Here is a 144,179-nt window from a genome sequence, read left to right as displayed (position 1 = left end):
TGGTTGAAGTTCCTTTGGGATTAATAGGGTGGGAGTCCTATAAGCAGGGAGTCATGTCTTTATATAAGGGAGTCATTGAGCTTCGTTGTAACTACAGCGCAAAGAGGTTAAAGGTCAACTTAGAAGGCTAAGTGTCAGCAAATAGTTAACGGGGTTGATTCGCGTTACTTAATGCTTGATTTTATGTCATGTCACAACCCCTTGTAGTGTGGTAGACTATTGCAAGTGGCACGGTGATGGGAGGCGCAAGATGGAGAGTTATCGTAAATTGATGGTAAGGTTCCAGTGACATCGCACCTGGTTGAGGGAGTGGTTGGTGGTGGCGTTGATGAGATAAAGCAAACTGTGAATGGAAAAATTCATCTGTTATGTAACGATGAAAATTCCTATCGTGTCTTGTACAGTGGGGCCCTTATCCTTTGTCATGGTGGGAAGTTAGGGTGCAATGATGAATGAATGAAATTTTAACGTCCACGAGACTAGATATAGTCTATGGGACCACTAGCTTCCTTGATTTTTTCCTTTTGCAATTCAATCCTCTTATTATTCAAATTAATGATGAGCTGATCCAACCTTCTAGCAGTCCCCTAACTAAAAAGACAATGCCAAGGAACCGTTGTTAGCATATTGTTGTAATTGTCTTTGATGTCTCTAAAAGAATCACATTCCAAAATGAAATGTTTTTCCGATTCCACTGCCCTAGAAGTGAAAAAAGTACACGCACGCTCTTCCCAAGCTTCTTTAGGCCTTTTCCACTGACTTGTTTCGCATCGTAGTTGATACGAGTTAGTTCTTAATTGAGCAATAATAATCTTTGCTTTCCATGGAATGTTATCTCCAATGTACTCTTTTTTCAGGAGATCACACGTGAGGTTGAATTCTTGAACATATTACTTCTTCTTTCTACCCAAATATTTTCCCCATAAATTCTTATGAAACTTCTACATAAATGTCGTTGCGAAGGTCCATGGTAGGAAACCACCGAAAATATTTATAATGGAAAAGTGTTGCTTTGCACAAGGGTCTGGGCTTAGGTGGGGTCCAGGATAGAACAGTGAGATGGCACATTAATGACGTGACATGTAGCAAGCGATAGGAACCTTTTTGGATGGCCATGTGACTTGTAATTGGGTGACAAATGGAACCTTCGAAGGAGGCCACATAGCATCATAATGTCATAATAGGTCGTAGACCTTAGGAAGTTCAAGGTGTGCATTTTACCAGTCAAGCTACGATTAACGGAGACCAAGAAACGAGAATTCTTCCTGGAAACTGACGAATAAAATTATATTGTGTCACTGAAGTGGGGAAGCATAAACATTTATTAGTTAGGAGGGCACAGAGGAAAAAACACGCAGTGACGCAACAGAGGCCATGCTGGGGACAACTAGTGAGGTGGCAAATCCAAGTAGGTTAATTAGGGAGTTTTACGTGGCATTACTTGTTGATTTGGCAAGAGACTAGTGGCCAAAATTTAAATAGAAATAACTTTCGATCCAAGTATCATATTTCAACTAAATTTTTATCACTGGAAAGTTATAAACAATATGAATACAATGGTGTAGCCCAAACTTAATTTCACTAACTTTGAGAGAAGAGGGTATTTTGTAACCCCATTTCCATAAGGTGACCATGGAGGTCGGATTAAATCAAAGTAACACCTCACATTCCACTTGGAGACTCTAAGGGGATGGGAAGGAGCATTACAATCAGGATGAAGAAGACTCTAGAAGATTCGATATTTCAACTCTAGTTAAGAGTTGAAAGAGTCAAACTTAATCATTAGTAAACTATCTGGTTGTGTTATAACTTGGCCACCATGAGGAAAAGGGGTATCATTCTATTTGAGTGCATTTTGTTCCATAAATGGGCAGGGTAGCCAAGAGTAGAAAGCGAGAGAGAAAACAGAGAGATTTTTGTATTGTAGCACCATATGGGCCACAAGTCTCATTTCTTTGTCCTTGTATCCATTTCCATTCAAAGAGAGAGAGCACGAAGGCCTCACCTTCCAACTGAGTTTTCTCTCAAAAGTGTTTCTCTGGTCATATCTTATGTTGTTGTGGCTTGTGAGTGTTTGTTCTACTTGTTCTTTATTTTCTACATAATTATATTCTTCATGCATATGCAATAAACAATAATTAATTCATCCATAGGTATAAGGAGAAATAAACCCTAATAGTGTAGATTTCATATTTTCTAATATATTTTAGGAGATTTGTTGTGATGAATTGTCTAGTGAAATATCCATGATAGTTTACGGATCACTAATTCTTCTTTGCAACAGGTCTTGTTTCTTGTCCAAACTTGAGTAGCTTGTTGTAGTTTAATTTGAATTAGGATTAGTCCAATGTCAAATCTAACAATAACAAAAAATTAGCCCACTAGAAAATAGACTTAGAAATCCTTATGCTTTGCTTCTTTCTCATTGTTTTGGAGATAGATTACCCTCTATATGTTCCTAGATGGAGGTTTTGCCACTTCAAGTACATAGGCTCTAACACTTCTTTGTTGCATGTAAGATCATTTCCTTTCTCCAATCCCAAGTAACCTATAGTTTAATTTAAATTGGGATTAATTTAGTTATATATATATATATATATATATATATATATATATATATATATAAACAATGGACTAAATACAAAATTGCCTAAATTTTGAAGAAGAAAAACATTGTGGCTACCTTCAAACCCATTAATACTATTCGGAGCTCTCTAAAATCCATCAAGAACTCCACTAACATGGCCAATCAAAACTACATCTACTTATTTCCTTATTCATGGTAAATCTTATGCAAGTGAAACCGGTCATTCCATTAAGATCAGGATTCAAAAACACTCTAATATTAAGTGTAATTGTCCTTGTTTGTCTACCTTTGGAGAACACTCTGAGAAGAAGAAGCACCACATTTTCAATGAGGATGCCATGATTCTAACCAAAGTCAATCAGTATCATCATAAGGAATTCAAGGAAGTGATTGAAATATAGAAGTGCCCAAATAATCTCAATAGAGATTATGGATGAAATATCGATGAAAACTATATTCCTATATTAACGTCGAGGTATGTCTCTAGATAATCCTTCATTTATCTACTATTTGTTTTCTTTTAGCTCATTCTTTCTCGCTTGCCCTCTCTAATTTTGTTTTTTCTCTCTTTATTTGTTTATCGTGTCTATTTATTTACAATTTTTTGGCCCTTCTTTTTAAGTTTCCTTGTGGTTGCTTTTTCTTTTATCTAATTGTTTTTATTTTATTAATTATTATATAATATTATATAATATAAGTTATTATTAATAATATTATTTATTCATTTATTCTTAAATTTGTTAATGATATATACATATCATTAATATTATAACTTCTACTTATAACATTTACATATGTATATAGTATATACAACTTGAGTGGGCCTAATGGTTAAGAGCATGTGTTTCCTCCTAAGAGGTCACAAGTTCAAAACCAGAGGGGGTTAGAGTATGTATGCCTTCGTAGACTTAGCAGTGAAATTACTGTGAGGAGGTGGATCCCTTGTCTCACAAACAAGGGGGTCTCATACACAAATTTGGTGTATGGCTTGGTCGTGACCTTAAAATTGGATAATAATAATAATTATTATTATTATTATTATTAAATACCTATCTTATTATTTATAATTTTAGTAATATTATTTTATAGTTCATATTATATTATTTATAAATTTAAATTGTATGAATAATATTGGATCCCTTGTTGCACAAATAAGGGGGTCTCATACACAAATTTGGTGCCTGGCTTGGTCGTGATCTTAAAATTAGATAATTATTATTATTATTAAATACCTATCTTATTATTTATAATTTTAGTAATATTATTTTATAGTTCATATTATATTATTTATAACTTTAGATTATATTAATAATATTTATATTATATATCTTGTATCGTGCTCTTAAAATTGGATAATTATTATTATTATATTATTAAATACCTATATTATTATTTATAATTTTAGTAATATTATTTTATAGTTCATATTATATTATTTATATCTTTAAATTATATTAATAATATTTATATTATATATCTTATCATTAATATTATTAATGAGCCTTTTGTTAATTTAAACTTATATAAACTATATATATATATATATATATATATATATATATATATATATATATATATATATATATAGTATTAATTCTGGTATATATTTTTATTTTATCAATTTTTATAGTTGTATCTGTTTATCTTATACTCCTATTTATTTCCACGACATGATTAGATTTTCACTATTCTTGATCCTAATTATGAACCACATTAATTGGTCCAAAACATCAACTTACAAATAGTCTATGCAATGTATCCAAAGGTAATTTCTCACTAACTAAACCCTAAGCTCCCTTCTAGTGTGTTACCCATCATAATAAATTGGGTAATTAACTTATTGTTTGTTGTTTGTTTATTTCATTGGATCCAAAAGAGAATTAATTAGGTTACATATAATTTTCCATTCCTTTCATTTAAATTTATTTCCTTCTTTATAACTAGATTCATTAGAGAACTTGAGAGGAAACTTAAGCATAAGGTTGTGAATGAAGAGGTAATCTTATACCCCCAGGGCACTTAATTGTTGTATTCAATGGTCTTAGGTGTGGTGCATGCTTCTCTTCCATTTTTTTCTAAGATAGATCATCATTATGTGATTCTAATAGGGAATATATGCAGGTCAAGTTTGTAAAGTAGACTCTTTGTTGCAAGTAGATTGTTTTTCTTCTTTAAGTTGATGTAGTGTCGTATTGTTTAATTAAAATTAGAACTAACTCAATTTTAAATCTAACTCAAAATCCCAACACACCTCATTGTTTCCACATCAAAGTAAATTGGATAATGAACTTAGCAAATGTCAATTGCTAATACTATTGAATTCAGAAAAGCGTTAGTTGAGTTACAAAACATTTTATGCTTTCATTTTCAAACTCACTTTATTACTTTGCAATAAGTGACATTAAATCACTAAATATAAAAGGATTGAGTTAATTTGTGGAGAAAATCAACTATCTTGATGAGTTCAATTTTTCCCAACAAGGTGAAGTTGCATCCTAATTCACTCTTTCTTGAAAAAGCAATAATTTGAGTCAACCGTAAAATGGCCCAAAACACTAATGACAAAGCTTTGTGGTCAAATTTCTCTTCAATTAGGTGGAACTATAACTTCCAGCGAAATTCCTATCATATTTTGGTACAATTTTTGTAGAAAATAAGTTGTGATTATCCACTTAATAATTAACTCCAAGATAAAGAGGATAAACCAATTTTTCCTCCCTTAATTTTACATTTCTCTAGTTATTTTATTTGATGTTAATACACCAAGTTCAACTTACATATCAATGATAAATTGCAGTTGCAAGCATTAAAACATTAGTGGCTCCTTAAGACCCTTGAAAACCATTTGTGGCTCCTTCAGATCCATCAAAAACCTTGTGGAGCCTAAAAACATGAAGGGTGTTTATTTGATTCCAAGCTTCTGTGGGACCCCCTACATTGGAGAAACGGGTCGTTCCATAAATAAAAGGATTCAAGAGCATGTGGCTGACCTAAGACGTTGTAGGACTCGTTCCTCAGTTTTGTTAAATGTGCTGAAAAGACAAAACACCGCATTTGTTTAGAGGATTCTCATGTCCTTGCTAAGATTGATCATTTTTATCACCGTAAATTGAGGGAGGTCATCGAAATCGATGAAATATCTAATACAATAAATAGAGATGATGGATGGAAGATTAGTGATTCATGGATCCCATCCCTTTATTCCTAAGCCTCTTCCTTTTTCTTTTTCTCCCGCTCGTAGTTTTCTTCTCTCTTGTCAATTTTGTGTCTTTCATTGGATTCTTTTCTTTCCTACCAATCGTAAGTCATTTATATTCCTTTTGATTCCCTTCTTTCATTTCGTTCTTTTTTGTAAATTGATATCTTTCTAATCGGTAAATAATTATGTTTTAGTTTTATTTTTATTTTTACTTTTTATTTTTATCCTTTATTCCTGAAAAATATTTATTTATTTATTTTAGTTGATTTAATATTTATTAATTTAGTTATCTTTGCATGAATTTTATGAGACTATATTCTTTATTGTGGTTTTTGTTTATTTCTATTTTAGAATGTTTTTTATTGTTATTTTGATTTCTCGTTTGTTTACTTTATACATTTATATTTTATTTGTTTATTTATTTGCAATTTATTCTATTATTTTTATAATTTCTATTCAACTTCCAACTTTCTTTTGTATATAATATTATTTATTAAAATATTTTCTTTTGTATATAATCATATTTTTTTTTCCTGAATTTGTCTACTCTTATATTGATACAAAAATAATATTACAGAGGGGCAAAGGCCTCAAGAGGACTAGCCCAGAGAAGCGACATTCTTACCAAACCTCGCTTGAACACTGACAAAGAGGACTTGCTTAATGACTGACCCAGAAACAAAGATAAATCTAGAGACTGTAGCGGAAGACTGACCAGAGATATATCTATACCAAGACAAAATGATTGAGCCCATTCAAGTAATCAGTAAAGCGTTGCCCTTTCAAAACTGGAATCTGACCCAAAAACAGTTTGATACGAAACTGAGACCCAAAGACAGGAGAATGCCGCCCACGCAGGGGAAACCGGCAATTTAACATTGGAGAAAACGGTTTGATCCTGAGAACTGTAAATCATGTAATGACTGTGAACCCGGAGGGAATTGAGCATCTTCTTACAGCCGAAAAACAAAAACCAGTAAGCGCAGACCTGATTAAGCTTCATGAGAGGTTGGAGGCGACTCTTCAACAATCCGACATTCATATTGGTAGGGGTCTTCATCCTCAGAGGGATGGCCCTCTTTGCTTGAAGAACCGCCACCTGTAGGAACGCTCGGACCGGCCTGGGTGTTCATGTCCTGGGTTGCAGAGCCACCAGGGTCCTTTCTCTGCGTATTGACAATCTGAGAATAATCATGCTTGTCCTCTGGCCTCGGCTCCAAAGATACCCCTAGAGTAACAGCAGTCAAAACAAAAGTGTCCTCTCACAACTCAATGGTAACTGAAGCGATGAAGGAGGAATTGTTGAGAATGCATGGGAACCGAAAGTGAGCCGTGTGAGATTGGGAGTGTTGAGAGCTCGCTTCTATGCTAAGTTTCCCTCGACCCCAGCCTCAGCCGCTCCTAGTCACGGGATAACTGTCAAGGCAAAAGTCCGAGGCTTCAGACAAAGGGTCCGAGGAAGTGGAGCCCTGGCGGGTGAAGCGGCCTCGAAAACTTCGTCTTTTGCAACTCATTCTTGAGTGCACTCTGGGCATGTTGAAATGTGCAGAAAGAGCAGAGCAGACAGCTGTGGAAAAAACTAAGGGGCGACAACGGAAATGGCCGAAGGGACTATGAGGAGCATGAAAACACTGTGTAGAATCAACACAGCGATCCAGAGCCAGAAAATACCCAAGGCTATCTCTAGAGCAAGGAGCTGCTACAACACTGAAACGACATGAGCGCAGGGGAGGAGCAAACGTGAAAAATAAGAAGGGCGCCATAACAAGTAAACTTGCATACTGGAGAGGGGGAAGGAGCTGCATTAATGCGGCATTGAATTTGTTTGCTGAAGACATTAAACCTTGTTGCATGCGAGGCCGGATGGAAGTAGCATTAAGCCACGCGCCCACCCTCCTTGTCGCCTTCGTACATCTTGCCATGCTACACACCCGCATCCAGGAGAGATATATCTTGTTGCACCAGAAAAGTGCAGTCTTGTTTAAGTTGTGCATCATTAGAATGGCTTATTGGACCAGAATAAAATGGGAGCTGTTGATTGACGCCTTGATTAGCCAATCTGTCTGCTACCTTATTGGCTGAACGTTGAATGTGCTTGAAGGTAATGCTGCAGGGAGTCGTGAGCCATTCTTCAATTTGTTCCAATCTGCTTAGAAGCCGCTAGCTCAAAGCGATCTTTGCTGCTCAGGAGCCTGAGTGAATCCAAGTAGTTGCTTTGATTAAGATTTGGGAATCCCCTTCTACCTCTAAAGGGAAGAAATTATCCTTTTCTGCTATACAGATGCCTTTCCATAAGCCTTCAAGTTCTGCAGCGTTGTTGGTATCTTTCCCAAACGAACCGTGATATATCTGCAGTGCTAAGCCAACATCGTTTCTGAAAATACCACCATATCCAGCCAGCCTAGGATTGCCCTTAGCAGCCCCGTCGAAGTTCAATTTGTAAGAATGGGAGGCAGGAGGAGACCAGTTGTAGGGAGAAGCATAATGGATTGGGGAGCTGGTCTTGACTTGAGCTAAAAAAGTGAGATCCAAATTCCAATTTTTCAGGATGAGGCATTCCTGAGGTGATGCTGGAAAGTCTGAGTCTTGCCACTATCTTAGAGCTAGAGTTTCTTACAAGTTTTGTTTAATAAGTAGCCACAGGGTGTCAAGTGGCTTACTAATATTATTGAAGATCCTGTTATTTCTCTCCTTCCAGATACTCCAATAAACAAAGCCCGGTAGGAGGATCCAAAGGGAGTTGAGAAGAAGGCTTTGGAAAGGATGTCGAGGCCAGTTTCTGATAGTGTTTATGTTGAGAATGCAACAAGATGATGGAGCTTAGTGGAAAGGAGTCGCCTTCACTAAGTGGGCCCGCAGGCAAATTATGGCACAAAGTCTATTTTTAGACTATGTCTATTTTGAGACATATGGATCATGGTCTATGAGTTGCAGGATGTTGTTTATGGATGATTGGTCATGTTGGGAAAAAATAGATGGACTTCTATTTTTGGATCACAGCAAGAGTGATCAGATTCTATTTTTATACTGCTAGTCAAAAATAGAAAAGTCAAATATTATTGTCTTATAATAATATTTGAACTATAAACTTTATCTTATCCTCTTGGAGCACTTCAGTTTGAGCTACAGATGTGGCACATGCAGCTGTCAAAAGAAAATATGCTTTTCTTATGAGTCAGTTGAGCTATTGCATGCAGGACATCAGTTAGAACTCATGCATGTGAGTTCTGTGGAGTTGGATGTGGAGTTGATGGAGTTATGTTCAGTTTGACTTGGTTAAACTAGTTGTAATTAGTCTAACTGCAAATAGACTAGTGATGAGTGATGTGAATTAATTGATTAAATTAATTCACAATTATTAACTCATAATGCAACTGAAGAATACATCAGTTAACTCAGTGCATGTATAGTTCAGTGGAGACAGGTGTTAGAGGTTGAGATTGCTATCAGTTGTGACTATAGTTGTGCATGAGATCTTGCACAATCAATGTATTGACTATGCCCATGATAATTGCCCAGTATATGCCCAGTGAAATAACCTGTGCTCACGTGATTTCCAGTGTGAGTGATTATCACATGGTATTGTGCAATAGAGGCACGCAAAGCAGCGGACAAGATTTGAACCTGTGACTTGGTCAGATCAGAGCTAGTTTTGTGTGTAACAAGTGGAGATAGTGTTGGATACTTGTGAGGAGTATTGTACTATGTATTGTTACATGTTCTCAATCATTAATATACAGATAGTGTGGGGTTTTCAGCTGTAAGATTTCCCCTGGTTACATACTGTGTTAATGTGTGCATGCGATTGATGTTTCATTGTTTTTAATGTTGCTAAATTGATGATCAACGTAGAGGAGGTTATGTATTGTGCATGTATTACGCAATAGTGTATGATCAGGATAATCTCTGTGAATAAGTGTTTATTATTCAAAATTTCTACATGGTATCAGAGCTGTTGATCATCATATCTACTATTCAGAAAGTGTTTACATTCTATTTCTTCAGGCAGAGTCTATAATCGGGCCAAGTAGCCTTTGGATTCATCCTTCTTTTGGAAGGTGAGATATCCAGTGAATGCCCATACAGCCAATTATGTACGAGAAATACTTTGTTCTCACGAATTCTAGATCGGAGGCAGTTGAGTTTGGAGCTGGTGGAATTCGAATTTGTAGTAGTTTTTTCTTGGTGTCAACGTTGCAATGTCTTTCAACGGATTGTGATTGGAGTATGCTCTTGAGGTCAGCTCGAACTATATTTCATGGAATGATAGGATGGAGGCGGTGTTGGATGATAATGTGTTGAAGGAGTTCATAGAGGCTGAGGTCCCAAAGCCTACTGATGCTGCCGCAGCTGAGGTTTGGCAAAAAGATACAGCAAAGTGTCGAAGGATTCTGTTGGAGGGCGTGAAGGATCACATTCTGTCTAGCCTGCATGGAAAGGATTCTCCATACTTGATGTGGAAAGCATTGACAGATCTATTCTAAAGCAAGAGCGATCAGAGGAAGCTGGCGCTCAAGGATAAACTCAGAAACATAAAATGTGAGAAGGGAGACAGTATGCCCATGTATCTCACGAAGTTCACTCAGTGTAGAGATGAGCTGGGAAGTGTGGGGGTGACTATCGATGATGAGGACTTGGTGAGCTTGGCTCTCCTTGGTCTTCCGAAGAGTTGGAATTCCTATCAGGACTCTGTCAATGGTTGGGAGAAATTGCCAGGATGGGAGAGACTTTGGTCAGATCTTGTGCAGGATGATTAGGGGGAATACCAGGGACGGATCTTCATCAAAGGGAACTGACGAAGAAAATTGTGCTTTCACTGCCAAAGCAAAGAAGGGGAAGAGCAAGAAAACTTCTCAGTCTGGTGCGAAAGGCAAGAAGCAGGACTTGTCCAAGGTGAAGTGTTTTCACTGTCACCAGCATGGACACTATGCCACAAATTGTCCGTAGAAGAAGAAGAACAAGCAAGCTGCTGGATCTGCAGCAGGAGAGGCTCTAGCCTTGCAGTTTGAGCTTGATTTTTCATTGATCACATGCATGGTTTCAATTGTGATGGGATCGGTGTGGTTCTTGGACAGTGGTGCATCTTTTCACATGACAGGAGATCGAGATTTGTTTTCTGATCTAGAGGACAAAGATCTTGGAGTGCACATCGAGATGGGCGATGATGGTAGATACAGTGTGACCGGTATCGATACCATTTCCTTTGAGAGTGAGTATGGTAAACCCTTCATATTGAAGGAAGTGATGCATGTTCCAGGATTGAAGAAGAATCTTATCTCTGTGGCGATGTTAGAAGACAAGGGATATGATGTTGTTTTCAGCGAGGGAAAGGCTTTCCTGCGCAGCAAGACAACTGGAGAAACCCGAAAGATAGGGGTTCGAGTGAGGAACATTTATCAGTTGCATGTAGATGGATGCGCAGCAATGGCATGCAAGGTAGAAGGATTTGTGAGCCAAGATGATGGCGAGCTGTGGCACAGGAGATTGGGTCACCTTCACCATGGAGCCTTGAAGATACTGTAGCAAATCACTACAGGGATTCCTAAAGGCACTCTTGTGCAGTCAGATCAATGCAAGGGGTGTACTTTGGGAAAGTTTATGAAAGCCGCCTTTCACGAGAAGGATAGTCGCGCCATGACGATCCTTGAGAGAATTCACACAGACGTGTGTGGACCTTTCTCAGTAGCTTCGACAGCAAAACACAGGTATTATGTGATTTTTGTTGATGAATTATCTCGTAAGTTTTGGATGTTCTTCATGCAAAAGAAGAGCGAGACATACTCAAAGTTCTGTGAGTTCAAAGCACTGGTTGAGAAGGAGTCGGGGAAGAAGGTGAAGGCTCTTAGGAGCGATAATGGTGGTGAATACATCTCTGGCGAGTTCAAGGATTTCTGCAGTGCAGAAGGGATTCGAAGAGAGCTCATAGCTCCCCATAACCCACAGCAGAATGGGGTTGCTGAGCGGAAGAACAGAATGATCGTGGGTGTTGCACGGGCGATGTTGCATGATCAGGGCCTACCCCTTCACTTGTGGGCGGAAGCATGCAATACAGCAGTTTATGTGCAGAACCGTTGTCCTCACAGGATACTTGGCATGAGTACACCCGAGGAGGCTTATTCTGGTAAGAAGCCTGATCTTTCTCATTTGAGGATTTTTGGTGCTAATGTTTACATGCATGTGACTAAGGATGCCAGGAAGAAGCTGGAGACGACCGCAGAGGTTGGGATATTTTTGGGGTACACTGATACGCCCCATAACTATTGTGTGTATTTTCCAGACAGTGGTAAGACTGTTGTGCGACGGGATATAAAATTTCAGGAGGAGAAAGCCATGAAGTGTTCGCTTGAGAGGGAGCCACACTTGCATGCAGATGAGGAGCTATTAGTTCCTAAGGATGAGCTTCAGGACGTGGATCAGCCATAATACGAGGTTCATGGATTGGAAGAGACCACTCATGTAGCGCCAACCATCAGAGGGCGAAAGCGCTTGACAGAAGCTGAGCGACTGGCTCAAGATGCAGAGAAAGTTGTAGGACCACCTACAGCCCAACGTAGACAGAGACAATCACCTGATCGGTACACTCGATACATGGCTCTTATGAGAAAATGTGTTGTGACTAGGCCATTCTCTTTCGAAGAAGTTGTGGAGGATCCCGCATGGGTAGACACCATGGTGGAAGAGTATGATTCGATTGTCAGAAAGAGTGCATGGGAGATTGTTCCTAGACAGGAAGGGAAATCAGTGGTGGGTTCGAGATGGATCTACAAAGTTAAGCAGGCAGCTGATGGGAGTGTGGAGAAGTACAAGGCAAGATTTGTTGCCCGAGGCTTTTCACAGATAGAGGGGATCGATTATGAGGAGACCTTTTCACCTGTCGCAAGGTATTCTTCCATACGGACGATTCTTGCTCTCTCAACGCAGATGGGGTGGCACATTCATCATATGGATGTGAAGACTGCATTCCTCAATGGAGTCATTGAGGAGGAGGTGTACATTGAGCAGCCCGAAGGTTTTGAGATCTTCAGCAGTGAGTCGCATGTGTGTAGGCTCAAGAGAGCGTTGTATGGGTTGAAACAAGCACCACGTGCTTGGTACACATGGATAGACAGTTATTTCACCGGACTTGGATTCTCCAAGAGTGAGGTGGATCCTAACCTATACCAAATTGTGGTGGAGGGTAAGTTGCTTATCATTGTACTTTATGTAGATGATTTGATTCTAACGGGTGATGAGTTGTTGATACTTTCATGCAAGGATGATCTTGCTAAGGAGTTTGAGATGAAGGACTTGGGCCTCCTTCATTATTTCCTGGGATTGGAAATTTGGCAGCGCAGTGATGGACTATTTGTTTCTCAGGGTAAGTATGCTCGGGAGATATTGGAGAAGTTCAACATGCATGGCTGCAAGCCTGTTGATACTCCTCTTCCTAGAGGTTGGAGGAAGGAGGATGCCACTTCGGCAAAAGAAAGTGGATGCCACTGTTTATCGACAATTGGTGGGGTCGCTTATGTATCTAGTCAATACACGACCCGATATATGCTATGCTATTAACCAGCTTTCACAAGCTATCGTTAAGCCTACCAAGCTCTTATGGAAGGCAGGCAAGCATGTATTGCATTATTTGAGAGGCACATCAGGATATAGTTTGTGGTACAAACAGGAGGATGAGGTGAAGCTATGTGGCTTCACGGATGCAAATTGGGCAGGGAGCCCAACGGACAGAAAGAGCACATCAGGAGGGGTCTTCAGTATCGGTTCGACAGCAGTTTCTTGGTACAGCAGGAAGCAGATATCCGTGGCACTCAGTTCAGCAGAGGCCAAGTATATGGCAGCAAGTTTGGCTGCATGCGAGGCTATATGGATGAGGAAGATCCTGGTTGGTTTGTTTGGTTCTTACTTGGAGCCTACTGTGATTTACTGTGATAACCAGAGTTGCATTAAACTCTCGGCTAATCTTGTATTTCATGATAGATCTAAGCACATTGACATCAAGTACCATCATATCAGAGATTGTGTGCAGTGGAGAATCATGTTACTTTCATACATTCCAACGGAGGATCAGGATGCTGATATCTTGACGAAGGCGCTCACCAGGAGAAAATTCGAATACCACCGAGGCAGGATAGGGGTTGTTGATATCCATATCTTGTTGAAATGGAGTGTTGAGAATGCAACAAGATGATGGAGCTTAGTGGAAAGGAGTCGCCTTCACTAAGTGGGCCTGCAGGCAAATTATGGCGCAAAGTCTATTTTTAGACTATGTCTATTTTTAGACATATGGATCTGGTCTATGAGTTGCAGGATACTGTTTATGGATGATTGGTCATGTTGGGAAAAAATAGATGGACTTCTATTTTTGGATCACAGCAGGAGTGATCAGAGTCTATTTTTAGACTGCTAGTCAAAAATAGAAAAGTCAAATATTATTGTCTCATAATAATATTTGGACTATAAACTTTATCTTATCCTCTTGGAGCACTTCAGTTTGAGCTACAGATGTGGCACATGCAGCTGTCAGAAGGAAATATGCTTTTCTTATGAGTCAGTTGAGCTATTGCATGCAGGACATCAGTTAGAACTCATGCATGTGATTTCTGTGGAGTTGGATGTGGAGTTGATGGAGTTGTGTTTAGTTTGACTTGGTTAAACTAGTTGTAATTACTCTAACTGCAAATAGACTAGTGATGAGTGATGTGAATTAATTGATTAAATTAATTCACTAATTATTAACTTATAATGCAACTGAAGAATACATCAGTTAACTCAGTGCATGTACAGTTCAGTGGAGACAGGTGTTAGAGGTTGAGATTGCTATCAGTTGTGACTATAGTTGTGCATGAGATCTTGCACAATCAATGTATTGAGTATGCCCATGATAATTGCCCAGTATATGCCTAGTGAAATAGCCTGTGCTCAGGTGATTTCCAGTGTCAGTGATTATCACATGGTATTGTGCGATAGAGGCAGGCAAAGCAGCAGAGAAGATTTGAACCTGTGACTTGGTCAAGATCAGAGCTATTTTTGTGTGTAACAGGTGGAGATAGTGTTGGATACTTGTGAGGAGTATTGTACTATGTATTGTTACATGTTCTCAATCATTAATATACAGATAGTGTGGGGTTTTCAGCTGTAAGATTTCCTCGGGTTACATATTGTGTTAATGTGTGCATGCGATTGATGTTTCATTGTTTTTAATGCTGCTAAATTGATGATCAACGTAGAGGAGGTTATGTATTGTGCATGTATTCCGCAATAGTGTATGATCAGGATAATATCTGTGAATAAGTGTTTATTATTCAAAATTTCTACAATTTATGCTATCTCCCACACATCTGCCAGTTCCTCTGTTGCACTGTGCAATTCTCTCCCAAAGTTGTGCTGCTAATGGGCAGGTATCCAGGAGATGCAAGATGGTCTCTGCGTTAAGATTGCAATTAGGACATCTAGAAGGCCCATTAAATCCTCGCTTTTGTAGATTATCCCAAGTGAGGATTCGTTGTTTTCTTAGAAGCCAAAGGAAAGTAGAGACCTTAGGCCATATGCTTGGTTGCCAGACCTAATCCCATAGCTGATCCTTAGTTATCTGTGTGGGTTAATAGAGAATTTGGTATGCTTCCTTGGTAGTGAACATACCTTTGTCCTTTTGATCCGAGTATTTAATTTTCCTGAGTTTGAGCTCCTGATCGATCTCTTCATATGTTTCCTCCTCCCAGTTAACCTGCCAGGTGCTAGCTGATCTCCAGAGTTGAAAACCTTGAGGGGATTGCTGCTGCCAAAATTGATGAACATGGATTTGATGAGTATGCTGCATAGAAGCTTGCCAATTGGGTTTATGGAAGAGAGAGGCTAGTTTGGGAAGTTGTTGCCAGGATTCCTCCCAAAATCTTGTTGTGGTACCTGAATGGATTTACCAAAATTTGTGCACTTGAATAAATGCACTGTGTTGCTTGGCGGCATTCCAAATCAAAGAGCCAGGGGTGGTTGTGCTAATTCGGATGAGATCTTCCTATTGACTGTCTGGCGCATATTTGGCCTACCAGAGACATGCCCAAGGAATGTACGGTTTGGATATCCAGTTCCACCAGATGCGGCCTCCCATAGTGTTATTACTATGGAGGGGATCCCTCAAACCAAGCCCCCCAGCTGATCTCGGTAGAAAAACCTCAGTCCATTTGACAAGAGTCCATTTTCTGTTGAGTCCTGAGGAACCCCAAAGAAAGTTTCTTTGAAGATTGCGAATGTTTTTAAGAACCCATTTAGGGGCTGCCAATATAGAAAATAGGTACAGAGACATGGCTTGGAGAACAGATTTGATTAGGATAAGCCTGCTAGCAATGTTGAGCGAGAGGAAGGTCCAGGAAGAGAGCCTAGTTTCTAAGTTGTCAAGGAGGGATCTCCAAGAGGCATGTTTGATAGTTGAGTCCAACAGGGGAGCTCCCAAATATTTCGAAGGTAGCACAGCTATCAGGGAGCCAAAAATCTTGGCAATGTTTCTCTGAGTAAGGATGGGAGTGTGGAAGAAGAAGAGCTGGGATTTGGAGGCATTGATGGTGGTGCCAGATGCTTCTGAGAAGAGATTGAACAGGGACTTAAAGGTAGAGGCCTCTTGAGCTGACGGATGGCCAAAAAGCATATTGTCATCGGCAAACTGTTGGTGAGAGATGGGGGGTAGACCATGTAGAGAAATTTCCTTTAAGGTGTGGGAAGAGATAGCAGAAAGAAGAAGGCGACTGAGACCTTCAGCCATGAAAGCAAAGAGGAACGGGCAAAGAGGGTCACCTTGTCGAATACCACGGGAAGGACGAAAGGGCACAGAGGGAGAGCCATTTAGCAGGATGGAGAAATAGGGGGAAGAGATAAGATTCATAATCCATCGAGTCCAAGTAGCACTGAAGCCAAATGCTAATAACATTTGATTGATATAGGTCCAACTGAGTTTATCAAAAGCTTTAGAAAGATCTAACTTGAGAATCATACCTGGATTTTTTAGTATCTTGAGAGAGTGGATCACTTCATTTGAGAGAATGATACCGTCCATGATCTGGCGCCCTTCTACGTAGCCTATCTGCTCTGGCGAGATGAGGATAGGGAGAAGAGGTTTGAGCCTGTTCGCCAGGACTTTGGATATGAGTTTGTAGATGGCATTGCAAAGTGTGATGGGCCTATACTTGTCAGGCGTATTGGATTCTTCCGCTTTAGGTATGAGCGCTATGAAGGTAGTGTTTAGGGAAGGAAGGATCCAATGCATCGATCGCAATTCCTCCACTAGCTCCCAAACCTCTGTTTTGATAAACTCCCAGAATGCATGAAAGAAGTTGGCTGTGAAGCCATCGGGACCAGGCGCTTTGCCATCATTAAGCTAGGCCATAGCATCCTCCACTTCCTGCATTGAGATGGGTTGGAGGAGCATATTGTTGTGGTCCGTCGTAATAATTTTTTGAATATGCTACGTGATTGATCGAATGGCCTAGTTTTTGCACCCCAGAGGCTCCCAAAGAATGTCCTGAAAGTGCTCTTTGAACTCCTGTTCCACTTCTTCATGCACCTCCAATCTCTCCCCTTGCCGATTATTAATGAAGGCGATGTTATTGTGCATTCTCCTTTGAATAGTTGACCTATGGAAAAAATTTGTATTTTTCTCCCCTTCCTTAAGCCATCTGATCCTGGATTTTTGACGCCACATGATTTCTTCTTGCTGCCTTCGTTCTTCGATCTTGGTTAAGAGGACCTTCTCCTGTTGCGCATAGTATTATGTTCTTCCCTCAGAGATAATACAATGTTGCAGTGTATTCATTTGCTGCTCCAGCGTTTTTCGGTGATCAAAAATGTTACCAAACTGATTGCGATTCCATGATTTGAGAACTTGTTTAAGGTATTTTAGTTTTTGTTGAAACTGGAACATTTTGGCTCCTGCAGGGGAGAGAAGGAATTTCAGGCATCGATAACTACTTCTTTGAAGTTTGGATGAGAAAACCAAAAGGATTCAAAGCGAAAAGGTCTATTGCATTTGGAGCCTGGACGCGACCACTGTAGCATTATGGGCCAATGATCAGAACCCACTTGAGGCATGATGGAAGCATGAAAGTCCCCACCCAGGTGAATGGCATTATCCGATATAAGGAATCAATCCAGCCTAGAAGCTATATGTTGTGGTCCCCTTATTTTATTGGTCCATGTATACACACCATTAGAAGTCTGAAGGTCCATTAACTGATTTTCGTGGATGAATTCTTTGAGGCCGATTTTGTCACCCTCCAGCCTCGATCTACCTCCTAATTTTTCCCCCAAAGCTGTAATTATGTTGAATTCACCGCCACAAATCCAAAGAGGATAGCTCCTGTTCGAGTTGAGCGCTGTGAGTGTGTCCAATAGATCCAACTTTTTCTGTAAATCTTGTGGGAAATACACATTAGAGAGATAACCATGAATATTGGTCCCAATTAGGTGGAAGGTTGTCTGAATAAAGAAGTGTGAGGCATGAAAATCTTGAAGGGAGAGTACTTGAGGGTTCCACATGATTGCTAGCCCTCCTGAAGCCCCAGAAGCATCCACTGAGACTGAGCGGCCTCCTGACCAGGCTTTATTTAGAATCTTTTCCAGTACAGTGTTATTGCCTTTTGTTTCTTGTAGAGAGACTAAAGAAGGCTTTTCTTGTTGGATCATATTTTTTAACATTCTATGTTTTGCCAGGTTGTTAAGCCCTCTCACGTTCCATGAAATGAGCTTCATGAGGAACAGTGGGGAAGAGATTTGAAAAACTTGGTCAGCTTGGGAAATCTACCAGATTCCAGCAGCATTTCTCCAATAATAATGGTCCTTTGCAGATCTGTTTTGCGCCCGCGTTTCTTCGTGTCTTTCAGTATTTTTTTTCCATCCCAAGGACTGCCTGCCTGAATACCAAGACATTTATTATGTTGTGCTCTGGCTAAAATTACTTCAAGTCTTTCTATTTCCCGCGGGGTATAACATTGAATTCTTTCTGTCTACACACTACTTCCAGTCTAAGAATATCCAGACCTTCCAGATCTACGCTTTCTGGTTCCTCATCCATGTGTATCGGTGTGTTCTGATCCTCCTCGTTTGACTTTTGATGGATGCTGAGAGCTAGAGCTGCATCTATCTCCATGGTGGAAGATTTAAGGGCTATATCTGGATCTAGTTTCTCAGAGGAGGTTGAGGCGGGGATGTTGGTGAGATCGGAGGCTGAGAGCGGAGCTGAATATTTTTGAGGCGGGGTGGAAGAGGAAGGAGATGGATCTGAGGGAGGGCTTACAAGGTGATCCTCCATGGTATTTTGAGAAGTCGGGATTTTGAAACTGTTCCTTTTTTCAGGTTCCTTGAGATTGTCTGGGGCAACTGGAGATTTCTTGGCATGCTTTCTTCGATTGGAGACCTTTGTGAATCCCTCGGCATCTTTGCTCGTCTTAGTGACAAGGGCTTTGGACTGAAGATTCAGAGGGAAATCCCTAAAAATATGGCCATGTTCATGGCATTTCTACAAGCGAAAAGGAACATCCTCGTAGTCTATTGTCTGGACCCATTCAAAATCGTCATGGAATAAAATTACCGAGTCCGTGAGTGCTTTAGCCAGATGCATGTGAACACAGATCCTGTCATAGGAGGTGTATCTTCTGAATTTAGTTTCCTCAGCAACTTTGATGAAAACCCCCAGGCTGTTGCCTGTTAGGATATTCCGACACATAGGAAATAGTTAAGTTCAACTTGGTCTAGTATAGAGTTAGGTAAAGTGTGTTTCTTTACCGTTGTACATTTTGTAACTTACAATCTGACGGTCACGATATGTAGTGATCCGACGGTTCACTCTCTCCTCGGTATTACCGACACTTGATCTGTGGCTTGACACCCGATTGGTCCATGAGTTCTATTTAACGCGCATGGAGGGTCATTGTTCGGGGAATCCGTGCATGAGAGAAGCTTATGTAAATTTTCATTCTTTGATTAATAAATTACCTGTAGTAGCCACGTTGGCGCAGGCCGTGGACTGTTTCCCTCTTTGAGGGTTTTAACCACGTCAAAAATACTGTTGTATTGATCTGTGATCTGGTTGTGAGCGGTGTCCTTTTGGTGTTCTTTCTGAGGAACTTACCCTGTAAATTTCTACATGGTATCGGAGCTATTTGAGGGCCGCGTCCGTTGGTGATCCAAATCTGAAGCCGGTAGAAATGCATGCGGTTGTCGTTTCCTAGATCTACTGTTTCTGACTGCTTTCGGGCCAAGAGGACTGCTCTGTTGTGTTCGGAGCATCTGTTCCAGTGAGGAACCCCTTTCGTTTCACGCGAAAAGGTTTCCGGTAGCCCTATCTGCGTCATTTTTAAGATCTGGAGGTATACAGTGTTTATCTGCAGTTTACTGTTATTTTCTCTCTGGTTATTTCGGTTTCTGTTTATTTAGCCTTTTTTATTACCGGATCTATACCTTTCATTTCTGCGTATGCTCTTTGCCTTGCGACTCTGTGTGATCTGGGCAAATCAGAAACAGAAAGGAAGTTTTTTTCTCATGCGTATGCTCTTTTCCCTGCACCTTAGTGTGATCTTGGAAAATCAGAAACATTGAGAAAAATATTTAGTTTCCGGCCAAAGCTAACTTTGAGCCGCAAGGTTCATTTTTGAAAATATCTAGTTTTTTTGCTAAAGCTAACTTCGAGCCATAAGGTTCGTTTTCTTTGCATGTCCGTGTTGGGTTTTGTGTTTTGTGTTTTGTAGGGAAAAAGAGCTTTCTCAAGGAAAGCACGCAAACCAAGGCCCCCCCCTCTCTCTCTCTCTCTCTCTCTCTCTCTCTCTCAAATTTTTTGTATAGATCAATTGGTTCAAAGCTATTTTAAGAGAGTAGAGGTCTTGGGTTCAAATCTCCATTTTGTGGGGGCGGATTTTTTCATTTTCGCACATTCGCGCACTTTGCCGCAACTTCATCAAATTTTTTTCAAAAAGCCATAACTTCTTCATCCGGAAGCCTTTTTCAGAGCCGTTTTTTTTAAAACAGCCTAATTTTTCGATTTTTTTTAAATGGAAAGTCCATGCCAAGTCATTCTTGACAGCACTAACTACTTCCAATGGATAGCCTACATGGAAGATTTACTTAGAAGTAAAGGTCTCTACAGAATAGCCACAGGCCAAGAGAAGAAACCAAAAGATGAAGACAAGGCTGCAAAATGGGAAAATAGACAAGATCAAGCACGTGGTTTGATAGGGATGTCTATTTCTCCAGATCTTAGATTCCATATTGCAGAACTTGAAACTCCTCATGAAGCATTGGAACAAATCACTAAAGTTTTTGGGATTAAAAATGAAATTAGAGCCCATCAACTTGAAAATGAGTTGCTTACATTGGATCCTAATAATTTTTCTTGCATTGAAGATTTCTTGTCCAAATTCAAGACCCTTAGATATCTCTTGGAAGGTGTTAAGGTTAAGAAAGAAGATAGTAACCTTATTTATTCCATCCTTACTAAGTTGGGACCAGCCTACTCTGTATTTGTTTCCACCTTCCATTCTACAAGGGAAGCTTTCATTTGTCAAGGAAAAGACTACAAGGCCCCTTCCTTTGACTCTTTTTGTGATTCTTTAATAAGAGAACAAGAAAAACTCTTACACCTTGGTCTTCTTAATCTTGGAAACTCTTCCAACGTTAGCCGCCCAGCAGCAACCAAATTCAAAGAATCCTAAGAAGTCCTATCCTAAAAAGAATGGTCCTAAACCAAACAAGGGTCCTAAGCAAACTCAGCCTCAAACTGAAAGATCATTTCAGCAAAATGATAAGACCAATAAAAACAAATGGAAGAAGACTGATAGACATTGTAACTTTTGTAATCGAGATGGCCACTTAGAATCTAAATGCTTTAAGAAGATGGAAGCCTTAGAAGCTGCAATGAAGAAACATAACATCCATGTGGAGCATTTTTCAACTTCAACTTCAGGAATGGCACTTTCTGCATGTCGTTGTCAATCATCTCAGTCTGGTTATGCATTAAATTTATCTTCTTCTTCTCATTCTCATGAGTGGCTCATTGATTCTGGAGCCTCTTATCACATGGCCAAAAACAAAGCCATGTTTTCTTCTTTAAATGATTGTAACACCAAAAATATATATGTTGGTGATGATAGATCTCTTAATGTTGTAGGGACTGGAACTGTTCATCTAGACAATGGTCAGTTTAATGATGTATTATGTGTTCCAACCTTATCCTGCAACCTTCTATCTGTATATCAGATAACTCATTCAGGTGAAGGTAAAATTGTTGAATTTTCACCTCATGATGTTGTAATCAAGGATCTAAGAGATCCTAAACAGATTGTAGCTACTGGTATTGCTGATGATTCCACAAGGTCGTATAAGTTTCACAACTTTGGGTCATCAAATCTTCCCTCAGTATTTGTTGCTCATAATGATGAAGTGAGCAAACTTTGGCATGAGCAATTTGGTCACTTAAACTATCGCTCCCTTCAGCATCTATGTAAAGAAAATATGGTGACAGGTCTTCCTATGGTATCTTGCAGAGATGGTGTTTGTTCCGGATGTGTACTCGGAAAACATCATCGGGACAGTTTTGAAAAACGTGCCTCTTGGCACGCCTCAGCCCCTTTACAGCTTGTGCACAGTGATTTATGTGGTCCACTTCCTGTTGCTTCATTCTCTGGCTGCAAGTATTTCTTAACTTTCATTGATGATTTCTCCAGATGCACTTGGGTATACTTCTTAAAACTCAAGAGCGAAGTATTTAACACTTTTTTGGCCTTCAAAGCCTTTGTTGAAAAACAATCTGGACATCAACTTCTTAAGCTAAGAACTGATAATGGTGGAGAATATGTTAAAAACACATTCATCAACTTTTGCACCGAAAATGGAATTCAAATGCAACATACTGTTCCATACACTCCACAACAAAATGGTGTAGCTGAAAGGAAAAATCGCACCTTAAAGGAAATGGCTAATTGTATGCTGCAATCTAAAGGACTCAGTCTTAGTTTTTGGGCCAAAGCAATTAATTGTGTAAATTATATAATCAATCGCACTCCTACTAAGGTTCTAAAGAATATCACTCCAGAAGAAGCTTGGAGTTCCATTAAACCAGATGTAAGTCACTTTCGTGTTTTTGGAAGTGAAGCATGGGCCCATATTCCAGATGAAAAGCATAAAGCTTTAGAACCTAAGAGTGAGAAATGTACTTTTGTTGGATATTCTGAAGATGTAAAAGGTTATAGACTTATTCCATTTAAGTCCAAAAATGTTATCATTAGAAGAGATGTAAAATTTGATGAAAATAAATCGGCCTGCGAGCCTAGTCCGGCGGATGTGCCACCTCTTCCTATCTCTTCTACTTTTGAAAACATTTCTTCTTCAGATGATGAAAGTGAGGATGACAATCCTCCCCCACCTTCTCAGGATCCTCAACTTCCAAGATGGGTCCGTACTACTCGGGATGCAGCAGGTGATCTTGCCGGTGATCCTACAGATCAGCGACGTACACGTTCTCAGTTTGAAAGAGCCTCTTCTTTACTGGCTCAAGCTCCAGTAAATCATGATCCTGACACTTTTGCAGAAGCTTCAGGCCATCCACATTGGGAAGTAGCTATGAATGAAGAATATCATTCATTGTTGGCAAATGATACATGGGATCTTGTTCCTCTACCAAAGGGACGCAAACTTGTTAGATGTAAATGGGTTTACAGAACCAAGTATGGACCAGATGGGAAAGTTGATAAACATAAAGCTCGTCTTGTTGCTAAGGGCTTTTCACAGGTTGAAGGCATTGACTACATTGAAACCTTCTCCCCTGTTGCCAAAATGAACTCTATCCGCCTTGTTCTTTCCCTGGCTGCCTCTTTAAAATGGGAAGTCCATCAGATGGATGTTAAATCTGCCTTCTTGCATGGGGACTTGCATGAAGAAATCTATATGGAACAACCCATTGGCTTCATCCAAACAGACTCCAGCCTTGTATGTCGACTTAAGAAATCTCTTTATGGTCTCAAGCAAGCTCCTCGGGCTTGGTATGCCAAAATGGATAGCTTTCTTTTAGAATCTGGCTTTTCTAGGTGTTATTCTGACAATACTGTCTACACCAAGAAAGTGGGCAACTCTCTTATCATCCTTGTTCTTTATGTTGATGATCTTATTCTTACTGGTAGTGACCCCAACCTTATAAACCATGTGAAGTCCAGCCTTAAAAAGAAATTTGAAATGACAGACTTAGGACACTTACACTATTTTCTCGGTCTTCAAGTCTTGCAATCCAAGGAGGGTATTTCCCTTTCCCAGTCCAAGTATGCTTGTGATATTCTTCGTCATTTTCACATGGAAGACTGTAAGTCAGCCCCTTCTCCCTTTCAGTCTGGAGTCAAACTTTCAGTCTCTTGTACTTCTCCTGAAGTTGATGCTACCTTATACCGTCAACTTGTAGGAAAACTCTTGTATTTAACCCATACTCGTCCTGATCTTTCCTTTGTTGTTGGCCTTGTTGCTCGTTTCATGCAAAACCCCCGTGAAAGTCATTGGAAAGCAGCCAAAAGAATACTTCGTTATGTTCGAGGTACAGTACAGTTTGGGATTCATTACAGTGCCAAAGCAGCTCCTCTATTAGTTGGTTTCACTGATTCTGATTGGGCTGGTGACCCTGATGATCGGAAGTCTACTGCCGGTTATGTCTTCACTCTTGGTTCATGACCTATTACATGGGCTTGTAAGAAACAGGCTACCATTTCTCTTTTGTCAGCAGAAGCAGAGTATCGTGGTGTCGTGGAAGCTAGTAAGGAAGCCTTGTGGCTTCGTCAGATCCTATCAGAGTTTGGCTTTGAGCAGCAGCATCCAACCACACTTTGGTGTGATAATCAAAGTGCCATTCAGCTATGCAAAGATCCAGTTCAGCATCAGCGCAGCAAACACATTGAACTACACATGCACTTCATCAGAAAGCTCATTCATGACCATGTTCTTGAAGTGCAATATTGTTCAACAGATGATCAGGTTGCAGACATCTTCACAAAGGCTCTCACAGAGGCGAAGTTCACTAAACTTCGATATATGCTTGGAGTTCAGGAAGTTGTCACTAAGGGGGGATAGGCTCTAGTGCCTCCTTCCTTCTCCTATTGTGTCATATTTGTAAATCCTTCAATCCTATCCCAAGTTGTTCTTAAGGGGGGATGTTAGGATATTTCGACACATAGGAAATAGTTAAGTTCAACTTGGTCTAGTATAGAGTTAGGTAAAGTGTGTTTCTTTACCGTTGTACATTTTGTAACTTACAATCCGACGGTCACGATATGTAGTGATCCGACGGTTCACTCTCTCCTCGGTATTACCGACACTTGATCCGTGGCTTGACACCCGATTGGTCCATGAGTTCTATTTAACGCGCATGGAGGGTCATTGTTCGGGGAATCCGTGCATGAGAGAAGCTTATGTAAATTTTCATTCTTTGATTAATAAATTGCCTATAGTAGCCACGTTGGCGCAGGCCGTGGACTGTTTCCCTCTTTGAGGGTTTTAACCACGTCAAAAATACTGGTGTATTGATCTGTGATCTGGTTGTGAGCGGTGTCCTTTTGGTGTTCTTTCTGAGGAACTTACCCTGTAAATTTCTACATTGCCTATGTCCTTTAAGGTCTCCTCGTTCCAGTATTCCAGGAGAAGAGAGTACATACGAATCCATACTGGAGCCCAATTGAAATCTTCTTTGTCTGGATTGAACCTTTCTATCCAGTCACGAAGGTACAAGCCTAAAGAGTTGAAGAAGTACGGGCCTCCCTCGAAGATGCGAGTCTTGTCCTCCAGGCAGTTGAAAGTAGCAGTGAAGAAGCCTTTGGGACCAAGCTGTGGGGTAACTTGTCCCTTAGGCTTCCATTTGGAGGCGATACATCCTTGCAAGGCCTTTTCAGTTGGCCAGAATCCAAGGAACTTGCCTATGAGTGCATGATCCTTCATATATTGGATTTGGTTGTTTATTCGGTGACTGGGGAGCTCTATTTTGATTCTTTCTGCAGACTTGGGGATGCATGTTGCAGAAGACGCCTTTGGCTGTGACGTCGAGGCATTTTGGTCAATGCCTTTGTCTTTGGCGACCGCAGATCCTGCAGCAAAGTCACCAGCGTTGTCGATGGCAGGATCGATGTCATGGGCAGTCAGAGGGGTGGAGCCGGGATTGATCTATTTGTCTGCGCTTGCGGAAATGTCAGAAGAGGGACCGCTGGGGGGAGGGGGGGCCAAGCCCACCCCTCTGGGCGGCGGATTCATGGTGAGGAAATCAGCGGAAGTGCAATATCAGGATAGGCGTGAGCATAGAGGAGAAGGGCAACAGGGTTACGCCAGAACCCTAGCAGGAGCATCGCTCGGCCACCATCGCCAGTCCTGCAGTCTTGTTCTGTTTCCTATATCCCTGTATATAATCATATTTATTAATATAAGGATATTTGAAATACAATATCATATATATTATTATTTTTATCTTCTTCAATTTTACTTTTGTTAATTTTTTCTTTTTTTGTTGTTATTTTATGTTGTTTTTTATTAATTTATTTATTTATTTACGCTTAAAATATATATATAGGCATAGTCTCACATATAGAAAAAATAATCTTTTTCACCGGAATTCACTAAAATCCGACAATACAATTTCAAGATTTTTTGTTGTTTAAAATACATTTTTGAATGCATAAATGGATTCAACACCCTAAAAAACCCCTAGGGCACTCGAATTATGTAGATTAAACAATTTAAACTCAAGCTTTTAAAAATCTCTGTCGGATTTTGATTAAAATTAACTAGAAAAATGGTCGTGAAAAATGTCATTTCATCTATAAATTAGACTACGTATATATATATATATATATAATTTCTAGGCATTCTTTAACTATTTTTTTTAATGATATTTATTTTCTTTTTATTTTTTCTTGTATATTTTAATAATCTTTCAAGTTTGTTGCAACGTTCTTTTTTATTATTATCTTATTTATTTTCCGGACTATTAGGAGTTTATCGTTGCATCTCTACTATAATTATTCGGTCTATGGATCATACTATCTATCTTTGTCATAATTGTTATAGGCCATTTTGTCACATCTGGTCAATAGGCCTTCAAACTGGATCATTCACATCCTTTGAACACTTTGTCATCCTCCCTACACAAATCCCTAAGTATGATTCTCTCATATCCCTGAGTTTCTGTCTGAAACTGCCTCATTTCAATCATTTTTAGGACCAACACACCATGGCCCCTCATTGGTTAGCGTTGACTATCAGGTTGTCATACTCTGGGTCTGCGTTGATCACCAACAAGTTGCTCAGTCTTGGAGGTGCATTGATTCTAGAAATTCGAGAAAACAAAAAAGAATCCCAAGCTTCCAGGGTTTGTTGTAACTATTTACCTTGGATAAAAGTCTTGAATCTTATCATATCCTACATTGTATTTTTCATCCCTTATCCCTTGAGTTCATCATCCCATCAAGAGTGGAGTTCAATCTTAGATTGGTAAAAGGATAAGAATTCATGAACTACCACCCTCATCTATATATTTACATTCATCCATAAGAAAATGGTTGGCTTTTGGAGATTGATTCTACCCTTATGTTGTTTTTGTGAGAGAGATTATTCCATGCATTAGGGTGATTAGAGGTGCACTTTGTGGCAAAGAAAGTACAAGTCAACTTGCAGGAGCTCTTCTACAAGATTAACACCTATTTTTTGTTGTAACTCACTCTAATTATATTAATGCAAAGAGTTCTTTGTTTTCCTATATATGATGTTATTATTTCATGTATTTCAATTCCATGTTGATCTATTGAATAAAGTGATTAGATGATGTTACATAGATCCCCTAGATCATTGGCTCATGTTGTCCGATTGTGCAGGTTCTAATTATAGCGATCGGAGCTAGGGTTGGAGCATACAAGCCAACGAAGGAGTGAAGCATAAGACAGATCCCAGGTAGGCTTCATCATGTTGTCTATTTACTTTAGGGAAAACATCAACTTCCAGGCATAGGGAAGATACTTATGCCTACAATCGTAGAATTCGTATAACAAATTGGCGACTCCATTGGGGAACGGTGTATTCCCTTGGTGCTTTCTTTGTCCATTATGCTTGTCTTACCTCTTATTCAGACCTTTACTGTCTCATTCAATGAAGAGCACACCTAAGAAGACCCTTCACTAATTTTCAATTGCAATGTTTGTGTTGAAATCTCCATCCCTTGACTAATGTACCCTTTGGTCTAGAGACATAACGTTGCACCCCAATTGAGCCTTTTATGTGTCTGGGTTGCAAAGCACTGATGCCTCATTCGCACTTGCGTTGGCGCCTGTTCATGCACAAATTTGCTTTTGTCTTGATTTTCTCTCTAATTAGCGTTCTTCCAGCTGCTCTTCCTTGATTCTTTGAGTGTCTTGTGGTCTCTCTATAGCCTCCATTTGTTTTGTTTTCGATTTTTAGTGCATTTGGTAAGAATTTGTTTAGATTTTCTTTTTTTCTTATCATTAGGTCATTTGCTAACTGGTTTGTTTGATTATTGAATGCTTAGATGAATTGATGTTTTAGTCATTGTTTTGAAAAGTTTGTTTGAATCAGTGATTAAACTTTGCACTTTAGTTTTCATCATTTTCGAAAATTAAGTGGTTTGAAAAGAAAAATCTTGCATTGGCATTTAGGGTTTTGTTTGTGCATCAACATTGGAACAGTTGCGCTAAAAGGGAATTGTAATTTGCACATTGTATGTTGTGTATTGTTTGCTAAATACTCTGTCTCTTCTCTTCCTTAAATAGATTTACATTAAATAAGAAATATTTCATTTCCTCATGCTAGTTTCCATTTTAGAATATTCAGGTGAAATTCGCGGTGAGCCCCAAAACTGACACTTAATTGAAGATAAACAATAAAATTTACTGAATCAACATAATGATCATATGTAACATTAACGCAAACACTTAAAAGTCTAGGCTAGAGACGTGCTCTGTCGTCGTTAAACATAGGATCTATCGTTGTTTGCCAGGGTTGTATCCCGGGGGTGAAATCTCGTTCCACGTACATAAGTATATTGGACCATTCTCCACGTACCTTCAGGTGTATCGAATGGCGCTCCACGCATGATAAGTATATGGAAACGCACTCATCGAACAGTTACACATTAGATAACACTACTATAGACTGCACTTCCACATACCATCAAGACTATTTTGGAAGTTCACCATAAGTTGTTATCCTCACCATAGGTAACTGAGTCGGTCACCTCATATACCGTGATACACCGAACACAACATTCGAAAATATTGCTTGCACATACGTTAAGTCCTTGGTTCTCCAAGGTGTATATTGCAGTTCACGGTTGCTTGGTAAACCCTTTTTCCTAGTTACCCCTCTTTGTTTTTGTTTTTGTCTTTAATTTCTAAAATCAATTAATTGACCGTGAAACAACATCCTCCTCGTGGAACAACTCCTTCGTAGATATTAAGTTGAGACTAATGGCAACAGTTACTGATTCTACTAATCAAGAAGACCCCTCTGATGGGAATCCTAGTTCTTTTCATTCTTTTGGAAATATTGGCGCTCCTTATATGGAAACATTGTCCCTTCCCGGATTTACCATTGGTTTGTCAGTTTGGTTGTTTTCGACCACTATGGTTATGAATGTCCAAACGGCTCCTCAAATAGATTCTCCTCCACTTGAACAATATCAACCTTAAATTGATCCTAAAGTTGACCATTTTCCTTCTTCGCTTGCTTGGTCTTCTTCCTCTTCTTCCTCTTCATCTGGTGAAAGCCTCCAAGTTAGTCACCAGGTGGATAAGCAGAAGAAGCAACAAAATAAGCAAGGGGGGAAACCATTTCTACCAATGCGATTTGTACGGAGAAACCTTCCAATCAGCCCCGCAAAGTTAAATTCCCCTGCAAGTTATGTAAGGGTGATCACCTTCTTAGAGATTGTCTCGGTATGCCCAAGATATCAGAAGTGCAGTCTACAGGCTCACATCAGCGTTTGTCAACTTCTGGAGATCATGTTGGTGACAAACCATCGACTAATGATAATAAGTTCCATAGGAAAAATGGTAAAGTCAAGTTTCCATGTAGGTTATGTGAAGGGAATCATCCCATTCACCTTTGTCCTTATATAGATGAAGCCTAAAAAGTGTTGAAAACCTTACATCTTCTCAACCTTGTCTTTTTGTTGGATATCGAAAGCTTTCTCTCAATCCTCCACTAGTTGATGAAGTGATTGATCAGAATCTAAATCTAATCAATCCCACGCTCTCTGAAAATGGATCCCATGAGTCCATTCCCGCCCAACCATTGGTTCAGAAAATGGTAGACCTGATTCCACCTTCACCCGATCATACTTTTTTTGTAGAGATTGAGGATCATACTGCTCAGGTTCTTCTTGTTTCTTCTTATTCTACCGGACCAAGGGGCATTTCTCCCATTCTTATGAAATCCCCTCCAAGGAAACAGGTCATTGTCTTTGATTGGAGTCGATTGACAAAACCTCGTTTCCCTTCTTACATGCCTTGTAATATCATGGTAAAAGCTTATGATAAGAACATCCATCACATTGTTATAGATGAGGGAGTTTATGTTATTATTCTATCCTCCATTGCTTGGAAAGCTTCGGGTTCCCCACCGCTTGTGTTCGTCGCTACGAATCTGTTATGGTTACCATGGGCCCTTTGGACTTCAATTTTCTCATGGGGCAAGACTATGTTTATACTATGAATGTTGTTGTGTCCAAACTCTTTCGAGTGATATGTTTCCCACATGATAGAAGGATTGTGACTATTGATCAGCATCCATTTGTTGGTCCTAATTTGACTACCAATCATCCTACTTCCCTAAGCATTATGAATATGAAAGTGGTATCTTCCCTACCACGAGTTAATTATGTGGAAACCTATCCCATTCACATACCTACTGATGAAGATGAGACTTTCATTGTCCGCTCAACTTCTTTCGACCTAGATCTAGTAGGTGATATGGTGAATCATTTACTAGGGGCATTGGAACTTGATCTTTCCATTGGATCCTTTGATATGTATCCCTTCCAAATCGTTGTTATTCCATCTGATGAGAACCTCTTGGAATCCATGGTCTCTTGGAGGCCATGGTTTGATTTTGGAGCAGTGTTCCTCGTCTTGTGTCAAGCTCCTTAAAAAATGAATCAAAGTTCTTCAGAGTAGAGTTCATTTTCTTGTGTCAAGCTCGTTAAAAAATGAAACAAGGTGCCATGAGTATAGTTCATTTTACTGTGTCAAGCTCGTTAAAAAATCAAACGGATCCCCTTCCAATTTGAGTCTTTTATTAGATCTCGTAAATTCCTAGTCGAGTCTTTCACTTGATCTCGTAAATGAGATTTCATTCCATCCACCTATTAGTAACCAATCGTCTACTAAGGTGAATGATATGAAGCTTTGGGGGCATATACCTCGAATTGAGTCATTATGTTGGGGGCATGCAAACTTATTTCAAGCATGGTTTGTCTCTGTGTCAAGCTTGTGTAAAAATTAAATCATTATGATCATATCCCTTGTGATTGTCATTTTTATCAGCCTTTTTCTGCAAGATGAGCCTTGGTTTTCTCATTCCATATCCACCATCTACTTAGTTGATCGTATGCTTTCACTTGGTTGTTTTACCCTTTCCTAAGGAACCGTTGCGATGAGTGGTCTTATTAGCTTGCCTCTTGACCTCTATGTGTTTTGAGTATTTCCATCATGACCGGAACCAGTTGTTACCCTTTATACCACTCGTTCCTCCAGGAGGATTTCTCTTTCAACTCTATTCAGACTTCCTATATATGAAAAGATTGGCAAGCACTTGTCTTTTCAAACTCGTTAAAGTAAATGAAAAGACGTCTACTCAATATAAGTTTAACTCTTTTCCCGATTGAGATAAACTATCTACGAAAAAAGAATACCTTAGTCAAACATGGCTAAGAGATTCTTTTGGGTTTTATTTTCTGCCTTTTCGGACCTAAGGGACTATCTACGAAAAGGAACCTTTGGAGTTTTCTTTTTGTCTCTTTTTCAAACTCTCTAAACATGAAAAAGATGTTGAGTTATACATTCGTTGGACTCGTAAAAACATTAAACAGCGATGGACTCGTCATTCATGACGGGACCGAACCACTCCTCTAGGTTCGTCAAATATTCTCAAAGGGATTCATATGAAGGATGAATTTACAAATTAAGCATATGTTATCCTCCTCAAGCTTGTTAAAAAAAAGAGGTATTGACCAGTATGGTTAGGGAAACTGGGAAAACATGGTACTTTATTTTATTAATGTCAGTGAGTCATTCTTGAACACGACACTCTTCCACTTCATCTTCGTGGTTTTTGTGTTGGGAAATTTGCTTGTCTTTTGATTTATCATGCCGTTTCAAAGCCTTTGTTTTGGTTTTGGGTCAACACTGCTAACTCCATTCAGTGTTGTTGTTGTGTTCAAGAAAATTCATTCAGTCAATATCTGCTACAATACTCTTAAGCCTTCACTCCATTGTTGTCTTTCCTGATCCAGATCATTATGTCTCAAATCATGATACTCGTTTCGTGTTGTTGATGGGGGATACATCAAGGCCCTCTTGCAACGGGTCACTTCCTGTCGACATCAGCTCATTATCCAGGAAGTTGACTTAGAAACACTCCTTGGTATCTTAGTGCTTGCATACATCAATGGCAAGTTTCCTCGCTCTCGGCGACACGTTTACATCATTGGTCTTCGACTGAAAGATTGTGTGGTGTTCGACATTAACTCATTTATTCACACCATGTGGATTGTCTTGCATTACCTTGAGAGCCATTAACATCATTGGTGGTGTCTCTCGTGTCTGTTAAATGCTTACATGATCGGTCGGTAATCAGATGGTGTCTTCCATGTTGGACCTCAGCTCATTGATTCACATGGTTAGACTCGTACATTGGTTAGTCATGTGAATGAGATAGAAGACCTCGGATCTAGTTTCATCCATCCGGGTTGTGATTTCAAGATTAATACAAAATCACATTGTATGATTGTTATGATCGTACAGAGGGCCATCCAGTCATGGGTCCACCATCAGTCATCTGTGGATGTGTATTTTCATCATTGTACATGTAATATTAGTTTATGTGTTGAGTATGGGTATGCCTCCCTCAGCAAAGATGTCATGATGTAAATGTATTGTAACAGAAGATGATCTCGTCAATTACTCTTGATCTTGACTTGTCACAAGGTAAAGCACTTCAGTCATCAGTTGTCATTTCTGACTTTGCGCTTTAGGGGGCAATCTGTTATAGGCCATTTTGTCACATCTGGTCAATAAGCCTTCAAACAAGATCATTCACATCCTTTGAACACTTTGTCATCCTCCCTACACAAAGCCCCAAGTATGCTTCTCTCATAACCCTGAGTTTTTGCCTGAAACTGCCTTATTTCAGTGATTTTTAGGACCAACACACCCTGGCCCCTCATTGGTCAGCGTTGACTACCAGGTTGTCCTACTCTAGGCCTGCATTGATCACTAGGAAGTTGCTCAGTCTTGGTGGTGCGTTGATTCTAAAAGTTCGGGAAAATAAAAAATAATCTTGAAACTTCCTCTTCTGGAAGCTTCTGAGATTTGTTGTAACTATTTACCTTGAATAAAAGTCTTGAATCCTATCATATCTTACCTTGAAGTTTTCATCTCTTATCCCTTGAGTTCATCATCTCATCAAGAGTGGATCTCAAACCTAGATTAGTAAAAGGATAAGAATTCATTAACTACCTCCCTCATCTATATATTTACAGCGATCCAAAGGCAAGTGATTGGCTATTGGAGATTGATTCTACCCTTATTTTGTTGTTGTGAGAGACATTATCCATGCATTAGGTTGACTAGAGGTGCACTTTGTGGCAAGGAAAGGACAAGTTAACTTGGAGGAGATCTACAAAATCAACACCTATTTTTGGTTGTAACTCACTATATTTCTATTAATGCAAAGAGTTATTTGTTATCCTATATATCATGTTATGATTTCATGTATTTTAATACCATGTTGATCTATTGAATAAAGTGATTAGAAAATGCTACATAGATCTTGTAGATCGTTGGCTCGTGTTGTTTGATTGTGCAGGTTCTAATTATAGCGATCGGAGCTAGGATTGGAGCATACGAGCCAAGGAAACAGCGAAGCATATGACGGATTCCATGTAGGTTTTATCCCGTTATCTATTTACTTTAAAGAAAGCATCAACTCCTTTGTTTTTCTATTGTTCTAGGTCTGTCCACCATGCCTAGGGAAGATAATTTTGTCTGCAGTCATAGATTTTGTATAACACTAATGATGAACCACAATAAGTGGTTCGAAACGCAATGACCTTAAAACAACAATGTGATTTATCCAGAAAAGAATTTGCTTAAATCATGAATCACATAAGCCTCCATTCTGAGACATTAAAATATCTTAATTAACGTAGTGACCCACCCTTCCCTTTCCCTCTCCTAGTTTCGCTAGTATTCTCCAAATAATCAAGTGGTGACTTCAAGCCCGCCCAATATTCCTTGCTCAGTGATTCTTGTGTTTATAGTATGGTGCCTCACTCTAATTATCACCTACATAAACATTTTCTACACAACTAATCTAAATATGTCTTCTTCAACATGTAACAATAATTAAAGTACATATTTCTTCAGTAAAGAGAAACAAACATGGATCTAAAAAATAAGTTCGGGAAATCCCCAAGAAATGGAACCAATTCATAAATGGTGGTTTGTTGATAGTTTACTATAACCATGGCCCCGTAGTGGTGTATTGTTGGCATTACTAATAGTAACCAGCAAGAAGTGATTTATGTCTAATAAATTTAAAATCTCAACTAGAATATTTTATTTTAAATCATTGGATGTGAAATTTCATAAAGTAATTCATGGATGTCACTCACATTATAATTCTAACATTTGCCAATGATATTTTACAAATTAATTTTAAATTTACATTTCTAAGATCTTAGTTCTACATTTCATTAATTTTCATTGTAATCTTTCGATATTTGATATAAATATGTAGATATATAAGCAACACCAATAACTTAAAAGGATCGAGGCATGATGTGGTTGGTTTGACCCAAATAGGCATAATGTTCCAAAAACCAAACAAAAAAATGAGGCCATAGGATCCATTCCCATATTCCTATGAGATCATTGGTTAGTATTTCAATTGGCAAATAATATCATCCCTCCGCCTAGGAAACCATGGAAGAAGACAAATTCACTAAACATTAACAAAGAAGAAGACAAATTCACTAAATATTAACCAAGGACCAGCTTCCTCGCTTGAAATGCTTTATACATGGGATAGCGAATAGACCTTATCACAGATCAATTAAATAAATAATAGTAATAATTAATAAGCATTCTAAACTTGCACCCACACAGACTGGCTAGCTTTTATTCAAAAACCTAAAATTAGTTAACAGGGAATGCCTCACACACAGTCACCAGCCTAAAGGAATTAAAAAAAACTATAATGTAAAGGATATTGATGTTAAGAAGAGGAACGACGCATAGATGATCTGATACTGACAGAGTTAATCGAGCAGGGATTCCTAGAGTGAACGTTTCAATGACAACAAAAAAATAGAAGCAAAGAATCATTGAAGGACCCTGAACGAGTAGCTCCACAGCGTTTAGTATTGTAAGATATACTTCTTGATTATGCCCTTCAGATATCTTTGAGACATGTTAATCTGTATCTTGGTATCAAAAATAATATTTATTTATTTATTTATCTAATTATATCCACGTTCTTTTTTAAATTTTCCATACTACTATCTTATTGTTAAAAAAGCTTTATTACGAAGGATATTGATGTTGAAGAAGAGGAACCAAGCATAGATGATCTGATACTAACTGAATTAATCGAGCAGGGATTCCTACATGTTGAGATTGTAGGAGTTATTAACATTCAAACATACACAACAAGAAATGCATAAAAACTGACTAATTTAATCACACATTAACATAAGGTGATTTTACGTGGTAAAACCTTGACAGGGTATCAAAGAAACCTCCACGAGGCAAGGGATTGGAAATCTATCTATTAATCAAAGATGATTCTCCGTGATACAAGCTTCTCGGGCCATCCTAATTAATACGGGCAATTCGTTACATAACTTCTCGTTATGAATCTCGTGACAAAACTAACTGACAGTAATTTACAAATTTTACCCATAAATACACTTTGTTATCATATTTCAACAAACTCCACATTGACAACAATTTTCCTAATCCCTTGCCCATGTCCATTCATCATCTCTTATGAAATCCAAGAGAAGCCAAACACCATCACAGCTTCTCTAATGTAACTTACTTCGTGAATATGTCTTCACAATTCTCCTGTGTATGGACCTTCTTGAGAGCTACTTTTTTGCCATTGATCACGTCTCAGAAAATGATACCTTACATCAATGTGTTTGGTCTTGCTCTAATAAGTTGTATTTGTAGCCAAATGAATAGCACTCTGATTGTCACAGAATACATTCACTTTCTCTTGCGTCCTTCCAATCTCATCAAGTAGACCCTTTAACCAGAGTTCTTCTTTACTGGCATTTGAAGCAGCGATATACTCTACTTCGGTAGTGGACAACGCAATTGCTTCTTGAAGCTTTGACATCCAACTAATTGCTCCACCTGCAAGAGTAAAGACATAACTTGTAGTAGATCTCATTTTGTCCAAATCACCTGCATAATCAGCGTCCACATATTCGCACACTGATCCTTCGCTACCTTAAAGATGATGCAATGGTCACTTGTGTCTCTTAAATACTGAAGCACCCATTTCACTACTTGTCAATGTTCCTCACCTGGATTTGCCATGAACCTGCTGACAACACCAACTGCATGTGAAATGTAAGTGTTGTAGATACCATCGCATACATTAAGTTGCCTACATCATTTGCATATGGTACACGAGACATATACTCTTTTTCTTCATCAGTTCTAGGACTCAAAACCGAAGAAAGCTTAAAATGGGAAGCTAATGGAACATTAACAGGTTTCACACTGCTCATACCAAACTTTTCAAGTACTCTTTCACTACTTGCCAATGTTCTTCACCTGGATTTGCCATGAACCAACTGACAACACCAACTGCGTGTGAAATGTCAAGTGTTGTAGATACCATCGCATACATTAAGTTGCCTACATCATTTGCATATGGTACACAAGACATATACTCTTTTTCTTCATCAGTTCTAGGACTCGAAACCGAAGAAAGCTTAAAATGGGAAGTTAATGGAACATTAACAGGTTTCACACTGCTCATACCGAACTTTTCAAGTACTATTTCTACATACTTCTGTTGTGATAACCAAAGCTTTCCATTTTTTATGTCTCTATGTATCTCCATGCCCAAGATATGTTTTGCCACTCCAAAGATCCTTCATATCAAGCGTCCTAGAGAGTCGATCATTTAACATGTTGATCTCTTCCATGCTTTTGCTTGCAATAAGAATATCGTCAACATACAAAACTAAGATAATGAATATTCCACTGAAACTCTTGAAGTATACACAATGATCATACTCACTTCTAATAAAGCTTTGGCTCACCATGAAGGAGTCAAACTTCTTGTACCATTCCCTGGGAGATTGCCTCAAGCCATACAATGATTTCCTAAGCTTGCAAACTAATCTTTTGTTGTGACCTCGTACAAAATCTTCTGGTTGTTCCATATATATCTCTTCATCCAAATTATCTTGTAGAAAAGTTGTTTTAACTGTTCTAACTCAAGATCAAGTAATGCAGTTAGTGCCAACACAGTACAAATAGAAACAAGTTTTACAACTAGTGAAAAAATCTAATGAAAGTCAATACCTTCAACCTAAGAATACCCTTTTGCTACCAGCCTCATCTTATGCCTTTTGATACTTCCATCAACTTTCTGTTTCAATTTGAAGACCCATTTGCATCCAACAACACTTCTCCCTTCAAGAACTTCTACAAGATTCTAGGTATTGTTCTTGGCTAAGGAATCCATTTCTTCTTCCATAGCCTTTTTTTCCATTTTCCGTTATCTATATCATCCACTGCTTCCTGGTAACAAGAAAGTTCCCCATCTTCAGTAATCAATGCAAAAGATGTAGCTGAATCTTCATACCTTTTGGGTGTTCTTCTTTCCCTTGTAAACCTTTTTAGAGTGACTGGTTGTTCAACTGGTTCTAAAACTTTAACAATCTCCTTTGCATCTTCTTCACCTTTTCCTCCAGAAGTCTCTCCTTTCGACTTTCTGAAAAAAGTGTCTAGCCTCCAACTGAATTTGTTGATTTAGTAATCCATATTCCTGCTCAATTTTTTCAGCCTCTGATTTTAAAAGAGAAGATTCATCAAATGTTACATCTCTACTAATGACTATCTTCCGTGAAGATCCCATAACCTGTATCATTTCACCGCATAGTCATACCCAACAAAGACATAACATTTTGACTTTGGATCTAATTTTGAACGCTAAATTTTAGAAATAGGAGCATAGGCATCACAACAAAAAATCCTTAAATGTGAATAATCACAAGATTGGCCTGACCAAACTTCTTCAAGAATTTTACAATTAATTGCAACTGAAGGTGATCTGTTAACTAAATAACAAGCAGTAGATATTGCTTCTGCCCACAACTCCTTTTGAAGGTTAACATTGTTGATCATGCTTCTAGCTATTCCCATAAGAGTCTAATTCATGCGTTCAGCGATACCATTTTACTGAGGACCAGTATAAACCGTAGTTTTATGTCTAACAATTCCTTCATCCTTATAGTATTGTTCAAATTCTAGAGAAGTAAATTCACCACCATTGTCAGTGCTTAAACATTTAATTGATTTGCCTGTTTACATTTCCACCATTGCTTTAAATTATTTAAAAGCATTAAATACATCAACTTTCTTTTTCAACATAAAGACCCAAACTTTCCGGGAGAAATCATCAATTAATGTTAAAATTTATAAAGCACCTCCATAAGATACAATAAGAGATGGTCCCCACATATCATAACGAATATAGTCCAAAATTTCTTACTATTATGACTTCTTGTTTTAACCCTCAATTTACATTGTTTTCCATGCACACAATGTTTACAAAAATCCAACTTCAAGGATTTCAAATCAGGAAGCAATTTGTGGTTCATTAATATCTAAAGACCTTTCTCACTCATGTGACCCAATCGTTGATGCCATAGGCAAGTAACTTCTTCTTCTTTCTCTGACACAGTTGTTGCCTCACTGACCTGAGTACTTCCTTTGAGTCTGTAAAGATATCCGACCTTTTCTACCTTCATAACAACTTGGATGCTTTTGAGACTTTCAACACTCCATTCTGACTTGTAAACTTATAACCATCAGAGTCTAACACTCCCAAAGAAATCATTTTTTTCCTTAATTCAGGTACATGTCTAACATCAGTTGATGTTCTAACTGTATTATCATACATTTTAATTTTGATATTTCCCATCCCAACAATCTGACAGGATACATTATTACCCATAAACACAACGCTATTGTTTACAGCTTCATATGAAATGAACCAATTTATGTGTCGACTCGTGTGATGAGAAGCACCAGAATCTAACAACCAATTTTCAACATTTTGAGAGACATTACATACAGGTAAGGTTTCATCTACCATACATAATTCTTCAGCAGATAAAACTTCATCAATCATACCTGAATCAACTTGATTTGCTTCCTTCTTTGGGTTTTCAGATTCTTCCTATTTCCAACAGTCTTTCTTGAGGTGTCCAATTTTATTGCAATACTAGCATTTTGCCTTAAACTTCTTACCCTTTGATTTTGGTCTAGAAGAACCCTTTGCTTTCTCCCCTCTTTCCTTTGACCGTCCTCTAGCTATCATGGCTTCTAATGCAAATGTTTCAATACTGGATTTCCTTTGTACTTCTTCAAATAACAGAGCTCCCACAACTGATTCAATTTCAAATAATCAACAATGCTCAAATGGATTGAACTTATGAAGTGGTCCCATGACTCGTGCAGAAAACACAAGAAGGTCATAGCTTTGTCTTCTTCCTGAATTTTAACTTCCATATTTGATAATTGGCAAATAAATGTATTAAAAACATTTAAATGTTCTGCAACTTTTGTACCCTCCATCTGAAGACTGTACAATTGTCTTTTCAAATAAATTCTGCTGGTTAACGATTTTGTCATATACAATTTTTCCAGTTTTCCCCATAAACCTGCAGTTGTACTCTCTTCAACGATGTTGAAGAGAACTTCCTCTATCAGGGATAATCCGATGGTACTAAGAGCTCAAGTATCCAAGTCCTCCCAATTCGCATATGTCATGCTAGCAAGTTGTTTCTCCACCTCGTCTAATGCTTTGTTCAACCCTTGTTGCACAAGCAAATCCCTAACTTTCAATTTCCATAAAGCAAAGTCGCTTTTGTCGATGAACTTCTCCACCTCGAACTTTGCATTCGTCATTTTAGCCATTTCTTTCCTACAAATCCTTCCTCCTAGGGTTTCCTTCTTTCAACTAGAGTTTTGAAAAAAAAAACCTTTGATTTTTCCCTTTTTTAATTTCAAAATCATGTTTCTTTAAATTAATGAAACCCTACTCTTTCACATTAATTTAACAATTTTCTGAAAAATTTCCACTGATTTTTGAGCCCCAAAAAAAACTAGAAAAATTTGCTTTCAAAAAAATGTTTTACTGTAAAAAATTACCCGGAATTTACAGTACAACTTGCGCTCTTCAATAGTGGTTTGTAGAAACCCCATTCTAGGACTTCCTTTCTTGATGGCCTTTCCAACGACGGCTCTCCTGCAACCGGTGGCCTCTTCTACTAGCGAAGTAATGCGCAGCAGCTCTTTCTCTGGCAGAAGCAGCAGAATACCTGTTTCTCAAAAAACGACTCTATATCTCATTTTTCCTACACGCTTAACCATCAAGCGACTTTTTTTCCTTCATGCTCCAGCAATCGAACTGCACCTTTCTCTCCTGCGGAAGGCAGCAACAATCAAACTACACCTTTCTCTCCAGCGAAAGGCAGCAGCAATCAAACTGCACCTTTCTCTCTGGCGGTAGGGTCCTTTTCCAACAACGGCAGAGTCTTTTTCCAATGGCAGGGGCACCCTTTTTCTCCTCTCCTTTCAAAATCATAGCGGAGCTCTTTACTTGACGGCAACAGAGGCTCACGAAAAAAAAAAAAAAACTACCCTCACAAGGGCGGACTTCTTTCAAGCTTTGGTACCAATTGTTGGGATTGCATAAGTTATTCAATATTCAAACATACACGGCAAAAAATGCATAAACACTTACTATTTAATCACACATTAACACAAGGTAATTTTACGTGGTAAAACCTTGACAGGGTATCAAGGAAACCTCCATGGGGCAAGGGATTGGAAATATATTAATCAAAAAGATTCTCCATGATACAAGCCTCTCGGGTCATCCCAATTAATATGGGCAGTTCGTTACATAACTCCTTTTCGTTATGAATAACATTACAAAACTAACTCACAATAATTTATAAATTTTACCCATAATTACCTTTGTTGTCATATTTCAACACTACAGTGAATGCTTCAGTGACAACAAAAAAAAAAAGAAGCAAAGAATCATTCAAAGACCATGAATGAGCAGCTCCATTGGTTTTGGTATTGTAAGATACATTTCTCAGTTGTGCCCTTCAGATATCTTTTGGACATATAAATCTGTATCTTATCAAAAAATAATATTAATTAATTAATTAAATGTATCCACATTCTTTTGAACGTTTTTCTCGTACTATCTTATTGTTCACTGCATCTCAAATCATAAACATTCAGTCTTGTTTGTTTTGAATATATATATATATATATCACATTCTTTTGAGAGTTTTCACAATACTCTCTTATTGTTTACTGCATCTCAAATCATAAACATTCAATCTTGTCCTTGAAAATCTTTGTTTTCTTCAGCTGTTTCCAGTAAAACCTATACCACGAAGAAAAACCAAGCACTAAACCAAAATCCCAAGCAATAATTCTGGGAACTGGAAACAAAATTAACGGGAAAACATAAATAGGATCGGACACACTACATATGAACACTATTCCATATCACATATGCACAGTATCATTGGTAGACCTGGTAAGAATGCAATTAACGTAACCAAGGATCAAACATGTAATATTTTAAAATAAACGTCCATAAAACAACCGGGCTAAAACAAAGACAAACCCCGAAATAAGGTAGGTGAATGCGTTAGGTGAACTAATCGACAAGAGCTCAACACTCTACACGCGTCTACTCTCAAGCAATCCCTCATGGATAATGAAAAGTGTAGTGAGACTCTTGTCTTCTATATGCTGCCTTACAAATGAATGAAATCAAATTCGTTGTTGGTTATGAGTTTACCTTGTAACCATGGATCATACTCCAACTGTAACGTTAATGTCAAAAATCGTCTAGACTGGTCGACTAATTACATAATTATATCTCTAGTTCAATAACTGTATTTTCCTCATTCATAACTGAGATATCAACTTCCACCAAATCACAGAATGCTGATGTACAATACGCTGTCGCATGAGAAAGCAACCACATGTATTCATACACCAACACAACCACAACGAACCAGCCAAACTCTTTTCTTTACAGCTGAACTACAGGAAAAATTCCTGTACTGGCAAACAACATGTCTCTAATACCTGAAACGAGCATTTGTATAATTAAAGGTTTGGAGTCTGGACTACACGTAAAATAACAGTCACCATACAACAACCCAAAAGAATGCCATGTCACCACCCCTGATAAGGGTAATGACTCCCCTTCTAGCAAGTTAACCCTTTCTATCTCGACATACTTGTAAGCGTAGAAGGCTACATTAACCATCATGTCAGTGATAGTATTTTGGCCTTCATGCTCTATAATAAAAAGGGCGGGCTGGACAAAGGCTAGTTATATCATTTTCTTTCAAAAAAAATGGTTTTGACCACCAAAAATACAAACAGCTTGCCTAGCAGCAACAAATTTATTTTACAAAGACAATGTACCTAGATATTTTGAGTTGGTAGATAAAATACTCATCATTTTCATTAAAGTTATCAATGCCTCCGTATCCAACCTCAAAATTTTAATGATTTCAGCTCACTAACAATTTAGCACGTGTCACCTATATTACAAGCCAATATCTCTAGTAACACTAGAATGAGAAAACTATTCTCAGAAGTTCTCCCATTCATAAGCCAATATTTTATGCCATAAGGAACTTGAGGTATTACATTAAAATAATACCGTGAACCAAAAAACTTGTAAAAGAATTTGATGCTTAATGCATGCACTACGAACCATCTGAAGGATTTGCCACACCATGATCTCTGTAAATCTCAAACTCATCAGGACTCCACCGGCATACAAGGTTGAGGTGGAATGTAGCCATTTGAACACCCATTAAATGCTGCAGCAGAAACAAGTTATTGTATACTTGTAATAATAGTGAACACCGACCAAGTAGGCATTATATTAAATTTGAAATATACTAAAGACCACCTATACAAGGAATGTGCTATCAAAGTATGACCACGTACTAGTATGCGAGATGCTTCGGGTGATATTGGCTCTCCTTCTCGGCAAACTACATGATCTGCTACTAATTCTATCACACCTGCAAATGACATTAGAAACAAAAGAAACACTTTGTCAACAAGTCAGCATCAATTGTCTTAAGAGTTTGATTTCGATTGCAGTATCTAAGTGAAAGTGTTAAGAGTTATCAATCAAATAATCGTCTGAAGCCAACAAATAAACAGATGGATCAATCACTTCAGCATATACAAAAACTCTAAGAATTTGATTAGGTCCCCACCAAATCCACTTCAAATGCACATGACAATAGTTATCATGAAAACCTGATCTGTTTTTGAGTATGGGACCCTCTTTTCTGCTTTTTTTATTACCTTATAAAGACATTGAGACATGGGGACGCAGCAAGTCAAAAACTTCAATGTTTTCAACGATTTTCATGGATGAAGTACCCTGAAGTGAAATTAAAATTTGTATTGTTGTCCACTAAATACCAAAATAAGTCAAGGTGACTGGTGATTACAACCAACGATAATATCCAAGCAAAAGAGAGAGGTGTACAATAAAAAAACCTAAAATCAAATCAAATGAAAAATAACTACACGAGTTACATGAAATGAAATGACATAAAGGTAGACATATAAGTAGGTTATCCCAAGGAAAATCATAGAAAGTGATGGAGATACACTGAACTAAGATGCAACTGCCACAAAGGAGTTAGCCTTCCTCATCATCTGAGTCGATGGTGCAGATATCAACACCATGTAACCTACAGAATAATGGCATCAAAAAAGTAGCCCAGGATAACAGGTACCTTGAAACTTTGAAAGTAACCCTTGGCAACATCAACACACTCCTAATGGTGGTTAAGGCAGACAATGAAGAAGTAGAAACACTAATAACATATCAGATCAAAGAACTCCAAGCGGAAGGAATGAAACTATTAAAGGATCTTTGGAGAGGTGTCCCCCAGTGGCAGCACTCCAAAGCAATGTTATCAGAACTGAATCGGTGATCGAACCAAAAAACCTTGTGGACCAGGAACCAGACCGGAACCGGTAAAAAATCGGTTTACCAAAAACACATAAAATATTCATATTTTAAAGAAAAATGTATATATTCATGTGCATCCATATGAACCCAAACCATTTATACACAAATATGCAAAAATTCTCATTTACATAGCATTTGAGGGTGCACATAACCAAAATAGCATCGAGTTCAGTCCATCTCTGAACCAAAAATACATCAACAAATAGGCTCTAGATGGCCTCTAGCAACCAAAAAAATTGTGCTACAACAAATGCCTACATATCATCAAAATCATTGCCTATATTGGGGTCTTCGTCATCAATATAACCATTTAGGCATTAAAATAAGATAGAAAATACGTAGCATGTCATGTCAAGATTTTGTTTAAGTGATGGGTACAACAATTTTAGTAGAGTCATGATAAAGGAGTTTGACAACCAATGCCACTAACATCAAAGTACATAGAGGGCTTGGTGCCCTTTATTAAATACTAGTTCCATATCCTCGTACATGAAAAAATCCAATGGAAATGTTGCAATCCCCCAAACCTGAAATCTGGAAAAACTGTTAGGACTGCTGGATTTTAAGTGAAATCTAAAATTCTACTTTCTCCATATGAAATCCAACGAGGTTGGAACCACTCTCAAACATCTTGAGCCATTTCATGGTAATGTTAAAAATTTAAGTATAAGGATTTTTAGTATTTACTTTAAGAATTTAACATTACCATGAATTCCATAGCAATAATAGGGCCATAGGCTTTATTATTAGGCTGAGGGCCATAGGTTTGAATATTAGGCTAGCCTAGGGGAGAATTAGAACTGGGCCAACGAACTGAAAAAATAAAAATTAAAATTAAAAAACATTTTTTGCACTGACATGCATAGGTACAAACTGCATGGAAGCGGTTGGTTCAGTGAAATAGGCCAGTTCGGTGCCGAACCAGCCTATTCCGGTTCGGAGCGGTTTTGTGCCAAAAACGGTCAACCAGTCAGTTCCACCAGTTCCAGTCCGGTTCTGATAACACTACTCCCAAGTGGCTCTAATCTTCCTAGGAGCCATTGGTGTGGCATGCTCTAGTGTGTTGATGGTGCTGGGCAAGGAGCAATGTTGGACAATAAAGTGTTGTCCAATTAAATGGTTGGCAAGGCACTCTTCACATCCATTACTCTGTTGCCATGGCTAGAACTCATCTAATGGTGCTCATTTTTGGTGTAGGAGCAAAGGCGTCCTCATAGTCGATGTCCTTTTGCTAAGAGAACCCTTTTGCAGCCAACCATGACTTGTACTTATCGAGTGTGAAATTTGCCTTGCGCTTGACCCTATATACCCATTTGCGACCATTGGGTTTGTTGCTTGGTGGAAAACTAAGTTGCACGAAATGTTGAAACATCTAGAAGTTTCTAAAATGGGTATGGTTGGAAACGCGACCCCTGGAAAATGGAAATGTCAAGCGAAACATCATATATATATATATATATATATAAGTTAATAATGCATTGTCTTGCAAGAAAAAAAAAAAGAATGACACATAAATGCAATTTTAGAAGAAAAACCTATTCTAAATTAACCCTCATAGATCATTACATGATTCAAAATCCAAAATTATCTTCTATATATGAGGCTAAACATCTAAGATTCGAAAACCAACCGTTATACATGAGGTTTTACATCCAAAATCAGCCTTTATACGTGGCTATATGTGCTGAAAATGAAATAAAACATGAGCTAATGACAAGTACAATTGCATATCTTATAATCCTCATCCTCATTAGCAAAAATAGAACAAGGTGCTTTTTTAGCATAACTAGAGTATGGACTGATTAAAGATAAATTAGTTTTTGCAGTGATTAGAGACAACTTAGTGGTAGATTGAATCTTTTTTTGGCCATATAAGGGCCCCACACCCTTATTGGGCTCTTCAATGAGCTCCCAGAAGCAAAAAAAATCATGGAAATAGAGCAAATTTGGGCTAAAACACCACCGACACAATTCGACAACATTTTGGTGGTGTTTCCAAATCAAGAAACACCATCCAGGTGTTTGTATTCATAAACGTTTCAGTCGTGTTTCAGCAACGTTTCGATGCTTCGGGTACCAATATGGCACAAAGCGCCAGGTTCCTAGACATTTCATGCAACATAGGTGGAAGATATGTGAGATTCCAAGTCTAATTTTACATTAAATTCCCATGTTTAGTTGACATGGCCTTCTCCAATTCAATTGTCCTTGTTGTCTCCTTGAACACCTATGGCCCATGACTCTCTTAATATTAGCCATCAAAGCAAAGTTAGCCATGTTCTTCTTGCTCTTGCCTCTCAATGATCATCCCTCGACCATTTTACCTATATGAACATTTTCAATGGTATTGTGCCACCACTTTGGCCTCCTCTTGGGATCCTCTTCACCCAAATCAGTGTTGTCACCATGACTTGGGCTATACTTGTACTTGTGTCATCCGAATATTGATTCAGGCGGTCTTCAGAGCCTAGAAACATTACTAATCATGCTCAAAAACCTTGTCCCTTTCAACTAGAGCTACTTGACACTAGATCCCTGAATCCTTAGCCACATTGGAACTCCGTTGCTTAATCAACTACAAAATATATGTTGAAGCTCAACTAGTTAGTGTCTACATCAACCAACATATGCTTGATGACTTTCATTGTACTCTATGATCATCAATTTCATTCACTTTGGGTCTAACTTGGTTCCTTTTTCTTCTAGAATCCATGCATAAGCAATAGAACCAAAGACCTTAAGATCACTAACTTTGGGCTTCCTCCAAAACAATTCTTCCTCTAGAGTCTTGTGTTGCACTACCATAAGCATTTCCTCGACCCAAAACCTATTTGCAACAGGCCTATTCTCCATTATGATGTGGGTTGTAGGGTCTAGTGAGTCGTCTTTAATCCCATGTTTAGCAAGTTATCAAATTATTTGGAATATAATTCTTGTTGAAGAAATGTAACTAGTGTCAGTCTTCATAATTGTACATGAGTCATGATGTAATATATTTGTCAAAAGAAATTTATTATCATTAATTTGACTTATTCAAGCATGGGTTTCATGCTTGGGCCAATAGTCATAGGTCAAGCCTCCATTGTAGGCTTCTAGGATTTTTCTAATGAGTCAAAAAGCCAAAATTTGATGGAAAAACCCTACTTGGAAACATGATAGAAAAGAATATTTAAGTGTCGCCTCTCCTCCATCAAGTCTGCCTTTGTCACCTTGCAAGTCAACCTTAAATCAATCTTTTGCTCATGTCGGCTCATTTACAGGCAGCAACAAGTATAAATAGCCATGTGTACTCGGCCCAGTTGAAGGAACAGACAGATCAGTCCGAAAATCACAGAAGCATAGCAAAGTTTTAGAGGTCTGAAATATTTACAGACTGAGGTATAAAGCGAAGGGACCAAGCTCCTATACAGAAAGCCGAAGTTCTTGCAGGAATATGAATCTTTATTGTTGCACGAAGTTGAAGTCTTCATAAATACAGGAAGTCAAAGTCTCTAAAATTGCAGGATGTCAAGAAGGATAAAATTTTGAAGATCTCGGCCCAGTTGAAGCCAGTTGAAGGAACAGACAGATCAGTCCGAAAATCACAGAAGCATAGCAAAGTTTTAGAGGTCTGAAATATTTACAGACTGAGGTATAAAGCAAAGGGACCAAGCTCCTATACAGAAAGCCAAAGTTCTTGCAGGAATATGAATCTTTATTGTTGCAGGAAGTCGAAGTCTTCATAAATACAGGAAGTCAAAGTCTCTAAAATTGCAGGATGTCAAGAAGGATAAAATTTTGAAGATCTGTTGTGAAAGAAGAATACATCAAAGGTTGACTTGATGGATGGAGAGAAGTTTAGGTTAAGGTCTTGGTTGTCTCACTGTCATATGAATCCACTGAAGGAAGAGTTATTGACTGGGTTTTTCCCTACCTAGGGGTTTTGCCCTGGCTGTGTGCCTACTGCCTACATCTTGTGTCCCCTTTTCGTTCATTGCTTGGCATTTATCTTGTTGAAAGAAAAATATAAATAAGAATTCTCACAAGTAAATGTCAAAGATCTACGAGAAATATAATGCCCTAGATTTCTCAACATGGCATCGGAGCTAGGACTTTTATCTCAGGGCAGAAAGGGGATCATTCTTAATTTCATATCAAGAAAAGGAAGACATCTACCCAAGACCGAACCTCTAAAAGCAAGGAAGACAATTTTCTGGGCTCTCTCATTAGCCCTAGTCACTATGATAAAACCACAAACCTACAAGGAATGAACTAATATTTTTATTGAAACGTTCGGCCACCTCAGAAAAAATTTAACGCATATATTAGGTGATTAACGGTCCATTTTGAAGAATAATATTACAGGTCTGCATTTTTGAGAAAAGGTCATTACAAGTCTAAGGGTAATATAGGGTCTCGGTCCTTCAACAGGACTATAACTTTGAATAAAGAACTATACGATCTGCAGTTTAAGCAAAGGGCATCATTCCAAATATCATAGTGCAGATCCATTCAAATTACTGTCTATACAAAAGCTCTTACGGTCTACACAATCCTCGGTCCTAAAAGCACACAATTTGGAAGGCATTATCAATCTTCGTCTTGTGGTAGCTACACATGCAGTCAGAACCTTGTTACAAGACCAGCGAAGAGGTAAAGGATCAAACAAGTGAGGTTGGACTTCAACAACTACAGGAAGAGTGAGGCCTTACCTTGTTGCAATCTGTTGTTGATTAAGTCTTCTATCAGTCTAGTCCTTGGTTGATGACAAAATTTGGTGGACAAGTAAAAGAACATAAGGACAATACACAAGGCTCAAACTCACTTCAGGTGGAAGAAGGCCCAAGGGTATATAACTTGAATTCATCATCACCCCTTGAAGGCATTCTTACAACAAGACAGATCGTACATTTTTTGAAGGAAGAGCAGACATCCTTGTTACATCATCAACTCCTATGTATTGAGAATTTGAAGATACAGTGAGTATGCATAAATACACAATCGAAGAAGACAGTAAGCCAACCTATGAAGCCTCTCCAAAACAATAAAAGAATCTCGATACTAAAGGAAGAAGTCTTCAAACAGTAAATATGTTATGCACCAGCTCGTGGAAGAATCCTTGAAGATTTCATCAAGATCAAGTAATCATTGTTTTATTCTTTTGATCCATAAATCTAACATTATGTCTACAGTTTGCAATAGGAGCAATAAGCTCAATGGAGTATCAAATATAGGTATGTATTTCTTAAGGTATGTACAAAACTGCTCATTTAAGTTTGATATCTTAACTTGGATTTATTATGATTAAAGGATTACTAATTGATCTCCATTGAACAAAAGATTTAGGATTTTTAAATAGTCCAAGATATATATCAATCGTTGAAATAATAGGAATCCTAATCACCATGCTAGTATACTCGTATATTATACTTGACAAGAAATGTTGCAGATACATATAATGAGCTTTTACAAAAGGAAGTCCCTCTCACAAAAGATAAGTATTCTATTTTGATCTCTTTATTATTGTTGAGAATTTTCCTTGAAAGAAAAGTTTGCAGGTATAAATATTAAGAGGGAGCTTGCAACTAGAGTTACAATTCAAAAGGGAGAAAGAAGCTTTAAGAAGAAACCCTACAAGGTTTGTAAAAGAAGCAAGGTATGTAAAAAGTTTTCTTCATTGAAAGTATGACCATTTTAAATTTCTTGGCTTGATATTACTAAACTCTCTCATGTCTAGGTTTTTGAATCATAAGGATTCTTGTTAAGGTAATTAATCTCTTGATTAAATCTACCATATTATCTACTTTGTTTATAAAACCCCAATCTAAGAGTATGTCGATGAAACCCTAGTTTACCTAGGGTTTGTATAATGAAATTTTATCCTTGTTTGAGATATGCTAGAAATGATGTTGAATCCCTAATCCTCTAGGGTTATTAGTAAAAGGTCCAATAAAGAAAAATTCATTCTTATAAGATTTAAGGTTTTGGTACTATTATGACAGAATCCTAGTATTTGTTATAAATCGAAACCTTAGATCATTAAGACTATGATAAGTTAGGGTTTGCTGCTAATAAGTCAAAATCCTAGTCTCTTAGGGTTTGGTAATTTAGAGTTTATAAGCAAAACCCTTATAAAAGGAGATCCTAGGAATGAAACCCTAGGAATGTATGCTTCCGCTCAATCAAAACCCTAACTTAATCTAGATTGTTATGTATCTATCTTTGATGTAGTAGTATTTGTTTCTAGGGTTTACCTAAGTATTGATAAAAGTTTCAATTATGAAACTCTAGATATACATATGCCAAAACGATAAATTGATTATCATCGTATCTAGGGTTTATAACAAAAAACCTAGTAAAGTCTATCTTGAAATTATATTATTTGAGGCTTGTTAATAGAAGTCTAGGGTTTATGATAAAACCCTAGCAATTTGTTAACGCGCAAAAAGATGTAACCCTTGCTATCTAGGTTTAGGTATCTAATGTCTAAAGTTTGAATGTCTTGATTTTCATATAATGCTTTGTATATTTGCTTTTGGTTGTACTTGCTAATAAAGTTTTGTAGGTACATGATCTTCAAGATGATGAAGATGTTTTATATCAAGATAACCTTGATACCATAAGAATGAATGAAGCCTTGGAAAAATGATGTTTCTCTAATGATATGAAGTTGTTGATTTCCCTAAATTGAGAGGGAGCCTAGATAAAAGAAAAGAGTATAACTCCCTAAGGTAAGAGGGAGGGCATATTATGAAAATAAATTCCTTGAAGTAAGAATGAAGTCAATCGAAAAACACTCGTTAAGCTGCAAACAAAAGACTTGAGGAAATCTAAAGATGTCGTCGGTGCTGCTGAAGAAATAAAAGAAGAAGAAAAGCTTCTGACAAGTTGTATATGGATAACTTGTTGATAGTAACATCAGAAGACCCCGAAGGTTTGTGTTTACTTATATTTGAAAGTTTATTATTGATTGGGGCTGTGTTTGTTCAGGTAAATCTCTCAATAAAAAAGGTTGAACATTTTGGAAGCATGCTTGGACAAATCGATATATCTAGTTTAAGTCTATTAGGAGAGATGAAGCATCTAATGGCGGATGCTTGGGAGGACATATGGCTGGTCATGATGATGTCTTAATCACGAAGAGGTAGGGTGGCGTTGGTCATGGAGCTCTAACCTTGGATACGCACCTAAAACCGTGGGTTGATGGTTAGCTAGTAAGTCTGATGGTACCTAGAGTGGTTGAAAACTTGAGTCCATCTTAGCCCCACCCGTATAGATTACCCTGGTCAGGCATCTAGTCTGCAGCACTAAGTGTGTTAGAACACGTCGTAGTTCATTGCGAGATCTTCCATGTACCTCTATATATATGTAATTATGAATACCTCCCTAGTTAAGAGGAAGTATTGAAGAAATGTAACTAGTATCGGTCTTCATAATTGTACGTGAGTCATAATGTAATATATTTGTCAAAAGAAACTTATTATTATAAATTTGACTTATTATAGCATGGGTTTCATGCTTGGGTCAATAGTCATAGTTCAAGCCTCCATTGTAGGCTTCTAGAATTTTCTGAGTCAAAAAGTCAAAATTTGATGTAACAAACCCTTCTTGGGAACATGATAGAAAAGAATATTTAAGTGTCACATCTCCTCCATCAAGTTGACCTTTGTCACCTTGCAAGTCGACCTTGAATCAATATTCTGCTCATGTCGGCTCATTTACAGGCAACAACAAGTATAAATAGCCATGTGTACTCAGCCTAGTTGAAGGAACAAACAAATCAGTCCAAAAATCACAGAAGCATAGCGAAGTTTCAAAGGTCTGAAATATTTACAACCTGAGGTATAAAGCGAAGGGACCAAGCTCCTATACAGAAAGTCCAAGTTCTTGCAAGAAGATGAAATCTTTATTGTTGCATGAAGTCGAAGTCTTCATAAATACAAGAAGCTGAAGTCTCTAAAATTGCAGGATGTCAAGAAGTATGCAGATGTCAAGAAGGATAAAATTTTGAAGACCTATTCTGAAAGAAGAATACATTAAAGGCTAACTTGATGGATGGAGAAAAGTTTAGGTTAAATACTTGGTTGTCTCACTGTCATATGAACCTATTGAAGGAAGAGTTCATGACTGGGTTTTCCCCTACCTAGGGGTTTTGCCCTGGCTGTGTGCCTACATGTTGTGTCACCTTTCCGTTCATTGCTTGGCATTTATCTTGATGAAAGAAAAATATAAATAAGAACTAACAAACACATAAGAATTTTCACAAGTAAATGTCAAAGATCTATGAGAAATATAATGCCCTAGATTGCTCAACAATTCTCCACCATTATCAGACTAATAATGGTAATCTAACAACCTAACTATTTTTTTGCTAGTTCTTTGAACTTTCAAAATTCATTAAACAAGTAAAATTTCAATTTCAGAAAATGCGACCACATTTTTCTTACATAATACCAACAAAAAGAAGGGAATCTCTAGCAGAGGTGATGGATATCATGTTCATTGGTCCACAAACATCCTACATGAATTAGGTGAAGGTCTTCGTAAACTATCATGGATATTCCACTAGACAGTTTGTCAAAACAAATTTGATAAAATTGTATTGAAAAATATGAAATCTGCACTTTTACAGTTTTATTTCTCTTTAGATTTCTGGATTTGTGGCTTACTGTAAATTGTGTATGCATGCAAATTAAAATTATGCAGGAAATAGCGAACAATGCAATAAAAACTTAAACACATTTGCAAAAGGTATGACCTGAGAAACCCTTTCAAGAGAAAACCCAATGGGAAGGTGAGGTCGCTCTGCTCTGTTTCTCTGAATAGAAAATGGTTGTGAGTACAAAGAAGTATGGTTTGTGGCCATTGGGCTACTACAGTGCACAAATCCTCTCAATCTCATATCCCTCTCGGTTATTTTTGCTCATATATAGAACAAATGCACTCAAAAGAATGGAACCCTTTCTCCTCCTAGTGTCCCGGTTATAAGATTGTCTGATAGCCTACTAGTGGTTAGGTTTGACTACCTCAACTCTTAACCCGAGTTACAATATAAACTCTTCTAGAGTATTCTTCATCATAATCACGTGGCTAGCCCCCTTTTTCATGAATAATGGGTGTCGATGTGGCATCCTCTCAAATTATGGTGGTGAAAACACGAAGGTCAACTTCTGAGTGGCATAACTTTTGCATACAGACGTTGATTGATTCACTCCTTGCAACGTTGGAAAGATCTCTATGTGTTGATTATGAAAAAAAAAGGTGTGGCGCTTTAACGGCAAAGGTTTACCCCCCAAAAAACGTTGCTTGATGCCTCAAAACACTCCGAGAAGATTTCAGACTCCAATTTGCCAAATTGGGCCTTGTCGGTAAAAATGGTCTTGTGAGTTGATTCCTCCAATTAAACATCAAGGTGGATGAAAAACAATGCAATGATCCAATCCGGATCATTGCCCTTCATCAAATTGAGTTTTGTGATGTGTCCCTACCTAGAAATCTCTACAAACACCATGTACCAACTATTGAATGTCCAAAAATCCATCGACCAAATTCTCCCAAAAAAGGTCAAGTTTAAGTGGCAAAATTGCTAATGACAATGTACCAATGTCCAATGCACTCTTGGTTACCAATGCATGCTCTTTGATTTGTCGAATGTTAACCAATTTGAACAATCCATGATTCACCACACCAAGAGCAAATATGTTGAATAGGTTGGCATGGATATCAAAGCAGGAGCAGTTGCAGAATGATTGAGCAGGTGTGCAGCAGGTCATTGATGTCAAAGCAAGAGCAAGAGCATGTATTAAGTAGATGAGAGGTTGCAAGAACAAAACCCTAACCCTAGGGTTTGGGATTATTGGATAATAGACATGCCTTGTTTTTGTTGGAATTTTTGAAGCAGCGGATCATTATACTTGCCTCAGAGACCATCTTCGTCGAGTTGATCCCGACCATATGTGGAGCATCTCGTGGGCCCTCGCGGTTTGAGAAAAACACGAAGTCAAATTTGAAGCCCCATCAATGGTCCTAAATCCCCAAAGGGCTTCCAATGTGGCAAGATCGTGTGGCATAAAATATCTGATGGATGAGATGGCATTGCATTGGATAATGATGTGGCGCCATGGATGACGATGTGGCAACCTGGCCAAAACCTCGGCAATAAATGATGTGGTGGATTAATCTATGAATCGATTTAAGATGATGAGCTTATATTATAAAACAATATATTTAAAATTCTATTAAAAAAAAATGAAAGAATAAAAAATATATATTGAATTTAAAAAAAAAAAAATGAAAAGGAATTATCATGGTCCACAAAGCTAGGGAACAGTTTAAATAAAATCTTGGTCCAAACACCAAAAATTTATTATGGTCCAAGGAATAAGTCTTGGACATGACCGTGATTATTATGTTTATGTACTAAACGAGTTAGTGGGACCAAAAAAAAAATATTTCATTTCTTTGGAAGGTCAGCCCAACATAAGGGCTCTACAACATCTATAAAATGTGTCCATTCTCTCCATAATGTATCGCAAAATTTGTTGTGTTATCTCTGAAATATTTTTCATACCTTTTGTTTACGACAAGGAAACTCGTGGTTTGCATTTGCGGCAAGTAACTCACCTACATGTCTCGAGGAATGTCGTAAAATCAATTTGCAAGGGTTTCTTTTGGATTCGTTTTTTATATATACAAGGGTTTCGCTTTGCAGGTGGCTCTCAACCATATTTTTTTGCATTGGTTATTCAAATCTAAAGCTCACAAATCTCTACGTCCAATACAACAGAACCATGACCCATCGCATGCGGCCGAATGAACAGAGATGTGTTGAAGGGTTTTGTTCCAATTTTGGGATATGTTGATTCGTTTGGGTTGTGGGGGATAAGTTTCTTATTGCAGGTCATCAAAGATAACTTAGCTTCATTGGATTTGCCAATTATGTGGATAATAAAGAGAGCATCTTTGTTCAAGATTTGACGTAGTTTAGAACCTATCAAGTCCTGAAACAATTCGGCCAACCGTGGAACAATTACTCAAACCTAATCATCAGCGGCCAGTGTACTCTGTTCACATCTTAAGGGAAGGTTGAGCCTTTGATTTCTATGCACATCAGTCTTGAGGAACAACGAAAATTTGTGTTATAGATTATTATTCTCAATTGATTTGATGACTAAGGGTTTCATTGATTTTACCCATATATTCTTCATTGTGGCTCTCATAAACCAATCTGAGCATCCCTAAGCAAAAGTTTGAATCGATGTTGATTACGCTACATATGACATTTAACCTAGGCATGCATTTAAGTCTATCTATGAAGCATTGTCCAGAATTCAAAATTCTTGAAGCCAAAATTTTTATAACAAGCAATGATGACATCCTACAAGACAATGATATACATAACTATGACAATAATGTGACCATGTGAAGATTAAATGGATCATGAGCTGCATTTCCTCTGTCTCCTTTGCAATATTCATCAACGGCCTAACCTTGTTGATTTTTTTACTAGGATGCACAGTAGAAGCTAATTTTCTAATTTGATAAGTACTTCCTAATTATCTTCAATTAATTTATCTTTAAGCCATTGATATCATTGAGCAATTATATACAAAAAATCTCAACAATAATGCAATGAAAACAGTAAGATCATAAATAGAGCCATGCACAATAAAGACAACAAATTTACCATGGGAAAACCCAGTCTTGGGAAAAGCCCAACAACTTTTCTTCTTACGAAAAGTTATTCTTCAACAAGGTTCACAATTACAAAATTGTCTAGAAATATGTGTCAAAACCCAAGCGCAAAATACCAGTCAAACCTGGTCAAATTACAATTTAGTGAATGCCAGTCAAACCACCCAAGAACCAAAAAAGTCAATGTTGATCAGCTGTCAAAATTTCAACATGTGGTCAATTTCGGGCCTGTAGTCAAAGGCTTGCATTCAACTCAGCCTATGCTCAAGGTCTTTGATCAAAATTCCATACTGCGATCAACCTCGTCCAATAGTCAAATTTGGTCAAGCTTGGACTCAGTTAAACTCAATCAAACTTCAGATACTTCGCTCCTTTTTCTATTCACATGTGTGGCTATCTTGTGTAGAAGATGATGCGATGAGTGGTAGTTGAAATGAAGACTCTTGTGTATTTATACTTGTCAAGTGGGTATGACCAAGGGTCACACATTCATGGTGGGGCCAACCTATTAATTTGGAGCCTACATGAACACCAAAAAATAAACTTTCAATTTTATTATCCATAACTATCCTTCGCCGACTTGGGAGCCCTCTTAGCATGTGGGAATACCTCCTGATGCTACACAAAAATCAACATTCCCTCTTAGTAAGGGAGGTATTCTCTGCAACAGATTTCCCCTTAGCTAAAATTTCTCCTCCATAAGAAAAGTTTATGAGTTTTCCATGTTGAGGCATCTCTATAGATAACTCCATCTTGGAATGGGCAATTTAACTCCTCATATGTGAGTATCCAGGGCTTTTTGCCAAAGTCCTTTATGGCTCCTTAGGCAAATGTATCAATCTCCTATGGTCAAAGTCCTTTATGACCTAGCTAAGGCCTTCTAGCAACCAAGTCCTTTTGGACTCTCAAGAGAGAATTTGCCTCTAGACCATTCACCTTTCTTGTCAAAGTCCTTTATGACATAGCCAAATCCTTCTAGCATCCAAGTCCTTCTGGCTTCAAAAGTGATTTACATCTATCTCCTTTGGTCGACCTAGCCAAGTACTTCTAGCTTCTAAGGAGAAGATTTGTCCAATCCTATAATTTCCCTAGGTCATTCACCTCTTGGTCGACCTAGCCAAGTCCTTCTGCTTTCAAAAGTGAATGTATTATATAATTTCCCCTGTAATTGCCTTGGGCTATTCACCTTTCTAGTCAAAGTCATTTATGACCTAGCCAAGTCCTTCTAGCTTCAAAGGTGAATGTATCCATCTCCCCTGGTCAACGTCCTTTATGACCCAGCCAAAGTCCTTTATGACTTTAGGAGATAGTCTAACCAATCCTGCAAAGACCTCATCATTCCCTTCAAATGAGTGAGACATTCAACTTATTAAGATCATCTTTGAAGTATGTCCACAATCTACTCATTTGTGGATATGTACTGGAGATCCACTACTCCTTCATGTCTCGGATGAAGTGACCCAGCCATTTCCTTCTTGCTCTTGAAGCCAAACTGCTTCATGTCTTGTGATACAGGTTGCAATATACTCCGCTTGAATCTGTACATTCCTACAAAGACTTACTTCATCTCCTAATACATATCTCAAACCACATCCAACTATACAACAAAAGTACCACATACTTTGCTTCCATCCACTATACATGCCTCAACTCAACCATAAATTGGTTCAGTGTGCTCACTGCAAACTGAATATCTGGCCCGGTGTTAACTAATTACATTATGAATCAATTAACTCCCTATACATCATGGGATTCACCAAATATGAATCTCCTATCCCAAGAAATAGTGTACCTGCCAAAATCCTTCATTTCAATCTCCAATGCCAACTCCCTCCACCACCACTAAAGTAGGTCTTCTTCTGGTAGTCGTAGATATCACGAAGGCAAATCCTCCTACCATTGTTGCTCCCTCTATTATGCAATCAAGTCCTTCTACTATAGTCTCCTAAAGGGAGGCCCACTGCTCCTAGAGACCTTTTGTCTCTGAGAATCTAGTCTGACAATCTCAACCCCATGATATCCTCTTGGAAGGCAGCTCCTTCCATTTTGCCTACTGTCGACTCCCTTGGAACTGCAAGCTCTTCTTCTCATTGGACACGATCTTAGATGTCTTAACAATTTGTGCAATCTTCGCTCTCAAACATTCTTACCAAGTCTAAGCTCGAGTCCAAGAATCTAACCCTTTGTTGGAAACACTGAGGGGGTGAATCAGTATTTCTTTTCAATTGTTATTATTACCAGTTTAGATTCTTTACAATTTTAATCAAAGAAATGATTTTATTAAATATAGAAAAAGATTGAATACAATATCTGATGAGTTTTGCCAAGCACAAACTTGGACTTTGATGAAGCTCCAAACTCTAGGGCTCTGACCCTATCTTACCAAGGCACCGACCTTGAATTTAGGAGCACCAACTCCAAGGACACCAATCCTTCCAATTCTGAGGCACCAACCACAAGGGCTCCGACCCTATAGATTTATTTTGTCAAAAAATGTTTGATTGTAATATACTGCTTTCAAGGACTTCTTTACAAAACCCTGTCCTTGTAGTCTTTGCAACAGGTCGCTTGTCTGCGTTGTGGCTTCACATCGGGTCTAAACCTTCAAGATGAATCAGTTCAAAAGATTGTCCTCCCACTGTCTTCTGCTTCCTTCTTTGCTCGTCCTTCAGCTTTTGCTGCACCTTCATCGTCTGCTAGACCTTCGGCTTCTCAATCTTCGGCTTCCTCTGTCTCTTCAAGTTCACGAGTTTTGAACTTCTTTAATTCTTCTATGTGCCGATGCCCAATCAATGCCTTTAGTGAAAAGTTTTAACTTGTGCTTATACGAGTTTCACCAATTACTTGAGAGACATGTTTATTGGAGGGAGACCGACTTGTTTATTTACGAAGAGGCCAGAGAGGCTATAACCATATTATAATATTAGTTTGGCGGTCCCCATGTGCCACGTCATTGCTAATTGCAATCGCAACTTTCGGAGGTCTCTTGCTACACAATATATATCAGAGAGGCCCTTTTTAATATTCATCCAAGGCCCACATGGAGGTCCCACATCCACATCATCAAACGCAATCGCAATCGCAACTTTTGGAGGTCCCGCAATCGCAACCTTTAACGTTACCAATGTAACATAGCCGATACTCATATTGTCGATGAGGCAAACGCGATATAACATTAAACAGTTGTCAATAGATCCGTCGGATCCACAACTTCTATCGCAATTGGCGGTTCGAGGGTTTATCGCAATCGGCAGTCCGGGGTGACAACCCTTTATGATTTGTGTAACTTCTGATACCCGAACACAATACTACATAAAGGTATATTTTAATGGAGCTGTCGGGTCCGCATATTATATCGCAATCGGCGTTTTAACATTTCATCCCTTTAAGCCTTGTGATATGAAAATTCCGATACGCGGATGTGATATTACATTAGGGTGTTTTATAATGGAGCAATCGGGTCCGCACCTTATATCGCAATCGCAGTTTTTATTGTGACATCCCTTTATGACTTGCGATATGAAAGTTTATACAGTGGATGCGATATTGTATTATGGCGTATTGTAGTGGAACCATCGGGTCCACAGTACAAATCGCAATCGGGGGTTTTGTGTGGTGGCATGTAATAGAGCCTGCTGATATTATATATGCCGATATGTTAACTCCTCCGGTTTGTTTTATGCGCTGTGAACTTTTTAAGAGGTTTCCACGGTTTATTCCTTCCTCCGATAGATCTGCTTTGTCTTGGCTCGTCGCTCCTGTGGTTTCTCTTCACTCCTATGACTTCCGATACACTGCTCTGATAGCTCTTCTTTCAATAGCTCTTCTTTGATGGCTTTCGATGAACTCTTCCTGCTCCTATTGCTTCACGGATCTTCTCTGCTTGGCTTCACATCATTATTTACTATCCAGAATATTGCCATATTGACCTCAGTGATAATCTAGATCAAAACCATCTAATGACTGGAGAAAAAATATTCTCGTAGTCCACTCTCTCTTTCTATAGTGCCCCGCTCTGGTTGACTGACCATGATATGACATTAGCCTTGATATAGCCTTAGGGCTCATACATTATTCTTTGAGGACCTCAGGTCGAGGATCCGGATATTTGACTTTTACTATTTGTGGATGTGATAATAATTATTTTCAAGTTTGATGTTATGATGATAATAGTTATGATGGATGTGTTTTATGACTATGTCTAATCATGTGATGGATTCATTATGTTGTCTGCTTACATTAGTTTTTGCTCAGGGTTAACAAATATGTTGATGATTATGTCATGGTGATGATTTAGCATACACAAGTATATTGGTGACTAATATTGTGTACAAATACTACTGATGATTATTGAGTGTGGTAGGAGACTACCCAGATGAACTTGCATATGACAATTCAATGACCTCTGGTTTGATTTGAATTGCATACTCTTGTCTAAAAAAAATTCAAAGCTCAATTTAAAATTCCGTTGAGAATTCTAATGACATGTTAGTAGGTTGCAGGCACAGGTTAGTTGTTTGGTCGAACAACTCACACATGGGTGATCGAGCTATATAGATAGATGGAACTTCATGGGAGCGATGGGACAGTGTCCCTAATTCCACCCGCGAGCACTTCCGTCGTGACTTGGGTTGAAAGGTGTTGGGATACCTTCACCTTGAAGATCACAATGTAGTGCGAGCAAACACCGAATTGGGTCACTCACGAGGATTTTACTGGGGGGCGTGCATCAAGGCAGATTCCTTGATCCCTAGCACCATTAGTCTCACTATAGAGGGCGACATAGGAGAGGATAGTAGTCTCCGTCGTCACACCTAGCTTTTCCCCTCATAGTCATTGGATACTTGAATGGAAAGCAGTGTGGCAACTTTGGAACTTCAAAAGGGAAGTTCTTAAAGGGCGCGACCGACATGGCACCCTTGGCATCAAGAAGAAATTGATTGGCGTGGCACCCTTGGAACTTCAAAGGGAAGTTCTTAAAGGGAATAACCGACATGGCACGCTTGGAATCAAGAAGAAACTACTAAAATATAATTAAGATATGTTAATCATACTAATTCACATAACGAAGTAAGTGAGATTTTAAAACTAAGTTAACTAAATCAAGAGTAAAAAAGTAATTCACATAATGAAGTAAGTGAGATTTTGGAAGTTAATTAAATCAAAAGTAAACTTTGGGGTGAAGGAAGAATAGGAAGAAATAAAAATAATGGAGCAATTGAGAACTCTACCCTTCCCATATTTGGAAAATCTTAGGTAGATAATGTGCATATAAAGTAACTCCAAAGTATGTTAGGTTGTAATAAGCAAAGGGGGGGATAGGGACATAATAGATTTAATTAGAAACATTAATCCTAGAATGTTTTAACCTCATTAAGAAAAGAGGACGATGAATGAAGATAAAGAATAATAAATTAAATTAGAGAAATTTAGTTTCATGAGAGAACCTCCATGTGGCAAGAGCCAACACAAGGATCTCCATCTAAGAGTCAATTTGAGTTAAACTAGGGTGTAATTGGGACACCAAATCTGATACTTACCAGTTTATTGTAGTAATGAACACAATAAAAAGTATAAAAGGGGGATCACGAGACAACTAGTAGAAGAAATATGGAGTCATGCTAGGGTGAGGAAAAATATTATTTTTGAATAAAAAATTAAGTAAATAATTTAGGAGATCCTTGTTGAGAGGTTGACACATGCGTGGGTGAATAATCAAACTTTCAGATTAATAAAATAATTAGTTTTGCAAGAAGTGCCAAGTGTCCCCTATGAAGCCTCCTATAAAAGAAGAAACAAGCTATGGGAAGGGGACCTTTTTGCCCTATGGTTGGATGGATTACATAACGCTATATTAAGTGACTACAAAGCCTATAGTGAATTTGGTGAGCTGGAGGTCACTAGAGAGGGAATTCTTAAGCTAGAAGTGCTCTCCTCCATCGGCTAGTATTCTTCCTCTACTTACATCCCCATTGCATCCCGAAGGTCCGTGGGGAAGCAGAGTACCCAAGGAGTAGGTTGGGAGGTCAATCAGTGAGCCTACAATGTTCAGTCAGGACGCATAATCCTTCACACATGAACACGAATAGCAACAAGGGAGTGCAAGCAACAACAAGGCCAAGACCGAACCACTACTGCTTTGGTGAATGGTACCTCGTGTTTTCATAAAGTTCTCTTACATGATTTTTGTTATATAAATAATTACGAGGTTGTAAAAGTAAATTATATGAAGGTTGAATTGTAAATTATGGGCTATTGATGTATATGCCTTAATATCTATGTGTTTCCAATGTTGATGGGTTTTTAATTACTATGTGATCTTCGTAATGGATGTTGCTAGAGAATGGTTAGTTTAAAATGAAAATATTTATTTGCTTATGATTGCAATTCGAGACTTAGTTGCATTACTTTTGGGTTAAATAAATATTAGCATGGTTTCCTATATACAGCATCTCCAAAGACCTCCCAAGACTTAGGAAGTCCTGCTACAATTAGCCTCACTAACTCTGTGGGCGCAACTGCCTCACCAATAGCAGTGAGATCATCACGTACCTGTTTGACCCTCTGTTTTCAAAACCGGCCGACGAGGAACCGACTCGGCCGAGTTGGTCCGAACCAGAGCAAAAAAATTTGAGTCGGCCTTGTATTTGGTTCGGTCGACCGAGTTAATACCAAGTTGGCCGAGTTGTTAGTCGGCTCGACCGAGCCCACATTAACCCGGTCGAGTTAGAAAAAGCGGCCCAGCAACCTGTCAAACAACGAATTTTTTTTTTAATGTTCTTTTAAGGGACTCCAAACCTGTTCTTATTTTGCCTATGTTGTCTTTGGGGTCCATTCCCCTCTCCTAAACCCTATTTAGCCCACCCAACCCCTCTCATTTTCTCACAGCCATCTCATGCATTTGAGTGAGAATTTTAGTGAGAGTTTGTGAGGAGTTGTTGAGTTTGTTTGTTTCTTGAGTTTTGGGCAAGCATTGTAGCTAGAGTGAGGAGCTTCTTGGGCAGCCATTTGGAGCAGCATTTGCCATTGAGGAGTTGGTTTCTTGGAGCAAGCTTGAGGAGGTAGTTTGTGCCTGGAGGTATTTCTTTTCACTTGTAAAAATCTGTTTTTGCTTATTAAATTTTATGTGCAAACCTAGAAATCCTAAAGAGCGTTTTTTGTGAAAGAAATGAACATTGAATCAATGTTTTTTTTTTGTTTTCATTTTCAGATTGTTTTCTTTCATTTCCAAGTCAAAAAATGGCACCTAGAGTGAAAGATGTTGCTTGGGCATATGTTGAAATGGTTGATACTCAAATGCATTGCAAATTTTGCCATAGGAAAATTAAGGAAGGTCCTGGGGGCATTAATACGCTGAAACAACACTTGGCGAGGATTAGAGGCCAACTTACTCCATGTACCTCACCGGAAATTGGGGAGATTAGGAAGGATTTGTTAGCCAGCTTTGAGAATTTTAAAGAAGATAAGGCTAGGCAAAAAGAGTTAGAGGCTGAAATTGGGAGGAAGAGGAATATACAAAAAAAGCTGGCTACCAACCCCCATTTTGATTTTGAGGGTTCATCCTCTATCCCTTCTACTGATGCATCCAACCCCTTCCGATATGTTCCTCCCTCTTTTGAGTCTATTCAAGAAAAGGGAAAGGGTAAAATGAAAAAGGGTGATATGAATATCAAAAAGTTATTTCACTCCCTCCTCTCCATCAGATGCACATGGTCCTCAAGCAAGTAGAAGTCATTTGCAACCCACTTTAGATGACCACTGAAAGAAAAAATTGAGGGAGACTGCTTGTGATTACATAGCTAGATGGTGGTATGATGTTGATATCCCCTTCAATGCTTCTCGTTCACCATATTATGAGCCTATGTTTAATGCAATACATGCTGTTGGAAAAGGCTTCAAAGGCCCTATTATGCATGAGCTAAGGGGGTATCGTTTGCAGAAATAAATTGCCTCCATTAATGAGTATTTGAAAGATTTCAAGGACTCATGGGCAAGAACAAGATGTACCATCATGTCAGATTTCAAGGACTCATGGGCAAGAACAAGATGTACCATCATGTCAGATGGATGGACTGATCAAAGAAACTGTACCATCATAAACTCTCTTATCTTCTGCCCACAAGGAACCATGTTTCTAAAATCAGTTGATGCATCCGATAAGGTAAAAGATGGACAATTGTTGTTTCAGCTATTGGATGAGGTTGTTGAGGAGGTGGGGGTGGCTAATGTTATTCAAATCATTACAGATAATGCCTCTAACTATGTTCTTGCTGGTAAACTGTTAGAGGAAAAGCACAGAACCATCTTTTAGACCCCATGTGCTGCACATTGCATAGACCTCATGCTTGAGGATATTGGCAAATTAGGTTGGGTCAAAAACATTGTAGATCATGCCAAAAGCATAACAAAATTATCTATAATCATTCATGGATTTTGATCCTGATGAGGAAACACACAAGGGGCAAGGATATTATTAGGCCTGCCATCACTAGATTTGCTACTCATTTTTTGACATTGCAATCTATGCTTTCACAACATAGAAACTTGCAAAAGATTTTTTCCAATGAAGAATGGAATCAAAGCCAGTGGTCTCACAAACTGGAAGGCAAAGAATTGAAAAAGAAGGTTAATGAAGAAATATTTTGGAGAAAGGCAACAGAGATTGTGAAGCTTGTTGAGCCACTGGTTAAGGTGTTGCGGTTGGTGGATGGGGAAAGATTAGTTATGGGCTTCATTTATGAGGCTATGGATCAAGCAAAGGAGCAAATAAAGAGGGCATACAAGGATAAAGTGGCTAAGTATGGGCCCATTTGGGCAATCATTGATGAAAGATGGAACAATCAATTCCATCGCCTTATACATGCAGCTGGGTATTTTTGAACCCACGATATCATTATAAAGCTAAGGCGACAGGAGCTTTGAAAGGGGAGGTTAGAGATGGATTGATTGACTGCATTGATCACATGATCCCATTGGAGTGTGATCAGCTAGAGATACACCGATAGGCCACAACCTTCGGCAGTGCCTCAAGTACCTTTGGGAAGAACCTAGCAAAGATTGCAAGGGAAGTAGATGAGCCAAGTAAACAAAAATTTCAATTTTCAAATTCTTAATACTTATTTCATTAAATCGTTTATAATTTGAAAGTTGGATATAATTTGTAATTTTGTTGAGCTAACTCATTACACTCCTATGTTTTTTGCAGTGCAATGGTGGGAGGTTTTTGGTAGCCATTGTCCTGAATTGCAGAGGTTTGCAATTCGTATTTTGAGTCAAACTCGCAATGCTACTGGGTGTGTGCGCAATTGGTCTGTCTTTGAGAGGATTCAAACAAAGAAGAGAAACCGTTTGGATCAAAAACGGTTAAATGATCTAGTCTATGTCCAATACAACCTCTGGCTTAGATGCAACCAATTGCTGAACAAAAGACCTGATTCTGATCCCATTGTGTTGGAAGACAATGATCCAACATCAGATTGGGTAGTGGAGAGTCATCCAACAGAGTTTGATTCTGATGAGGATCTTGATTTGGATTTACAGGTGGAGGCATCACTCGAACATAATGTTCAGTTGAATGCAGATCTTGATCCACTTGTACCAGCCTCAGGGCTAGCCCCAAGTCCTCCAGTTGCAGGCGCTTCTTCTGTGGAGCCACAACAGAAGCACATATCTCGTCTATCTCAGTTTGCAGCTATTGCACAGCCTGCTAGTGCTACCACTTCTACAGTTGCAGTTGGAGATGATGAGGAGGAGGAGCCATGGGGCCCCCTGTCTGACTCTGATGATGATCCAGAGATTGATCCACATGATCTCAACTCCTCAGGCAATAGCCAGTAGTACTGGTCACAATTTACTTTTGTTGTAGAGGTCATTTCTAGCCTCCTTGGTTATGTGTTTTTGTTTTGATCTCTATATCATCATCATGTATGTATTGGACAGTGCACTGGGTGCCATTTTGATATAATGGATATATACATGAGTCTGCTTTGATCATATGTTGTCTTCTATCTATATTCTAATGCTGTGTGTTTGGAAACATGAATGAAAATCTTTAAAATTGTGTTTTTTATAATAAAAATATAAATATTTTATGTATTTTTTACAACGACCGAGTCACTGAAATCGAGTCGGCCGAGTCGATACCGAGTTGGAGTCGGAGTTGGAGTCAACCCTCGACCGAGTCGGAGTCGGAGTCAGAGTTTTAAAACACTAGTTTGACCCTGCCAAGATAATGAACTATACTTTCATCCTTTGTCATCCTGATGTTCTTCAATTGTTCTTTGAGTACCATCTTCCTGCTCTAATTGGTACTGTGATAGAGAGTGGTTAGAGTTGTCCACATCTGATATGCATATGTGTTTCCTCTCACCTTAGGAACCACGTGATCCTTTAGACTGTCCATCAAAATCCTTTTTGTCTTTGCATTATTTTTTGTGAATTCAACAAGTTCATCTACAGCAGTAGGAGGTACAACCACTTACCGCACTATGTCTCAAATTGTTGCCTCATCAAACACTATCTGAATTTTGTCCTTCCAAATGGCATAGTTGGATATCCCATCCAATCTGTCCTCTATCCTTAAGAACATGGCCATGACTGTTGTCCAAAATTTACAAAACCAAGAAAATGGAGAAATGAACTTTCCAGCACACCTTGTTGTCCAAAAGTTCAGTCTATGTGAAATTTCACCTTGCTGTCCCAAAATATTAGTTTGTTGTCCAAAAATTCAGTTTGTTGTCCAAACCACTATCTGATGTCCCAAACTACTATCTGTTGTTCAAACCAATGTTGCAGTTATCATTATCGGGATATTATCGGCAAGGGAAAAAATCGTAAAATACAAAAATATTCATTTTTTCCAATTTTTTTAATATCTAAAGCATCTACAACATAAAATAAATACATAGACACATAAATATTATAAAAGAACTAATATATAAGATGTGTAATATCATTTCTAGTACTACATCACACATAACAGTGAATCATCTCCTGAATAATAAGTCCTAACTCCTGATTCCCAACTCAGCCTCAAAATATCAACAAAAAATATAATAATGTATCTCATATCATGAATCATAATGTCATATACAATGAAATGAACCAAATAACTAAAGTCTAATACTACTGATTTCCTCTGCCCATCTTGCGAGAAAATGCGATAGCTTTCCCTTTCCCTCTAGATGTAGATGTCGATGGAGTTGGTAGTGGACTCTATTGTGCTCTAGAAGCTGAAGAACTAGGAGCTACAGGAGGTAGACCATGTCCTCTAATGGTGACAGGGGTAGCCTGGGTAGGTTGTGTCACCTCCTCCTCATGTTGCTCCTCCTCAAAAAATCGGAGAAAAAAAAAAAGAAATCCTGAATTTTTTTTTTGCAAGATTTTTTCCCAAAAAATCACGATTTTTTCAAGTTATCGCGATTTTTTGCGCAAAAAAATTAACGTAAAAATCGCGCGATAATATCGCCAAACTCAAAAAATCGTGATTTTCCGATATTATCACGATTTTTGCAACACTAGTTCAAACTACAATTTTCAGCCTATAGCTCAAATACCCAATTTGATGACTAAAAAAAGTTTCCTGCAATCTCAGCCTGGTCTTAATTTCTCCTTATCATTCCCATTGAGTTAAATGCCCTTTTCCCATAAACATACATTCAACATATAGAATTCTGGAAATGAAATTTTCAGATTAAAACACATGAGATTGTCAACACATGCTGAAAACAAATATGGACATAACCAGACCAGTAACACACATAAAAATACACAGATTTTTGGTCAACTTAGACCCAGGCAAAACCCCTTCAATCTTCTCCAGAAAAGAGCTGTTAGAGAGCTCTTCAAATTTATTTATCTTTCAAGTTCAGGAAAAATACATTTGCAGACAAAACAAAACAGCAAGATACAACTTATCTCTTTAGCTCAAAACTCTTTGAAAATCGTTCCCACTTTGCCTCGATTTTCATGCCCACTTGAAGTTGAAAATATGTATTGTACATATACGATTGTACATACTGTACTGTAAGGACTGTATGGATTTCCGTACCGCTATACGATTTTTTTACAACAAAAAACAAAAAGTTCTCTCGAATGTCGAGCAGCGCATAGCATTCAATGTTGTTCGCACTGTACCTTCTGTTGTCTTCTATGCCTTGATTTCCATACCGAGCTTTGCCCAAAAATCACTCCTTCAGGTTGTTGCAACAAATTTCTCCTTCAAAACTTTTCTCTAGCTATGAACCTCCTTTCTCCAATCTGCTCATGAAGAATGAAAGCAATCTCTCTATTATTTTCCCCCTTTTGTTTCCCTAAATGACTTTTGGGCAACCCTAAGATCTAATGGCTCAGATTCATTTAAATCAAGGGATGAGAATAAATGTGCATTTAATTCTCACTTTCTATTTTTTAACTCACACATTAAATAAAGTACCCACATTGTACTTTATGTCTAAAGTCACTTTTCACTTTATAATTTAACATTGACTTTACCACTTATAAAGTCACTTTCACTTTATAAAGTCACACTTAGGAAAAGAATTATTTTGGACACTTTTCCCTAGGTAGAGACTAACCCATGGGAAACCACTTGTCCAAGGTACATTAAAAATCAACATTGGGTCAAAGATTTTGATGGGTTGTTGCGGTGTCAAAAATTTTGTTGGGTTGCTACTATGTCGAAGGTTTTGTTGGGCTACTGTAGGGTCAAAGTTTTGTTGTTGCATCTAAATCGAAGTTGTTGCTGGAAAGTTATCATCTGCAGAAGAACGAAAGGGTTGACTTGGTGTGGAGGACGTTTGTGTCTAGGTCAAGAAGTCTTGGATCATCTCGTGAAATTATTAAGGAAGATTTGTTGATTGGGTTTTCCCCTACATAAATGTTTTATCCTGGTTGTCCGCCTACATTTGGTGTCTGTGATCTTTGTGTTATTGCTTTGGTAATTGCTTGATGAACTAAAAATAAATGAAGAACATAAAGAATATCAAAAGTAATTATCAATATAGAGAAAAAAAAAATTGCCTTTCTAATTTTCTAACACGTTGGAGGATAAGACTCCACATGAGGTTTGGATTGGTAAGAAGCCCTCTCTTTCACATCTGAGGGTATTTCGCTGTGATGCATATTTACATGTTCCAAATGAGAAAAGAACCAAGTTGGATAGTAAATCTGAAAAGTGCATCTTTATTGGGTATAAGGATGGTTTAAAAGGTTATAAGCTTTGGAACCCAGAAACAAGGAAGGTTGTGTACAGTCGAGATGTGGTGTTTAGAGAGGTGAAAGATGTTATTAAACACGAAGTCCTACCAAAGGAACCTGAGAAAATAGAGTTTGAGCTAAAGGAGGAAGAATCAGACTCTACAGCAGAACGAGAATCAGAAGAGGAAGAGCCACAAAGTCCAGTTCTGAGGAGATCCATTCAAGAGAGAAGGCAGACTAAAAGGTATAGTCCATCTGCATTGTGTTCAAATTTTGTTTTATCTATTACTGATGATGATCCCAGAACTGTCAGGGAGGCTGTAGATTCAGAGGATGGCAAACTCTGGAAAGAGGCCATGGTTGATGAAATGGCATCTTTGGACAAAAATGAGGCTTGGGATTTGGTGCAGTTGTCAGCTACAAGGAAACCCACTGGAAGCAAATGGGTGTTTAAGAAGAAGATAAATGCAGAAGGAAGGTGGAGAAATACAAAGCTCGGTTGGTAGCAAAAGGTTATTCCCAGGTGTCGAGAATTGATTTTGGTGATATTTTTTCTCCTGTTGCCAAGTTAGTTTCTATTAGATTACTTGTATCTATTGTTGTTGCTTTTGATTTTGAAGTAAAACAGATGGATGTGAAGACAGCATTTCTTCACAGGGATCTGGAAGAAGAGATCTACATGAAGCAATCTAAAGGTTTTGCGGTCAAGGGTAAGAAAGAATTGGTATGCAGGTTAAAAAAGTCTTTGTATGGGTTAAAACAGTCACCAAGGATGTGGTATCAAAAATTTGATACATATATAAGAGGACTTGTTCACCATAAGCAAAGCGGATCACTATGTGTATTTTAAATTCATTGGTGACCGTGTTATTTATTTGGTCTTGTATGTGGATGATATGTTGTTGATTCGAAATGACAGAAATTATCCAAGATTTGAAGACCCAATTGTCCTCCAAATTCGACATGAAGGATCTTGGTGCTACAAACTATATTTTGGGCATGGAAGCTTTGGTTAAACCAAAGGAAGAATGTCGAGACAATATTACAAAGGTTTAATATGCAAGATAGTAAACCGATGAAGGTTTGTATTCCTATAGGTGTAAAGTTATCTGTTGAACAGTGTCCTAAGACACAAGAAAAGGAAGAGGACATGTCCCGTGTTCCATAATTGGTGGCTTGATGTATTCAATGGTTTCCACCAGACCAAACATTGCACATGTAGTGGGAGTATTGAGCAGGTTTATGTCGAAACCAGGGAAGGAGCACTGGACAACAGTGAAGTGGGTTTTCAAGTATTTGCGTGGCACTAGTTTATGGTTTGTGCTACCAAGGAAGACTAGGATTGGGCACAATTTTGGACATTCGTGGGTTTGTTCATGCAGATTGGGTTGTAGACATGGATCAAAAAATCTACAAGTGGGGTATGTGTTTAACCTATTTGGAGGAGCAATCAGTTGGATGACTAAGAGGCAATCTGTAGTGGCACTTTCAACTACAGAGGTTGAATACATGGCAACCACTCATGCAAGCAAGGAAACAGTTTGGTTGCAGAGATTGTGTTCATGTACGGGGATGGTGCAGCGAGCTATAAGGATAGATTGTGTCACTGTGACAACCAAAGTGCAATTTTCTTGGCTAAGAACCCTACTTATCATTCGAAGACAAAGCATATTGATGTTCAGTATCACTTTGTGAGGGATATGATTGAGGACAAAAAAAGTGTTGCTCGTAAAGGTGGACACTTTGAAGAATGTTGTAGATGCATTGATGAAGTCTGTGAACACTGAGAAATTTTCTTGGTGGAGTGAAACAATGGGCGTTGCAGGTCTGGACCAATGACAAAGCTCTCTTATGACCGCCGATGTGGAAAGAACACAACAAGTGGGAGAATGTTGGGTATGTGTTATGTGTTATATTTTTTTATGTGGACCCGAGGATGGGAGCAGACCCAAAGATGGTGGGCAGACCTACCCATGGTTTTGTGCATGGATTTTTGTTAAAAATATGCAACTATGGTCAAATTCCACTTTGGACTACTCATTTGATGGAGATGATGATGGCATCAAATTCCTCTTTCCGAGAGGACCAAAATCGACCTAAACATCACCTCATTTGGACAAGTGGGAGTAGAGTTATGAATTATTTGTTCATAAATATATTCTAGATTAGGTCAACCCTATGCGCATGTACCAACGGACAGGTCAAGTGGACCCTCATGGAAGCCTATAAATAGAAGAGACCTCAAGCTCATTTGGACACACATCAAGCTCTCTTCTCCTCTTCTATGTGTTCTTGGCTCGCACAAATATGACAAAGGAAGCTCGTTTAAGGGTCTGAAACTTCAAGATGAAGCTCGCACTAAACTAGGGTTTTCTTATTCAAAGTCGTTGGCACAGAACTGAGCATTTGGGTCCCTGGACGCTGGCACACAGTGGTCATGAGAGCGACTTTGGGTCCTTGGTCGCTAGCACAGAGTCTTCATGACGGCAACCGGAAGTTTGGGACAGTTTGGTCCCCGTTCACTCGCACAAAATGGTATGGAAGCGACCGAGCTGCCACAGTCACTTTCATGCAATTCACAGAGAGCGACCCTGTCTGTCATAGCCACTCGCACAGCTCCTCCTCCCTGCAACCGGGAATCCAAGATGAGATTTCAGTATTTCGAAGATTTCGCTCAATGAAAGAAGTGTTCGGCAACAGGCTACAGGCAATGACAGTACATTACAGTTATCTAAATCAGAGTTTTGATGTTTAGATGCATTTCATGGATATTCTAGTTGTTGTGAAGATATGGATCATAGTACTCCCTTTTGTTGAATCATTTGATGAAAATCTATTAGAAGAAGATTTGAAAGGGTTTTCCCCATAGTGGGTTTTGCCCTAGTCTCCGACCAATCCTGGTGTCTCTATGTTTGCATGCTTTTCTTCTATTGTTCCTTTATGTTCTGTTGCATTGATGATGATGTTATTGTTCTTTCTACATAGTTGCATATGTTGATGAATAATGATGTAAATTTGTATAATGTTATGATGCTATGGGGTGAACTTAATGTGTTAATGGAGAAATGTAATTATCAAAGCAAAGAACAATATAGCCCTATGAAAAATTAACATGGTATCAGAGTTGGGCTAAAGAAAATCCATGGAGATCACCCCCATGGAGACACTTTTGATGGAAGCAAGAAGAGGATGGTGGAGACCTAAAAGAATGCTAGGGTATGAAGGAAACCCTAGGTAGTTAGTGCATAAGGATTTGATGGTTAGGGTTTGAGAGAAACCTTGGTTTATGGCAAAGACTTGAGATTTGATGTATGAAACTATAGCATGGTCTATGTGAAGATGCTCAAGCACTTGGGATAGATTTGATGAAGCCCTAGATGGTCAGTTGTTGATAAAGTTGATTGAAGGCAACATCTTATGTGGACTATGGATAGTGATGACTCTTGAAGGTTGGTTCAAGAGGGAGAGGATCACCTATCATTAAAAAATAAGCACTCCTTGACTTATGATGTTTCTTTGTATCTTTACTCCTATTTAGACCTATGGATCTGATTATTATGATTATTGCTTATACTTCCTGCATGTATATTTGAGTATATGGATGTATCTAACCTCCTTAATGAGATATGATAAGTAGATCCCTCTTGAGGATCATTTGAGATGCAGGAAAGAAAATCTAGATCTAAAAAGCATTAAAGGAGGCACTTGATGAAAAGGTGACAAGCACTACAAGTTGCCTATGAGAAGGTGCACAGGTATTTGAACACTACAAGGTATGAAAAGTATATTGTTATGTTTCAGCTATAAAATTGGATGACTAGGTAAGCCTTATGGTATGTTGAGAATGTCTCCTTGGCAAATGGCTCATGCTTGCATATGAAGTGATTTGGACTTATGTTTCTTATGATGAAATGGTGCACCTGGTATTGACTATTTTGATCATGTTGATCTTCTTGATTCTATGGGGTTACTTATTGTTGATCTTGGATATATTGGCATGACTTGATGTTTGGCTAACATCTATTGTTCTTGGTGATCCTGTTTCTATGAAGAAGGCTAGTACCTTAACTCTAGTAAATGATACACTTGACAGTAATTATGGCATATGGTAAAATTGAATGCCATAAAACTTGATCGATTGACTTGACAGAAGTGATATTGTGTTCATGATCTTTGAAGTATGTTGTCACACCTGTCTGTTGTTCCTATCATGTGAATCTAACCTTTGATGAAAGAGTGATTTCATGATGTATTTGCTGACATGAGCATGTTATGACCATGATGGGTATATGTTTGATTTTATGATCTAACAGATCTGTTGTTGCATGACTCTAGTAAAGACATGTTGATGACATGAAAGAAGTCGAATGAAGTAGATTCCCAGTTAGAGGAAGAATCTCTTCTCAAGATTCTTACTCTTATTACTACTTGCATTATGTACTATTGAAATATGATTGTTGTGCATCTAACATTATTGATCTGTAGCAAGATCTCAGATTTGAAGCCTATACATAAATTAGGGTTTTTTCTCCAGACGCAGGCATAGAACTGGGAATACTCGTCCTTGGATGCACGCATGCTAAGGCCCAGGTAGCGTCCAGGCAGCTAAAGTCGCTCCCATGCTAACCTGAAGGGAGCGTCCAGAGGTTTGACTACTGTTGACCATCATCTAAAGATTGTTGAAGTTGTCTGAACTCTGAATCAAGATGTTCACCTAGAGGATGTTAGTTCCACAGATAAGTAGCAGATATCCAAAAGATTTGAAAGCAGGGAAGTTTGAATGTTTGCAGGTGACCATGACATACATATAGATATGTCATTATGTTTGAAGTTTGTGCTACAAGAGTTTGACATATTTTGGTTGATTGATATATATGAGTTGTATATGACCTAGATCTCTAACTCAATGATTGAGATATGTCTTGGACTATAGATCTTACTATGATAGCAAACTTGGATATTGACATGATGTCTAATGTTTTGACTTGACGACTAATGATTTGCCTTGATGACAATGATATATGAGCATAATGACTTCCTATGACTTGTATTATGGGAATGACTTGATTAATATTGCATGGTTGATGACAACCTGTTGGCATGGTAATAGATGATGTCATGACTTGATGAAAGCCCTACCTATCATCTTGTTCAAAGAATTGACACTGAGATATTCATAACATTTTATATTAGTATTAATCAGGTTTCTAAACTTTGACGAGTTGATATAGTTGATTTGATTATAAGGATTTATGAAAGGTTGATGGTTTGGTAAAGTGTTATGGTTGCAATGAGCATTTCAAGAAGCAAGCTCCCCCGATCCAAATATGTCTACATTGACAGTTATCTGATGAAGCCGGATGATGTGTTGATCCAAGCTTTTACCTCAGAATTGCTCCAAGGTATGACTTCGATTTTGATTTTGGTTTTTATATACAGACGATCTACTATTGTCAAGTAAAGAGCCTCTGGCGATATAAGAGGGAGATGTCTTATGAAGCTCGTAATCATGTATCATGGCATGATGAATTGATTTCTGAAGTTGGGAAAAGATAATCTATATTGTGAAGCTATTGAAGAAGCATTGAAAATTGGAAATGCAAATCCTTGGACACTCTGATTTGAAGTTAAATATGTTGTTGAACTTGACATGGCATCTGACAGTTGATTGAAGCATTGATGTTCTGTTTTGAACATCCATCTGTATATATGATGTGCATAGAACCTGAATAAGTTCATGATTGAGCCACTTCATACACATTGTCGCCAAGAATCCTTCGAGATGTTTGCATGATATGATCTATTCTTGGTCTGAGATATTCTTATGATATATGATTGTATGGAGATGCTGATGTTGATTATTGATGAGCACATATGAGTGTTGCCTTAGTATGAAATATGACATGATGAGAGGTTCGTGGCACAATTGAGGTTGAGTATGATGTTGCTAGCATGACTAGCTATGAGCAGGTTGAAGAAGCTCCTTAGAGAGTTGTATGAGCATGATCTGGATATGACATGGATACATTGCGATAATAAAGAGTGGGATCCGATTGGTAGAGAATCCCATATATATATAGTTGGGACCGCGATACTCTCATATATTGAGACAGTGCAGCTGTGTGAGACAAGCTTAGGCTTGTGGTTGGCACCTCCTTGAGAGGGAGGATGATTATGGTATCCTTTTGTGATTTATATGATTATTTATGCTCTAACATGATTTGATTTGATGTCATGTATAAACAGGAGACAGTTGCTACTGATAGATGATGATTACTTGATACAAGTACGATGATATGAGTATGATGAGAGCAGCGCTGATCGAGGACACTGAGCCATACTCTTCCCCCTTGTTTGAGCTCCCAGGGCGAGGAATTGAGATAAAGGGCTCCTGGGGTTGAGGGAACTCTAGACAATAGGGTATCACCCCTATCTGTTACCCATAGGGTTGGAGTAGTAGCTCTCCTATCTTGGTCTTTACAGAGTATACCCCAATTGGCATCATACCCACAAGTTGGGCTTGTTGGGATTATCCCTCTCCGTCTGGCCAACGGTTGAGGAGGCTTGGGGACGTGAGATCCTTACCTTTGGTAAGTCGGGTATCTCGCCCAAGATAAGATTATGATGCAGGATGGGTTGGGTAGTAGCTCCCCTATATCACCTATTGCTTGATATGGGGTCGTAGTAGTAGCTCCCCGATGAGGTTCTGGGTTGAGTAGTAGCTCCTTGATATGGTTCCAGGTTGAGATGTGCTCCCGGATGATATGTTCTCCAATGATGATGTGGGTCGTAGATCTGACTCCCCGTCGATATTTCCAAATAGTAGCCCGATGATGTTTTCGGGTAGTAGCCGAATGATATTTCCGAGTACTAGCTTGTCGACTGATATTCCAGGTAGTAGCCCCTTGACAGATACTCCGGGTAGTAGCCCGTCAGCTGATATTCCAGGCAGTAGCCCGTTGACTGATACTCCGAGTAGTAGCCCGTCGACTGATATTCTGGGCGGTAACTCGTTGCTAGATAATCTGGGTAGTAGCCCATCGTCTGATATTTCAACTAGTAGCCCGTTGACAAATGTTCCTGGTAGTAGCCTGTCCACTAATATTTCGGGTAGTAGTCCGCTGATAGAGATTTCAGGTTGTAGCCCAATGAATAGAGGGTGGTAGCTTAAGCTCCCCTCCAGTGGCAATTTCTTCTTCTTCTAGATTCGAGAATATTCAGCATATGAGCAGGAACAATTGACAAATAACCTAGAATAAGCAAGAGATGCACATTGATGATCCGAGATGATGACATACTTGAGATGGGACGTATGTCATGTTGATCAATGGTCAGATATTGGCAGGTGGAATTCTCCCTAGTTGAGAGGGAGTGTTAAAAATATGCAACTGTGTTCAAATTCCACTTTGGACTACTCATTTGATGGAGATGATGATGGCATCAGATTCCTCTTTCCGAGAGGACCAAAATTGACCTAAAGATCACCTCATTTGGACAAGCGGAAGTTGAGTTATGAATTATTTTATTCATACATATATTCTGGATCAGGTCAGCCCTATGCACATGTACCAATGGACAGGTCAAGTGGACCCTCATGGAAGCCTATAAATAGAAGAGACCTCAAGCTCATTTGGACACACATCAAGCTCTCTTCTCCTCTTCTATTTGGTCTTGGCTCACACAGGTCTGACGGAGGAAGCTCGCTCAAGGGTTTGAAACTTCAGGATGAAGCTCGCACTAAACTAGGGTTTTCTGATTCAAAGTCATTGGCACAGAACTGAGCATTTGGGTCCCTAGACGCTGGCACATAGTGGTCATGAGAGCAAATTTGGGTCCTTGGTTGCTGGCACAGAGTCTTCATGAGAGCGACCGGAAGTTTGGGTCAATTTGGTCCCCAGTCGCTCGCACATAATGGTATGGGAGCAACCAAGCTGCCACAGTCGCTATCATGCAATTCACAGAGAGCAACCCTGTCTGTCATAGTCGCTCGCACAACTCCTCCTCCCTGCAACCGGGACTCCAAGATGAGATTTCAGTATTCCAAAGATTTCACTCAATGACAGAAGTGTTCAGCAGCAGGCTACAGGCAGTGACAGTACATTACAATTATCTGAATCAGAGTTTTGATGTTTGGATGCATTTCATGGATATTCTAGTTGTTGTGAAGATATGGATCATTGTACTCTCTTTTGCTGAATCATTTGATGACAATCTATTAGAAGAAGATTTGCAAGGGTTTTCTCTATAGTGGTTTTGCCCTAGTCTCCGACCAATCCTGGTGTCTCTATGTATGCATGCTTTTCTTCTATTGTTCCTATATGTTCCGCTGCATTGATGATGATGTTATTGTTCTTTCTGCATAGTTGCATATGCTGATGAATAATGATGTAAATCTGTATAATGTTATGATGCAATGGGGTGAACTTAATGTGTTAATGGAGAAATGCAATTATCAAAGCAAAGAACAATATAGCCCTATGAAAAATTAACAGTTTTGCACATTGTTTTGGGCATGATGGTTTTCTGCCTATAGTATTTTGTAGATTCGTTCAAGGAAACTACGGTTATGTTCTAATCCAGGGCTAATGGATTGGGGTTTATGAATACTTCGGCATGTATATATATGTATTGTAACATTGAAATGAATATAATGAAAAATCAATCTGGTAGTCTCAGTCTTGGGATCCAGGGGAAAATCTCTATGTATATTCGTTTTATGTTCTCACCATTGTTTTATGTTTGAAGAATTCGTTTGCAGGTAATTTTTGTACAGGGTTAAAACCTAAAATCTACAATCTCGTTGGGCTTGGATTCCTTGTCTTCTTCTAGGGTGGATGCACATCAATTGTTGTTTTCCTTTCTTTTTCCTTCCATGATTTGTAAAGGCTAGGATTTGCGGATTAGGCTTAGCAAGCCACATTCATCAAGCTCAGCAACAAGTTGTCATCAATGCCAAGTCAATCCCTTGTATATTGTCTCTGGTCATTCCACAAGAACAAATGATGTGGCATCAATCTTTAGATCAATCCCTAGACTGGAATTAGGCCATTTATCTCTTTAAGGCAGTTGAAGAGACCTCCACTATCCAACTTTGTGTCAATCCTCAAGGCTAGATGACCACTGGTCCAAACCTTCATCTACTAGCCTTATAATAGGCTTGAGGATACTCGACTTTCCTTAGATGACTTTTTGACTGCCAATTCTTGTTCTTAAGGCCCTTGGCCTTCCTGATCAGCCCCTCTGCCTCTCTAATTTAACGCTCAAGCTACCCGATCTAACCCTGGGTTAGTATTTTGGGCTGAATTCAAACTTCCTAAGGCCCTCAACATCCTTCTGCTAGATCTCAAACAGCATTTATCAACCCTCGGTCATCCTATTGTACATGGAGACTCTCAACCTCCTGCCTGAAGCCCTCAAGTCTTATTTAGATCTTTTTCGACCCTCTTTAAAACACTGAACAAGCTTCATTTTGATGCTTAAACGGTCTTCTCCTTCTTTGAAGTAGGCATTCAGCCTTCACTGCAATAGGATAGATCCGTGGGTCACTTGTCCTAGGCCTCAACCTTTTGTTCCTCCATCAATCTGCAGCTAGAGAATTGACCCTCCTCTTCCACAATCCAAACTCGACTCTCCTCGAGTATCTCCTAATCGCAAGCTCTGAAGTCCTTGTCTGGGGCGTCAACAAATCTCATCTCAGCCTCTTCACTACGGCCTAAACAAAGGTTGTTGCGGCCCTAACCAGGCTTTTTGTGGCCCTTTTACTTGCGGCCTAAAACAGACCTAAACTTGGCCCTCCACAAAGAGCTTAGTTAGGTCATTAACCTCAGAAATAACCCTTGATAGAACAAAAAAAAATCGATCTTTTTGACTTTGGAAGTGCTTCAGACGTGGCCTCATATCAAGTGCTTGTTTGCTTAAAAAAAACTCGGTCTCAGATTAGTTGAACAAGCAATATAAAAAGACAAAAAATACACCCAAAACAAAGTCCTCATTCGCCTCTGCTTCTGATCTTTAAGTCGTTCTTCAAATGAAGCCATCTCACTTGTTTTTAGTTGTTGTTCTCTCAACCATGCTCTGATACCATGTTGATTTTTTCTACTAGGATGCATAATAGAAACTAATTTTTTGATCTGATAATTACTTCCTAATGATCTTTAATTAATTTATCTTTAAACCGTTGATATCATTGAGCAATTATACACTGAAAATGTCAACAATAATGCAATGAAAACATCAAGATCATAAAGAGACAACCATGCACAATAGAGAACAAATTTAATCCGGGAAAACCCAACCTTGGGAAAAACCCAGCAACTTTTCTTCTTAGGAGAAGTTATTCTTTAACAAAGTTATCAATTACAAAATTGTCTAGAAATCTGTTCCAAAAACAAAGCCCAAAATACCAGTCAAACCTAGTCAAAATACCGGCCAGTCAATGTTGGTCAAACCACGCAAGAACATAAAAGTTAACATTGGTCAATTGTTAGAACTGACCTGTTGTCAATTTCAAACCTGTGGTCAAGGTCTGCAATCAGAAATTTGTGTTGTGGTCAACCTCAATCAGTGATCAAATTTGGTCAAGCTTGGATTCGATCAAACTTCAAATACTTTGCTCCTTTTTCTATTCACGCCTGCAGCTATCTTGTGTAGAAGATGATGTGATGAGTGGTAGTCGAAATGAATTTGACTCTTGTGTATTTATATTTCTCAAGCGGGTTTTACCAAGGGTCACACCCATTCATGGTTGGGCCGACCTGTCAGTTTGAAGCCTACATGAACACCAAAAATTAAACTTTTAATTTTATTTTTCATAATTGACTTGGGAGGTCTCTTAGCATGTGGGAGTAATTCCCAATTCTATACAAAAATCAACATTCTCTCTTAGTGCGAGTATTCTCTCCAACAGATTTTTCCCCTAGCTGAAATTTGAAAATTTCTCCTTGATAAGAAAAGTTCATGAGCTTGCCATGTTGATATATATATATATACATATATATATATATAAGATCCGATAATCCTTTGGTCATTTTCCAATATTTATAAAATTATTTGATCTTCTTTATGTTTTTTAATACATAATTAGAATATATATATATATAGTAAATTCCAAGTAAAATTGCCCAAAAAGAAATATGATGCATAGTCATACAATGGGAATTGGGATGGCAATACTTAAAGTATAGACCAAAACACAATGAACAGTCTCCACCCCCAATGGTTACTATGTCATCATTGTTGATCCCAAAGTCCGACAAGAGCAACAAAATCTATGTTGCACAAAATAAGGAAACAGGAAACGTTTCTGTTATCAGTATGGGTTACAATAAGGGCATAGTTTTAAAATTCGACTGAATCGAATCTGAAACGGCCGAGTTGATCCGAGTCATTGAAGAATTTTATGACCCGACAAAAAAACCAGTTCGGGAGGCCGAGTCATGACTGACTCGGCCGAGTTATTGCATGACTCGGCCGAGTCAATGATGACTCGGTCAACCCGGCCGTTTCCACATCTACTCGGCCGAGTCATTAAATCTAGCCAGTCCCCCCAAAAAACAGCGATTTTTCTAATTTTTTTTGAACTTTTTAACATTTAGCTGATTGTTGGGGACTCCAAGGTGTTTTCTAAATTGGTTAAGTGCTATTTGGGGTCCATTCACCTCTCCTAGTATTGATATGCTACTCAAATTTCATGGTCATGTTAAATTCTTAAAGTAAAGTGACATTCTCCTTAATCTTCATTTTCATCCTTTTACTTAAATTTTTAACATTACCATGAAATGACTCAAGATGTTTGAGAGTGGTTCCGGCCTCATTGGATTTCATATGGAGAAAGTAGAATTTTAGATTTCATTCAAAATTCAGCAGACTTATCAGATTTTCAGGATTTCAGGATTGGAGGATTGCAATGTTTCCATTGAATTTTGTCCTGTATTAGGGTATGGAACTCGTATTTAACCAAGAGCACCAATCCCTCTTTGTACCTTGATGTTAGTGATATTAGTTGTCGAACTTCTCCAGGATTCGCTCCCAAACCAGGAGCTTCTGAAAATGTCGCTCCAGCTCCCGTTTTCGCTCTTGCTCCCCACTTTCGCTCCCGCTCCCAAGTAACACTGAGCCAGATGATGTTGGCAACTCTAGTAGTAGCCAGTAGCACTGGTCACAGAGTTCTGTTGTAGAGGCCATTTATAGCCTCCTTGGTTATTTGTTTTTGTTTTGATCTCTATATCATCATCGTGTATGTATTGGACAATGCACTGGGTGCCATTTTGATATAATGGATATATTCATGAGCCTACTTTGATAATATGTTGTCTTCTATCTATATTCTAATGCTGTGTGTTTGGAAACATGAATGAAAATCTTTAAAATTATGTGTTTTTATAAAAAAATAAATATTTAATGTATTTTTTACAACGACCGAGTCATTGAAATTGAGCCGGCCGAGTCGATACCGAGTCGGAGTCGGAGTCAGAGTCGACCCTCGGCCGAGTCGGAGTCGGAGTCGGAGTTTTAAAACATTGAATAAGGGTCCTTGGAAATTTCAAAAATCTGAGGAACAACAGAATTAAAATATTATATATATATATATATATATATATATATATATAATATATAATATATATATATATATATATATATATATATATATATAATATATATAATATATATATATTATATATATATATATATATATATATATTGATCGTCAATTGGGGTTATCTGGGGTGGTTGGGCGGAATGGCTATTATTTTTCCCAGGTTCAAATCCTCACTAGTGACATGATGAGCTATAATGCTTAGATAAATATTGCTGTATTCTCTTCGAGCCTTGTGAACTCTTAAGTGAGTATACCTGTGGGCTGTCCTGGTACCAGCATCCTCAGGCTGAGAGAGAGGCTGATTTCATTCCTCACATATATATATATATATATGAATTGTGATGGCAATGCTCAAAAAGTATAGACTAAAAAACAATGAATAGTCTCCATCCCCAATGTTTACAATGTCATCATTGTTGATCCCAATTCCTACAAGAGCAACAAAATCTATGTTGCACAAAACAAGGAAACAGGAAACGTTTCTGATATCAGTTAAAGTCCCTCCGGTCCTGGAAACCATGTTTTTTCCATTATTTTTTATATGATTTCCAGAATCAGATCCTGTGTCTGGGAACGGCTCCTGACCCCAACAAATCGTTTCCATCCTTGAGATTTGATCCCTATTTAACCTTATGTGATTTCAATAACCAGATTCACAACCATCCCAAGGTGGAAATGGATCAACTAAATAAAGGTGAAATCTCAGGAATCTGGTCTGGATAGGCAATTCCACAATTCAATCAGATTTGGGTGTGAGTGTGGGTGTGCCTAGGGGCAATTCTCATAACTTTGGCATTTTCTTACCGACTGAGGTTTGATTTAACTTTCTTGTGATCTTATGTCAAATTTTGTTAGGATAGTTGAATCCTAGAATGTATCTGAGTTTGGGATTTAATTTTGAGCTGAAATAAAATAATACATTTTAGTCAGCATGATCAAGGATTAATAAGAGAAGCTCCAAGTACTTTTCTTGATTGAATATTTGCTATTTCCCAGGACAACAGGATTGTAGGTTCAATATACCCATGAACTTCAAACAGTTTGTGAATTTACGGTAACTTAAGCCTCTTCATTGCCTTGAACTGATCATGAGAATAAGGTCAAAAGACTCAAAACATTTGAGATTACTGTTTCCATTAAAGTGCAAATATGTAATGATGAAGAGAATTTTGAAGTTACTTCACAGGTTGAAACTCTCATGAGAGCTAAAACACTAGAGACAATGACTGGATAAATGCAATGAAGCAGTTCCATATTCCACATATTATCGCTCCAAAAAAAGGTTAGCTCTTTCATGGCTGGTGATCAAACTGGAAGTCCCAGTGCATGCAGATATTGGGGGAATAGACCAAAACAGGAGCTAGCTATCAAATGTACTAATCAGAGAATAGGTCATTAGCTTTACAGAAACACTTGTCTCATCTGATAATATGGCTTTAACTGAAACAAAAGAAAAGCGTAATCTCTAAATCATGAATTGACAAAGCACCGCCTTGAAAGAGATGCTGTAATCATGCAATGTAAACCGCCTTGAAAGAGATGCTGTAATCATGCAATGTAAAAAAAAAGAGACTACATTTCCCTGTTTTACAAAATAATGGACCCACAAAATGTTGAGAAACCAAGCATAGGGAAGATAGCGCTTGATTCCTCTTACTTGATAATTACTTGTGAATGTTTAATGTCTTTTTATTACTTCTTAAGTGTTATTCATCAAGCAATTATACGAATGTTCAGTCTTTAAATAAAAGCAAAAAGACAAGAGAGACAAGAATTAGGCTCCAATCCAAGGCAAAACCCCACAAGGGGGAAAAACCAACAATCCCTCTCTTATAGAATCAGATCAAAATGAGATATCCAAGACCCAATACCAAGACCAAAACTGCCACCAAAATGCCAAGACAAACCCTCCAAAACACCTCTAATGTCAAAGTCAACGATGGAAACTGTCCCAAATCTGGTCAACTCCTGAAATCTGGTCAACCCCTGATGGCTGTCTAGGGGAGGTTGAATAGGTGGCTTTTGGAGGCCCAGGCCGACCTGTTCCCAAGAAGGGCCGACTTGACAATTTTGGTGGACTTTGACTTAAAATAAAATTCTTTTTGTATTCTTTACGAAGTCCAAATGGGACTTGAGTCAAATACATTTTTTTTTGACTCGTCATAAACTTTTTTTGACTTATTGACTCTAAGAATGAAGAACAGGCTTTGACCAAAAATAAAATAATAATAATGAACATAATAGATGATAAAAAAATACATTTTATTAGACCGACACTAGTTACATTTTCAACACAGAACCTTGTGAAATGTTGACTAAATGTTTCCCACACTTTGTGCCCTTTTCCCAGCAAAATATCATGGAGAACTCCCACTTTACCATGCATTTTTTGGGAGAGAAATAACCAAAGTGTTTCCCGTAAGGAAAATGTTTCAGCAGGAAACATTGGGCAACAAGCCCTTCCCAGATAAAAGCTATAAATATAAATTATCTTTCAAAAACATCCAAAGATTAAGTATGGCTATAGAAAATTGAAACATTCAACTTTAACTCACATACTAATATCAGGATATACTTATTCAAAATGTAACTCACAAAAATTCTTGATATTCAGACTTGAAAACAAAAAACAAAAAAACAAAAATTCACAAACCTTTATTTAATCGAACCGGCATCCCCTGCTTCCGCAGAAATGGTTCCATCTCATGCGTGAATTGTTCCAAAGGACCTTCATTCAACTCAACCTGACATCAATAATTTTAAGATTCTTTAAAAACAAATATATATCCGCATTTATCCATTTTATACTCATTCATTAAACTACTCAACTGAAAATCAAATTCAAAATTAGCAAGGCAAGATGAATAGGATTTAAATAGACCGATCTACTAAACTCACATTTAGGACTGCTAAATGTAAAACAGCCCAAAAAATGAAATAAACCAAATCTTCCAATGTTCAGAAATTCACTCGCACTATACACATGCACAAGCCCGCCCCTGAAACTACATTTTCCCTTGGTAGTACAAATCATCACTGATTATGTTATTTGCAGCACAAAGTTGGATATACCTGATAGTTAAGGGGAATGCAATCACAAAATATTAACAAGATTGATTGTGGATCAGATGCAGCGGCAAATGGCAGCTATGGATCAAAGGCTGCGTCGTATCAAGAAGCAAATGGGCATCCCTCCTGAACCAGGTTGTTCCCCAGGCAGCATACAAAAAGCCCATTCCCGTTGAAGCCACCGATTCAGCTAAATCAGCTTAAATGTATTTTAGTTTCTTTGTCTTAAACTTTTTTATGTTTCAGTTCTGCAATATTCAGTTTAAAAATTGCCCAGGACGCCCAGCAAATAATCTGGGTATTTTGGTCTCTGAAAAAACTGAAGTTCTGTGCCTGGTCAGGTATTTCCAGTGGCCAACCAGATCAGACTTCAGGGAATTAGAATGTATGCCTATGTTTTCAGGAAATACAAAAGCATTTACTTCACATATAGAGAGAGAATTAAATTAATTTAAATTTAAACACAAAAAAAACATCATGTATTATCATCGTTTTAATAAAATTTAACATGAGAATATTTATATATATAAAGATGTGAAATTTATATAAATATAAATAATATTATTATGAACCAGCATAGATCCATCTTAACTCCGAACATAACAAGCACCAACTGAAATCAAATATCTCAAGGTGCAAACTTTTCCACAAGTTTTGCAGATTTGATCTCTCTCAGCACTATAAGATGGATCTATCCTGGTTCTAAAAACATTTATGTCATCTCAAAAGTATATTCAATGGTTGGCAGCAGAGCAAACTGAAAATTTGCACTGAAACCACACAGAACCTTTTCTAATAATGATTAGCTAATAACGAGAGCAACCCAAAAGTGAATACTACAGACTCGTATATGTCAGTCAATAGAGAAACTAAACCTACGTAGTTTTTCTAATGCTTCAAAGGAAATAAACACACAAAAGTAAACAAATGCAACAGTAATATTCACCAAAGACACAAGAACAAAGCATACTAGCAAAATTATGGCTAAAACAACAGAAGAACAAAGCATACTAGCAAAATTATGGCTAAAACAACAGAAGAACAAAGCATGCTAACAAAATTATGGCTAAAACAACAGAACCTAACTTTTAACCTGGTACAAACTCAACTGCACGAAAAAGTGCTTGGCCACATTACCAACCTGAAGAAAGTAGCAGCATCCACACAACCAAGGTAATTTAACATTGTACAATGCTGTAGCAAAAATCTATCTAAATAGTAAATATTCTGCATTGATATTAAAACAAAAAGTGGGTCACAAGATAATGCTACAGTCTCGTATATATTGTATCAGAAAAGACATATATCTTGAAGGAACCTGCAAAAAATAGTAAGAAAATGCGAGAATCATTAATAGGTGGGAGCAATAATGACATAATATTAAACTAAACCTAAAAGAGGCAAAGTTCAATCTTATCCTGGCCTAGCCTATTCCACAAAAGTATTCAGTAGAATCTATTGATTTGAATTGATATTTCCAATATATACCTGTGGGTGTAAAAACAAAATTACCTATCAGGCTATCAATGAGCAAAATTCTGTGTACAACTCGCCAATTACAGAGGCCAAATAATAAAAAAAAAAAATTTGAATTGATTCAAATACATGCCTAGTTTTAAATTTATGAAGCAGCATTTTGCACAAACATTACAGTCTATAACCTTGGACTTGAGGTGTTCGAACGTCACTACCTTACAAGCTCTTATTCAAATAAATAGAGCAGCAAGGTCATCGCCACACAACCATCGGTAAACCATAAATATTCTTAAATATTTATCATTTATGATTGTCTACGGTTCACAGAAGCATTAATATAGCCAAAGTAAGATGACAAGGGAACATGGGTAAAATGCCCTAGTATTATATGTTACAGACCCTAGAAGCATGGTACTCAGACCAGAGAGCGAAGTTACAGACTCAACTCAGATACTTACATAAAATGCTGAAGAGTAAGAGTTCATCCAAACCCGTGAAAAACTCAAAAGTTCACTGGGGAAAGCACGAAAGTTCCGTGTTCACTGTTGATGTAAATTTTCAGTAAATAGATTGTACTACATAATACTACAAAACACCATGGATTCCAGATAGAGGGCAACTGTGCAGCTTGTCTATTGTGAAATGAGGGTTATTTTATGTTTTCAAGTGGCTTTCACCGACAGATGACCAAATCTGACTCACAACACTTGTGAGTCAAACTGGTAAAAGTCAATCTGCCTCTCAAGTCAAACTCACTGCATCAATCTGTCTTGCATTTAACATGCAAATCAGAATTGTGAATATGATTTAGGGCCAAATAGACTCCAAAGAGCTAACTCGACTCATTTCCTCAAAAAGTAGAGTCAAACTTGAGTGTCAAGTCAGACTCAAATGAGTCCTATATAGTAAGTCATCTCCCACCCGCGCCATTCACTAAATTTTCCATCGTGCTATCTTATAAACACATAAGTGGCTAAAAGAAAACATGCTATGCATACACCTCCATTGGCCCCCCAAACAAACTTTCAGTAAACGACTACTGCATGGCCTCACTACGAGATTTTCCTGTAACATGCTTGGTTTAATCCAACCTAACCTGAAACATATTTGCCACAATTTACATAAAAAAAAATCACCAAAGAACTTTGGACGTTAAACAATTCCCTTGTCAAAGGACATCTATCAATCTGAATGATAATGTTTCACAAAATAAATGGTGTACCAATGTTGGGGTTTTAACAATGTGCAGTTATTAAGAGAACTTGTTCTATCGTCGCCATTCAAATGATAAATCTAACTAGTTGAATTGATAGAAATTTCAACTTGTAAAAAGTAAAAATATTGTAAACATGCATGCCATTGGAAAAGCATAGACTTCAATAAAAAGAAAAAGTATGACTTGCCTCGGAAGACTTGGCATAAAATCTTTAAAAGAACATATCAAATGGCATAAACTTCAAAAGAGAGAAACAGCACTATCAAATAGAGGTTGGAATCTCGTATAAGTTTGATAACTTGTAATCCAAAATCCCACAGGTAAACTCATATACATTAAACACCTCAATAAATAATTAGAATTGACGTCTATATCCTGTATTCCAAATAGGGGCACAAGTCCATCAAATCTTTGCCAAGTTATCCATCACAATTATACATGATTTCATTCATGTCATCCATGACAATAAGATATCAGCTGAAAATCTAACGCAAACCCAAATATAACATCAGTGTAATTGACGTAGCATACAATCAGTTTTACTCAGACTGGGCAACAAGTCTGTTTCTTTTGTAGTTGTATAATATCCATCATCATACCATCTCTATTTGTGATGCATATTTATTATGTACATGTGATTATGAGTAAAATAGCATCAATGGCATCTCCCGTATATCATGAATGTTGTTGTGACTGTTCTTTCTCTCCTATTTATTTAATTCCTGTACACACTTACTGTTTCTTACTTAACTCAGTCTAATTGTCATCACTTCAAACTCATGCTTCAGCAAGATTCACTCAATTGCTGCAAGTTTCAATGCATTCCCAGCCAGTTGAGAAAGCTCCCCAAGTTTCTTATGCAGGTTTACAGTTAAGTCTCAATGAGTTAGCTGCCGCAAGGGGTGAGACAATTTGTATCTTTTGGGGAGGAAAATTCTGTGGGCCCCACATCTCTTGTTGGGTCCTCAAAGAAGGATTTGGGCATTCAGAGAGCTTTCTGGGAATGAGACTATTTGCATTTTCAAGAGCTTTTGGCCAAGCCAAGCAGTTATAAAAGTTTAGTATCTAAAGAGTGGGGTTCAGCGTTCTCATGATACCACACGTCAAGAAGTCCATGGTTGTTATGTTTGACTCTGCATTATTAAATGTTTGAAGGGAGGCATGGTTTTGTAAGTACATGATTGTTATGGAAACCAGAGTACACGAAAATTAGCCCTACCTTTTCAATTCTTATTTCTGTCCAGGGATGGGTAAAGGCTCGTAATTTACTTTTGCAATTCTGGATGGAAGATGAGTCATAAGCATAGTAAAAATCATAGGGAATTTCCTCTGTTGATGATTCATAAGAAAATGATCTTCTCACCTATACCATTGTCTGAATACACCCATAGCTCAGTGAAGGTCTGACTGAGGAAATTGTTTTCGAGCTCCAAGGATCCCCTTGGAAGCAAGTTTTAGACTAGAGCAATCTAGCATACATCTGCAGAGAATGCCTAGATATGGTCATCCAGCTTCATCTTGCACAGGATGGAGAATCCAAATTTTGTCCAAAATAGAGAAATGATCAAGGATATAGAATAAGAAGTTTTCCAACATGTTAAAGAGAGAGAAGAAACACAGAAAAAATGCATATGGCTTCAGCAATACTACAGGCAATCCAAGGAGTCAGCTGAAGAGTGTCATTTTGAAATTTCTTGTAAGTAAAGATTTGCACTAATTCTGGATTGGACTTCACGAAATAGGATATCCGCTTCAGTTGAAGTACCAGTTAGAGTTTAAATATGAATCCACGAAAAAACTCAGTCAAGAGAAGAACCTCTAAACAGAATAATGGAAGCAGAGAAGCGAGTGCTTCCAATATAACAAGAGAATAGCATAACTTCACTGAAAATTTCAAGACCCGCAACAACTTTCTGCAGAACTACACTGAAAACTTCAACACCCAAGATGACTTTCCAAGGAATAAATAGTTTCTTTCAATTTGCAAGATAAGATGTCAGAAATGAATTTAATTTCAGGTGAACTATATAACTGTCATGGCTGAAGACTTTTTATTGTAAAAGCCAAAAGTATGACTCTATTTGTTAATGTTAGGACTTTTTATAGGCTAAAAAACTATAAATAGGTGCACCAAAGTAGTTAGACTTCTATAGTGGCTATGGAGGTTTCCTGATTTACTCTCTCTCCAAAAATTATGGAAATAGTTTCCATAAAGGAAAACAAAGCTTGGATGGAATCTGCCAGTCTACAGTATGCAGGGCACAGTCTAGTTGAGATGATACTAAAAAAGCCGAATGGTTGCAAGATTCCAATTACAATTCATGCAAAGGGGGGCAACAATACGTCTACATGCTTCCTATTATTATATAATAGAGAACTGAACAAATTATACCAGTTCATGAATTGATACTTAATTATATTCATTGTTACCATTATACAAATTCAGATTGAATTCAGATTCAATATGATTTTTAGGAAAAATACATGTTGGAAAAATTGAATTCGAAAGTCTGCATGCCCTTAATATGAAAAAAACCTAACGATTACATTTAAAATTACTTGAGTGTGTCTGAAGGTGCTCCCTACAGTCAGATAAGATAATTTTATTGATGTCCAATGAATGACCACAAAAGTAGGTCAATGGGCTTGAAGGATACATACAGTACGAGTACAATGTGGGAGTGAAAATGCAACTCCTAGAAAATGCCAAAGCTAAAACTAGGATAAAATGAAGTAAACAAGCATACAACAGTAGGACAGAGCCTCAAAAACATGTATATAACCGGATCAAAGGCCCCCGGTGATGTAGCAGACTGAGCGAATATGTCCAGGGCAGGATGTCAAAGATGTCAAGAATGCCAGAGTCTGATAGCCGATGGCAAGCGGGATGACAGTGGCACTAGTTCGCTATCGGAGTCCTTTGAATCCAACAAGATGTCTGGCTGCATGATCCTGGGGGAGATGTAGGGGCAAGGGATACTCCTAGCATCCGAGGCCAAAGGAAAGAAGCTCTGGATAAGTCTCTGGCTGTTCCACTGGGGCTGAGGAGGAATCCATCGGGGGAGGGGGCACCCTGCTCGGTAATCATCTGGAACTAATCCCTCTGACGCTCTGGGTGTGAGTGAACTGGTGTATTGTTCGGCACCTCTGCAACGGTCTCAAGGATACTGGTTGGCCACCCAAAGGGGTGGGCCTCATAATATGCCTTATTTACCAAAAAAAAAGTGAGGTTTGCATGTGATCACCCAAGAGCATCTTAATTTTTAATTATTAAATTAAATTTTTAAGTTACAAAGTTATTGCCTGTTGCTGTATATGGTTTTTGTATGGTTTGAACTAAATTTGGGGGTGAATTCGACCAAATCAAATTCTTGGGTGGATTTCCATACAAAATGGCCCATTTGCCCAAATTCTGCGACTATGGTTACAATTAAGGGTATATACCCTACCGGTAGCTAGGAAAAGTAAAAACGATGCTATAGCTGCTAAACTGTCAATGTATTGTTCTATCATACAGAACAGTAAATAGTTTAGAAAGGTTTACTCCAACTAGTGAATTCAAGTCTTCTAGCTTCCGCTGACCTAAAATTGGAAAAGCAGAAAATCACATTGGTTCATTGCATACCGTTTCTGTTGCAAGTGATCCAGTCCTTGCAAAATCACGCTCTTCAAAAGTTTCAAAAATTCTGCGAAACATTTCAAGTACAAAAGTTGAGAAGAATAAATGTGGTTGTATGTGATCAGTGGGACATCATATCATCAAATTATTTTCCACAAGAAGCCATGTATGAGGGTTACAAGTTCTATGCATGTATACCTCATAACCTCTTCTTTTGGTAGATTGGTAAAGAAGAGACCACATTCACCATGTAACATCTGATAAGACAACACCAGTCTCCGTTAATATTGATAAAATACAAAATGTTCATTATACAAGTCTCTAAAACAAGAAAAAGTACTCATACCTCACTAGCTTTATGAATACCGTCCTTGACTTCATCAGCAGCTGTGCGACCCAATGCAATCTGTAATACTTTGTTTGATCCTAGAAAGAACCTGCGAGGTGATATCATATATTGCAACATCATTGACATAAGAGATTGTCATCTTGTCTACATTCATAGGGTTCACAGTAGGAATAACATCAAGACTGAAAACAAAATAGCAAAATGTTGAGAGCGACATTTAAGAAAATTGAAATGATTGCACTTAGTGAAGAAAGGTGCATTGTACAGCCCAGGATGGATGAGATGTCTAACATAATGTGATTCTTGAAAACAAATTATTTCAGAATAATCACATATCAGCTATTTGGTGTCAACATTTCAACCGACAACTGGAGTTCATCATCAGAACAAATATGAAGGAACAGATCTAGCAAGGAAAATAAATAGTGTTGAGGATGATCCAGAAATTTCAAAAATAATACGTCAGAGTCAATCCAATAAAAAAAGTCAAAAAACTAGCTTACCAAAATGGTCAAAAATTGATCTACACGTTAAAAACAAAACATAAAAATAAAAAGAATAAATAGAATAATGTAAGATATTACTATAAGAATATATTTAAAAATTAGAGAAAATAAATGTAAAGTTAGTAAAAGGACCCATTACTAAAAAGCCTAAAAAATAGTCAAGGAGTTAAGTTGGCTTGATGGGCCCTGACCCAGGTTCAGCGTTTAAGCAGCCAAGCAAATCCTTACACTACTGGCCCTTTCGGCATCAATCCGTGGAGCACGGACTGAAGTCTCACCCGAAGCAGTATGGGGGGGTGCAGGAACCAAGTTTCCACACCCTGAGATAGTCGTGATGTCGATCTTACACCCTAACCCTTGTCTTTGTGTAGATCGATAAGCCTTTAGGGCTTATTGATGTACTTCTTCTTCCGTCTTCCAAAACCTCCGCGAAGGTATCTGACTGTCCTTCATGCAACCCTAAATGATGATTTAGGTACTTACGCGCATCTATAACTAGGTTACTGTATTGTTCCCCAAATTATCTTAAGTATTAGCCAACTTTACCATGCAATTAAGATTATCCTCGCATAAACATATATTATGACTTGTGTTCATGTAACAGATGGAAACATATATTTTTGCGCATCAACTTAACATTATATCTTAAACCCAGCATTCAACATAGCATAATCGCAACATTTATAACAAAAGTAAAATAACGCTTACACAGATGGAAAGTACACAGTAAGTTCAGAACACTTCTCTTTATTGATGATTCAAATTTCCAATACAGACTCTAACCGCGCTACGCACACAGATGCGAATTTCTACCCTAGGCCTCTGTGCACTCAGCTGCAAAGTCTCTTTCCCCTCTAAGACTCTCGCTCTTAGCTCTCACAAACGTATTACATCAATGACCCATGACTACTGAACTGCCTTAGACTCTCTAAGACTCCTTTTTATACAATCTCATGGTCCGCCGACCAAGGGCGGAACTCCAAAACCAACACAACCTATCTAGATTCTAGACTAAGGGTGGAAAACCCTCTTTGACTTTAGATATCTTCGAGCTCCGCGACCACAAAATGCGGAGACTTTACATTCTTTATACAAAATTTTGGGCCTTCTGCCCCAAAAGTTGGGTTCTTAACCCAAAATTGACCCCCAGGGGCCCTGTTCCAAACAGGCCCCCAACACAAACATGGTGACTCGCCCTCGAGTCACTCGGGTGAAGCGGAAATCTTGTCGCGAAGACCTCCCAGCTCGACTTGGACAACTGCTACCTCGGCGGCACACTGCGTTGCCACCTGCTTCATCTCTTCAACCAACTGCTCTGTCGCTGGCCCTGCGCTATCAGCCTGTAGCTTCTGCTGAGTCTCCTGCAAACTAGCCAACTTGCCTTCAATGGTGGTCGTGTAGGCCTCATCCAACCAAGGCTTCAAGCAAGCCTTCAGCACGACTTCCTTGTGTTGAGTTGCATCTACCTGTTCTTTCAATGCCTTGGCCTCTTGCAGCTTCGTGAGTCTCTGCGTGATGGCGACAATGCACGTCGTCGCTTTAACCTCATTGTAGCTTTGTTGTAGTTCCCGTGCTTTTGTCTGCAGCCTCTGCACATTGGGGTCTTCTTGTACGCTGGTGAGTACCTCAAGTGACTGCTCAAAAAGTGTCGTGCAGTCCGTCACTGCACTTACTACTACTGCTAATGCATTTGTCGCGGCAATTGCGCGCTGCTCCCGACTTCCGGCGGAGTCGAAGGCTGGGCCTTCAACTGCAATTCTACAATTCTGACTTAAATGTCGCCCCCCCGCTCCATTTGGCCGTTTTTTCATTGTCAAATCATGAACAGTGATTTTAACAGTCACTTTCCGGCTGCTCTACGCGGTTGCTCCCTTGGTAGCGCAGCTCTCTGCGCACTATTGTGGACTACGTGACATTCCCTCGTTCCGCGTAATTCTCTCCTCGAGCATCTCTCCAACCCCGGCAGTGTAGTTTATAGTCCCGCACCTCCTTTTAGCTGCCTAGAGCACTAAGACTGTGCTTCCCTCATATAGTCACTTAGCTAGATCACCGATGTATGGCTTCAATCAGCTGCCATTCACCTTCCCTGGGAAGGGTTCTCCATTCAATTTAACCAACTAAACTGCTCCATCATCGGTAATCTCCTTGATGACATATGGTCCTAGCCAATGCATCCAAAATTTCCCTGGAAATTTATCAAATTACTATCATATAACAAGACTAAATCATTTACCTTGAAGATGCGCAGTTTGATGTGTCGATCGTGCCATGCCTTTTCGCGCTCCTTTTGAACTTGTTGATGAAATCCAGCTAGAAATCGGTCCTCCTCAAGCTCTGCTAGCTGCGCGAGCCTCTCTTCCAGGGCTCCGCGGTCCGCTATTCCTAAGTACAATGTATTCCATTGGCATCACCGCTTCTACGCCATACACGAGTCTGAAAGGCGTTTGCCCAGTCAGCTTCTTGCAAATCATTCTGTAGGCCCATAGCACTGCGGGTACACGCACATCCCAGTCATTTCGCTAAGCATTGCAAACCTTTGTCAGCGCGCTCTCCAGTATCTTATTGAATGCTTCCACCGTCCCATTGGCCTGCAGATGATAAGGCGTACTTTTCTGATGATACACCTGAAATTCTTTTGTCAACGCGCTAATTGTTTCGTTAAGAAAGTGTGTACTGCAATCACTCATCAAAATCTTTGGACAACCAAATTTTGTCAATACATATTCAAAAATAAACTTTGTTGTTGTCACGCCTGTACAGTCCTTCATAGGTTGCACCTCTGCCCACCTGGTTAAGTACTCAGTCGTGGTGATGATGTACCACGCACCCGTCTTCTTTCCTTGAGGCTGAATTGGACCCACAAAGTCAATCGCCCATTTCTCGAATGGTTGTAACATCACTTGCAGCATCAAAGGCAATTCATCTCTCCGTGATGGCCTGCTAGTCCTTTGACATGTGTCACATGCCATACAATATGCTTTTGAATCCTTATGCAGGGTTGGCCACCACAACCCAGCACGTAGAATCTTCTGCATTGTTGCTTTCCCTGCATAATGCCCTCCGGCAGCTCCTCCATGAGCCTCTGCGAGAACGCTGCTTCGTTCAAAGTCAAGTACATAACGTCGCAATATTTCATCTGACCCCATTTTGTACAAATGCCCTGCAATGACGGAGAAGTCTACCGCACGCACCACTAACTCCTCCTTCTGCTGGCTTGTATACCCTTCTAGAGCAGTTCTCATTGTCAAGAAATGTATGATATCTTCAAAGTGACTGTCTGCAACGCGCACTGCAAAGAGTTGCGTGTCAGGTAGCCCCTCCTCCAGTAGGTTCCTCTCCCGTTTCAATGCGCGACAGATGATCACTTCCTGCATTCAGTTGTCCTCGCTTCACAATAACTTCAAAGTCGTACTCCTGGAACAACAACAACCATCTGCAAATCTTTCGCCCCAACACAGGCTTATTGACTAGGTATTTCAACACAAAATGATCTGTAAACATCTTAAAATGTCCACCTAGCAAATAGTGCCTAAACTTTTGGAGTGCATACACCATGGCTAGTCCTTCGCGCTTTGTGGTGGAATAGTTCTTCTCAGCCTTGGCCAGCTTCCTGCGCACGAATGCTATAGGATGGTCCAATTTTCCCTCACCAACCTGTGTCAGCACAGCCCCTAGCGCAATACATGATGCGTCCACGTGCACATGAAATTCCTTCTTCCAGTCCGAGAAGACTAGGATTGGAGCAGTGACCACTTTCTCTTTCAGCACGTCCAAGCTCTTCTAGCATTCATCATTCCAACAAAACGTAGCATCCTTTTTCAACAATTTCTCCATTGGCGCGGTGATTTAGGCATAGCTCTTGATGAACTTCCTATAGTATCTGATATGCCCTAGAGTTGCGCGCAGCTGTTTCACATTCCTCGGTGCCTCTAAGTTGATTATCACCGCGATCTTCGCGAGGTCTACCATCAATCGTTGTCTACATACCACATGACCCAGCAAGATCCCAAAAGGGACACAAAATAGACACTTCTTCAGATTGAGCGCGATTTGGTATCTCCGATTTGGTATCGCCACATGGTGCTTGACCAATCCAAACATTGTCCAATCGTCGAAGTATACCTCCAGAAATTTATGAATGAAGTCTTTGAATGTTGCAATGACTACGCATGAAAAGATTGTTGGCGCATTCTTCAGCCCAAAAGGCATTACGGTATACTGAAAACATCCCCATTCAGTCACGAAGGTCATCTTTCTTCTATCCTCAGGCGCGATTTTGATCTGATGGTACCTAGAGAACCCATCAGTGAAAGAGTATGCTTCTTGGCCGCCTACATTATCCAAGACCTTGTCAGTGAACGGGGTCGAGAAAGGATCATGCACGCAGGCATCATTCAACTTCCGGAGATCCACACATATCCTTATTTCTTCTTTATGTTTCTTTTCCTGAACCACTATCAGGCTTACCCAATCAAATTCTTCGACTGGTTCAATAATTTCTGTCGCGAGCATCTTATCTAACTCGAGCGGACCCTTTCCTTATACTTCAGATTAAGGCGGTAAGGTCTTTGTTTTACAGGTTTCGCGTCCGGTTTCAGGGTGATCTTCATGACACCCAGGTCTCCTATGATTCCCTTCAGATCAGAAAACTTCGTGGGGAACAAATCCTGATATTCGTGGAGGAGCTTAGCGACCTTGTCTACTGTCGCATCGTCCCAATAGTCCCCAATCTTTGCAAATTTCAGCTCTGCCTCTGTGCCAATGTTGACCTACCTAGTTTTCAGCGGCACGGTTATGTCTAGATCCTCTATCTGCGGACCTTCAACCTCGTGGTGACCCTCAGTTTCTGGAATATTAATCTTTCTGGGATCCTCGTCTTCTTCTTCAGCGGTCACGTTATAGCATTCCAGCGCGTGGTTCAGCTAGGTAGTCCAATCAGGTTGAATCAGGTCCAAAGGATCTTGCGATATCCTAAAGATCGTTGCTTTAACCTCTTGTAGCACCGCATCAATACAGTCAAACCCATCCTCAAAGTTGAACGTCATTATAAACCCCTGGCGCAAGATGTCCCATTCTTCAGTGCCATGGCGGAGCTCTATTTCCAAGTACCAATTCATTGGTATGACATCCAGGTAATGACAAAACAGATGCACACATTCAGGCTGGGGCTCCGCTCCATAAGACTTTGTCCATTTGGCTAGGTGATCACGCAGATCATCCCTTCCATCATACTTGTCTGTCATCCGCACTTTTGGTTGTCCAAAACGTATTCTCATCATCCTCCTATAGTCGCGTCAATCATCGAAATTATCCTTGTGCATACCCCACCATCGTGTCGGCATAGCGCGCAGTACCTAGTCCAAGGCCTAGAAGCGATGCTTCTCCAGCACTTCTCTCTCAAATACATCCAAAAAGTGATCAACATCAGTTAACCCACCATAGTGAGGCAGACTCCTTACTTCTAATGACACGCAACGCAATGACCAGGTCATCATATTACAACGCAGCATAGATACTTCATGCAGTCGGTTCTACCAGTGCTCTAATTCTTCGTCTGAATCTGACGTGCAGGAGTTCTCGCGGTCCCATGCAATACGTTCGTCCGTTGTCGGATTTACCCAATCCTGGTCTCGCGTTGTTATCTTGTAAATCTGGTCCAAATCGTCATCACTTTCATAATCACGGACTGGTTCTGTATAGCGCGGTCCTTCTGCAGGATCCAACAGCACCACTACACGAAGCGACTTCTTTTCAAATATCATCTTCCACTTCTTCAGGTTGATTACCCCATTCATGTCAGTGGCCCAATCGATTCCAAGGAGCGCAGGGTAGGGATTGTTGTCATCCACAATCTCTATTACCTCAAAATCCACCAGAGCGCTCGCGCCTTCGATGTCCACTATTACCCCTTGCAACATCCCCATCGGGATAATTTTCTGTTGATTCGCCATCCCTAACTGGATCGGAGACCACTGGAGCGTAGGTCTCCTCATTCTTTCCCATGTTCGCTTTGGCAAAACATTCCCGTCGAACCCCAGATCCAGCATAACTTGGTCCATTTCGTATTCCCCTATCTGCGCGATGAGTCTCATCTCACGCCCGGTCCTTGCCTTATGCTTACCATGATTTCTGACTACACGCGGTTCACCAATAGCGCCATCCTTGCCAACGCACCGATTGATCAGTTCTTGCAAACCCTTCACAACCTTACTATCGCAGAGCAATTTCATGCATGTCTCTAAGAATGTGGTAATCATGGATGGGTCCATTTCTTCAATTGGTTTCTCCGACTTCTGAGATAGAGGCCTCAGCAAAGCTTTTCTTTGCTTCCATAAATGTTTCTTTTGCGCACTCTGAATCAAACCCAGTCTCCTTTTCTGGTGCTTTGCGGACCCATTTGCCTTCTGCAGGCTGCTTGCCTTTATCCTCCCCAGTTGTAGTTCCGCTTTGCAACATAATGTTTACCTTAAGGTCTTCCTCGCGAGGCTCATCCCTCATCATCTGGAGGTTCTGCATCGGCTGCGAAGGTTGCGCCCCCTTTTCGCGAATCTTAGCCAACAATATTGGGCAATCCTCAGTCGCATGGTCAAACTGAGTACAGTAGCGGCATGACAGTTGCGTCAGATTCGGACAGTCCCTCGCGTAGTGCCCTGGGCCTCCACAATTGTAACAAATTAGTTGTCCTCGACCTCTACCAGGCCCTCCTCCACCTCGGCATCGGCCACGCCCCTGATACACACCTCGCGTTCCCCCAACGCCTTGGTCCAGATGTCGCGTTTTTACCTGCACCCTGTATGCAGGTGCCCTATCCATCATTAATTTGTAACTATGGAAATTGCGCTCGTCATGACCTACTGATTGACAGAAATTACAAAAGAGTTGTTGTGGTGTCTGTACGAATTTCTGCAACAAATGGCAATTATCAGTCGCATGTTTCCCAGCCACCTGGCATATAGCACACCATAGCACGGGCCTTGTACTTGGCCCTGCCGCAGCCTCCGGCCGTAGAGGCATTGGTCCCCCTGCTGCAACATAGTTCGCGAAGACTGGGCAGTGATCCTTGTCATGCCCCTGACCTTTGCATTTTAGGCACCAAACTTCTTCGCGCGCCTCTGGCCGAGCTATTCTGTCCTTCTTCAAACTTTGCATTTCGAGACAAAGGTTTTGCAACTACGCATGAATCTGCTGAACCCCCAGATTAGCATCCTGCATTGGTGTCTCATGCAGTCTCATCGTGATTTCTAGAGCTTCTGCCTAGGTCCCAATCTTTTGTTGTGATAGCGCAACCCTTAAGTAGGGCAGGAGCGAGGCCACAAACCATTCGCAATGCTTCCCATCAGTTAGGTTCATGTTGGCTTCACAGATCATACACTTCAATCTTTGATCCAAATCCTAGGGCGTCTCCCCCGGCTTCATCATGATCTCCTTGAATCCCACAATCCATTGTGCTTGAGACTTAGGTCCACTGAATTCTCTATTCAGCGCAGCCTTGATATCTGCCAACACGGACGTTGGGTTATCAATACTGTACTTATTGTACCACGTTAGTGCGCGGTCCTACAAAGCACTAACCAGCGTGGCTTTCTTCTCTGGTCGTCTGTGATACCCTAAGCTTCCCATACAGCCTTCGCGACAAACCAAAACTGGTCAAGGTCTTCATTTCCTACGACCTTGAATATAGGTAGCTTTACGGAGTTCGCCATTTTGAACAGCAGTGGAGGTGGGGGTGGTGTGGGCGATGGGGTGAGAGGTGCGAGTGAGGATGGAGGTGGTGTAAGTATTCAGGGGAACCCTTGTCTTATCAGCGGATCAACACTCAGTGGAGAAGACTGAGCTGCTCCTTCGTCGTCACTCAAAGGAGGCTCGATTAGTGGGCTATCCTCGGGACCTTTTCTTCCTCTGTCCCTGAAAAACTTTCCGCTTCGTGTAGCTCCAAACATGAAGGTAACCACATGACCCGCTTTTCACACGAGCATCTTAATCCAAGTATTTAGTGACTTCAAATACTTACCTTGCGGCCCTTTAAAGAAGCGGTGCTCTGCTTCGTTGTAACTAACAGAAGTATCAAACGCGAACTATGTCACAAATCCTCCTATGATGCGGTTGAGCCAATGGTCGACAGCACGCGCAATCTTGTTTTCAGAGACTTCCAATCTCCTTACTAACTCTGGTGTCCAAACAATCGGATTGTCAAGCCTCCACCTTCCTTGGTCGTCTGCCAACTTCGCGATCCACTCGTATAACTCAACCGAGAAGGAACAGAAGAAGATTTCGTGTATTTTTGTGTACAGATATCTGTCCAACCACTGTTCTTTCGTCAATCGCGGATTCTTGTTTTCTTGCGCTGCGAATTCGTGGATCTTTCTATCCAACCAATTTTCGATCTCTTAGTTGGATTCCAATGATACGACATCACACATATCGTTATGCAGATCTCGGTCCTGGCAACGGAACCATTTGTTGGCTTGATGGGCCCTGACCCAGGTTCAGCGTTTAAGCAGCGAAGCAAATCCCTACACTACTGGCTCTTTCGGCATCAATCCGTGAAGCGTGGACTGAAGTCTCACCCGAAGCAGTATGGGGGGATGCAGGAACCAAGTTTCCGCACCCTAAGATAGTCGTGATGTCGATCTTAGATGAATAAGCCTTTAGGGCTTATCGATGTACTTCTTCCGTCTTTCAGAACCTCCGCGAAGGTATCTAACTGTCCTTCGTGCAACCCTAGATGATGATTCAGGCACTTACGCGCCTCTGTAACTAGGTTACTGTCTTGTTCCCCAAATTATCTTAAGTATTAGCCAACTTTACCATGCAATTAAGATTATCCTCGCGTAAACATATATTATGACTTGCGTTCATGTAACAGATGGAAACATATATTTTCGTGCATCAACTTAACATTATATCTTAAACCCAACATTCAACATAGCATAATCGCAACATTTATAACAGAAGTAAAATAACGCTTACACAAATGGAAAGTACACAATTCTCAACACCACCCCTTAAGCTAAATACATAGTTACGAAAGAGAGTCATGCAATACAAAGAAATATGGAGTTGGCCCTATTTACAGAAACTAAAGCGGCTGGCCCCATTTATAGCATCATAGGATCCACACAAAAATATAGAGTTGGCCCTATTTACAGCATCTATGGAGTTGACTCCAGTTACAACATTTATATAGTTTGCCCAATAAAGATTGCAATATGTCATTAAAATTTAATACTTTGAAAAAAAAGGACCACTAAATAAGTTGAAAGTTCCATAAAACTCACCAAAGGGCCATCAAGAATGAAGAAACTCAGAAATGTAGAAATCTGATGGTAGGTTAACCCGATAATGCAATATAAATCAAAGCAGAATATTATAACCTACTTCTACTATCAATTTGCAGAAGCTTAAAGATCAAGTTGAACATATAACCAGAAGAAGAAGAATCAATGGCACAATACACATGAAAATACTTTGGAGAAGGCCTCAGCTAAAAACCCCACACTATTGTATTATCTTACATGGTGGAAATACATAAGAATTATACAAAGCCTTAGCTCTCACAGCGAGCCAGCTCTCAGTACAATCCTCACAGATGCTCACAAGGAATCTTGGCTTCTCTCCAACCTTCCTCTCTGCCCTCCAAGCTCCTATTTCCTTGCGTTGTTCCTTGTGGATGATTACCCTATTACCAAGTGGAAAACCAATCCTTCAAAACTACGCAATCCTCAAGGATGAATCCTTGACTGCGTGCATGAGTTTTCTCCATGAAAAAACACATGCAACTGATAATGCACTGTCCTTGAACATTAATCTCCACTGGGTCTTTCTCAGAATAGACATGCATGAGTTTCTGATGAGGGAATCTTCAATTAACTGGAGTAGCACTAGTTGAGTGCATTAATGCATCAACTGACCGTTAACTCACTATTAGTTCCTCAAACAGTTTGGAACTAATTTAACTGGACTTAACTCAGTAAACTGAGTTAACTAATTACAACTCAAATATAACTCAATCTTATCTCCTTAATTTAAGGGATAACTCTTACATGACTTCAGAAAGACTTCTAACTTGAATTTCTCCAACTAATTAATTTAAAATTAATTAATAAATTATTTCCAAGTAGTTGTTAAGACTCAATTCGATTTTAATTCACAATTTAATTCAAGGACAAATTAAATTGGAATATTCTTGTTGTCATATTTCAACAAGAAATACCAGTAATAGCAAAAACAATATTGGCACCAGGGAATATAGACATAAGGCTTGACCTAGTGGAAGATAAAGCATCTAGAGCAAATTGATCTAGTGACACGCATCAAAGGATGGTTTGGCCATTATAAATAAAAGTGGGTTTTTGGGTGCCAAACTCACAGTAAGGTTGACCACAATCTCAACACCACCCATCATTCTGAATAAGAGACCTAGGAGAGAAGATATCACAACACAATATCCCCCCTTAATGCTGAACATGGGCCATGTGGTAAAGAAACCTCCCTAGAACACCATATGTCGAATACCAACACACTTCCACAACCAGTCAAGTTGGTTTGGGAGAGAAGGTATCACATCACAACATCCCCCCTTACTTCTGAACATGGGCAATATGGTAAACAAACCTCCCTAGAACACCATATGTCCAATACATTCCACAACCAGGCAAAGGTGGCCTCTACCAAAAGTATAGAAGAAATATCCACTAAAGCAGACCAAAACTCATGCATGGTTGAAGTTGTAAGTAGGGAAAAGGATTTTGACCTAAGAATACTAGCTCCATTAAAGATGGTGAGTTGGCACATAGCTGCCCCACATGAACGAGTAGTCATACATCCACAAACGTCATTATGAACCAACCAATGAGACATCTCAACACAGCGTACTAAAGTATTCACAATAAAACCACCAACATTTCCACCGCCATACACAAATGTGGCAGGGTCAGTAATGAGATCATTATATCCTCGAACAAGTAAGCCAGCAAACCAAATGCACCACCATATGTGCACTGTAAGAATAATCCACACAATTTAACAACAATGTAGAAGTCTTCATAGAAGGAGGGTGTACATCAATCTATAGTAAAGAAAGATCCATTATAATAGTCTGAGAATCATTCATAGAAGAATCCTCAAAGAAGGGCAGTGGAACTGATTGTAGCAGTCTGTGAAGGGAAACTTCATTGACTATGACATCTGTATTGTATGTATCATATAGACAATATACAGAATATAAGCCCACATACTTGATCCAAAAATGATGAAATGCAAAATTGATGAAGTTGTACTTTGATCAAGGGTTTGGCACAATAGATTAGAGTCATGTGCAAAGTGAAGGGCTCAAATTGCACTATAAATGTTGTTAGCAATATCATCTAGAAGAACTCTGTTGCACATTGTTACCCCAGGAATCGCTTTAAACCCCTAAAGCCAAGTCCATCAAGACTCAAAGACACAGCTCTCCATTTGACAGATATTGCATAGAGAGTTCTTTATTAAATCTGCCCAAAAAATATTAGCCTTGTTGAGGCCAACAGTCATTTTGGTCAGCAAGAAAAAGAATCCCCTTTATAGACAAAAAAAGGAAATAGTACCAGCCTTCAAAGAAATCTGCGGTGATGTTTTATGTGGTGAGTAAGCCGTAGCAAAAAGTGCAGCCAAGTAAGAAATTATGCTGCAAAAACAAACCAGAAGATATGTTGGATTTAAGGCGCAGGAAACGCCCAAGGAAAGAGACTGCTCTCTTGTAAAGAGGGTTGAATACGCTTTGAGATGCCCATGAAGCCCTGGAAAGGAAATGTGCCCATTGCAGGAGAGTGAAACCCTTGAAAAATAAAGATCCAAATTCACAACCCCGTAGGTGATGATGAGGGAACTTAGAATCAACTCTGAATAGAATGCTGAAAACAAAGGATGCTGATGCAAAAATATACAAGCATGGACAGCCAATTGAAAAACCCAAGTGCTGGACACCAAATTAATGGACAAGATCTCTATAGTTATTGCAAAAAAAAATGAGCATAAAACAGCCCTAATAAGAGAACTTCCATCCAAACACTATAAAAATAGCCCTGAAACTCCCCAAACTTGATCTCCTTCCATATGCCACAAGGGCTTGTTGCAAAATTAGTACCAAAATCAGCCAAGAAAATGACCATAACGGAGGTAGTCAATTGGTTAAGGAAAGTTTCACATCAGCTCTAACATCACGCTGGAATCACACAAAATAGGATCAAATGGAATGAAAAACCAACCCAAAAGCCTACACCAGGAGAAAAAGATGGCAGCCTTAACAAGATTGCTTGCCTTAACAAGATCACTCAGGATGATAACATACAAGTGAGGTTGAGTTGTGTACTCATACACAACTACACTCCAGTAGGATGTCCTTAACAATAACCTAGTAATACAATAATTTATCACATCAATGCCCAATTGCACTAACAATACGTTAGCCCCGAGGGTTAGCTCAATTGGTTGAGTTCCCGTTGCTAAGTACCTCACCAATGGGAGGTCACAGGGTCAATTCTCCTCAACTCCCTCGGGGTTATGCTCTGCTAGTTTGGCCAGCAGGATTTTCCGCAAAATTAGATAAACAAAAACAAATTTCATTAACAATACGATAATAGTTGGCTGCAACCGAATTGGAAGATTACACCATTCTCAACAGTTGGGCAATTGGCTAGTTCCAAGACAGCAGGTGCCCAGTTTGAAAACGCCCTGGGTTAGGCACATTAATCTACACCAATAAGTTTACCAAGGATTCCATCCATGAATGCAAGGAAGCAATCCTATGGTTTCCCAGCAAGGTATTCCTTGGCAGATAAAAACAAAGAATGTTATAATAAAATAAACCAATGTAAATTCAATCTTAACTCCAATCTTTTAAGCACCAAGAAATTTGGGCCCCAGTTTCTTTGTTAAAAGATCCTTGGGTTATGATGGATCTATGCTGGTAGGTTTTAAGCCACCAGAGGTATGTCCCAATTCAACTAAAAAATACTAGCACTTTTGGAGAAGGGCCTTATTTATAGGCACAGAAGTTCATATTCAACTGAAAAGAATACCATTTTAGACAAGGGCCTTTTCCATAGATGCAAAGGCAAAGTTCAAACATCCAAATAAAGTGATTTAGAGAGAGACAAATAAGCAAACAGAGCAATTGACCAATTTCTTTTTTTTTCCATCCATTTTCATTTGCAATGATAATGGTAGATTAAAAAAGGAAGAATGCTAAGTTGATAGTTTCTGTCGCAGAGAAACACTGTGGTCTAGATGTCATTGAGATAATCCCAACTTGGCCATTCTTTTAACTCTTGCAAGGAACACAGACGTGCAAACATATAGAGAGTTAGGCATATGTGAAGCAACCAGGTGATGCACCCACATTATTCATTAACCATACCAACATAGAACCCCGTGACTTCTATAAAAAAAAAAAGGCAGAGAAAACCCACCCATAGAGGTGATATGTATATGATTAAAATTGACGTTTATTTCTAACATAGCTAAAAACAAAACAATCTACTAAAAATTGGCTATTATATTCTCTTAAACTGGAATGATATGCCAATAGCAGACAGACAAATAATGAAGTGGAACCAGTATGTTAAGTTTACAGATTCTTTGCAGTTAAGCCTTCAATAAGCACTCGATTTTTGTTCTTGTTCATTTTGTCCATTTTCTAGTATAAACTATAATACTATATAGCATTCATATCTACTATCTAACACAACATCAAAACAAACTCCTCATAAAACCATATTTGATAATTATTTGCAAAATTTCAAACCTTATTTCTTCTAAAGGATATTTTTAAGGAGAATAATCTTATAAGAGCATTATCAATTCCAAAGTGCTCCTTCATATTAGCTATCAAATCAACAGTATGTGCAGTTAGAGTAACACAGAAAATTACAGAGCAAGAACCCAAAATTAAGATAAAGAAGTTAGAACCTTATAAGCATCTGCTTCCATGAGAATATCATAAGAAATAAACTCTTTGCCACATCAAAGACATTTAACATAGCATAACTAAGTTATTTGTAATACTTCCAACTAGCAATGATTTCAAAAATATTTATTTCAAATGGAATTATGACAAAGCATTCCCAACCCTAAGGTACCCCTTTCAATTATATATGGAATCAATATTTGATGAATACATTAAAAGAGTCATGCAACAAAGTAGAAATTCATGTAGATGGTACCTGCTGCTACCCTTTAATCGGTCCCTGAGATCTTTGAACTTCACATTCCGCATATTCTCAAATGAGAAAACATATACTGAGATGTAATCCTCCACAGCTTGCCTCACTTGATTCACTATTGATTCCTTATGCTCCCTTCCCTTCTTTTTGGTTTTAGAAAGAGTCACTGCAATTATTTTAAACGCATTACAACTTAGCAACTAGTAGCTTTGATATAAGAAAGACAGAAACATGCATGTTAAGGTATCATGAAAAATATCCATAGTACCAATGTGCATACGCATTGAACCATAACAATCTTATCAGCAAAGTTTTTAGCCATAAGTAGCACACCATGGAAATCAAGCAACTCCAATGAAAATGAATACATAACATGTATGAAAACATACCATAACCAATCCCTACAATATCAATGTGCCTAAGAATTGAGCCATAGCAATCTTATCAGCTTGGTTTTCCGCCATAAGTAGCACGCCATGCAAGTCAAGCAACTTCATTAACATGAACACACAACATGCATCTCACTTATATAGAAACTAGTAGCTTCAAAATTAGAACAGAAACATGCATGATAAAATGTCATGAACATTCCCCATAGTAACAATGTGCATTTCAGCAATTAGAATATTATCAGCATGGTTTTTAACCATGAGAAGCACACCATGCATGTCAAGTCACTCGATTGAACATTAATTCATATGATGTGCCTCACTTATCTACCCCACTTACCAGTAACCTGATCCTGAATCTTACTAAAAAAGGTACCTACATCAGAAACATGATTGTATTGTAATATGGTATCCTGGAATACTTTGATTAGGGTTGAATCTAGATCCAATTGAAGAGATTCCAATGTTGATCATATCCCCAAAGAAGCCATCTTGGGTGAAACGAAATAATAAAATTTCTGAAAACCAAGTTCCCACCTTAAACTGTGACTGAAAAAAACTGATCCTTAACAGGTTACTAATCTAACAGACCAACCTTCTAATGGATGCATCCTATATTCCATTCTGTTCTTCTCTGCAATATGTGTATCATACTAGAGTAAAAAAATTGCCAAACTGTGCCCCATAATTTCAAGTTTACCTTGACATAACTTTTAAAGCTCAATCCCAGAAGCACAAATATACCAAATGTATGGGTGCAGATACTGGTATCAGTGCAGGTGCAAATTGCTTACTTTAGGGTTCAAAATTTTGTGGTTTGAAAATTGTCAAGATGAAGGTTTTTAGAAATATAGGGTCTAGACATAAAAACATTCAAATATTATAGTCCATAAATGATAGACATAAAATTAAGAATTGATAATAACGTTTTCTGGGCATTTTTAGAGCCCTTTTAGAATTTAATCTCCAGAACTTGCTTTAGTTTTCATCTGGGCTTTCTATCTTTTTTAGTATATATTTAAACTTTAATCACCGAGACAAAGTTTTAGTACCCACAGAATCAAGATCAAAACTGAAATATGTCCTATAGAGAACATAGTTAAAATGAAGAGGAATTTTAATTTTTAAATTAAGAATATCACGAGAAGGAAGCAGACAAGGAGACAATGCACACCTCCAGAGTTTGCAGGTTCAGAGATTTCCTTCAAGCAAAGCAGCAAAGGAGTGGAGATCCACCATTTACCTAGGGAGCTCACGTGTGACTGAGGATGGCATCATTCAAAGATGTCATACAGGTTTCAAACTCAAAGCCACCTAACAATGCTGTCCATTCTGGTGCCCCATGTGGTACAGAATTTTTCAGCTTTTGCTTTTGTGAAAAATACCCAGCTTAGTCACACATTTAAGTGAAACTTAGATGTTTGAAGATCAGAAAATTCAAGTTCTGACATGAAAACTGTAATTTACAGGTTTGTCGGTTTATATCCAGCAAACTTGGCCCTTTTTTCTAGACATATAGATAACGGTTGTGTTTATCACTTTACCTAGCACCTCCCTTCAAGAGGTTTATTAATTACTAAGTTTGATGACCATGAAGGTAGAAACAAGGCTCTAGCTCTGGTGAAGGGCTAGTTTATTCATGAAAACTTTGTTCCCTGATTTTCACCCTGCTACTTTGGCCTTTATCTCCATTCTGGTCCAAGTAACACTGTCAAACCTTCCTTGCATTTATAAGGTGGGCTGACATAATAACAGAAATTGGGAACTCCAATGGAGGACGAATCCTTCATATTGATCAAAAGACAAGCATCTAGATTCCTTCATCAGGATAGTGGAAATATTATGTGTGGAAAAAAATGCTACTGTTTTTGTCTATTCACACATTTGTGACACATGTTTTTTATTTGCATTACTAAATTCTCTTATGTACAAATTTTTCATTTGCATTAATAAATTGCCTCAAGTGGTCACATTGGCTAGGGTTGTGGATTGTTTCCCTCTTAGAGGGTTTTAAGTTAGTGTTGCGAACATCCCGATTTTATCTCGAAATCATGATTTTTTGGCCTAGCTGATGTTTGCCGATTTTTACCGATATTTTGATGTTATCTTGATTTTGCCGATGTTTGCCGATTTTTACCGATATTTTGATGGTATCTTGATTTTGCCGATGTTTGCCGATTTTTACCGATATTTTCCTGATTTTCCCGAGTTTTTGGTTTCCCGGACCCTTGCCGATTTTATCCCAATGCTGATGTTCACAACATTGTAATAACCACATAATAACACCACCATTATGACCTTTGATATGGTGCTGTGAGTGGTTACTTAAGGTGTTAAACCTATGTGAAATACCCTGTATTTTTCCAAACATGGTATCAGAGCCCAATTGAAGAGCTGCCTTCCATTGTTGCTCAAGATTTTGAACCCGTGTTGTTATATTTTTGGGTTATGCTATTTTTGTGCATTCTGGAGCTAAGGGGCTATTCCATTATGCCTGAAGCACTGCTCTCAGTTGGAAACATATTTCGTTTCACTCGAAAAGGTTTTTGTTTGCTCGGGGGACAACCTTTTTTGTCAGATCCAAAGAATATAGTCGAAATATGACCTTTAAAAATATTCATAATAATAATAATAAAACAATGAGAAAGTTAGTATTTCAACTTTCTATTTTTATTTCGAGTTTGCTACTCTTTTCATTCTATTTATGCTCTTTGACATGGGCTTTGTACGATCTCAACAAATCAAAAACACAGCAGAAAATGTTTTTTTCCTGCATATGTTCATTGTCGTGTGCTCTATGAAATCTTGGCAAATAAAAAACAAAGAGAAAACTTACATTTCCAGGTAAGCTAATCGAGATCTAACTCCATTACTGTTGAGATTCAGAAAACTTGTTATCAAAATTTCACTTGCTTTTGTACGTGGCTATGTTGACGTTTTTCTTGCAGACAAAAACTAGGGTTTTGAGCGTAAGCATGCACTTCAAGGCAAAGAGTATAAATAAAATAAAATAAAAACCCTCTCTTTCACCAGACTTGCTATATATTGAGTATTAGCGCCCTTGGTTGAAGGTTACTTTATTGACAAGCTATCTCGAGTTCAAGTCCTTTTTTCAAATTACTTTTTGAAAAAGTTCATGAAATTTTGAATTATTTCATAACTTTATTGTAAAATGTCTTTCATTTAAGTTATCAAAGTGAATCACTATACAATAACTATAATATTCTTCTTTTAAGTTACTTTTTTCATTCAACCTTGGTTTATAAAGTAACTTCATTAGAAAAGTGATTATCACTTACTCTATAAAAGTGGGTCACTTCATAAGTAACTTACTGTTAAAAGTGAGCTTATAGGCAAAGTCAAAGAAAGGATCCATTTTTCACTCAACCAACTCATTGTGCATCCATCACTACATCGACCAAATTTCTACCTACCATGTGGCGCTTTGATTACCTTTTATGCCATTTTTAAAAGGGGGAAAACTTTCACATTCGAAGTCATAATAAGAATGACAAAGCACGTGGATTAGCTGGAACGCCCATTTCTCCTTATTTACAGTTTCACCTTCACGGAATTGATGACCAAAGAAGGCATGGGAAAAGTTAAAGCATTTGGCCAACAAAATGCGATTCATTCCCATCAGCTTGAAAAGAAAATGTCTTTAAGTCCAAATGATTTCCTTTACATTGAAAATTATATATCCAAGTTCAAAACACTTGAACTTTTACTTAAAGAATGTAAAATTGATATGAAGGATGATCGATGCAAATATGTTATTCTTGCTGAGCTTGGTAATGTATATTATATTTGTGTTATCACTTTTTATGCCACTAAAGAAGGTCTAGATGTTGCATATCAAGAGCCCACTCTAGAGTCGTTTTGTGATTCTCAATTAGAGGGAAAAACAAGCTCTTGCATCTTAGAGGTCCGATACATCCAACAAAGCCTTAGGGTCCCAGCAGAAATATAAAGCCAAGCATCCCAAGAAGCAACATCCTCACAACAAGAAGCAAAACAAGGGTCCCAAAAGCCTCTTAACCAACTTCTATTTCCAATAGTGGCAAAGGACCAAAATCAAAGAGTAAGAAGACTAACAAGCATTGCAAATTTTGTGGGCAAGATGGTCATTTGGAGTCTAAATGTTTTTAAAATATAGAGGCCTTAGAAGCAACAATGAAGAAGCACGACATTAATCTTAATTCTTCTCTTTCTAACACCTCTTCTCAAGGACATATGCTTTTTGCTTCTAATTTCTCCTTCAATGCAACATCTACTTCGTTTGATGAGTGGCTTATTGATTCTAAAGAATCTTATCCTATGGCTAAGGATAAAGCCATTTATTCTTCTCTTAATGATTGTAACACCAAACAAATATTTCTTAGTGATTATAGATCTCTCAGTGGTGTAGGGTCTAGAATAGTTAAGGTAAATAATGGTCATTTCAATGATGTATTATGTGTTCGAAAGCTTTCCTGCAACATTCTATTAATGTATTAAATCATTCATTCGAGTGAAGGTAAAATAATTGAGTTTTCATCTCATCAAGTTGTAATCAAGGATGCAAAATATCCTAAGCATGTCCAAGCTACTGGAATCATTGATAACAATACCAAGTTGTACAAATTTGACAACTTAGGGTCATCATCTTTTCAATCAATCTGTATTGCTCATAGCGATGATTTGAGCAAACTTTGGCATGAGTAATTTGGTCATCTAAACTAGTACTCCTTGCAACAACAATATGATCATAATATGGTGACTAGTCTTCCTCTCGTTTCTTGCAGAGCTGTGTTTGTGCCAATCGTTTTCTTGGCAAACATCATCGGGACAATTCCGACAAACATGCCTCTTGGTACACCTCAACCCCTTTGCAACATGTTCACAATGATTTGTGTGGTCTACTATCTTCTTCTTCTTTCTTTCGATACAAGTACTTCTAAACTTTCATTGATGACTTCTCCAAAAGCAGTTGGGTTTACTTCTTAAAATTTAAAGAGTGAAGTTTTTGACTTGTTCTTTGCTTACAAGGCCCTTGAAGAAAAACAATCTAGACATCAACTACAAAGGTTAAGAATAGATAATGAAGGTGAATATGTTAATACAACAAATTCACAACTCATTGCATTGCACAACTCATTCAAATGAAACATATTGTTCCATATACACCAAAGTAAAATGGTGTTGCTACGAGAAAGAATTGAGTTCAATCGTATGATCCAATCTAAGGGATTAAGTCTTCATTATTGGACAAAAGCAATCAATTGTGCAAATTACATAGCAAATTGCACTCCCACAAAGGCTTTAAAAACTATTACACCTGAAGACGCATGGAGTCAAAGTAAGCCAGATGTAAGCCACTTTCATGTATTTGGTAGTGAAGCATGGGCTCACATATTTGAAGAGAAAAGAAAAGAATTACAACCTTCAAAATACCCCAAGCCTTTCAATGCTTGAAATGAAACCACCTTAAGAAACCCCCAAGCCTTTCAATGCTTAAAATCATACTCCTACTACAATAAGTTAAAAGAAATTAGCATTGAATTCCCATAAATCATAGCAATCTTTATATCCATCGTTTTAAGGGCAACTACACCCAAGTATGACATCATCTTTTGGGGAAACTTAGTGATGAAATGAAGATCCACAAATGTACCATTGAAAAAGAGTTAAAATGGCTAGGTTTCACATAGTCCTTGAAAATGTTATAATGTCTGCTGAGAATATGAAATTTAAGAAACCTAGAACTAAAAAGACCTTCCAAGTGAATGAAATTCTCAATGTCTCTATATCAGCTTCTCAAACTATTGAGCATGTTGGGGAGTTGTTTTAATTTGAAGAAGTATCGAAATGTACAATGTGCAACATAAAAAGGAGGCAAATGAGACAACTGTTGAAATTATTATGACCAATATGATACATTTGATGTCTCCTCTACTTTTCATGAGAAAATGGTGATGAAAATCATATCAATTAGGCTTGTCTATAGACCCCCTAGTTAAAATAAATCAAGAAAAACAATGTTAGACAATGGTGTCCCAGAGATGGAAGGGTTGATGGAAGGCATCAAACAAACATAAGTAGAAAGCGTCCAATTATCATCGATGGTGTTACCACAAAATCCTTCACCCAAACACTTAAAGTCCAAGCACCTAGGTGAAGACTTGTGAGACTAAGAAGTTCGCCATTGTCACCTCCAACTCTCTTCTACACTTTAGACCATAAGGAAAACAGAATCTCATCCAACAAAGGCTCTCCTATGAGTTTGTACACTCTCTTCTTGTAATACTAAAATGAGTGAAGGAATCTTAGCAACTTCAAACAAAAGAAGGAAAAGATTGATTTCATGATGCTTGGAGGTGATGAATGAAAGGGAATAACCAATGCCTTATTTATTGGGCTATGCAAGTCATGAATGCAACTTTACATAATGGTTCTAATGAAGGATTAGGGGTATAGGCAGCCAAGGTAACTTGCTATACAAGAGCCCTAATCTGGATACTAGATAATACAAAGTTATGAAAAGAAGGGACTCACTATGGGGATCTCAACAACCAAGTTGATTTAGGAGTGGCCTTGTTTAAGGAAAAGAATTATGCTTTTGTTGATTGTGGATGCCTAGGGCATATAATTCCATTTCCTTTAGACAATGCGACAAGAAGGCAAAGGGTTTTATCTCCTCAACTGTAGCTAGGCAACTCCTCTATGTCTCCTAGATCAACTCTTACAATTACAACCTGTAATTAGAAGTCTACAATGGTGCACCTAGAACATGTAGCCACACATACAAAGTTGTACAAGCAAAATTAACATAAACAAAAAATTGCATTCATTCCACAAGCTTGGAACTAGCTTGCTCACAAGTTCTTCCATTAATCAACCTCAAGTTGCAAATGGAGAAAGCAAACCCTTAAAGAAGTTTTAGATTTGTCTCTCTCATGCAATAAAATAGTTTTGTTATCCTAGATCCACTTTTATCTCCAAGGAATACAATAAAATAAGACTCTTGACAGCTTGCTTGTTAAAAATTGCAAAAAGTTTGTTGAAATCGTCCACTACCTCAAATAAAAGATTCTAGAAAAACAAAAATACCAATATGAGGACCAAGCTAACTTCAACAGCCAAGTCAACAACAACTGATATTTTTCTTGGATTCCTCTCTCCGAAAGGTGTAGGATTGATCTAAAGATCATCCGATTCTGACATGTACAAATGAAGTTATGAATTTATTTTGATTATGGTCAAATTGTCAAGGTCAGCCAACAAACTTATGTAGGCTCAGAAGTATTTTGATTATGGTCAAATTGTCAAGGTCGGCCAGCAAACTTATGTAGGCTCAGAAGCCCAACAATCACGTCTATTCATCCTCAACATTGCATATAAATAGAAGGCGACTTAGCCTCATTTGAACACACTCATCTTCACACTTCTCTCTCTCTCCTCATTGATTGGGTACAGATTTATGGGCCTCTCTCTCTCCACACGTCCGAAATTTCAAGAGAGAAAAATTTCAGGAGGCCAGAATTTCTAGACAGTTTGACCAAGTGTTGACCAGCATGCGTTGACCTCCTTTCACTGCGTTTTTGTGAGGGCTATCTTTGTTTGGGCAGGCCGCATTTCTGGGCAGAGAAATCGAGGCTAAACATTAACTGTTAACCCGCATTGGCTGCAGTTAGGGCTGACCGCAGGTGGCCTGTTTAACCAGATTTTGACTGGGCTGAATTTGACTATTTTGAGGGTTGTTTTATCTTGTTGTTTGGAGGCTGAAGTTGACTGATTTGCTAAGGGTCAAATCTGCCCTATTGACCAACATTGACTTCTCTGGTTAGGGTTCTTTTGCTGCTGTTATAAATTATCAAATTTGTAAATTGTACTCTCTCTCTGTTGAACTATTGAAAACTAAAAGAAGATTTGATCAAGGGTTTCCCCACACTGGGGTTTGTCCCTGGCTGGTGCCACATCTTGTGTCCTTTTGCCTTGGCTTGTCTTCTACTGTTTATGTTTATGTTCTATCTACATTTTACTATCATGTTGATGTGATTGCTAATCTTAATATTGATACTGGGCTAATAAAGAAATTGAAGTAAAATTGCTCTAAAGCATAGAACATACCATTGTTGCCTAAAATTAACATGGTATCAAAGCTTAGGTAAAGACAAAGCACAAGCAAGAGTGAAAGAACAATCACCAAAGACAGTTGAACAAGGACAAAAGGTTTAATGGTTTCCTCATCCTACTTCCTAGCTGAAGACAAGCTCCATGATAAATCTGACTATCATGGATGGAAGATGTCTCTTGATTTGACCTTGGAAGAAAAAGAAGTGATGGACTATGTGCAGGGTAAAATCCCTGAACCTCCTTCAAATGCACCGGCTGCTATGAAGACCAAGTACAATAGGGTTGAAGTCAAAGCAAAGAAGATTATCATGGATTCCATTGACAAGCATCTGGTGGCCTACATCTCTGAATGGAAGACCTCCAAGGAGATCTACAACAGGTTGGTCGGCATGTTCAAGGTTAGTAATGTTAATCAAATTCTATTTCTCAAGAATAAGTTGAAGGATATTAAGAAGGGCAAGGACGAGGATATTCAATCCTATTCCTAGAGGATTACTAAGATCAAGAATGATCTACTCTCGATTGGAGAAGTCATTCCTGACAGAGAACTTACTCTCACCAGCCTTGCAGGACTCCCACCTGAGTGGTATGTATATAGAACCACTGTCCTCAACAATGATCGAATTCCAGGGTTTGAAGAATTGATGTCGAGATGCATTCAAGAAGAAACAAGAATGGTGGAGCAAGAAATGCCTTTTAATAGAAGCAACCCCACTGCATTCTCCCCTCATGCCAAAAGAAGAAATAATGCAGGGTCTAAAGGTCATTTCCATAGAAAGCCTGGATCTAAGGGAGGAAGGAAGGGCAGGTGCTTTGTTTGCAATAAGTTTGGCCACTATGCAAGGGAGTGTCCAAATAGAAGGGACACATCGCATGATGATGATCACAATCATTCCAGGGGCCACTTCAACAACAATGATCAAAGGAATGGAAGGTCCAATCGCAAAGGAAAAGGGAATGCGGGACATCAAGGAAATAGTCGACCCTCCAAGAAATCAAGGAACTCCAGGTATGAAGAATCAAATGTTGTTAACAATAAGCAAAAAGAGTAATATCTTATATTGGCCCTCTCCACTGCCTCTCCTTCGGACACTTTGGTAAATTGGCTAATTGATAGTGGTGCCTCAAGGCACTTCACCAGATACAAGGAAGCCCTCTCTAATCTAATAGAAAAGGAGACAAACTTGGAGACGATGCCACCTATCCCGTGAAGGGAGTAGGGAATGTTACCCTTTAATTGAATCAAGGTAACACTATTCATTTGCAAAAAGTACTATATGTACCTGATCTCAAGAAGAACCTGGTGTCCATTTCAGCCATGGAGGACAAAGGATTCAAGGTGGCATTCATCGATGGAAAGGTACGTGTTTGGAAAAGAAATTTTAAAGATGCTTTTACTCTTGGGTTCAGGGTTGACACTTTGTATCAAGTTGGAGGAAGTCCATTGGGAGCCATGTCTTGCGACACATCTCTACAATCTGAACTATGGCACCGGAGGTTTGCCCATCTTCATTATAAGGCCCTACTCGATGTGAGACAGATGGTGACAGGTATGCCCGAGTTCAAAGTAGAGCATGAAGGTGTATGTCTGGGATGTGCCGAAGGAAAACTTACAAGGGGACCATTCCCCTCAAGTAATAGCAAGACCACAAATATATTGCAATTGATCCACTCTGACATATCTGGTATGATGCTCATAAACTTTTTGGGAGGATACTTATATTATCTCACCTTTACGGATGATTATTCTTGCAAGACCTGGATCTACTTCTTGAAGAAGAAGGATGAAGTGTTCACCTAGTTCCGACACTTCAAAGCCTTGATCGAAAACCAATCCGAGAAGAAAATCAAGATATTGAGGACTGATAATGGGTACGAATCCAATGAATTCCAAGATTATTGCAGAGAAGTTGGCATTAAGAGGGAGACTACAACGCCATACACTCCTGAGCAGAATGGTGTGGCTGAAAGGAAGAATCGCTCTATTGTAGAAGCAGTTTGTGCCATGCTTCATGATCAAGGCCTTTCGAAGTTCCTATGGGTTGAAGCTACAAATATCGCCGTGTATGTTCAAAACCAATAACCTCATCAAGCATTGGACTCCAAGACTCTCGAAGAAATGTTCACTGGTAAGAAACCTAATGTCTCTCATTTTAGAATTTTTGGAAGTCTCGTATATTTTCATGTGCCGAAAGAGAAAAGAAGCAAATTGGGTGCATCTGGGAAGAAAGGAATCTTTGTGGGCTATAGTGAAAATTCTAAGGGATATAGAATTTATGTGGTTGGTCAAAAGGAAGTTGAGATAAGTCATGATGTCACCTTCGACGAAGATATGTCCCTCAGGAAGATCAACAACCTTCCTATCCTAAGGAAGGACAAAGAAGCTGACACCGGAAATCAAGGTGCAAAAGAAGACGAAACGATGCCTGATGTTGATGAACCTATGGATCCTATTGATCCTCCTCCTCATGAGCCCTCCTCCTCCAAAAGGAGACCCTCTTGGCTTAGGGAGACTCTCAAAGATGTCGAGAGACACATTGCACCAAGGGGGACTTTCAATGAAAGAAAGAGACCGAATAGGTATCAAGGATATTTGACCGCCATGAGCACTATCATTCAAAATGAGCCATCATCATTCGAAGAAGTCGTGAAGCATCAAGTATGGAAGGATGCTATGAATGAAGAATACATGTCAATTATGAAGAATGATGTCTAGGATGTGGTCCCTAGACCCCAGGACAAATCGGTTGTCACCTCTAAGTGGCTCTACAAAATCAAGCATGGAGTTGATGGAAGTGCAGACCCTCTCATTCACAAATGTAAGAGGGAGTTGGCTTCTAAATTTGAGATGAAGGACCTAGGACCGATGCGCTATTTCCTAAAGGTTGGAGGTCTAGCCAAAGCCAGGTGAAATTTTCCTCTCCCAAGGAAAATATGTTGTGAAGATATTGGAAAGATTTGGGATGGTGGACTGCAAGCCTGTGACTACTCCGATGGAACTTAAATTTAAGAATTTATGTGGTAATGTTGCTCGACCTGAATTGGGAAATGCTTCTGAGTATCGTCAACTCATAGGAGCACTGATGTTCTTGGTGAACTCCCGTGTGGACATATGTTTTGCAGTTAACACATTGAGCCAATATATGGTTGAGCCTCATCACATACATTGGATTGGTGCCAAGAATCTTCTTAGATATCTTTGGGGCACAATCACTCATGGACTGAGATACACTGTCGGAGATGTGAGGCTGCATGGTTATTCTAATGTTGATTAGGTTGGTAGTGTGGTGGATCGCAAGAGCACTTCTCGGTGTTGTTTTTCTTTGGGTTCTACTTCAATATCCTGGATGAACAGGAAGCAGAAATCGATTGCCTTGAGCACCGCCGAGGCCGAATACATAGCTGCTAGTATGGCCTCCTGTGAAGTTGTCTATTCGAGGAAGCTCTTCAGTGAGTTGTTTGGACGTGTTGGATACGAACGTGATCCTCTGCAACAACCAGAGTGAGATCCGATTATCAGAGAATCTCGTGTTTCATGATCGCTCCAAGCATATAGATATCAAGTACCACTTTATCTGGGATATGGTGCAACGAGGAGCAATAAGGCTCCATCAAATTGGGACTGATGAGCAGGTCGCTGATATTCTGACAAAGCCCCTGGGGAAGGTCAAGTTCTTGGCCTTCCGGGAATGACTTGGAGTCGTGGAGAGACCCTCTTATGAGGGTCTTGTATGAGATGGACATTGAGCTCTAGGAGCTCCGGGGGGCTTAGGGTACTTCTTGGAATGATGATCAACCATAGGGTGAATGGTTCAGTCTTCCCCTAGTGGTTTATTGTGTACGGGATGAGTGGTTCAACCTTCCCCTGCGATACCCCTTGGCGACATGTAGGCAAGATGAGTGGTTCATCCTTCTCCTGCCGAGACATCCTACCCATGCACTCTGGGACTCATGGGAAGTACCTCTCATCTAGCCAATGAGTAGGGAAATGAGGATAGGGACCATAGTACTACTGATGGACGCATCGTGTACTACCGTACTCCCTATGCTAGGATGACCGATATTGATCTGGGATCAATTAGAACTGACTTCGGGTCAGTAAGAGTGGTATGAGACACTCTCTTTTGATTGGAACTGACTTCGAGTCAGTAACAGTGGTATGACACACTATCCTTTGATTGGCACTGACTTCGAGTCAGTAGAGAATGGTATGATACATTCTCGATCACTTCTTCTTCTTCATAGTTCAACTGAGCAAAGTAGAGCAGTGTAGAGCAGTGCATTGATGGTAGAGATAGTACAGATTGGCTGATGAATTAGCAGATGGAGTTCTGCCTAGTTGAGAGGAAGTGTTAAAATTGGCAACTAGGGCCAAACTCCACATGGGTCATCTTATTTATGACAGCTAATATTTTTCTTGGATTCCTCTATCCAAGAGGTGTAGGATTGATCTAAAGATCATCTGATTCTGACATGTACAAATGAAGTTATGAATTTATTTTGATTATGGACAAATTGTCAAGGTCGGCCAGCAAACTTACGTAGGCTCAAAATCCCAACAATCACGTCTATTCATCCTCAACGTTTGCTATAAATACATGATGCCTTAGCCTCATTTGGACACACTCATCTTCACACTTCTCTCTCTCTCTCCTCATTGATTAAGTACAGATTTTTGGGACTCTCTCTCCACACATCCGAAATTTCAAGAGACCAAATTTCTGGATAGTTTGACCAAGCGTTGACCAACATGCATTGACCTCCTTTGACTGCGTTTTTGTGAGTGTTATCTCTGTTTGGGCAGGCTGCATTTCTGGGCACAGAAATCGAGGCTAAACGTTGATTTTTGACCAGCGTTAATTGCAGGGAAGGCTGACCGCATGTGGGTTGTTTGACCAGACTTTGACTGGGATGAATTTGACTATTTTGAGGGTTGTTTTATCTTGTTGTTTGGACGCTGAAGTTGACCGATTTGCTGACGGTCAAATCTGCCCTGTTGACCAACATTGACTTTTCTAGTTAGAGCTCTTTTGTTGCTTTTTTAGAAATTATCAAATTTGTAAATTGTACTATCTCTCTCTGCTGAACTATTGAAGACTAAAAGAAGCTTTGATCAAGGGTTTCCCCACATTGGGATTTGTCCCTGGCTAGTGCCACATCTTGTGTCCTCTTGTCTTGGCTTGTCTTCTATTGTTTATGTTTATGTTCTATCTGCATTTTACTATCATGTTGATGTGATTGCTAATCTGAATATTGATACTGGGCTAATAAATAAATTGAAGTAAAATTGCTCTAAAGCATATAGAACATACCATTATTGCCTAAAATTAACAGTCTTTACCATTTAAGTATCACTTTCCTTATCTAAACTGAACAAAATTCTTCTATCAAATGCTCTGTTTTAAACAATTTTTTGTTATTTTCTCCTACCACTCTCAATGGCAAGATTGTCTAAGGATACATCAACTATCCTGCTCTTAGCCTCTATCACTACATCCAACATCCTAGTAACCGCTTATTGATTTGAATTTGCTATGACTCCATGCCCAAGGATAGACTTTCTCTCTTCCTTGCCATCATTTTCAAACCCTACTGAACTCATGATCTAGCCACTGTACTAAAGACACAGCCAACTGTTGAAGTGACACTAGGTAGTTGAATTGTAAACGAGAGAGCCCTCTCCGACTTGAAAGGGCTAGCCTTTGGCCCTAAAGATTGGTTTGAAAGAGTTACCTTAGGGTTTTTCCTTTACAAAGTGATAACATTTCCAAACTAAAAGCATTAGAATATTAGAGAGAAGACAACATATGATCAAAGTATTCTCATGAAAATATCTATTATATCAAAATGGCACCCAGTCCACTATTCAATACATGTAATATATAGAGATCAGAACAAAAACACATAACCAAGGAGGCTCTAAATGGCCTCTACAACAAAACAATACAATTGCAGGACTACAAGTCACTAATACATAATACTATCTAGTGATCACTAGTCACTACCGCTAGACAAGGCAACATCATCTGGCTCAAACTCTGAATCGGAGTCAAACCTCCTCAATGCTGCTCCAAAAACCAACTCCAGCTGCTCACAAAGTCATAACAAATGCAATGAGATAGCTGTGAGAAAATATGAAGGGGTTGGGTCACCTTTATGGGCATTGGAGAGGGGTAGAGGGGCTAGGAAATAGTTTAAACAAAAAAAAATGATTTCAAGTCCGCCAAGCCCGCCTTTTTTTCCTGCTGTCGAGGTCGGCTGGTTTAAGTCGGGCTCTGCGGTCCGATCGATCCGTTACCAAACCGGCCGAGTCGGTGACCAACTCAGTTGTGGTTCGATAATGGACCAGCCACCAAACTTGATAATTGGCCTAGTCTGTCAGGGTAGGGGTATGACTAGGTCAACCAGGCTGAGTCTGATTCAAAGTTAGACCAGCCTAGTTTTAAAACATTGCTCAATATCAATCTCCTTGACCAATCCATAGGTCTCTCGGTCAACACCTAAAGAAGAGATCACAAGATCAGTGTCCCCAAACAAATTGGCTTCCCGATAAAAACCTAAGAGATCACTTCAAGCCTCAGAACCAAGGTCCCCGACCAAATTCACTGGCCTCCCGAGCAACTGACCTAAGGGAGTGACAATCTTCTCGACTAATCCACAGGTCCCCAGTGGCAGCCTAAGAAGATTCATGATGTTATATAATCAATGCTCCCTCTCCAAAAGGAATCCTTAGCCATTCCTAGCTTCTCACAGAAGCAAAAATCAACAACCTACTCAACAACAGAAAAGTAGCCATGGTGGATTTCAACACTTTGATCAAACGTTCCAGCAAAGAACAACATCCAACTATTCATTCAGCTTCAATCGGGGCTTCTCACAAAAGCAAATATTAGCAATCATGGTCGAATCTAGCAAACAAATAAGTGGCTTCTCACAAAAGCAAACATCAGCAACCTGCTCAACAGCAGAAACGTCACCATGGTGAATTTCAGCACTTTGATCAATCGTTCCAGCAGACAACAACAACCAACTATTCATTCAACTTCAGCCAGAGCTTCTCACAAAAGCAAATATCAGCCAACATGGTTGATTCCAACAGACAACGAAATGGGTCAACAAACAACTTTCGAATCCAAACTGCTTCTACATTTTTAGCTTCAATTGGGCTAAATGCAACAGAAACATTCATGTTGTTCAAACCAACACAGTACCCAAAAGTGCTCTTTCTTTCTTTAATACATCCAATCCCAATAGAGTCAGCAATTTCATGCATCAGGTGGTTCAACGAGCCAATCAAAGAATCAACCAAGTCAGCAACAGAGTCTTGCAGCTTCTTCAAATTTTTCATCAAGCAAGTGTCCATGGACTCACAATCCATCATGCTACAACCTCGGCAAGGATTTGACCAGGCTCGTGCCACACTTTCAATCTTACAATTCTTCAATCAACTCCCTCTTACATTGAAGAGGTCCTCCGCCCTTGTCAAAAACATAGCAGAAAAGTCACAAGCTCATCTTTAGCAGACTTGAATTAGCATCACTCTAATCATCTTCATATTGGAAGTCACAACGAACTTCATAGATCAAAATATGTTTCAATTAGGCTAATCTTGTCTGCTCCCTCTGAGTCCAAGACTCATCCAGTCACTTGTCTTCTTGTCACATTGTTCTTCCATCCATTTCCAACGATTGCCACACCTTGGAAATCTTCATTATGTACCTGCAATCCTCGCTAGGAGGCCATGGAAGAACAAATACAACCAAGCAAGATATACAAAGACAACAAAAAGGGAAGTACCTATCTCTTGAGGAAGTGTCAACTCCCTCTTGATCTTAGCTTTTTCAGATCGAATTAACCTCGTCTACATCATCAAGGAGTTAACCTCGTTCACATCATCTACAAATTGGCCTCGTTCACATCATCATCAAGGAGTCCATATCATCATTAAGGAATTGACTTCCTTTTGAGAACATGTCAACTCCCTCTTACTCTCCAACATGCAAATCAACCCCATCATCAAGATGTCAAACCCTCTAGAAGCTAGGGTTTCTTCTTCGTTTAGGCCAAGCCCTTTGTCTTGGAAGGGTTAACATATGTTTGGCTAGGTTTTGACTCCAAACCCTAATAACTCTTTAAATTTAGTCTAGGATTTACAAACCCTAGATGTGAAACATCCATCCTTGCATTTTTTTCCAACTTCATTATTTTTTATTTCAATATCAACACTTTGAGAGATCTAACCATAAACCCAAAACATTGGTCAGACATTCAAACTTTCAAACCCTAGTGATGTAATTTCATCAAGTCTTAAATCCTTAGCAATAATAGACTTCAGGCTTAGCAGATGGAGTAATCTTGACATCCTTTTTGCTCAGTACTTATAATTCCAAAGCAATGACCAGACGTTATTTTGCAAACTTGCAACTTGAGATACTGAGCCACCTGAACTCAAAATGAAAATCATTAGTAAAATTACAATAATCCTGCTCATATTATTGAAGACATAAGAGTATGGCTATAATAAATTTTCCAGGTGACACAGTGTTGAATCCTAGAGCTTATAAGGGTCGACTTTAGATCAATTAAGTCGGCCCTTTTTCAAAGATTCGTTCTTCTTTTATGTATAGAATAGAGTGACCCACAAACAGTATGATGGTCACACCATAGATCAGAACTTGTGTTTTGGACTATAATCATAATAGAGATGACATTTTTCAAACCTTATTTGAGTTTGATCATTTTATGAGAGAGCATGGACTTGCATATGTGATGTCATAGAACTTGATTAGGCTCAAACTTTCAAACAAATCTCAAAGGAATGTGCTTCATAGACTTCGCATAGTGTCATAGGTATGAGGTCTCATATTTTGTACCATTCCATAGTGGTAAAGTGCTTCAGGTCTGGATGAATTCCACAGTGAGTAAGGGCCTATGAACCATTATAGAACTCAGCCTAGGATACACAGGGAGATTCGGATTCCCCACAGGATTGGTCTTTTAACAATGATCTTGAACAAGCCTTGAGGAGGTTTGAATTAGTCTCCTTCCACAGTAATGTACAAAGTTTGGACTTTATTTTCACTCGGATTGCTTCTCCCATAATTCGAACTCAGATTTAAACTAGGTCACAAACATCTTTATTGTATACTTGTCAAAACCTCATAGATAATACCACTGTGACATTGAGTCCATGGATCATGACTAGAATGTAACTCGGATTGGGTCACTAGACTTTCCACAGAGGCTCGCATAATACCACAAAGATGCTCGCATAACAAAGTACAAATGCTACATAGAAGCTCACATAACATCACAGAGAGTGGGGGTCTTAGGTAACTCGCATATCATGCTTATCATAGGAGAATAGAAGCTCGCATAATAGAGTATAGTGCCACATCTAAGCTTGTATAGGAAACTCGCATAAGTGTCACAGAGATGCTTGCACAAGAAACTCACATACCACGAGCTTGCATAAATCATAGAAAAATACATTCGCATACCAAAAAATGTTATGCTATTATAGACTTAGTCCTCACAGAAAAATAGTATTAAGACTCAAACGAGCTCGGACTATTACATACTTGAATTGTATAGGCCTTAATCACTTCATGGAGATTACAGAGGTTTGGATCATCTTGCCTGTGATCAATAGACTTCAAATTATGCTCAGAGAAGGAGGCTTCAATTTTAGGGAGCTCAGATCATCAACTCGTACCTAATCTTAGTATCTCAATCCTTTTGCACAACACAGAATTTTTGGTCGCTTAAATTCAGCCTCTAGCCAAAAGAAATTCGACCATCTTGAAGGCCACAGATGCCTCGGATTGGACACAAAAAAGGAGGCTCAGATGTGTTTGTCTCAACTGCCCAACGAACCAATTTTGATACCATGTTGATATTTCAAGGGAAAACAGACTAGAAACAATTTCCTTCAACGATAACTACTTCTGATGATTAGTTAGTATTAGTTCCACATGGCATTCATTCAATATTATTAAGCAATTATACAAAAGAAAATTCAACCATTAAACATGACAGAGCAGTAGAAAATAACCATGAAACAATGAGACAAGAGACATGGAATTTAGGCCTAAGGCCACAACAAAACCCACAAGGGGAAGACCCAGAAATCTTTCCTTATGAGAGAGAGAGTTCAAGATTCATCAATACATCAAAAACAATAACATTAAGATAATAGCCAAACTAGTAACCAAGACCAAGATGAGTATCAAGCCCTCCTTCTAAAATTCGACCCTTTTTTTCTTCTTCTTCCTTCGTCAGATCAAAGATATTCAAGACTCAATTCGATGTGCAAATGTGAAAATTCTATCACTGCAGCAACTGATTTACTTTTCCTACTTATTTTATCATAAGTTATTCATGAAATTACTTCAACAAACATTAAAATAAATATTGCTGCAGATATCACATCGTAATATAGAAACAAAAATATGCACACATTGACACAGCTATTTTGGACTAATGTCCCCAGAAAAACCCAATGTGGGAAAACCCGTGCAGCAAGGGAGGATTTTATTATTCAACAATTTTCTTGTACAATAGGGTGCCAAACTGGCTTACCCACAGATAGACAAACTTCCAACACTTTCCTAAACCTAGCGTAGGCCCTACTGACCTCTACTACAGCCTGAAACCCTCTGCATCAGCCCATTAAGGCTCTGCGCAGCCTCTCTGGGCTTTTGCGTCACTTCTGCAGCCTCTAGGTGGAATACACAGGCCCTTCTGGCTCTGCAAAATCTCTGTTCCTCTGCGTGGCTTCCTCTGGCTCTGCGTCTGCCTCTTCTGCGTTGATCTTCCGTCTCTCTGTTCCATACTTGCTGCCTCCTGACTGCTCTCCAAACCACTGGATCAATTTCTCAGCAAACCCCCTCCAGAAATTGAACTGACTGGTCCCCCTCAGTGTGTTCTCCAAGTGCCCCTCAAGCCTCCTCTTATACTTTTTCTGTTGACATCTCAACGGCTGAGATTAAGTCCCTAATCAACAGCTAAGTTTAGATCTGGCTTGATCCATGTCTTTTTGGACCATTCTAACATAGATTCATACTAAAACACATTAATATTTTATTTTCCCTAAGTTTAGACTTAGGGACTCCATTAAAAATATTAATTATTTTAATATCTCCTTATCTGTTTAGAATCTACCCAAACCCTTTCTGGGTATTGGAGATCTCATGTGCCCCAACCTCTCCACCAAATTTCGTGGCTAGAGCACATCCAATGCTACCCCAAATCAACAGCAAATGAGGAGAGGATGACTCATATTTATAGTTTTCCAAAGGGGTTGAATGGGTGCCTCCAAGGGGCCCAGCCAACTTAATCAATTTTAGGAGGCAAAATAAAAATTCAAAATTTCCAATTTCTTCATGATGAAAATACCGACCATGGCTTCCATATTTCCAACAAGAGGGAGTTGGCTTCAGAGATTGAAATGAAGGATTCTGACCAGATACACTATTTCTTGGGATTGGATATTCAAATTTGGTGGATCTCATGATGTGCAAGTAGTTGATCTGATCCTTGATGTACATGGTTAACACCAGACCTGATTTTTTGTTTTGCAGTGAGCACCCTGCGCCAGGTTATGGTTGAATCGAAACATGTACATTGGGTTACAGCAAAGCATGTGTTGTATGTGTCTCAGGTGGTGAAGTGAGGCTGCAGGCATGTACAAATTTAGATTGGTCGGGAGTGTAGAGTTCAAAAAGAGCACAACAAGGTGTTGTTTAGCTTGGGGAAAGCTATGATATCCTAGTTTAGCAAGAAGCAAAATTTTGTCGCGCCCAACATAGCAGAGGCATAGTATATTGCAACCAATGTCGCAAGTTGTGAAGCAGTATACCTTCGGAAGCTTCTTGCAAGACTCTTTGATCAGGTCACTTCCTCCAAGACATGGTGCAAGGAGCAGTGTAGCTCCAGTACATATCCACAAATGAGCAGATTGCAAACATTCTCATCAAGCCTCTGTCTAGAGTGAAATTTGTATACTTCAGAGACAATTTTGGCGTGATGCAAAATGTCTCCCTCATTGAGAAGAAGTGTTGATGTCTTTGCAAGATTAAGGCAAACCATTTCCTGAAGCCTTAACGGATTTTAGCTATGTCATAAAGGACTTCGACCAGGGGAAATGGATACATTCACCTAAGAAGCCAAAAGGACTTGGCTGCTAGAAGGACTTGGCTAGACTTTGACTAGAGGTGAAAGGCCCAAAGAAATTACAGGATTGGACAAATCTTCTCCTAAGAAGCCAAAAGGACTTGGCTGTCAGAAGGACTTGGCTAGGTCATAAAGGACTTTGACCAGAGGAGATAGATGTAATTCACCTAAGAAGCCATAAAGGACTTTGGCTGAAGGTGAATGGTCCAAGGGCAAATTTTCTCCTAAGAAGCCATTAGCTAGGTCATAAAGGACTTTGACAAGCAGAGATTGATACATTTACCTAAGGAGCCATTAAGGACTTTGGCCAGAGGTAAAAGGCCCTGGATACTCACATTGCACACTCCAGGTTGGAGTGATTTATAGACATGCATCAAAAAGGCGAGCTCATGAAATTTTCTTATGAAGGAGAAATTCCAGCTAAGGGGAAATCTATTGCAACCAAGGAGAATACCTCCCTCGCTAAGAGGGAGTGTTGATTTTTGTGTAGCATCGACGGGTATTAATGCATGCCAAGCGGCCTCCTAAGTTGGCCTAGAAGATTTATGAAAATAAAATTAAAATTCAATTTTTTATTGGGCTTCATGTAGACTCAAATGGACAAGTCGACCCAGCTCATGAAGGGACATGTCCCTTAGTGTAAATGCACCCATTCGGCTTGTATGTGTGTGTATGATGTGATACTTAATTATTTGATCACTCAATCATCACACATCTCTCTTCTATATTAGCCACAAAAAGGAGGGTGAATTGACTTATGTACTTTAATTGGTTTGACTAGCATTGACTACCTAGTATTTGACCAAGTTTGATTAGTATCTTGGACTTGGATTTTGGCATGGATTTCTAGACAAATTTTGTAATTGTGAACCTTGTTGAAGAACAATTTCTCCTAGAAGAGAAATTGTTGCGTTTTCTCCCAAGTTTGGGTTTCCCAGGGAAAAATTGTTGCCTTTATTGTGCATGGTTGTCTCTTTACGATCTTACTGTTTTCACTGCATTACTATTGATATTTTATGTGAATAATTGCTCAATGATATCAATGGCATAAAGATAAAATTGTTAAAGATCATTAGGAAGTAATTACCAGATCAGAAAATTTGGTTTCTACTATGCATATTGTAGAAAAATTCAACACATCCCTTACATTCTACCTAGGTTTTCTCCCATATTGGGTTTCCCAATATAAATCATATGTTCATTTATGTGGATGGTGTATATTGCTATTTCATTTTCGTATTACAGTTATTTCATAAGATTCAAGCAAAACTAGTAATTAATTAATATGGGATCTAAGGCAAAATTAATTTGCATAGTCTAATATTTCAACATATTATAAGATATGTTGTGACGGACTATTCCAATGGAATATCTGTGAAATTTTATAGATCATCTGCCTCACTAAAAAAACCATTTCCAATTCAATGTCCACCTTTTCATCCACTCTTACTTTTCCAATAGGGATGGAGTCATCAACATTAGAACCCTCATCATGATCTACTCCCTCTCTTACCACTATCTTTATTCACCTCCCCTCCCCTCTCCTCCCCTTCTACCTATATTCCCCTCCTATGGCCCTGCTAGCCATGTGACCTCCCCTCCCCTTCTATTTGTATCCCGCGTTTATGGCCCTCCTAGCCATGTGGCCTTCCTCTCCTTCTACCTATATTCCCCTCTTGTGGCCATCGGGACGAGTAAGGTGCTACCTTTGGCAGTCGATTCTTGTCACTTTCTAGCAACAATGTGGCCAATGGAAAGGATACCCACCATCAACAAAATAATTTGAGCCACTTTCTAATGGCGATGTGGCTAGTGGAGATGGATCACATTGCAACATCACCACCAGAAAGCAATGTTATAGCCTTTCAAATGGCCATGTGTTCAATGGGGCTAAAGGGGGAGAGAAGCAAACGGGATAAGAGAGGGGATTTTGTGCTTGTTATTTTTTTAATTAATTTTTTATTTTGTTTTTTTAATATGTATAAAATGTTTGCAATTATATTTTTTATTCCATTTTTTAAAATTATGTTTTTATTCACTTAATTTTATTGTTTTATTTTGGGGTTTACTATGTGGGAAAAGGGAGGTAATGATTGAATAATATAGGGAGAAAAAGGTTTCCTTAATTTAGGACTATATTTTTAATTAGGGATGTAAGTGAACATTTATAGTCCTAAATAAATAGGAATTCGGAGAGAATCATCTTCTTGAAATTAACCAAATTATTGAGCCATCATGAGAGATGTTTTCAAAGTAGTGGTTGTTATCCAAGAAATAATGGAATTGTTCTTAATATATTTATCCATAATAATAAGATGCCACAAGTTTGAACAAAACAAATCTCTTCAAAGGCTCTTTGTAGCCAAAGATTTACCGAACCAGTACAAATTTTTAAAGTCCCAGCCACCATGAGTCCTTTTGCCTAGGATAAAACCTCCCATCTTGCAAGATGTATTCCCTCTTTCACCTTCTTTTCAGTCCAAAGAAAACTAACATAAGTTAAACACCTTGCAACTCAAAAGTTAAAAGAAATCAAACAGAGACCAGATGAAATAGTAAGAGAATATGATAAAATATTTAAGTATTTGTTAAATCAAATCCTACATAATATTGACAAAGCCTTGCTCGGGGAGGTTGGAGCAGGAGTGGTGATAGTAAACCTTGAAGAAAAGACAGAATTAAAGTTCGCATGGGGACTAGGCAATGCCATGAACAATCAAGCAGAAGCTCTTTCTCTCTGGCAGGGTCTGAATATCAGCATCTCTGGGGGTATTGGGAACTTGATAATCATTAGTGATTTTATGATGGTAAGACAAAAATGCTTGAGGCTCGGAGAGAATGAGAACCTCCTCGAATCTCCCCAATCTTTACAAGGACAAATTATCTTTTAAAAAAGTTTGAAAATGTCAAAATGTTCCATGTGTTGTGTGCCAACAACCATGGGGCGGATGCGCAGGCCAACGTCGTGGTGGCGACTGGCGAGCAAGGCTCCTTACAAATTAACCACTCAGTCGGAATATGGCATATCCCTTGATACGATATAAAACTTTCAGACCGGTGCAGTACAGCTGGTGTACAGGTCTATAGAACATCAATCCGACAGTTATTAAGGTTAGCATCCCGATGGCCTTCTGCAGTGCGTTGGGAGCAGGGGTGGTTGGTAGGAAGATATTGAACAGGTGTGATACCTGGAGTTCGAAGGCCATGATCCGTGACAGGTGGGCTTTTTGTTTTCGGTGATTTACCTAGAGATTTTTACAGTTCCATTCGTGGCAGGGCAGGTACCATTGCTATTCGTTCGAGACTTGTTTCGACAATAGAGGAGATGGAAGGTAGTTGTTTTGCCATGATGCAGAATTGATTCTCATTTATGAAAGATAAGACAGGAATGAACGTCGGGATGAACCAAGCTATTATTTATAGCAGCTAGTTGACGATGGTTAATCATAGGATCTTGTCAATTCAGGGAAGAATTGCCAAGAAAATGGCATCTACTAGCAATGGAAGTGGTGGCAAAGCTGGGTTCGGTCGCAACGAGAACTTAGAGGGCATGGTTGATAGCTCCTGCAAGCATGCAATAAAGGAAATAGTGAAAGAAATTAATGAAAATATGGCGGTTTTGTATGCCCAGTTGTCGAGTCTTGGTAAAGACATGGAATTACTACAGAAAACCATGGAAAGTTTAAGTACAGACGTGATGAGCCTGGGTCACAAGGTGGAAAACATCGAATTCAAAGTCGAGACAGCCACAGTCGGGGTGTTGAAAGAAGTCTTTGGATTTGGAGACGGCTCCGTCCCTCAAGTTGAAGGTGTCATGGGGGTTGTAATTCGGGACTTGGAACCTAGGGTTGGCGGCATAGAAGAGATGGTCACGACTACGGATGAGGCCTTGGGAGAAATTTGTTAATTTTAGGTATGTTTTATGCTTAGAGCAATTTATTTCAATTTTCCCAATTAGCTCCATATCTTTTCCAGATTAGCAATCACATCAGCATTAAAGTAAACTGCAGATAGAACATAAACATAAATCGCAGAAGACAAGCCAAGACAAGAGGACAAAAGATGTAGCGCTAGCCAGGGACAAACCCCAATGTGGGGAAACCCTTGATCAATTCTTCTTATATGTTCTTCAATAGTTCAATAGAGAGAGAGAAAGATAGTACGTTTACAACAGAAGTCAACACTTTGACTTATCTAGATAAGAGCATAGATCATCTCTAAGAAGATGATACATGAGATCAATTGAAGACATGTTGCTTCAACTAATTCTCCAAGGTGACTCCATCACCTATCGTTGTGCTACATTTCGTCATCATGCTGCACCTCACTGCGCTACACCCATCATCACTATGCTGCATCTCAACATGCTTCATTAATCATGACTGTACCCATCACTGTACTGCATTATGTGCCATTGTTGCACCATGTTGCCATCCTGACCTATGTGTTGGCTACACCGTGCTTGCTTGTTGTCCCTTGCTTGCTTGTTGTCCCTAGCATGCTTGTTGTCCTTAGCGTGCTTGTTGTTGCATGCTAGTTGTCCCTTGCACGCTAGCTGTAACATTGCATGCTTGGTGTATTTGCTGCTAAGTACCATACAACTGTTTCAATGTTAGTTAGTTGTCCCTTGCATGTTGCTCTCCTTCTAAGACAAATGCTCCAGTTGTTTCGGCAGTTCCCGGCAGTTCCGGTTGTTCCTGGCAGTTCCGGTTTTTCCGGCAGTTCCGGCTTTTCCGGCTTTTCCGGCAATTCCATCTTTTCCGACAGTTCCGGCTTTTCCGGATTTTCTGACAATTTCGGCTTTTCCAGCTTTTCCGGCAATTCCGGCTTTCTACCCTCTGGATCAGGGCAACATTATTCCTTAGGATCTCTCCTCCTACAAAAACCCAAAGACAAGTAGAGAGAGGAAGAGATCACAAGTGTGTTGAAATGACTTGAGCACATCAACACCTCTATTTATACTAAAACGTTGAGCACATGTGGGGTTTATTTGGTTGTTGGCCGACCTTGACGAATTGTCTTATAACGGAAATAAATTCATAACTCCATGAATACTTATCGAAATCGGATGATCTTTATATCAATCCTACACCTCTCGATGAGAGGGATCTAAGAAAAATATCAACTGCCATAAATAAGATGACCCACATGGAGTTTGGCCCTAGTTACCAATTTTAACACTCCCTCTCAACTAGGGAGAACTCCATCCGTTGATCCATATGTCCAACTGTACTATCTCTGCAATCAGCGCCCTGCACTGCTCTGATCTGCTAAGCTCTGCTTTGCTTTGATCTGCTGAGCTCTGCCCTGCTCTGCTTTGCTCTGCTCTGCTGAACCATGAAGAAGAAGAATTGATCGAGAATGTCTCATACCATTCTCTACTGACCCGAAGTTAGTTTCATCTGAAGAGAGTGTCACATCACTCTTACAGACCCGAAGTCAGTTTTATTGATCCCAGATCAATATCACAAGAGAGTGTCTCAAACCACTCATATTGATCCCAGATCAGTTTCATTGATCCCAGATCAGTTTCCCTACACCCTTTCCGAGATAGATGGCATCAGCTCCAAGTATAATCCCACGATGGTTTCCATCTCTACCAAATTAGAGAGTGCACCCATCTATCCGATGAAGTGCCTTGAAGCACTACAATCTATAAGCCAGATTCCCAAAGAATCTAAAGGAGAGGGCCAATACAAGATAACGCTTTATCTTATCAGAAACAACATTTGATTCTTCATACCTGGGGTTCCTTGCTTTCTATGAAGAGTCGGCCATTTCCTTGATGACCTGCATTACCTGTCATTCCTTTGATCATTGAAGATGTCCCTAGAATGATTGTTATCGTCATCAAGTGATGTGTCCCTGCCATTCGGACACTCCTTCGCATAATGGCCGAACTAGTTATCTGCCTTTCCTTCCACCCTGAGATCCGGTCTTCTAATGGAGTGATCTTAAGGTAGGCCATATTCCGCTGTGCCATTCTGATAATATTCTCTGCTTCGACTTCACCCTTGGTGAATTTGAAGAGGGATGAGGAATCCACTGATCTTTTTGTCCTTTCCCAACTGTCTTCGGTGATTGCTCTTTCACTCTTGCTTGGGCATTGTCTTCACCTCAGCGCTGATACCATGTTAATTTTAGGTATGTTCTATGCTTAGAGCAATTTATTTCAAATTTCACAGTTAGCTCCATATCTTTTCCAGATTAGCAATCACATCAGCATTAAAGTGGACTACAGATAGAACATAAACATAAATCGCAGAAGACAAGCCAAGACAAGAGGACACAAGATGTGGCGCTAGTCAGGGACAAACCCCAATGTGGGGAAACCCTTGATCAATTCTTCTTATATGTTCTTCAATAGTTCAGCAGAGAGAGAGAGAGAGAGATAGTACGTTTACAATAGAAGTCAACACTTTGACTTATCTAGATAAAAGCATAGATCATCTCTAAGAAGATGATACATGAGATCAGTTGAAGACATGCTGCTTCAACTAATTCTCCAAGGTGACTCCTTCACCTATCGTTGTGCTGCATTTCATCATCACGCTGCACCTCACCGCGTTGCACCATGCTGCACCCATCATCACTATGTTGCATCTCATCACGCTTCATTAATCATGACTGTACCCATCACTGTACTGCATTATGTGCCATGTTGCCATCATGACCTATGTGTTGGTTGCACCTTGCTTGCTTGTTGTCCCTTGCTTGCTTGTTGTCCCTAGCATGCTTGTTGTCCTTAGCATGCTTGTTGTTGCATGCTAGTTGTCCCTTGCATGCTAGCTGTAACGTTGCATGCTTGGTGTATTTGCTGCTAAGTACCATACAACTGTCCCAATATTAGTTAGTTGTCCCTTGCATGTTGCTCTCCTTCTGAGACAGATGCTCCGGCTGTTTCAACAGTTCCCGGCAGTTCTGACAATTCCGGTTGTTCCTAACAGTCCCAGTAGTTCTGGCAGTCCTGGCAGTCTCGGCTTTTCCGGCAGTCCCGGCTTTTCCGGCAGTCCCGGCTTTTCCAGCAGTCCCGGATTTTCCGACTTTTCCAGCTTTTCCGACAATTCCGACTTTTCCGGCTTTTCCGGCAATTCCGGCTTTTCCGACAGTTCTAATAGTTCCGGCAATTTTGCCTTTTCCGGCAGTTCCGGCTTTTCCGGATTTTCCGGCAGTTCTGGCTTTTCCGGCAGTTCCGGCTTTCTGCCCTCTGGATCAGGGCAACATTATTCCTTAGGATCTCTCCTCCTACTAAAACCCAAAGACAAGTAGAGAGAGGAAGAGATCCCAAGTGTGTTGAAATGACTTGAAGGCCACCTCTATTTATACTAAAACGTTGAGCACATGTGGGGTTTATTTGGTTGTTGGCCGACCTTGACGAATTGTCTTATAACGCAAATAAATTCATAACTCCATGAATACTTATCGGAATCGGATGATCTTTATATCAATCCTACACCTCTCGATGAGAGGGATCCAAGAAAAATATCAGCTGCGATAAATAAGATGACCCACATAGAGTTTGGCCCTATTTGCCAATTTTAACCAAATTGAACCCGGTAGCAGTGGGTGGTAGTTTCCTTTCTAAGTTATATATATGTTTTGTCGGTCAATAGAGTATGGTGGAGTCTTTTCAAAGGTCTATAGTATAAGCTATGTTCAAAGCTCATATGTAAATAATGATAGTAGCAATAGGGGCCCTTCTTCAAGTTAAAATGATGAACAACTCTAAGAGCTTGCTCTCCAAGAATGTATGGGACCTGACCCGTTTCCAGTTTATCTAATGAAAAAGCTATGTGTTCTATTAAAAAATAAATAAATAAATATTGACAAAGCCTTGTTGGTTTACTGGTACGTTGCTAGGCTATTACAAAATATTGAAGGGCCATTAAGAATGCATGAAGTCAAATCATGCGAAGAAGCATTGAAGATGGCCCAACGTGTTAAAACATATGACTAATGGTGGTTAAACTCCTCAATGAATGATAAAAGATTAGAAGGAAAGATTGAACAATTGTAGCAGTCACTCGTTGTGCCTTCAATGTGTTCTATTGTGGGTTGTTGCTTCAATAAAATACATAATAATTTTCCCTGGTAATTTTTACCATATATGAAATTTAATACTTGAAATTATTTGTTGGTATTGTTTCCAGGGGTTACCTAAATCACTAATGCTTACCATCAGTCTTAGGTGTGTTGAAGAATGTAACTAGTATCAGTCTTCATGATTTGAGTCATGATGTAATATGTTTGTCAAAAGAAATTTTATTGACTTATTAAAGCATGGGTTTAATGCTTGGGTCATCTGTCCAATGTCCATAGGTAAAAGCACCTATTGTGTGCTCTAGGAATTTTGAATTCATAATATTTATGTAAAAGAGACCCTTCTTGGGTTCCTTGTGTCAAAGAAAGAAAATCTAGTTATGTCAAAAATTATGTCTTGCTTCTCCTCCATCAAAGTCGGCCTTGCATCAAAATAAGTCGGCCTCCTCGAGCAACTTAGTTGACCTCATGAAGGGACACCTCTACCATATATATAAAGGAGCATTCAACTTTGCCAAAGGAAAATACAATCAATAAAATGACAAAGGAAATGAAATAAATAACTTGTTAATAAAAACAGTATCATTCATTTAAGGGTAATAATCACTACCATGTGGGGCAAGTTCAAAAAACCCTGCAACAATAAAGAAAAATTAAAGTGATTACGATTTTACCTGCCCAATAAGCATATTAGGATGGATTTGAAAATGAACGAGGATCTTGCGTCCATACATTCCAATCTTTGCTTTATCACTCAAATGAAAGAAGACTAGACATTGAGGTGTTTAAAGGATTAAGAAGTGGATCTTTGACTTGGACACTACTTTCACTATGATCAACAACCCTTCACATGTTTTGGCACATTCATTGAATATGTCAACAATGAGAAAAGGAAAACCCTAAACAAGAATGAGGAGAGATCTATAACGACAAGAGTTAATGCAACCACCATACGGATCTTTCCAAATACTATAGAGGTTACAATCATCCATGGCCGATTTGCAAAGCCTGCTTCCAAGTTAAAGGATTTTGTAAATTCGATGGCCATTAACTATATGAAGGCTTTCACGCATACAACAGTGGCCCATTCAATAGAAGAAAGTGCAAAGGATTATGGATTTTCCATCCCAACCCATATTTGTTCAATGACAAGTGGGCTAAATCTTCAATAGCAAAGAAAAGTTGAAGTAGCTATGGATTTATCTGCTCAATAAAGCATGATAATTTGAGTTTGAAAAAGGATGACGATCTTGTGTACATAAATTCCCATCTTTGTCGTATCTCTCAAATGAACAAAGACTATTAATCAAGATGTTCAAAGGATTTGAAAGTGGATCTTGGCCCTTGGGGATCCTAACTCAGAGATTGCTTTCATCAATCTTGATTTGGATAAATAATTTTTTAATCAGAGTGGAGGCTTGTTTAGGTTCAACACCACAAGAAGCATCCACTACATCTCGGTGTATGTGACTAATGAAACCGTCAGATATCAGATGTATGATGATGTTCCACTTGATGATCCTGACGAAAGACACTTAGTAGTTCGCTTGTACTGTATAGTTCATAACAGATAATTTTGGTTGTGTATTGAACGAAATTTTTAATCTTTCCATTGACATAATTCTAAGAAATCAAAGCTAATTTTCATTGTACAGTGATCATAAGTATTGTGAATTGCATCCTTATCTAGTATGAATATTACAATGTGAGTTTTTCTGTGTTTGTTTGTTACCGAATCTCTCTCTTCGAGTCTCTATATACATATACACCGGTATTTTCCCATTCCCAAATTATTTGAAACCAATACCTGTTTCGGAAACGGTACCCATTTCTCATTTCAGAAAATTTAGGTGTCTTCTTAGTTGCCCATACTTATATTCTGTGAAGCTTATTACGTTCGTAGTAGAAGTCGCACAGAGCAAAATGGTTCCAAGTCATATTCGATTAGGATTTCTTACAATAAATACGAGTCGGTTTAAAATAAAGCGACCACTGAAATTTCAAGACAGTATTTCACTTGACCGTACTTGAAGATACTACCAACCCTTGTAACTTTTCGTATTGACTCGATCATTAATCCAGTTTTTCATAGAATGATGTGCAAGACTCAAGAGAATAACAAGCGAGTTAAGTTTATTCTGGTTTATCTTCGTGCAAAAGTGGTCCTGATGTTTCTTCTATTTGAACACAGGGACGCATTTTGCTTAGAGATAATGATCTGTGTGGAGTTGCCATAACTATCGCTAATCTAAATTACTTGCAAATATACAAATATATCAGATATCAATTCACTGCGCTTATACATATCAGCTCTCCTTCAAGCCCTCGTTAAATACGCGGATTTTTTTCCATTATACCAGCTGAGAAGGAAAATAGGGAGAGGGAAAAATAGCCATATAATGGAATAGACGATTCATTGCAAATAAACGGTGTGTGTCTAATTTCCACATTCCTATCTGCAAATATTACATAACATGTATATGCTTAAATATCTACTTAAAAACCCTGGAAACCCTAATGCCGCCATTGTAGAGCGATTTTAACACCAAAACAACAAACATCGTTAAACGGGTGCTGAACTCACCCATTTTGTTGCGCTTAGACTTCGGCATCTTTGATGCTGGGAGTAAATCAGAGCAGAACAAAGGCCAAAGTAGCAAACACGCTTAACAGAATACAGCGTCAGAGCAAGGGTTTATCTTCGAATAGAGCTTTTGTCGCGTTAAATCTCGTTGAAGGTGTTGCTTTGTGCCTTTTAAATGAGAGGCATGTGGAGTACAGTCAAATCAATTTTGGGTCAGCCGTGCTAAACTCTATTTGTTCGCCAAAGCACTATGGTTTTTTCATTACAATTCTACCGCGTTCGACCATACACTAGTTTCGTTATTTCTTCTAAAGTTGGTGAAGATTTAACAACTAACAATGTTTTATAAAGTTGCAAAGTGTGCAAAATACCGAAAATTGTCAAGTATACTAACGAAAAAGATTTGGGAAATTTTTGAAAAACTAAATCATTAAATATAAAATATAAAAGTTAAATCATTAAATGTAAAATATAAAAGTTAAATCATTATATATAAAAGTTTTTATTTCTAACAAAATAAATACTATATAAATATTATTTGAAAATTGAGATATATAAAATATATGATTGCATTTATAATGCAATTGGTGTCTTGTGTATTGTGTTGAGATAAAGTGGATATAATGAATGGAAAATATCTCTCGCAGAGAATTTTAGTTTTATTGCAAAGTGGAAACTAAGTGCAGATGATGATTTTCGTTTTCACACATGCCTAGGATTTTCTCCATATAGTATATATTAAGAGTGGAATGACTTAACCTTGAATTTATTATGTTGCACTACCCCTGCATCCCACTCGATTGTGGGATATCTTGATGCATCAAGCCGCTCCAAAAACATTAGATGTTCCACACCTGACAACTCTAGTATCTCATTTCATTGGTGAATACATAGCCTTTGAATATGGCAGTGATTCTTAGCTCCTCTATTTCTTTACACCAGCTAATGTCTACCTGTTCTAAAACTCAAATAACATAACAAAAATGGTGGCATTTCCAGCAAAGGGTGTTGAATTCAAACGACTTCCAAATTTCCGACAACAACACTGAATATCTTTTAAATTTGTAGAGAGAAAACATTTTTTTATTTAATAAAATTGTTTTATCATATTAATTAATGCAAAACTCTCTAGCCCAAGCACCATGAATAGAGCCCATTGTTGAATGCATGCGCATAAGGTCTACCAAGCTCTCCAATGCAAGCACCACGAGGCGAGCCCACTGCCCATGACCTATGCATGAGTACAAAGTGTTCACATACCTTGCCCCAGGTGTGTCACACTTGGCTATTTGTCTTTTCTATGCCAAATAGTGCGCTCAATCCTGGATTTCCACCAAGGTGTGGGATTGATCTTTGTTGAGGTTTTAGAGCCTATCAACTCATTCCCTAGGCTGCACAATCAGTCCTCTTGTGAGATTCCACTAGTCTAGTTGACACTGCTTCATGAATGAGACTAATTTTCTTATTACAATAAAAGCAAAAAAAATGATGGATTACGAAGAGCAACCTTCTACTTCAGTGGTTGCTTACTTGTTTATGGAAATTTGTCATTGTAGCATTTGGTTATACTCGAAATAAGATGATTGATGCAAAATTATGAAGGCAAATAGCTAAATGACCATAGAGTTTATACAATTCCTTATTTAATTCTTTGAGTATTGAGGAAATTGTTGGTTTATTATGTTGACTAAGACAAAATATATGAAATATACCCTTGTATTATGATAATTAGAAGAAATAAAATAATTTTTACTTGCCTATTAAAGTGGGGAAACCTTTCACTGAGCAAAACTCCAAATATAACAATACAAGACAAAACATTTCATAGCCTTTTACTCTCTTTAAATAGATTCTCAATAGAAAACCCTAAATACTTGTGGTCCTATCATTAATGGGTACCAAAACCCTAAATACTTGTGGTCCTATCATTAATGGGTACCAACTGCTTATTTGTCCTTATAAAGTGGACCCTTTTATATTAAATAACTATCCACTATTGTCTAATGGACCTTATTCAAAGAGGATGGTTGCATACATCAATTGATTAACTCCTAGGTAGCTTAAAGTATGGGGATTAGGGTAAGACATGAAAATGTCCTCGCCCTTCAAAAGAAACATTTTCCTCAAGGCTAGAGATGAGGAAATTGTTGTAGAATTGTTATTGATTACCATGTTGCATATCCAGGCTACATATCTTTCCACTAGATTAGTACTTGAATCATGCATTGGTGCACTTTACGTTGTCTAGTATTCAATACTACTTTGAATTGTAACCAAATGGAGCCTTCTTCATAATTTTTTGATAATTTAGTCTACACCTTGCACTTTGATACCATGACCTTCTTCATGTGAGACACAGGAAAGATGGGAAAAATCTTAGAGTGTGCTAGAAGAGCCACGATATAGGTCAATTGTCCAACACATTACATGATTTTATAGGGTTTGTTGTTCCTTGGAAGAAAACCTCTGGCTGGGGAGAGGTTAGTGCCCAAGACATTCTTTCAAGACTGTGAAATTTTCAATTTGTTGTCCCATATTTTAAAACCTCTTAAATATTTATTTAACAGACAATGTGCTTTAGATCTTTCTTGGGAAAAAACATTCTTTCAAAGTGGCCTTCTAATGTTGAATGTGATTTTAGGTTGTAGTACAATGAGTGAAAGAGTTTGAAGAAAGTTTTAAACAACATGTTACTTGAAGTAGAATCTATTGTCTTAAACTTTAGCAGAAGTATGGAAGTAATATGAAATGGAATATAAAAAAGAGGAGTGTATATTAAGGATTTTTAACTTTAACTTACAGATATCAAAGTTTTAGTGAAACTGTAGTGCCAAAGGCCAGCAGCTTCATTACTCTCTTCTATAGTGGAATATCATTTCAACTTAAAGATAAAAAGAAACACATAATACACTCAACATATGTCTCGAAACGCTTTGAAATTTTTATTAAGGGTCGCCAAGAATATCAAAATTACAAAGAGAAATTTTGCTTCTAAGGTCCAAAACTTCGAAACCTTTCGTCCTCCTTAAAAATTGTCTTTTATAGACTAATTACAATAGGGACAGTTATGGAACTGTCAACTGTCAAAAACTGCATAACTACCTAAATTGTCTACAAACTACTTTATTCTTCGAAACTACATTCATGAAGAAAATAAAACAACATTGCATCAATTACAAAAATGTTTTTCCAAAATTTATGTTGAAGTAATAGTTGGCATTTGCCCATTGGGTCAACTGTTATTCTAGTGCGGTTGAAGGTCCAACTTATGTACTTACTATTGTAGGTGACATCCATTCTCTACATCTCTTCCAAACTATCATATCTTAACTTTGACTTTTGGCAAAAATAGTGTGAGCCATTCGAGAATTGGTAATCCTGCTATAAGTTGGCTTATTAGTGAACAAAGTTCTTTCTAACTACAGTAGCTGAAAATCCCTGAGTAAGTAATTCACTATGGTTGTCCCTTTTAGAACTGTTGTTTTCTCATGTGAGGTGCCAATCTTACTCTTGGCTTCCACCAACAAAGTCTCATAAGTTTCCTAGGGAAGCAGATTTCCCTATTAATCCCAGCAAGAAGGCAACCCTACCCTGGTTCTTTTGTCAAATTCAGTATTAAATTTTAGAACAAATTCTTTCACCTCTGTCAGCTTGGTTTCAGCTATTTTCCTGTACATATTCTTCAAAATCATCTTATTTATTTCCAATACCAGCTCTGTCCTATCTTCAACTTTCATTTCCTTTAACTCTTGTGATGATTTAGAGTTAAGGAAGTCAATCATTTTCTTATCAAATTGAGCACGTTGCTGAAGCTTTTGTTTGTTGGCAGCAATTATATTTTCCAAATCTCTAACAATAGCCTTTTCTTCTGCAATTATTAATAAAAATTCCCAAATATTCCTCACTATGTGAATGATGTCATTCCATATAATATCCCTGGCTTGAATAAGGGACATGTTTCCCTTCACCTTTTCTTTCAATTCCTTGATCTGACTAGAAGCAACCTGAAAATCATTTTGATATTTAGTAGCAGTCTCTTGGGCCATGGCTAATTCCTTCTCTGTTATCTTGAGAATCTTCTATGAATCCTCAAAATTTCTTTGAATCTTCTTCATTTCATTTTCTGATATCTGTAGCTCAGTCATTACTCTGGTTAACTTCTTTGCAGGATCTTCAGAGTCTGGTTGTACTAAAATAGTACAAACATGTGAATCCAATTTTTGTTGTAAAACATAATTCATCTCCTTAAGATTTGTACTTTTTTTATTCCTCTGCAAGAGTTCATTGGTAAAAAAAAAAATATTTCTCTACCTGGGCTACTTCTGGTGCCATAACATGCTCCACAGAAGGCAATTTTAACTTCTTTCTCAGTACTTGAATTTTAGCTTCAGCTCCCTGCAAAAGTTTTTGAACAACACTCCTATCCTTAGGGTTTACACTGATATTTACAATTAGCTTCTTCAACTCCTCATTCTGAGTGGACAAAGCTCTAGAATTTGCCTTTTCAAGTTTTAATTGATTTACCACTTTCCCTAACAAAGCTTCAGCTTTGCTAGCATCCAAGGATGTTTTATTCAAATCACTATATATCAGTTCTCCAATCTGCCTGTGTAAATTTATTTTGTCAGGCAGTGGGATTTCTTTTGCCTCTACTGTCAAGTTGACAATCTTGAAACCAGATGAGGAGGATGTTGAAACTAGCAACAAGAAATGCTAAAAATAACTTTGTTATAGATAGCATTTCGGGATACATTCCAATTTTAATTAGTCCCTAAATTAAAATTGAGAATTCAAATTCGAATTTGATCTCATCAGTTGTTTGTAAAATAATTAATTAATTCATCTTGAGTTAATTAGTTGAAGAAAATCAAACATGAAGTCTATGTGAAGACATGCAACAGTTATCCCTTTGATTGAGGAAGTTATCCCTTAATTAAGGAGATCAAGATGAGTTGTACTTTGAGTTGTAATTAGTTAGCTCAGTTAATTGAGTTAAGTCCAGTTAGATTAGTTCCAACAGTTTTTGGAACTGATTGTGAGATCAGTTAGTCAATGCATGCATGCATGCAACTAGTGTACTTTAGATAATTGAAGATTCTCTCATAAATAACACATGCATGTCAGTTCAGACAGAGACCGAGTTAAGATCAAAGGATGGGACAATGTACTATCAGTTGCAGGAATATTCCCATGAGGATATCTCTTTCATGTAGAAGGAATTCATTCCTTGAGGATTGCGCAGTTATTTCAGAGGTTTGAGCAGTGTGTGAGGAATTATTACACACAGGTGGCAGCTTGAGGACCCAGGAGAAACTACACAAGGAAATAGGAGGCTTGGAGGACTGAAGGAAGGTACATGTGTTGTCTATTCTGTCTATGAGCAGCAGTGAGGGATTTGTACTGAGAGCTATATAGCTTGTGAGCTAAAGCTTTGTGTAATCTTGAGATATTTCCACTTGTATGATAATACAGATAGCGGGGTTTTTAGCTGAGGTTTTCCCCAGAGTATTCTTCTGTGTTCATGTGTGATTGATTTCTTCTTCATATGTTATATGTGTTCTATTTGATCTTGCTCAAAATCAATTAAGCTTCTGCAATTTTGTTTGTAGAAGTAGATCAAGTATTTTGCTTTAGTTACATTGCATTATCAGGTGATATACAGTGAGAATTTCTACATGGTATCATAGCAAAGGTGATCAAAGCGGAGAACATTATACAAAGAAGGGAGAAGTTCGAAGTTTTGAAGTTCTTGATTGTAGGTGCAAAATCGATTTCTTATCACATCTCAAAATTCACCAATGGCATTCAATGGCTTGAGACTCAAGTATGCCCTGGATGGTAGCTCGAATTACATAACCTGGAAGGATCGCATGGAAGTCGTATTAGAGGACAACGGGTTGAAGGACTTCATTGATCAAGAAGTCCCCAAGCCAACAACAGCTAATGCCCAAGAATTGGCAGAATGGAAGAAATGTGTGGCGAGAGTGAGGAGGATTCTTCTGGAGGGAGTTCGAGACCATATTGTCTTGAGTATCCATGGGAAGGAGACACCATTTTCAATGTGGAAGACATTGAAGGATCTATATCAGAATAACAACGATCAGAGGAAGATGGCGCTAAAAGACAAGCTTCGGAAAAGCAAGTGTGAAAAGGGTGACATGATCTCTACATATCTGAACAAGCTCACCACCTGCAGAGATGAGTTTGGAAGTGTAGGAATCATGACAGTCAATGATGACATGGTGAGCCTTTCTCTCCTCGGTCTTCCTAAGAGCTGGCATAGCTACTAAGACTCAGTGAATGGAAGAGAGAAACTACCAGATTGGGAACGACTGTGGTCGGATCTGATGCAGGAGGAGATCAGGAGAAGCACCAGAGATTGTTCTTCATCAAAGCATGATGATGAAGAAAATCTAGCCTTAGCAAGTAAGGCGAGGAAAGGGAAAGGGAAGGCTTCCCATTCCAAATCGATTTCTTCCCAACATGGGAAGAAGATTGACAAATCTAAAGTGTGATGCTTTAATTATCATGAGGTGGGCCATTATGCAAAAAATTGTCCACAGAAGAAATCCAAGAAGGGATCCTCGAAAGGATCAAATGGTGAGGCACT

General features: G+C 38.7%; 1 protein-coding gene across 2 annotated transcripts; it reads right to left on the bottom strand.

Moving 5' to 3' along the window:
- Positions 1-41,877: 41,877 nt before the first annotated feature.
- Positions 41,878-137,836, bottom strand: LOC149161537 (uncharacterized). Of its 2 annotated transcripts, XM_089437004.1 has the most exons (9): positions 137,570-137,836; positions 106,268-106,433; positions 91,558-91,648; positions 91,410-91,468; positions 91,218-91,278; positions 84,485-84,575; positions 43,316-43,392; positions 43,077-43,185; positions 41,878-42,436 (listed from the first exon to the last, which is right to left on the bottom strand). In XM_089437004.1, the coding sequence occupies exons 1-9, from the start codon at positions 137,595-137,597 to the stop codon at positions 42,381-42,383; spliced, it is 738 nt and encodes a 245-aa protein (XP_089293130.1). In that variant the 5' UTR covers positions 137,598-137,836; the 3' UTR covers positions 41,878-42,380. The 2 variants fall into 2 exon arrangements, with proteins under 2 accessions (XP_089293130.1, XP_089293131.1); XM_089437005.1 differs by lacking the exon at positions 41,878-42,436 and having other exon boundaries at positions 42,800-43,185; positions 137,570-137,825.
- Positions 137,837-144,179: the final 6,343 nt, after the last annotated feature.

Source organism: Pinus tabuliformis, chromosome 5_2 (assembly GCF_031772625.1).
Source record: "Pinus tabuliformis cultivar Carrire ecotype Pingquan chromosome 5_2, CPIR1, whole genome shotgun sequence".
NCBI lineage: Eukaryota > Viridiplantae > Streptophyta > Pinopsida > Pinales > Pinaceae > Pinus > Pinus tabuliformis.
Note: the sequence above shows the minus strand (reverse complement) of the source record. Positions and strands in the feature narration are given on the sequence as shown.

Excerpts from the sequence above, each read along its gene's own strand:
- LOC149161537 (XM_089437004.1), bottom strand. The coding sequence starts at position 137,597 with ATGCCGAAGTCTAAGCGCAACAAAATGG. Across the intron at positions 91,649-106,267 it reads CGATTAAAGGGTAGCAGCAG|GTTCTTTCTAGGATCAAACA; the intron begins GTACCATCTACA and ends ATCACCTCGCAG. Across the intron at positions 84,576-91,217 it reads GATCACTTGCAACAGAAACG|GTTGAGTTGAATGAAGGTCC; the intron begins GTATGCAATGAA and ends TATTGATGTCAG.